This window comes from Bos indicus x Bos taurus, chromosome 8, assembly GCF_003369695.1.
Source record: "Bos indicus x Bos taurus breed Angus x Brahman F1 hybrid chromosome 8, Bos_hybrid_MaternalHap_v2.0, whole genome shotgun sequence".
Taxonomy (NCBI): Eukaryota; Metazoa; Chordata; class Mammalia; order Artiodactyla; family Bovidae; genus Bos; species Bos indicus x Bos taurus.
Genome location: NC_040083.1, coordinates 7753277 through 7875172, shown reverse-complemented (window position 1 = coordinate 7875172; position 121896 = coordinate 7753277). Strand labels below are relative to the sequence as shown.

Genomic DNA, 121896 nt, shown 5'->3' with positions numbered 1-121896 from the left:
CTTTGGAAGGAATGATGTTGAAGCTGAAACTGCAATACTTTGGCCACCTCATGAGAAGAGCTGACTCATTTGAAAAGACCCTGATGCTGGGAAAGATTGAAGGCAGGAGGAGAAGGGGACGACAGAGGATGAGACGGTTGGATGGCATCACGGACTCAATGGACATGAGTTTGAGTAAACTCCGGGAGTTGGTGATGGACAGGGAGGCCTGGCGTGCTGCAGCCCATGCGGTCGCAAAGAGTCGGACACGACTGAGCGACTGAACTGAATTGAGGATTAATCACTTCCTTTTCTGAGCATTTTATATATTTTTATCTAGGTGTTCTCATAGGCGTTTGTATGCTTTTCCTCTTTCTTGTTCAAGGTCACAGCACTTTCGCGCTCGCCCTCTGTGATTGTGCGTGTCCAGCCGGCTCCTCCTTTACGTCTGGTCCCTTCTTTGTGGTCACAGTCACCGCCTTCGATCCCAAATGTTCTCTCTTCACGGCGAAAGTATGAAAATCGCCAAAATTTACGGCAATCCCACTCGCCGAATAGGGATTACTGCTCAAGTGGAGGCAGGCAGGTCAGGGACCTCTTCTCGTCGTTCCTTTTTCTCCTGCATTTTCTCCTATGGAATATTTGTAGGAGTAGCAGGCGCAGCAGTGGGCATGCAGGCAGAGCTTTTTCTGGTAGGAACACAAATATTCGACTCCTCCTGTCCTTCCGGAGACATTCTCTTCGCACCTAGGTGGGGACCAATTTCTGGGTCGGACTGTCCCGTCTTTCCTGTTTTCAGTCCGTCGCTTCCGCCCGGAGTTGCTATAAGTTCCCGCTGTGAGTAGCTACTTCCGCCAGGAGTCCTTAGCGTCTTGGACTTGGAAAGTGCCCCTGGGCGGCCTTCTCCTTCTTTCAGCCTGGCTACCCGAAGCCAGATCTCAAGGTGGAGGCGGCAGCGGCTGGACCTGTCGCAGAGCGTTCTTTTTGCCCAAGTCCTGGGCCTGAGGTTACTTAGAGGTGCGGGAGAAGCGCCCAGCCTGGCCCAGCCTGGGCCTTCCCCAGGCCAGTGACAGTGGCCAGAGGCCTCGCCGCGCCCACCCCAGCCCGGGGCGGGGCGCGGCCTCCGATCCCGGGTCCCGCCCCTACTGCCTGCTGGGCGCGGGATCAGTGTCTTCAGCCCAGGAGCGGTGGAACCGTTTTGCACCTCTGGGACTCCGCAGTCCCCTGGCTCCGGCCGCTGGAGAACATGGAATTTGCTGAGCTGATCAAGACCCCTCGGGTGGATAATGTGGTGCTGCACCGACCTTTCTATCCGGCCGTCGAGGGGACCTTGTGTCTGACTGGCCACCACCTGATCCTCTCCTCCCGGCAGGACAACACAGAGGAGCTGTGGCTTCTCCATTCAAACATTGACGCCATCGACAAGAGGTGAGTGCTGGTCCCATCCATCCCCTGTTCTGCGCGCAACTCAGATGCTTGTCTGCGGAAACCCGTCCTAGCGTTTTCCTTGTGTCCCCTCGCCCAACCAGTCAGCAGAACGACCCTCGCTCTGGCCTAGACTGAGGGTTTGAGTTTTAGAAAGCTGAAACCATCCAGTTGAGATATCGGGTTTCCATTCAGTCTGATTGGGTTACCGTATGGTTGTTACCGTGATTATCACTTTTGGTACATAACACTGTTTGGATGGATTTGCAACGTTTTCATTTTAAATTTCTTTTCCTTGCACCATCATATTCCTTGAATGTTAATTGCCCATCATAGTTCATGAAATTGTGAGTGAATGTGATTACAAAGTCTTTACTTGCAACTTTTGAGGAAAACTGAAAAAATTCAGTATATAGTGTCTAAATTCCACAAACCCTTCTCCCCTCCTCTCGGAAATGTTCAGTTTATCATATTTCTCCTTGTTTCTTACCTTCTGGATCATCAATTTAAGACTTCCCATTTTGGAAGATTCAGTCAGTTCAGTTCAGTGGCTCAGTCGTGTCGGACTCTTTGCGACCCCATGAATCGCAGCAGGCCAGGCCTCCCTGTCCATCACCCAGAGTTAGCTCAAACTCATGTCCATCGAGTCGGTGATGCCATCCAGCCATCTCATCCTCTGTCGTCCTTTTCTCCTTCTGCCCCCAATCCCTCCCAGCATCAGGGTCTTTTCCAATGAGTCAACTCTTCGCATGAGGTGGCCAAAGTATTGGAGTTTCAGCTTCAACATCAGTCCTTCCAATGAACACCCAGGACTGATCTCCTTTAGAATGGACTGGTTGGATCTCCTTGCAGTCCAAGGAACTCTCAAGAGTCTTCTGCAATACCACAGTTCAAAAGCATTAATTCTTCGGCACTCAGCTTTCTTCACAGTCCAACTCTCACATCCATACATGACCACTGGAAAAACCATAGCCTTGACTAGACAGACTTTTGTTGGCAAAGTAATGTCTCTGCTTTTGAATATGCTATCTAGGTTGGTCATAACTTTCCTTCCAAGGAATAAGTGTCTTTTGGAAGATTAGAATGTGTTTTATTTTCTTCACTCTCCTGTGCTTTTGCAAAGAACAGAATAGGCTCTTAAACAAAGGTATTAATTAATTGACTTTTTTTTTTTTTTTTTTTTTGCACCGCAGGCTCTCTTTCCAGGGTAGTGTCTCAAGAGGCTAAAAGTTATAGTTCATCTGTAGTCAAAATTACCATTTCCCCAATGGTTTTGTGTACTTTAGCCAGAAGGTAATTTGGTCATCCAACTTACACTAAAGTGAAAATGAATGACAAAAGTTTTTTGGTTAGCTCTCAGGAGAATTTGGAGGTGAAGAACATTCCCAAAGTGGTTATGCCTTAAAAGAAAATTATTTCTAATAGGAAAAGTTAAACAATATGAGTGAAGTGATGATAGATTTATCTTCAAGCAGCAGACTCCTGTTTGACTCCTGAGATCACCTTCTCCTGTGTAAAAGTTTTCAGTGTTCCCTTTTTGCCTTCGTGGTGGTGGTGGTTTAGTTAATCAAGTCCGACTCTTACAACCCCGTGGACTGTAGTCACAGGCTCCTCTGTCCATGAGATTTCTCAGACAAGAATACTGGAGTGGATTGCCATTTCCTTCTCCTGGGATCTTGCCTACCCAGGGATGGAGCCCTCATCTCCTGCATTGCAGGCAGGTTCTTTATAGCTGAGCCCCCAGGGCAGACCCCTTAGTCTGTTGTGTATGGCAGTCCTTGTTCCGGTCCTAATCTACTTTTCCCTGTTCAGTTCTTGCCATTCTCTTTCCTGAACTTGTTTTACCAGTCAGTCCTCACTTTTTTTTTTTTTTTTTTTGAGTTTGTTTTTGTATTGGGTTTTGAGAATTCTTCATTCTGCATACAAGCCCTTTATCAGATATTTTTGATTTGCAGATATTTTGTTTGCATTCTCACAATGCTTTTCAAAGAGCAAATGTTCTTAATTTTGATAAAATCCAATTTATCAAATGTTTCTTTTCTGGGTTGGTATTTTGATGTTGTAACTAAGAAATCTTTGTCTAATCCAAGGTCACAAAGACTTTTCTCCTATTTTTCTTTTTCTCTTTTTATATGATATTATACATGTTTTAATGCCATTTTGGTTCATCCATGTCCTGCATTCTCTCATGTCTGTATTTTACTGACGCTCTTCCTTCTGCCTGGAATGCTTGCACCTCCCAAATTTGTTAAACATTCATTGACTGCCTTATGTTTCCGACATTTTGTAAAACATTGAAGACAGCACGATGAATAAAATATCGCTCTTGCCTTGCAGGAGGTTTACAGGCTATCATCCAGCCGTTATTCATCTATCAGTATTCAGTTTAACCATTTCAATCTGCCACCCGTTTCACACAACTAAAAGTAATCCTCCTCCCCTTGAAATCCTATAGCTCTTTATACCTCTTTCATAAATATTTGTTAAAATTTGTGTTTTGATAGTTATGTTGTGTTAGCTCCTTGAAGCCAGGGCAGGAATTTGGTTAATATTTATCTCCATCAAAGCTCCTATCTGTGGCATGGGCAGATAGGCACTTAGGAAATAAAAGACTTAACCACTGAGTGGAGAGTGGTGACACAGAATACAAATTAGAGTTTCTCTATGCCATCAACTCTTTTCTTTCTTTTTTATCTCTTCCTGTGGTTTGTTTTCTGTTTTGTCATTTCATATTTACCTACCATTTACCACCTGTGGTTTGTTTTCTGTTTTGTCATTTCATATTTACCTACCATTTACCACATGCTGGGCCTGGTTGGGCTTAAATGAATGTTTAAGATAAGGACCTTTTAATCCTTAGAGAAAAGACAGATTGTACACACTTTTTACCTGGGAAGCAGCATGATGTAATGGAAAGAGCGTGAGCTAGGTGGTAAGAGCCGAGTTTGTTGAGTTGTTGCTTTCAGAAAAGAGTTATTTACTTCCTTGTGTCTTCTGTATGGTGAGCGCTGCCTGGGCTGTGGATGTGCAGTGGTGGCTGAGACAGACGAGGAGCTTGTATACTGGGGAGGAGATGGACATTCAAATAAATCAACAAATAAATATGTAACAGCATCAGGTAATAAGTGCCAGGAAGGAAAAAAAGGAAGATGTGAGGATGGAGAATGCCTGGAGGCAGTGTGTTTAGAAGGAGTGTTCGAGAGGACAAGTGATTTTGAATTAACGAAGGGAGGAAGCCTGTACTGAATATCGGAGGAAGGCGCGTTCCAGCCAAGCTCCAGCCAAAGAGAATGCAAATACAGAGACTTGAGACAGGAGCATGCCTGGCGTGTGGGAGGAAGAACAAAGAGGCCAGTGTGGCAGGAGGGCAGTGAGCACGGGGTAGGGCACGAGGGGCACTGGGCGACCACAGAAGCTGTGGTTGGAGGCATCAGCAGTGGCCAGATCATGTGCAGGCTGAGATGCCACTGTGATGGTTTTCATGGGAAGCGTTGCAGAGCTGAAAGCAAGAAAGTGTAGCAGTTGATAGAATTCTAGAAGATGATTCTGGTCATTGGCAGAAAACGGATGGTAGAAGAGCAAGAGTGGAAGCAGAAGGCCCAGGTAGACTGTTGGGTACTTCAGGCAAAAGATGATGGTGACTTACGAGTGGAAGCAGAAGTAGTGTGATCAACCGTGGTCAGGGTTGAGGTGTATTTTAACTAATTTGTTAATTTTGGGCTGTACTGGGTCTCCACTGTTGCCCATGGGCTTCTCCTGGTTGCGGTGCCCTGGCTCCTCCTGGTTGCAGTGCTCTGGCTCCTCCTCTCTGTGGCTCCCCCTGTTGTGCAGCATGGGCTCTCGGGCACACGGGCTTCAGCTGCTGCAGCACTTAGGGTTAGTTGCTCTGTGGCGCTTGGAATCTCCCCAGACCAGGTGTGGAAACCGTGTCCCCTGCAGTGGAAGGCCGCTTCTTACCCACTGGACCACCAGGGAAGTCCTGGGTGTATTTCGAAGGTTTAGCCGCTGTGAATTTGTAAATGGGATGCTAGAGGAAGAGCAGGAGTGAAACTGACTCCTTCAGTTCTGCCTCTCATTAGTTAGGTGTCCTTGGCCAACTGCTTAACTCCCCGAACCTCAGTGCTTTCACGCGAGGGAGAAAGCCCCTCTCATATCCAGTATATTTGAACGTTTGACATGCTTGTAGAATATGTTCGTGTACAGTGCTCACAGAATTTTGTTTAATCCCTTCCGCAGACAAGGTTGTACACAAGGTTTACAGTTATAGTTATCTTTTATTTTTATGGTAGAAAGTTGAGTTACTCCTACTCGGTTGATGACTCGTCATTTTCATGATTGGCTCATTACAAAGTCTTTTTGTTTTTGTTGGTCTTCTTCTGCCCTAATTTTCTCTCTTTCCACCTTGTCCTCGAGCACCACAGGCAACTATGTCAAGTGTTGCAACTTGCCCTCAGATACACATATCACTATAAACTGTAGGGCACTGTTGTGGGTAGGTGTGCACACATGTGCGTATGTGAGTTTAATTTACCGAAGTAGGATTAGTAGGATCTTGTTCTGTTTCTCAGCATTTTAACTCTACTCTTTTTCCAAGTTCTCTTCATATTGCTGTATGTACACCTGTCTCACTGCTTCTGATCGCAGTGTTAAATGCCAGAGTGCTTGTGCTGTGCTGTGCTCAGTTGTGTCTGACTGTGACCCCACGGATGTAGCCCGCCATCCAGCATGCCTGCGGTGGTTCACTTACCTCACCCCTAGCTAATCTCCAGCTCCCTACAGTCTGACAGCTCTGGTAAACGTCCTCACTCAGGTCCCTTTAGAGTCTTCAGCTGAGTTTCCCTGAGACCTGCCTAGGGTGGGCTCAGCCAGAAAGCTGATGCGCGGGTGACCTCACAGAGGATGCCAGATGGCTCTCCAAAATGCCTGTTCCACTTTGTTCTCCCACCATGATTCTTATTTCTACCGTGTTCCTACCAACATTTGGTATTGTTGTTCTTCAAGTTTTTGCCAATATGATGACTGGGAAATGGTTTCTCTTTTGTTTTAATTTGTGCTTCTCTCATTACCAGTGAGTAAGTATTTCTTAGTAGAGTGTGCATGCAGAGACTTGAGACAGGAGCATGGCTGGCATGTCGGAGGAAGAAGGAAGGCCAGTGTGGCAGGAGGGCAGTGCGCACAGGGAGACCGCAGAAACTGTGGTTGGCGGGATCAGCAGCGGCCAGGTTGTGCAGGGCCTGATACGCCCGCTGGGATGGTTTTCATGGGGAGCCTTGGAGAGCTGAAACCTTGAAAGTGTAGCAGTTGATGGACTTCTAGAAGATGATTCTGGTTGCTGGCAGAAAATAGATTGTAGAAGGGCAATGATTTGTTAGCAAATCATTAAATTATTTTTGCCTTTCTGTGGACTGCCTGTGAATTTCCTTGGCCCAGTTTTAAAAACTGGGTTTTCTTTTTTTTTTTTTTTCCAGCCAGTTCCTTATATATTCTGTAGATATTAATTTTTCACTTAGACATTACAAATATCCTCTCCACATATCTCACCCATTTGTTGACTCTTGGGTGGTGCCCTTTGTTAAAGACAAGTCTTTGATTTTGATGCAAAATTTTTCAATATTTTGTGGTTTGTGCTTTCTAAGTGTTACTTAAGTCCTTCCTTATTTCAGGATTACTAGGATATTCTCCTAGATTTTCTTCCGTATTAGCTTTATAGTTTTACCCTTCATTTTTAGATCTTTAATCCATTTGGATTCTATATTCATTTCAAGTGTGATAAGGATCCAACTTTGTGTTTTTCCTCCATCCAGCAAGCCAGTTTTCCTAAAACCATCATCTAACAACCTATCCTTGACTGATTTTTTCATACATCATGTGCCTTTATGCATATAAGTATATGTAATATATAAGCTTTGGCTTCATCCCATAAGTTTTGTAATATTGTGTTTTTGTTTTCACATTTCTGTCTGTACTTTATAATTTCCCTTGTGATTTGTTCTTTGCTCTGTTGGTTATTTAAAAATGTATTATTTTTCACAATTTGAGAGTTTTGAATTGGAGTATAATTGCTTTACAATATTGTGTTAATTACTGCTGAACAACAACATAAATCAGCTATCAGTTCAGTTCATTCGCCCAGTCGTGTCCGACTCTTTGCGACCCCATGAATTGCAGCTATAAGCATCTGTGTGTCCCCTACCTCTTGAGTCTTCCTCCGCCCCCACCCTAGCCTCTAGGTCTCGAAGTGCACCAAGCTGAGCCCCTTGTGTTTCGGGCGGCTTCCTACCAGCTGTCTGCTCTGCACTGGCGGCACGTGTGTCGGTTGGACTCTCAGTTTGTCCCACCTTCTCTTTCCCCCTGCTGTGTCCAAATCTTCAGTCTCTACATCAGCATCTCTATCCCTGCCTGCGAATAGGTACCATTTTTCTAGATTCTGCAGATATGCATTAACATGCAGAATTTGTTTTTCTCTTTTCTGACCTGCTTCACTCAGTATGACAGACTCTAGGCTCATCCGCATCACTACGAATGACCCAGTTCTGTTCCTTTTGATGGCTGAGTAACACCCCACTGCACATATGCACACGTCTTGGTGCATTGCCCTGTTGGTGGACGTCTAGGTTGCTTCTGGGTCCCACTATTGCACATAGTGCTGCAGTGGACACTGGGGTACGTGTGTTTTTTTGAATTATGATTTTCTCAGGGTATATGCCCAGTAGTGGGATTGCTGGGTCATATGGTAGTTTTATTCCTAGTTTCTTAAAGAACCTCCATACTGTTTTCCATAGTGGTTTTATCAATTTACATTCCCATCAACAGGGCATCTACATCCTCCCCATTTATGGTTAGTAGATTTTTTGATAATGGCCATTCTCACTGGTCTGTGGTAATACCTCATTACAGTTTTGATTTGCTTTTCTCTAATAATGAGTGATGCTGAGCATCTTTTCATGTGTTTGTTGGCCATCTATATGTCTTCTTTGAAGAGACATCTATTTAAATTTTTTGTCCATTTTTTTATTGGTTGTTTTTTTTGAAACTGAGCTTTATAAGCTGCTTATATATTTTGGGGATTAAGCCTTTGTCAGTTGCTTTGTTTGCAGTTATTTTCTCCCATTCTGAGAATTGTCTTTTTGTCTTATTTATGGTTTCCTTTGCTGTGCAAAAGCTTTTAAGTTTAATTAGATCCTATTTGTTTATTTTTGTTTTTATTTTCATTACTCTAGAAGGTATGTGTCAAGGGGATCTTGCTGTGATTTATGTCAAAGAGTGTTCTGCCTTTTTTTTTCCTCTAAGAGTTTTAGAGTTTTAGTGTTTTAGAGTTTAGAGTTTTCCTTTAGAGTTTTAGTGTCTGGCCTTACATTTAGTTCTTTAATCCGTTTTGATTTTATTTTTGAGTAGGGTTTTAGAAAGTGTTCTCATTTCATTCTTTTACATCTAGCTGTCCAGTTTTCCCAACACCATTTATTGAAGAGAAGGTCTTTCCTCCATTGTATATTTTTGCCTCCTTTGTCAAAGATAAGGTGCCCATAGGTGCATGGGTTTATCTCTGGGCTTCCTATTTATCTACACTGATATTTCCGTTTTTGTGCTATTACTATACTCTGTTGATTGCTATAGCTTTGTAGTATAGTCTGAAGTCAGCAAGCTTGATTACTCCAGCTCTGTTTTTCTCTCTCAAGATTGCTTTGGCTCTTCAGGGTTTCCATACAAACTGTAAAATTTTCTGTTCTAGATCTGTGAAAAATACCATTGGTAATTTGATAGTGATTGAATTGAATGTGTAGATTGCTTTGAGTAGTATAGTTATTTTCACATTATTCTTCTAATGCAAGAACATGTGCTGTGTCTCCATCTGTTTGTGTCATCTTTGATTTCTTTCATGAGTGTCTTATACTTTTTTGTGTACAGGCTTTTGTCTCCTTCAGATCAGATCAGATCAGATCAGTCGCTCAGTCGTGTCCAACTCTTTGTGACCCCATGAATCGCAGCACGCCAGCCCTCCCTGTCCATCACCAACTCCCAGAGTTCACTCAGACTCATGTCCATAGAGTCAGTGATGCCATCCAGCCATCTCATCCTCTGTCATCCCCTTCTCCTATTGCCCCCAATCCCTCCCAGCATCAGAGTCTTTTCCAATGAGTCAACTCTTCGCATGAGGTGGCCAAAATACTGGAGTTTCAGCTTTAGCATCTTTCCTTCCAGAGAAATCCCAGGGCTGATCTCCTTTAGGATGGACTGGTTGGATCTCCTTGCAGTCCAAGGGACTCTCAAGAGTCTTCTCCAACACCACAATTCAAAAGCATCAATTCTTCGGCGCTCAGCCTTCTTCACAGTCCAACTCTCACATCCATACATGACCACAGGAAAAACCATAGCCTTGACTAGACGAACCTTTGTTGGCAAAGTAATGTCTCTGCTTTTCAATATCTATCTAGATATCTATCTAGGTTGGTCATAACTTTCCTTCCAAGGAGTAATCGTCTTTTAATTTCATGGCTGCAATCACCATCTGCAGTGATTTTCGAGCCCAGAAAAATAAAGTCTGACACTGTTTCCACTGTTTCCCCATCTATTTCCCGTGAAGTGATGGGACCAGATGCCATGATCTTCATTTTCTGAATGTTGAGTTTTAAGCCAACTTTTTCACTCTCCACTTTCACCTTCATCAAGAGGCTTTTGAGTTCCTCTTCACTTTCTGCCATAAGGGTGGTGTCATCTGCATATCTGATATTATTGATATTTCTCCCGGCAGTCTTGATTCCAGCTTGTGTTTCTTCCAGTCCAGCGTTTCTCATGATGTACTCTGCATATAAGTTAAATAAACAGGGTGACAATATACAGCCTTGACGTACTCCTTTTCCTATTTGGAACCAGTCTGTTGTTCCATGTCCAGTTCTAACTGTTGCTTCCTGACCTGCATACAAATTTTTCAAGAGACAGGTCAGGTGGTCTGGTATTGCCATCTGTTTAAGAATTTTCCACAGTTTGCTGTGATCCACACAGTCAAAGGCTTTGGCATAGTCAATAAAGCAGAAATAGATGTTTTTCTGGAACTCTCTTGCTTTTTCCATGATCCAGCGGATGTTGGCAATTTGATCTCTGGTTCCTCTGCCTTTTCTAAAACCAGCTTGAACATCTGGAAGTTCACAGTTCATGTATTGCTGAAACCTGCCTTGGAGAATTTTGAGCATTACTTTACTAGCGTGTGAGATGAGTGCAATTGTGAGGTAGTTTGAGCATTCTTTGGCATCGCCTTTCTTTGGGATTGGAATGAAAACTGACCTTTTCAAACAGTCCTGTGGCCACTGCTGAGTTTTCCAAATTTGCTGGCATATTGAATACAGCACTTTCACAGCATCATCTTTCACGATTTGAAATAGCTCAACTGGAATTCCATCACCTCCACTAGCTTTGTTCATAGTGATGCTTTCCAAGGCCCACTTGACTTCACATTCCAGGATGTCTGGCTCTAGGTCAGTGATCACACCATCGTGATTATCTGGGTCGTGAAGATCTTTTTTTGTACAGTTCTTCTGTGTATTCTTGCCATCTCTTCTTAATATCTTCTGCTTCTGTTAGGTCCATACCATTTCTGTCCTTTATCAAGCCTATCTTTGCATGAAATGTTCCTTTGGTATCTCTGATTTTCTTGAAGAGATCTCTAGTCTTTCCTATTCTGTTGTTTTCCTCTATTTCTTTGCATTGATCGCTGAAGAAGGCTTTCTTATCTCTTCTTGGTATTCTTTGGAACTCTGCATTCAGATGTTTATATCTTTCCTTTGCTCCTTTGCTTTTCGCTTCTCTTCCTTTCACAGCTATTTGTAAGGCCTCCCCAGACAGCCATTTTGGTTTTTTGCATCTCTTTTCCTTAGGTAGGTTTATTCCTAGATATTTTATTCTTTTTGTTGCAATAATAAATGGGGTTGTTTCCTTAATTTCTCTTTGTGAGCTTTCATTGTTAGTGTATAAGAATGCAAGGGATTTCTATGTATCAATTTTGTATCCTGTGACTGTATTAAATTCGTTGATTAGCTCTAGTAGTTTTCTGGTGGCATCTTTACGATTTTCTTTGTATAGTATCATGTCATTTGCAAACAATGACAGTTTTACTTCTTTTTCAGTTTGTATTCTTTTCATTTCTCTTTGATTTCCATGGCTAGGACTTCCAAGACTATGTGATAATAGTGGCAAGAAGCTGCACTCTTTTGTCTTTCCTCATCTTAAGGAAAATGCTCTCAGTTTTTCACCATTGTTTGCTGTGGATTTGTTGTATATGGCCTTTGTTATGTTGAGGTAGACGCCCTCTATGCCCACTTTCTAGAGAGTTTTAATCGTAACTGGGTATTTAATTAATGGTTTTAATTTTAATGTCTTTCCCTGCATCTATCAAAATATTATCATATGGTTTTTATCTTTCAGTTTGTTAATATAGTATGTCACTTGGATTGATTCATGTGTATTGAAGAATCCTTGCAACCCTGAGATAAACCCCACTTGATCATGGTGTATGATCCTTTTTAATGTGATGTTGGATTCTGTTTGCTAGAATTTTGTTGAAAATTTTTGCATCTGTGTTCATCAGTGATATTGGCCTGTAATTTTCTTTTTTGTGTGTGATATCTTTGGTTTCTGTATCAGGGGAATGGTGGCCTACTAGAATGAGTTTGGAAGTTTTCTTTTGTCTGCAGTTTTTGGGAAGAGTTTAAGAAAGATAGGTGTTAGCTGTTCTTTAAATGTTTGATAGTAAGAGAATTCTCCTGGGAAGCAATCTGGCCTTGTGCTTTTGTTTGTTGGAAGATTTTTCGTCATAGTTTTTTTTTAATTATTAATTTGCCTCAGTTGCATCTTAGTTGCAGCATGTGGGATCCAGTTCTTGATAAGGGATCAAACCCCTGGCTGCCTGCATTGGGAGTGCGAGTCTTAACCCTTGGACCACCAGGGATGTCCTGATCATAGTTTTGATTTCAGTGCTTATGACTGATCTGTTCATATTTTCTCTTTCTGGTTCAGTCTTAGAAGGTTGTACTTTTCTAAGAATTTATACACTTCTTCCAAGTTGTCCATGTTGGCATATGATTGCTCAAAGTAGTCTCTTAGGAGGCTTTGTATTTTGCAGTGTCAGTTGTAGTCTCCTTTTTCATATTTCTAAGTTTACTGATTTGAGTCTTATTGCTTTTTTTCTTAAGGTGTCTAGCTGATGGTTTATCTATTTTATCTTCTCAGAAAAACAGCTTTCAGTTTTATTGATCTTTGCTATTGTTTTCTTCATTTCTTTTCCATTTATTTCTGCCATAATCTTTGTGATTTCTTTCCTTCTACTATTTTTTGAGGGGGGTTCTTCCTTTTCTGATTGCTTTAGGTGTAAGGATGTTTATTTGATATTTTTATTGAGGTAGGGTTGTATTCTATAAAATTCGCTCTTAAAACTGCTTTTCCTGCAGCCCATAGGTTTTGGGTCGTCGTGTTTTTGTTGTCATTTGTTTCTCAGTACTTTTTTATTTCCTCTTTGATTTCATCAGTGATCTCTTGGTTATTTACAAGGATATTGTTTAGGCTTCATATGTTTGTTTGTTTTTTTTACAGTTTTTTTTTTTTTTTTTTTCTGTAATCGATACCTAATCTCATAGCATTGTGGTTGGGAAAGATGCTTGATATGATTTCAGTTTTCTTAAATTTACTGAGGCTTGGGTTTTGTTACTGATTTCTGAGTTCATCCCGTATGGTCAGAGAAGACACTTTGTATAATGTCTACCTTTTTTTTGACCATGCTCTGTGGCATGCAGGATCTTAGTTCCCCCACCAGGGATTGAACCCCTGCCCCCTGCAATGGAAGGACAAAGTCTTAACCATTGGACTGCCAGGAAAGCCCCCATATCTGTCTTTTTCAATATCTTGAGACTTGATTTGTGGCCTAATATACAGTCTGTCCTGGAAAATTTTCTGTGTGTGTGTGTGTGTGTGTCCTGTTGGGTAGCATGTGTATATCTGCTAGGTCTAGTTAGTTTAAAGTTAGTTCATTGTATTAAATCCTCTGTTTCCTTATATATATCTGTTTGTTCTGTCCATTATTGTGAGGTATTAAGGTATCTATTATTGTAGAACTACTTCTCCATTTACTTCTGTCAGATTTTGCTTCATAGATTCGATTTTCATTGGATGTGTAGATGTTTATAATTGTTATACTTTCCTGTTGTATTGAACCTTTTATTAGTAGATAATGTCCCTTGTCTCTTATAATCACTTTTTATGTGTAAACTATTCTTTCTAATATTAGTAAAATCTTTCCTTGCTGTCTTTGGTTGTTGTTTGCTTGGAATATCTTTTTCCACCATCCCTTCAATTTCAGCTTGTCTATATCTTTGGATCACACATGTGTCTCATATGAGAATATATAGTTGGATCATATGTTTTTATCCATTCTGTCAATATCTGTCTTTTCATTGAAGAGTTTAATCCTCTTGTATTTAGGTTAATTATTTGTCATTGTGCTATTTCTTCTGTATATGCCTTAAAGCTTTTTTGGTTCCTCATCTCCTACGTTAATGCCTTTTATTGTGTATAGTTGATTTTATGGTGATGAAATGTTTAAAATGTTTTCATTTACTTTTGTGTTTATTCTGTAGCTGTTTTCTTTATGGTCACCATGGGGAATAAATTTAACATCCTACAGTTAAAATACTCTTAATTTGAATCTATACCAACTTCACTTCAAAAAATACAAAAAGTCTACTCCTTTATAGCTCTGTCCCCATCCCTTTCCATGGATGTCATAAAGTTATATCTTTATGCTTTGAGCCTGAGGGTGTAATCTATTTCTTTAAAATGTTATTAGTCTCTTAAATCTGTATAAAATAAAACGTGCAGTTACAGGCCGTAGTGAGAGTAATACTGCCTTTATAACTGCCCATGTATTTACCTTTGGAAACCTTATTTCTTCATACAGCTTCAAGGTACTGCCTGGTGCCCTTTCATCTCACTTTGCCAGACTCCCATGAGCGTTTCTTGTAGAGCAAGTCTGGTGGTCAGAGACTCCCACAGCTTTTCTTTATCTGGGAATGCCTTAACTTCTCCCTCACTTTTGAAGGACAGTTTTGCAGGCTATCAGATATGTAGTTGACAGTTTTTCCTTTAACACTTTGAATATATCAGCCAACTGTCTTCTGGGTCCCAAGTTCTTGAGTTCTTGTTGTGGGTCTGAGTTAATCTTACTTGGACTGCATTGAGCTTCTTGTTTATATTCACGTCTTTCATCAGATTTGAGAAATTTTCAGCCATTGTTTTGCAGATGTTCTCTCTGCCCTTCTCTGACTTTTCTCTCTGTGACTCCCACTATGTGTGTGTTGGTCGGCCTGTTGGTATCTCATAGGTCCCTTAGGTTCTGTTCATTTTTCTTTAATCTTTTTTCTTTCTGTTCTTCACACTTGGTGATTTCCATTGTCTTGTCTTCTAATCTTCAAGTTTGCTAGTTTTTGTCTTCTGCCTCTTGGGAATCTGCTTTTGAATCCCTCTTGTGAACTTTTCATTTCAGTTCTTAAAACTTTTAAGCTCCAGAATTTTTTGGTTTCTTTTTAGGTTTTCTATCTCTTTATCAATGTTTCCGTTTTGTTCACACATTATATTCTTGACTTTACCCACATTTTCCTCTAGCTTTTTGAGCATCTTTAAGACTGTTATTTTAGTCTTTGTCTAATACATCATGTTCCATCAAGTCTTTTTCAGAGACAGTTTCTGTTGATTTATATTTACCTTTTGAACGAGCTGTGCTCTCCTGTTTATTTCTCTGCTTTGTGATTTTTTTTTTCTTCTGCTCAACACTGGACATTTGAACCTAATAATGTGGTAACTCTGGAGATCAGATTTTCCCTCTTCCTTGGGATTTGATGTTTTTTGTTTTGGGGGGTTTCTCTTGTTTACTGTTTTTGTTTTTTTGACTGTTACGGGATGTCTCTATGCCAAAGATCAGCCTGAGGTATAAAGTTAAGATTTTCTCAGGTCTTTTCTGAGCCTGGGTTTGTTCAGTCACAGTTACTTCTTAATTTTCCCTAAATGTACTGTAGTTTTCGAATGTCCCGATCTTTAATGTCTGGTTCCTGAAAGAGGAAAGTGAAGAATGAAGAGAAGTGAGGACAGAGCCGACTGTCTAAATCCACTGGAAGTCATCGATTGGAGGTGGGGGCAGCTTACAACAATGGCAGAAACTGCAACAACAGTGGCTGCCTGCCTCTTTGCACCTCTGTGATCAGAATCAGCAATAACCGATCATAGCACAGATCTTTGGTGTTTGAAGAACAGGGTCCTCTCTTCCCATCTTGGCTCCTATAAAGTGTTGCTCTAGGAAAATGTACACAGCTGCCTGCCACTTGGGTAGGGCTGGGAATGGGTAGCTGCTCTTTTGTTAAGAGCTGAATTTATCCAAAACTACATTGTACAGGAGACAGGGATCAAGACCATCCCCGTGGAAAAGAAATGCAAAAAAGCAAAATGGCTGTCTGGGGAGGCCTTACAAATAGCTGTGAAAAGAAGAGAAGCAAAAAGCAAAGGAGCAAAGGAAAGATATAAGCATCTGAATGCAGAGTTCCAAAGAATAGCAAGAAGAGATAAGAAAGCCTTCTTCAGCGATCAGTGCAAAGAAATAGAGGAAAACAACAGAATGGGAAAGACTGGAGATCTCTTCAAGAAAATTAGAGATACCGAGGGAACATTTCATGCAAAGATAGGCTCAATAAAGGACAGAAATGGTATGGACCTAACAGAAGCAGAAGATATTAAGAAGAGATGGCAAGAATACACAGAAGAACTGTACAAAAAAGATCTTCACGACCCAGATAATCACGATGGTGTGATCACTGACCTAGAGCCAGACATCCTGGAATGTGAAGTCAAGTGGGCCTTGAAAGCATCACTATGAACAAAGCTAGTGGAGGTGATGGAATTCCAGTTGAGCTATTCCAAATCCTGAAAGATGATGCTGTGAAAGTGCTGCACTCAATATGCCAGCAAATTTGAAAACTCAGCAGTGGCCACAGGACTGGAAAAGGTTAGTTTTCATTCCAATCCCAAAGACAGGAAATGCCAAAGAATGCTCAAACTACCTCACAATTGCACTCATCTCACACGCTAGTAAAGTAATGCTCAAAATTCTCCAAGCCAGGCTTCAGCAATACATGAACTGTGAACTTCCAGATGTTCAAGCTGGTTTTAGAAAAGGCAGAGGAACCAGAGATCAAATTGCCAACATCCACTGGATCATGGAAAAAGCAAGAGAGTTCCAGAAAAACATCTATTTCTGCTTTATTGACTATGCCAAAGCCTTTGACTGTGTGGATCACAATAAACTGTGGAAAATTCTTCAAGAGATGGGAATACCACACCACCTGACCTGCCTTTTGAGAAATTTGTATGCAGGTCAGGAAGCAACAGTTAGAACTGGACATGAAACAACAGACTGGTTCCAAATAGGAAAAGGAGTACGTCAAGGCTGTATATTGTCACCCTGCTTATTTAACTTATGTGCAGAGTACATCATGAGAAACGCTGGACTGGAAGAAACACAAACTGGAATCAAGATTGCCAGGAGAAATATCAATAATATCAGATATGCAGATGACACCACCCTTAAGGCAGAAAGTGAAGAGGAACTCAAAAGCCTCTTGATGAAAGTGAAAGTGGAGAATGAAAAAGTTGGCTTAAAACTCAACATTCAGAAAATGAAGATCATGGCATCTGATCCCATCACTTCATGGCAAATAAATGGGGAAACAGTGGAAACAGTGTCAGCCTTTATTTTGGAGGGCTCCAGAGTCACTGCAGATGGTGACTGCAGCCATGAAATTAAAAGATGCTTACTCTTTGGAAGGAAAGTTATGACCAACCTAGATAGCATATTCAAAAGCAGAGACATTACTTTGCCAACAAAGGTTCGTCTAGTCAAGGCTATGGTTTTTCCTGTGGTCATGTATGGATGTGAGAGTTGGACTGTGAAGAAGGCTGAGCGCCGAAGAATTGATGCTTTTGAACTGTAGTGTTAGAGAAGACTCTTGAGAGTCCCTTGGACAGCAAGGAGATCCAACCAGTCCATTCTGAAGGAGATCAGCCCTGGGATTCTTCGGAAGGAATGATGCTAAAGCTGAAATTCCAGTACTTTGGCCACCTCATGCAAAGAGTTGACTCATTGGAAAAGACTCTGATGCTGGGAGGGATTCGGGGCTGGAGGAGAAGGGAACAACAGAGGATGAGATGGCTGGATGGCATCACTGACTCGATGGACGTGAGTGTGAGTGAACTCTGGGAGTTGGTGATGGACAGGGAGGCCTGGCGTGCTGCAATTCATGGGGTCCCAAAGAGTCGGACGTGACTGAGCGACTGAACTGAACTGAACTGCAATTTATTATCCCAGTCTTTCCCTAGAAGTTTAATAGACATGAGAGTTCCAAAGTAGTTATATCAGACAGATTCTGGCAGTGCAATTGTTAGCAGGTGGGAAGAGAGATTCTTACTTCTTCTGATTCTACTATCTTCCAGAGTCCTTTGCTTTTACTGAGTTATAAGGTTTCTGTTTGTTTTTAAGTGTATTGTGGTACAAGTCCTTTATCAAATACAAGATTCACAAATGTTTTCTCTCAATCTGTGGTTTGTCTTTTTATTCTCTTTAACTGTGTCTTTCAGAGAGCAAACATTTAAAGACATACAATTTGTAGTTCTTTTGTAGACTGGGCTCACGATATCTTACCTAAGAAATCTTTGCCTAACCAAAGGTCACAAAGATTTTCTCCATGTTTTCTTTTAGAAGTTTTATAGTTTTAGGGTTTTGGATATATGATCCATTTTTAGTCGGTTTTGTGTATGGATTTATAAAGATCCAAAGTCGTTTTTTCTGTATAGCTATCTCACTGTTGTGGCACCATTTCGTGAAAAGTCTGCCCTTTCTCCAGTGAATTGTTTTGCACTCCTTTGTCCATATGTGAGTGAATATATTCCTAGACTTTCTTCTCTATTGTGTTGGTCTGTTTGATGCCATTGCTGCCACAATGTTAAAGGATCTTTAAATTATACAGTGTTAGATATCCAGTTCTGTTCTTACTCATACTTGTTTTGGTTATTTGAAGTCATTTGCATTTCCTTGTGGATTTTTTTAAATTTACTTATTTATTTTTGGGTACGCAGTGCAGCTGGTAGGATCTTAGTTCCCCAACCGGGGATTCAACCTGCACTTGCTGCATTGAAGGCACAACATCCTGACCACTGGCCACCAGAGAATTCCTCCATGTGAATTTTATTGTTTGTTTGTTTTGTATTTATTATTTTGTTTATTGGAATATAATTGCTTTACAGTGTTGTGTTAGTTTCTGCTGTACAGCATGAGTCAGCCATATGTATACCTGTGCCCCTCACTGTTGGACCCTCCCGCCCCGCCCCTCCCCTCCCCTCCCCTCCCCTCCCCTCTCACCCACCCCACCCCCCACCCAGGCTCATCGCTGAGCAGCCCTGAGCTTTAGGGCAGCTTCCTGCTGGCTAGTTTTACACACGATAGCATATATACGTCAGTGCTACTCTCTCCATTTGTCCCCCCCTTTACCTGTCCCGGCTGTGTCTGCAAGGCCATTCTCTGCCCTGCAGATAGTTCAGCAGTACCGTTTTTCCAGATTCCCTATATATGCATTAATATACAGTGTTTGTTCTTCTGTTTCTGGCTCGGGTCACTCTGTATGACAGGCTCTAGGTTCCTCCACCTTAATAGAACTGACTCAATTTCATTCCATCTTATGGCTGAGTAATGTTCCCTTGTTTATTTGTATCACATCATCTTTATCCATTTATCTCTCGATGGCCATCTTGGTTGCTTCCATGTCCTGGCTGTTGTAAACAGCGCTGCATCTGCATGAACCTTGGGATACTTACGTTTTTGGGGGTTATGTTCTTCTCAGGCTGTATGCCTAATAGTGGGATTCGTGGGTCGTATGGTGGATCTGTATTTAGTTTCCTAAGGAGCCTCCATACTGTTCTGTACAGTGGCTGTGCCAGTTTACATTCCCACCAACACGGTAAGGGGGTTCCTTTTCTCCACACCTTCTCCAGCAGTATTGTTGGTAGATTTTTTTGAAGATGGCCATTTTGGCTGATGTGAGGTGTGATAGCTTATTGTAGTTTTGATTTCTGTTTCTCTAATAATTAGTGATGTTGAGCATCTTTTCTTGTGTTTGTTAGCTATCAATATGTCTTCTTTGGAGAGATGTCTGTTTAGGTCTTCTGCCCATTTTGATTGGATTATTTTATATATATATATAGAGAGAGAGAGAGAGAGAGAGCGCGCGCGCACGCGTGCACTCCATTAGCTGTTTGTATATAAGGAGCTTAATCCTTTGTCAGTGCTTTGTTTGCAAAAACTTTCTCGCATTTTGAGGGTTGTCTTTTCTTCTTGTTTATGGTTTCTTTTTGTTGTGCCAAAGCTTTTAAGTTTAATTAGGTCTTAATTATTTATTTTTTGTTTTTATTTTCATTATTCTAGAAGGTGGGTAAAAAAAGATCTTGCTGTGATTTATGTCAGAGAGTGATTTTTTTCCTGTTTTCAGCTAAGAGTCTTGTAGTATCTGATCTTACATTCGGGTCTTTAGTCCATTTTAAGTTTACTTTTGTGTATGGTGTTAGGTAATGTTCTAATTTCATTACTGCTGTCCAGATTTCCCAGCACCACTTATTGAAGAGGCTGTTTTTTCTCCATTGTATATTCTTGCTTCCTTTGTTGTAGATCAGCTGATCCCAGGAGCTTGGGTTTATCTCTGAGCTTTCTGTCTTGTTCCATTGGTCTGTATTTCTTACTGTTGATTACTGTAGCTTTGTAACGTAGTTTGAAATTGCAGAGCCTGATTCCTCCACCTCTGTTTTTCTTTCTCAACTTTGCTTTGGCTATTCGGGGTCTTACAAATTGTAAATTTTTTTGTTCTAATTCTCTGAAGCCTGCCATTAATTTTGCTAGAAATTGCATTGAATCTGTAGATGGCTTTGTGTAGTATCAGTTCAGTTCAGTCACTCAGTTGAGTCCGACTCTGTGACCCCATGGACTGCAGCACACCAGACTTCCCTGTCCGGCACCAACTCCCAGAGCTTGCTCAAACTCATGTCCATTGAGTCGGTGATGCCATCCAACCATCTCATCCTCTGTTGTCCCCTTCTCCTCTTGCCCTCAGTCTTTCCCAGCATCGGGTCTTTTCCACTGAGTCAGTTCTTCACCTCAGGTGGCCAAAGAATTGGAGCTTCAGCATCAGTCCTTCCAATGAATATTCAGGACTGATTTCCTTCAGGCTTGACTGGTTTGATCTCCTTGCAGTCTAAGGGACTCTCAAGAGTTTTCAGCATCACAGTTCAAAAGCATCAGTTCTTTGGCATTGGTCATGGTATGTTTTTTCACCTGTTTGTGTCCTCTTTCATTTCTTTCATCAGTATTCTATGGCTTTCTGAGCACAGGTCTTTTCTTTCCTTAGGTGGATTCACTCGTGGGTATTTTATTCCTTTGTTGGGATGGTAAATGGGATTGTTTCCTTAATCTCACTTTCCATGCATTCGTTATTTGTTTTTGTCTGCACTGGGTCTTTGTTGCTGCGCATGGGCTCTCTCTAGTTGCAGGGCATGGCTTCTCATTGCGGCGGCCTCTCTTGTTTTGGAGCTTAAGCTCTAGGCTCATGGGGTTCAGTTGATGCACTGCATGGACTCAGGTGTTGTGGCTTGCGGTCTCTAGAGTGCTGGCTTGGTAGTTGTGGTGCACAGGCTTAGTTGCTCCATGATACATGGGGTCTTCCTGGACCAGGGATTGAACCTGTGGCACCTGCATTGCAGGCGGATTCCTAACCACTGGACCACCAGGGAAGCCCTGTGCACTAATTTTGTGTCTTGAAACTATCAAACTCATTGATGTCCAGTAGTTTTCTGGTGGAATCTTCCGGATCTTCTGTGTATAGTAACATGTCATTTGCAAACAGTGACAGTTTTACTTCTTCTTTTCCAATTTGTATTCCTTTTATTTCTTTTTCTTCTCTGATTGCCAGAGCCAGGACTTCCAAAACTGTGTTGAATAAGAGTGGTGAGAGTGGGCATCCTTGTCTTGTTCCTGATCTTAGGGAAAATGCTTTCATTTCTGTTTTTCACCATTGAGAATGATGTTTGCTGTGGGTTTGTCATATATGGTCTTTATTGTGTTGAGGTTGATTCCCTCTGTGCCCATTTTCTGGAGTTTTTAGTCATAAATGGGTGTTAAATTTTGTCAAAAAGCTTTTTTTGGGTCTATTGAAATGACCATATGATTTTTATTCTTTCATTTGTTAACATGGTATGTCAAATTGATTGATTTGTGTATTTTGAAGCATGTGTGCATTCTTGGGATAAACTTCACCTGAGTATGGTGTGTGATCACCTGAGCATGGTGTGTGATCACCTGAACGTGGTGTGTGATCCTTTAATGTGTTGCTGGATAGTTTGTTGCTGTTGTTCTGTCCTTAAGTCATGTTCATCTCTTTGGGACCCCATACACTGCAGCACGCCAGATTCCCCTGTCCTTCAGTATCTCCCAGAGTTTGCTCAAATTCATGTCCGTTGAGTCAATGATGCTATCTAACCATCTCATCCTTTATCACCCCCTTCTCCTTTTGCCTTCATTCTTTCCCGGCATCAGAGACTTTTCCAATGAGTCAGCTGTTCACATCAGGTGGCCAAAGTATTGGTGCTTCAGCTTCAGCATCAGGCCTTCCAATGAATATTCAGGACTGATTTCCTTTAGGATTGACTGGATTGATCTTGCTCACCAAAGGACTCTCAAGAGTCTTCTCCAGCACCACAGTTTGAAAGCCTCAATTCTTCAGTACTCAGCCTTCTTTACAGCTAGCTGTCACATCTGTACATGACAAAAAAACACATTGCTTTGAGTATACGTTCCTTTGTCAGCAAAGTGATGTCTCTGCTTTTTAATATGTTGACTAGGCTCGTCATAGCTTTCCTTCCAAGAAGCAAGCATCTTTTGACTCCGTGGCTGCAGTTACTGTTCACTTAAGTAGTTGTGGCACACTGGCCTAGCTGTTCCGTGGCATGTGAGGATCTTCCTGGACCAAGATTGAACTCATCACCCCTGCACTGGCAGGCAGATTCTTAACCACTGGATTACTAGGGAAGTCCCAGCCAGTTGTGATTTTGATCCAGATTGTGGTGAATCTGTTGATAAATGAACTTGGTGAGAACTAACATCTGACATCTTAATATTGAGTATTGTGACTTATGAACAAATCTATTACTCCATTTATCTTATTTGGTGCTTTGGTGCTTTAGTCGCTAGGTCGTGTCTGACTCTTGCGACCACATGGACTGTAGCTCACCAGGCTCCTCTGTCCATGGGATTTTCCAGGCAAGAATACTGGAGTGGAGTGCCAGTTCCTTCTCCAGGGGATCTTGCCAACCCAGGAATCAAACCCAGGTCTCCTGCATTTCAGGCAGGTTCTTTACCGACTGAGCTATGAGGGAAGTTGTCTTATTTAGGTCTCAAATATTTTTTCAGCTGTGTATTATATTTTTCACTCTAGGTCTTTTACATCGTTTGTTAGGATTTCTCCTATGTATTTCATATTTTGATTCTTTTTCAAGTGGTATTTCTAAAATTTCAACTTCCTATTCCTTATTTGTATCAATCAAGTTTTTAACTTTCTGTATTTTATGACACATTGTCATCTTAGGGCTTGCCACTCTCAAGGTTAGCTAATTTCCTTTGTTATTGTTGTTTTGTTGTTGTTTAGTCGTGTCCCACTCTTGCAACCCCGTGAACTGTAGCCCACCAGGCTCCTCTGCCCATGGAATTCTCCAGGCAAGAATACTGGAGTGGGTTGCCATTTCCTTCTCCAAGGGATCTTCCTGACCCAGAGGTTGATCTTGAGTCTCCTTCTTGGCAGGTCAATTCTTTACTGCTGAGCCACTTGGGAAGCCAGCTTATTTCTAGAGAGAGTGAATAATTTGCTTACTGGCCTGCCATTGATATGCAAGCTATTGATTTTTGTATATTTTTGTATCCTTCAGCTTTACTAAATTCATTTACTCAATAGCTTTTTAAAAAACAATTTTCTTCAGATTTTCTAAATAGGCAGTTGTTCAGTTTAGTTCAGTCGCTCAGTTGTGTCCGACTCTTTGTCACCCCATGAATCGCAGCACGCCAGGCCTCCCTGTCCATCACCAACTCCCGGAGTTCACCCAGACTCACGTCCATCGAGTCAGTGATGCCATCCAGCCATCTCATTCTCTGTCGTCCCCTTCTCCTGCCCCCAATCCCTCCCAGCATCAGAATCTTTTCCAAACAACTAAAAACAGTGTTATTTCTTCCATTTCAACCTAGATGTCACTTATCTTGTTTTCTTGCTATGTAGCACTGGGTGTAACTGGTAGTACAATGTTTTTATTTTAAAAAATCTTACAAAAATTCTTTTTGGCTGTCTTGGGTCTTTGTTGCTGCTCATGGGCTTTCTCTAGTTGCAGCTAGACGGGCCTACTCTTCATTGCAGTGCACAGGCTGCTCATCGTGGTGGCCTCTCTTTTTGCAGAACTCGAGGCTCCAGAGCACTCGGGCTTCAGTAGCTGCATCACTTGGGCTCCGCAGTCGTGGCTCACAGGCTGTAGAGTGTGGGCTCACTAGTTGTGGTGCACGGGCTTAGTTGTTCCACAGCACGCGCGATCTTCCCAGACCAGGGATCGAACTAGTGTCCCCTGCACTGCAAGGAAGATTCTTAACCACTGGACCACCATGGAAGCCCCTGGTTCCACAGTGTTGAGTAGAAGTGTTGAGAGTGAAATCTTAGCATTATTCCTGGTGAGAAAGCATTCAGCCTTTTACCATTAAGTATACTCTTAGTGGTCAGAGAAGGCAATGGCAACCCACTCCAGTACTCTTAACTGAAAAATCCCATGGACAGAGGAGCCTGGTGGGCTGCAGTCCATGGGGTCACTAAGAGTTGGACACGACTGAGCGACTTCACTTTCACTTTTATGCATTGGAGAAGGAAATGGCAACCCACTCCACTGTTCTTGCCTGGAGAATCCCAGGGACAGGGGAGCCTGGTGGGCTGCCGTCTATGGGGTTGCACAGAGTCAGACATGACTGAAGCGACTTAGCAGCAGCAGCATACTCTTAGTGGTAGAGTTGCTTTTGGTAAGTGCTGTTTTTCAGGTTGAAGAAGTTCACTTCTGTTCTTAGTTGGCTGAGAGTTGGGTTGTTTTGTTTCATTTTAGAGTCTTGAATGGCTGTGGGATTTTGTCATGCATTTTGTGTATTTGTTGAGATGAGAGTATGGTTTTTCTTTTTCAGTTTAACACAGTAACATACTTTGTTAAAACTGCCATGCATTTCTGCAGTAAACCTGAGTTACTCATGATTATCCTTTTATGTATTGTTGGATTTAACTTGCTAATGTTTTGTTTAGAAATTTTATATCTAGTTTATGAGGGCTGTTGGTCTGTAGTTGTCTTGTCGTGTCTTTGGTTTTTGTATTAGGAAAATGCCAGGCTTTAGGTGTGAATTGAGAAGTAAATGTCTCTTTTTCAGTTTTCTGGAAGAATTTTTCTTGAGTTGATAGTATTTTTTCCTTAAATATTTTATGGAATTCATCAGTGAAGCCACCCAGGACTGGAGTTTTCTTTGTGGGAAACATTTTAATGAAAATTTCAGTTTATTTATCAGATAAAGAATTAACCAAGTTATTTGTTCTTGAATGATCTTTAGTAGTTTGTGTCTTCTTTGAAATTTGTCCGTATCATTTACATTGTTGAATTTATTGGCATAAAATTGTTCCTAATATTCCCTTAGTATTTTTTAGTGTCTGTGGAGTCTATATGATTGTAACCTCTCTCATTTCTGACATTGTTAGATTGTGACTTTCTGTTTTCCTAATGTCTGCCTAGAAGATTATCACTCTTAAATGATCTTTTGAAGCAGTCATTTTTGCTTTGTTTTTCCCTACAATCTTCTCTTGTCTCTTTTTTTAATTAATTTTTTCCTCTCTTATCTTTGTTATTTAATAGTCTCTGCTTTGGATTCAACTTGCTGGTATATTTCTAGTATAGTGGAATCTGAGGTCACTAATTTGAGACCCAAATTTTCTTCATTAATTTCCTTCTTTCGTAATATAGATGGTCTTCTCAGACTATCAGCCCCACCCAATTCTTCCCTCCCTTCACTATAACTCGGAAAATCTCAAAACAGTGCACTGGGGCAGTCATCAGACTCATCTTGTTTCTCATCTCCCAGAGATCTTTGTTCCATGTCTTAAAAATTGTTGTTTGATGTTCAGCGTCTTGAAAATGGTTCTTCCTTATATTTTGCCTCCTTATTTTAGTTGTTTCGGGTAGTAGGGTAAACATGGTCCCTGAAATTCAAACTTTGCCAGAAGTGGAAATGACAAGAATATGACTTTTCAAAATATACTTTATAAGAGGCATTCCACTGTATTGACCAGTTATGGATATCTGATGGAATTTTCTTGCTAGGATTTGACCCATGTTGATAACTTTCGCTTATCCAAATCCGCAGTGATGTTGGGGATGGGGGTATTTACAGAATTCAGGAAGAGTAGCTGTAGGAGTCTTCTTCCTAAACTAGGCACAGTATAAATACAATTACCAGTTCTGGATCAGTATAAGAAGTCATAGTTTAGGGAATATTCACAAGTATTAATGTGAAAGAACTGGGGCAATTTGTGGCAAAGCAAAAGGAAAATCAGAGCTATCAACAAGTATAGACAAAAGAAAACATCAGGAGAAGGAAGACAAAAGTCCCAACTAAGGTAAGATAAATTTATTCAAAACTTAGTGATAACAAAATTTATGATTAGATATGGCATTTACTCTGAAGTTTTCCTTGACTTAGAATAGATATTGCAAGTTAATATGTTTTAAAGACTGGGAAAAAAAGATACTTATTTTTCAAATCAACTGTTGCAAATTTGGAGGGAAGTGAAATCTGAAATGAACAGTTTTTCCTATGCTTCAGACATATCTCTATACAAACACTTAATACATCAACTACAGTTTTATTTTTCTTATTCTTTGAAGTGAGACTCCTAATAATCTCCACTAAATGAATTGGCCTAGTGTGAATGACTTTATATATTAAAATCTTTTAATATATGTATTTTAAGTAATTCATGGCTCAGATTTTAATGATGGAGGCATGAGGTTCTTCCTTCATTAAACTAGTAAAGGAGAAGAAGGAAGTCGAATACAGGCACACAGCAGAGGTGTTGTGTGTTTGGTAGTCTGGAGACTACCTCAATAAATCACGTCAATATTTTGGTTTCCAAATGCATATAAAAGTTGTGATACACTGTGCTGTAGTCTGTTAACTGTGCAATAGCATTATATCTGAAAAAAATATATATTTTAATTTAAAAATACTTTATTGCTAAACAAAATGCCAGTCATCATCTGAGCCTTCAGTGAGTTGTAACCATTTTGCCAGTGGCGGGTCTTGCCTCAATGCTGATTAACCCTGACTGATCAGAGTGGTGGGTGCTGAAGGTTGAGGTGGCTCTGACAATTTCTTAAAATAAGACAAGAATGAAGTTTGCCACATTGATTGACTCTTTCCTTTCATGAACAATCTGTCTGAAGCATGCAGTGCTGTTTGATAGCATTTTTCCCCACAATAGAACTTTCCTCAAAATTAAAATCAGTCTTCTCAAACCTTCTTGCTGCTTTATCAGCTAAGCTTACGTAATATTCAGATTTCTTTGTTGTCATTTCAACAATCTTTACCAGGGGTAGACTCCATTTCAAGAAAACACTTGGTTCAACTCTAACCCTAACCCTAATCCTAACCCTAATCCTAACCCTAACCCTAACCCTTATCCATTAAAGTTTTATCATGAGACTACAGCAGTTCATTCACATCTTCACATGCTACTTCTATTTCTCTTGCTATTTCCACCACATCTGCAGTGACTTCCTCCACTGAACTCTTGAACTCCTCAACATCATCCATCAGAGTTAGAGTCAACTTCTTCCACACTCCTGGTAATGTTAATATTTTGACCTCTTCCCGTGAAGCACAAATATTCTTAATGGCATCTAGAATGATGAATCCTTTCCAGAGGTTTTCAAAGTCGGATCCACAGTCTCCAGAATGGGCATTGTGTTGACCGGCATGAAAACAACGTGTATGTCATCGTATGTCTCCTTCAGATAGGAGGTGACCAGGTGCCTCCTCAGTGAGTAGTAGTGTTTTGAAAAGGATCTTTCTTTCTGAACAGTGGCTCTCAACAGAGAGCTTAACATACTTAGTTAACCCTGTTATAAACAGATGTGCTGTCATCCAGGCTTTGTCGTTCCGTTTATAGAGCACAGGCACAGTAGATTTAACATAATTTTTCAGGGCCCTCGGACTTTGGAAATGGTAAATGAGCACTGGTATCAGCTTTAATTCACCACCCACATTATCCCCTCAGAAGAGAGTATATCTGCCCTTAAAATCTTGGAAGCCAGGCATTGACTTCTTTCTAGCTATTGAAGTCCTAGATGCCATCTTCTTCCAATATAAGGCTGCTTTTTTAAAAGGTTTTATTTATTTTTGGCTGCGCTGGGTCTTCCCTGTTGGGCTGCGCTTTTCTCTAGCTGCGGCGAGCGGGGGCTTCTCTTCACTGCCGTGCGTGGGCTTCTCCTTGCGCTGACCGCTCTCGCCGTGGAGCACGGGCTCTAGGGTGCACGAGCTTCGGTAGTTGTGGCTCCCGGGCTCTAGAGCACAGGGTCAGTGGTTGTGGTGCATGGGCGTAGTTGCTTCATAGCATGTGGGATCTTCCTGGACCAGGTATGGAACCCGTGTCTCCTGCATTGGCAGGTGGATTCTTTACCACTGGGCCAATAGGAAAGCCCTAGGCTGTTTTGTCTACATTGAAAATCTGTTGTTTGAGGCAACCACCTTCATGAATTACCTTAACTGTATCTGGATAACTTGCTGCTGCTTCTACATCAGCACTTGCTGCTTTCTTTTATGTGATGGAGACAGCTTCTTTCCTTAAATCTCATGAACAAACCTCTGCTTGCTTCAGACTTTTCTCTAATAGGTTTCTTTCCTGTCTCCATCTTTAGAGAATTAGAGTAGGGGCCTTGCTCTGGATTAGGCTTTGACTTAAGGTAATGTTATGGCCGACTGATCTTAAAACTTTCTATCAGCACTTAGGCTTTTTTTGTTTTCTTATCATTCTTATTTTCACTGGAGTAGCAGTTTTAATTTCCTTCAAGGACTTCCCTTTGCATTCACAACTTGCTAACTATTTGGCTAATAAGAGGCCTAACTTTTGGCCTATTTCAACTGACATGGCTTCCTTACTAAGCTTAATCTTTTTTAGCTTTTGATGTAAAAAAGTGAGATGTGTGACTCTTCCTTTCCTTTGAGCTCTTAGAGGGCATTATAGAGTTATTAATTGGCTTAATTTCAATATTGTTGTGTTTAAGGAAATAGGGAGGCCTGAGGAAAGGGAGAGAGATGGGGAAACAGCCAGTTGGTCAAGCAGTCAGAAGACACTTATTTATCAGTTAAGTTTGCTGTCATATATGGGCAGGTTACTGGGGCCGCAAAACAGTTACAGTAGTAATATCAAAGATCACTGATGATAAGGCACAGTGACAAGTATAACACAATAGCAGCAACAATAATAAGGCTTGGGTAATGTGACAATTACCAAAATGTGATGCAGAGAGAAGTGAGCAAATGCTATTAGAAAAATGGTGCCAACAGACTTGCCGGACACAAAGTTGCAGCAAACATTCAGTCTTTAAAAAACACACCATCTGGGAAGCTCAGTAAAGTGAGCACAATAAAACGAGGTCTGCCTGTATAGCTGGTGATTACGCCTAACCACCTCCTTTTGAAGAAATAATCATATACTTTGCGATGGGAGTATATATGTCCTTAAGCATAATTTATGATTTTTTTATAGATTTGTGGGACCACTGGGTACCATCATCATAAAATGTAAGGATTTTCGAATTATTCAGTTGGATATTCCTGGAATGGAAGAATGTTTGAATATAGCCAGTTCCATTGAGGTACGTGTTTTGATAAAAGAAGGAACTTTATTTTCGGATTCACTGTAACTCTTATGTTTCTCTTTTAGATAAATATCATTTGAGTCATGTTCTGTGGCTCAAATCTGGAAGACTGAACGCAAAGCCTTACCCTGAATCATTGTTACAGGAGTGTAAAAAGATTTTATTGACTTAGAGAAGTTATTAATGTTACTTATTCTTCTGGGTTCATCTATGTTGTAGCATGTGACGGGATCTCCTTCCCTTTTAAGGCTGAATAATATTCCATTGTGTGTTTCTAAATGTTGAGACTTTTTGAAAATCTTCTTTCTTTTGTAAAGCAAGTAATTATCACTAATGATTGTAGTCTTTTGTTTGTTTTCAGTAAATTTGAATTTCCGTATATCCTGTTTGTTTGAGATAGGATGTATTCATTTTGTATTTATAGAAATGATAGCGAACATATGTCCAGATTAGAAATAATAGAAATTTTACTTGGATAATTTAGTGTTTAAATTGAATCAGTTCAGTTCAGTTCAGTTGCTCAGTCGTGTCCGACTCTTTGTGACCCCATGAATCGCAGCACGCCAGGCCTCCCTGTCCATCACCAACTCCGGAGTTCACTGAGACTCACGTCCATCGAGTCAGTGATGCCATCCAGCCATCTCATCCTCTGTCGTCCCCTTTCCGTCCTGCCCCCAATCCTTCCCAGCATCAGAGTCTTTTCCAATGAGTCAACTCTTCGCATGAGGTGGCCAAAGTATTGGAGTTTCAGCTTCAGCATCAGTCCTTCCAATGAACACCCAGGACTGATCTCCTTTAGGACGGACTGGTTGGATCTCCTTGCAGTCCAAGGGACACACTATTTTCTTTCTCACTTCAACCAACTCTTTTGGTATATACTCATTTTTAAAATTGCTTTATTTTACATCATTACCACTAAATTATAGCAGTTAACTTTACATTTATAGTATTTTCTAGATAATTATAGAGACACATTGAGGTTTTTTTTTTCCTTCTGTCTTTGAGTGCCTAATATGGGCTTTGTGTGCAGAATAAATGCTATTGGCTTAACTATTAAAAGGAGGCAGAAAGGCTTAAACCTGTAACTAGGATTTCCTTTGGCTTTTAAACAAAAAAAAAAAACAGAAATAGAAGAACTGTTATGGTACTGAGAAAATGGCATGTAGTATTTTTCTTTCTGCTTTTGCTAAATTTTTCTTATGAAAACAAGAAGATAAGCTGAACTCTTTGTGTTACATATTCATCATTGGAAATAACATAGGAAATGCTGACTTGGCTGAATTTGTTGACGTGAGTGAGAATCACACTGTGCGTTCTAGGCTGTTGAAGGGAAATGCTGTCTTGCTCTTTGGGCCAGGTAGTGCCACTCACCCACTTCAGTTGAGCATGTTATTTTTTTTTCAGTTGTGGGGTTGGATTTTCACTGACCCATGCACATTTTTTTTTTCTTATCCCTTTTATAACTTGTAAGATAGCCGGTGGATGTTAGTGAAATTGCCTGTGGTGAAGAAACAGGGCAAAAAAGCCTATTACCCCACTCTGATGGCATTTAGCTTTGTTAGCATTTGACACTAATCAGTTGCTTATTTAGCTATACATATTAAATATTATGTAAAACTCTGTAGAAACTGACTGACTACAGAGAAGCCCTTATGGCTGAGAAGAAGCCGCAAATGCTGAGCCACTCTTGTGATTTGACCTTAGAAAATGAACGCTCTGTTGATTGTTTTCCCAGCAGAGTGCATGCACACGGTGTGCTTGGCCTCTAGCCTTGTCCTGGCGTCCAGTTTTCCTCTGTCCCTCCATACAGCTTGATATAATTTGGTAGTAATAAGTGAATTCTTATAAAGCATAGTTGAGCTATTCTTTGTTATCAAAATTCATATAATGAAAATCTGCTACCCTAAGTAGAATCCCATTTGAAGAATAACTGGCAAGTGCTCAGTTTTCTAAATTATAGTAGCAAGTCTGATGAACCATTTTTTTTATGTGTAGTTTCGGTTGTCTTTTAGGGTTATTTCTTTGAGCATTAATGTGTTTAAAGGAAAAGTTCTGTCTCTAGCTACATGAAATGTAATCATGACAAGTCTGAGTGCTTATTGCCTGCTGGAATGTTTGTGAACATGGATTTAAAATAATGATTGTACCAGTCACTATTAATATAGTATGGAGGTTCCTCAAGAAATTGAAAAAGGATCTTTGATCTGGCAATCCCACTTCTCGGTGTATATCTGAAGGAAACAAAATGATTGTTTTAAAGAGATATCTGTACTCCCATGTTCATTGCAGTATTATTCATAATATTCAAAGAATATAAAAACCTAAGTGTCTGTTGATGGATGGATGAATAAAGAAGATTACACACACAGTGCGTGCACACATGTGCACACACACAGTGGAATAGTATTCAGCCATCAAAAGGAAAGCAGTCCTGCCCGTGGGAACAGCCACACGAAGAATGGCCTGAGCAAACAGTGGGTGAGACTGGAGGGCGTTGTGCTGAGTGAAACAAGCCAGACAGAGACAGATATTGCATGGTATCACTTATATGTGGAATCTCAAAAACAGAAAAGGGAAACACATAGAAACAGGGAGTAGAAAAGTGGTTTCCCGGGGCTAGCGGTGGGTGAAATAGGGAGAGGCTGGTCAAAGTTACAGACCTGGGAATCTAATGTATAACATAGACTATAGTTGTCAACACTGTATTATGTAACTGAAATCTGCCAAGAGAGTACAACTTAAATGTTCTCAAAAGCAACAACAGAGGGTAAATATGTGAGGTGATGGATGTGTTAATTAACTCAAGGGGGGAACTCTTTACAGTGTGTTTGTGTATCAAATAATCACATTGTACGTTAGAAATATTTTACATTTTATTTATCAATTTATACCACAGTAAAGCTGAAAAAATTTTTTAATACTGCAAAGAATATTTTTTAAGTAGTAAAATAATAAAATTTAAAAATTAAATAAAGGTTCTACTGACCTGATCTTTCTGTGACTTAGAAGGAGGTAGCTTTTCTCTGAGAGCTTGGGGATGTTAGCATGATGTTGGCCCCCTCACGCCCCTCCAGCTGAGTGTCTCCAAAATTACAGCAGTTTGAATTGTGCTAATTGATTTTGGTGCCTTTGTTTTTTCTAGCCATAGAAATGCTTTCTAAAACTCCCCTGTCAGAAGGATGTAACTGCCAGGTGACAGGGGACGTTCCGTCTCTCAGCTCCTCATCTAGTCAGGATCCCTTGGCCTTGTACTTCAGATGGCCTCTAGGCTCACTTTGGGACCACAGAGTTACTGCCCCGGTTTGAGAGGGGTTAGCGTAGCATGAAGGTGTGAGGGCATCTGCTCACTCCAGGAATGGAGGGAGTTTCACGTTGATGGAGGCTACGTGGAGCATACCGTAGCTGAAATTAGAGCTTGCTGTGTGTCCGGTACCGTCCTAGCCCTGCTGCACACATTCTGTTAATGCCTCAGCAGCCCTAGGCGCGGCCCTCTGGAGTTATTTCCTCCATTGACAGCTGGGGCCCGGAGTGGCCGAGTCACACAATACCACTGTTGGCGCTGGCATCTGGAATTTGAGTCCAGCAGTCTGACTCTTTGCCTACTAAGCTTTTTTTACAATTGCTCAGAAACTCTGGTTTTAAGTAACTTACATATGTAGTTAATAACTGGATTTTGAGCCAAGGCCTTACTGATTAACTGCAGCCTGTTCTCTAATCCCCAGAAACATTTGGACCTTTTCATTAGGCCTTATTACATGGTCTCAAGAAGAAGTTTTTTCCATTTTTCTTCTAGAATAGGTGTGCACATTGTTTTGTTATTTTGTTAATTCAGCAAATGCTAATTGAGTGTTATGTGCCAGATACCGTGTTAGAGGCTGAAAATAAGGTATAATTGTATCTAGTGATAAATATAATGTTAGAGAAGTGTATTAGGTGTCCATCATTTTAGGCCATATTTGATGAATATCAATTTGGCAATTAGAAAATGCTTGGAATTGTGACACGTTCCTTTTTTCTTTCTTTACTTCTTTTTTCCCGTAGGCGTTATCTACCCTGGACTCCATCACTCTGATGTATCCTTTCTTTTACCGGCCCATGTTTGAAGTGATAGAAGATGGCTGGCATTCTTTCCTCCCTGAGCAAGAGTTTGAACTCTACTCTTCAGCTGTGAGTAACTTTTGAGAGAATTAATGGGTAATGAGAAATAACGCAGCACTTTACTGGTGAAAATGATCGCTTCCTTTTGACAAGTAAAAGAAGTAGCTAATAGCTATTAGTGCTGCAGCCTCTGCCATTCAAAGATTTGCATAATTGTTCTCAGTGCTACAGCTTAAGTAATTTTTCTTCTAGTAGACTTGCTGATAAAGCATTAAGATCTTCATAAAGATAGTCCTGACCTGTTTTAATTTGGGGGTGTTTTAAAAGTGTTCCATAGAAGCAGTTTTATATATAGTAATTAGGTTCTGAGCCATCCCCCCAGAAGTCTGTTGAACTCACTCTGTACCCCGGAGAGCATCAGAAAACCATGTGTATCGATTTCTTCCTGTGGGATAGTTCTTGTGATTTCATGATTTGGGTTACTAAGACCGGTGTACTTCTCCTTTGTCTTTGGACATGGGGTATCTGTTTTGGTGGATTCCAGCGTTCTCCTCTTGATGGTTGTTCAGTAACTGTGATTTCAGTGCTCTCTCAGGAGGAGCTGAGTGCATGTCCTCTTACTGTGCCATCTTGAACCAATCCCTGCGTGGGATGCTACTTACAAAGGTTTTTTGATTGAATCAAAAGAGAAACATTTGTGTCTTGCATTGAGTGTGCCTTCCCCTTCACTCTTGGCTGGCCAAAATATACAGATACCTCAAAAAAGAAATGGCTGTATCTTATTAAGAAAGAACCTAGAGTTGTCCAATAAGTAGATGCTTTTGGTCTGCAAAAAAAATTTTTTTTTAACTTTTTCTTCTATACCTCTGTAAATGGGTCCTGAGAGATCAAGAAGTAGCGACCAGGTGCCATGAAATTTAAAGAACAAAGACGTCCATAGCAGCAAAGTGAAAAAGGAAGGGGAATTTTATATTCTTGCATATAGAGCATTTTTATATAGCTTGTGCTACCTGTATTTACATTTATTTTCAAGGTCTTTATAGCATTAAAAACTACATAGTAAACATTCTCAAATGCATGCTGCTTTTCTTTCATATCAATTGACTACTACCTGATGGCTACCTTAGAGGAATCCGTAGTTACTTCCTAGGTGGAAAACGGCAGTCCGAATTTGATCAGGAAGGAAGATGTCTGGATGATTTTCCTGGTTATCCAGAAAATATCAGTGTGAATTATTCCTCTTGTGGTTAGGTGCCATAAGTGAATCACTCTAAGTCTACATTCAGCAAGCCGACGTTCAGATCAGTCTCCTGTTGTGCTCAGAAGTCCTGTGTGCTGACAGCATCCATGATGTGCTTGTCCGGCTCCTGCTTGCAGAGTCTCTAGTGTGAGAGGATTTGCAGCATCACACAGCGTCCCAGTCAGTGTCACCGTCCTGGTACTGAGCTGACATCCCTGCACTCAGACCCCATGTTTCTGACGTGGCCTGTGGTACTCAGGTTGTCTTATTCCTCTACTGTAAATAGTTCTTCAAATTAAGTTTTAAGTCCCCACTAAGTTTTCTTTTATCTAGATTAAATATGAGTATTTACTTCAGCCTTTTCTCATACCACTGAACTCAGGGCCACACCCTGTCTTGATTGCTTTTCTCGGCAAGACCTTCAGTTTGTCACTGATTCTCATAAAAGATAGCACTCATAACATTTAGTGTAGATTGGAACTATTGCTGATACTTTAAGGTAGCCCAAAGTTCCATTGGCCTCTTTCAGAAATAAATTACTTATGAAGACACGGAGGAAATGACATTATTAGATTTGTGTTAGAGCAAAGCAATTCTGATGCAAAATGCTGGGAAACTGCTTAGGAGGCTACTGAAGTAATGATTGGATCAGTAACAGAGGGGTTGTAGTGCAGAAAGTTTCAGGAAGTGAAATTAAAAGGAGTTGGCGACCCACTCACTGGACACGAGAGGTAAAACAGGCAGAGGCGTCTAGGTTTTACTACTGAGATGGGAAAGACAGAGAAATGTGCACGACAGGGAGTGAGTGGAGTTCAGTTTTGAAGACGGCAAATTCGAAGGGCCTATGTGGTGCACATCATTGAATATGTATAAGAGATAGTTTAGAGCTTGAGAGATCTCTGTTAAAAATGAAAAATTGAGAGTCATCAGTGTGTACATTGTGAGAATCACAGGCAGAAGTTGAGATTACTGAGGGAAAACGTCTAATGTCAGTAGGGACCAAGGACTAACCGTGTAGGGACGAGTGGAGGAAAAAGCCAAGGGAAGAGCTTTCAAGTAGGAGGGGGTCACCAGTGTGAAAGCTTCTTTTCATTGTTTATTGTCTCCTGAGCTAGAATACAAGCTGCTAGAATACAAACTTTCGGAGGCTGGGGACCATGCCGTTCTTGTTCCCTGCTGCATTCCTAGTACATGGTTTGCAAGCAGTAGGTATTTGTCAAGTCAATAAATGTAGGAGTGTGTGCATTTGTGCAGGACAGGACAAAGGTATGACAAGTCTTTATATCACTGAAATCCTCCATCAGGTAGACACATATCACTTCATTGGTATTCCTTAAGGAAGGTTTTTTTGATTGTCTAAAAAACTTTTTGAGTAGTATTAGCCAGTCCCTACTTCTCTGTTATATCCAAAAGAGATATGTGGTATTGAGAAGACAGAGTGCTCAAACTATCTCTCAAATCATTTACATTGCATCCCAGATGTTAATGTTGACTGCTTGACTTTCTGGGACTTTGTTTCCATGTCTATAAAATCAAAGTGTTGGACAAATGACAAATGTAAGAGTTCCTCCCCTTTTAACATACTTTTATTCTAGGATATAATAAAATACTATTTCGGATACTTTGTTGAAATGCACATACACAGTATATATCTGTACTTCCCCAGTCTACCACTTCAGAAATTATATACAAAAAAGATGATGGTCAGGTAATGGTTGAGTAGCCCCTGTCTGACAAGATCTCCTGCAGATATCAGTGACAAACTATGAATAAAGCAGAAAAACTTGAAGCTCTGGTGAGTGAACAGAAAGCAGCGTATTTTAGAGGGAGGGGAGGAAAAACTTAGAGGAAGTGAATGGCAGAGTAAATTTCCTTTTTTGGGGCTTTGTCCTGAAGTTCGCACAGTTAACGGCATTGATGGTGCCGGACAGCTAACAGCCTAATGGAAAGCCCACTTTCTGTCTGGTGGGAGGAACCAGAGAGCCACAAGAGGGGAACCTTGATTCTGTGTGGAATCCTGAATCTCTGGCTGACTCCTGAACCATTGCTTGATCTGAGTTGCCATGCATCTCAGATGTTATGAAGTTTGTGGTTTGTCTGAAGAAGCTAATTCCTTGTAAAACACTCTTCAAAGGTGTTTAACGGAATGCAGATTTTCTGCAACATAAAATTCACAGTGAATATAGGATATAATCCAAAGTTGGATATTATGACTCATATTATGACCCATTCTCAAGAAAAAGAGTCTATCAAAAAAAGAAAAAAAAGACAGTCAACAAGTACCAGTCCCAAGATGCCTCAGATGTTGAAATGTTTGATCATTCAAGGTCTTTAGAGCAGCTGTTTAAATTGCTCGATTTTCCATAAAGGTAAATATGTTTCAAATGAGAGACAAGACAGGAAATCTTAACAGAGAAATAGAAATGCTAAAAAGAGTCAAATGAACCCTCAGCATTTTTTGAAAATATATATCTGAAATAAAATGTTCACCTGGTTAAATAGCAGAGAGGAGATGACAGGACAGAATCAGTAAAATTGAAGCTAGAGCAATAGAAATTATTCGGAGAAATAAAGGAGATGGGAAATTATGGAAAAAAGAGCCTCAGAAACCTGTGGAGCAAAATGGCTAGCGTGTGTGTAATTACAGACCCAAGAGAGAATAGACAATAGGTAGGAAAAACATTTAAAGAAATCATGTTCAGAAGCTAAAAATTTGGTCAATTTTATAAGTTCAAAAAGTTCAGCAAGCCCCAAACAGGATGAGTATGAGAAAAATCAGGCTAGGCACATGATTGTCAAAGAGCAATGGTCAAATGAAGGTCTTGAAAGTTGCCAGTTAATAACAACACATTACATACAGAGATAATTCAGATGACCATGCACTATTCATCAGAATTTATGGAGACGACATGATAAAACTTTTATATTTTAAATTTTATTTATTTTTAAAGAGTATATTCAGTTGTGTTGGGTCTTGGTTGTGGCACACAGGACCTTTATTGCACCATGTGCAGTCTTTTGCTGTGGGCCACGGGCTCTCTAGGTGTGGCGCATGGGCTCTCTAGGTGTGGCGCATGGGCTCCAAAAATGTGGGCTGCGTAGTTACAGTGGTCCAGCTTAGTTGCTCTGCAACTTCTTCCCTGACCACGGATCAAACCCTTGACCCCTGCGTCATCACAGGGCAGATTCTTAACCACTGGACCACCACGGAAGTCCCAACAAAACTTCTATTAAAAAGTGCTGAAAGGTAAAAAGCCTATCAACCCTGAATTCTGTATCTGGTAAAAATATCTCACAAGGAAGAAGGTGAGACAACATTTTCAGATAAAAAGAAACTAAGAACTTATCACTAAGAGACTTTCACTATAAGAAATGTTAAAAGAAGTTATTCAGACTAAAGGGGAATAATACCAGAGGGAAACCTGAATATTCAAAATAATTGAAGAATATTGGAAATGGTATAATTAAATATAACAAGCTATTTTTTCTTTTTAATGTCTTTAAAATATGTATGACTAAAACAAAAACTATAGCATTGCCTCTGTGGTATTTATGGTATGTAGGCATGTTACACAGAAACGATGTTGTTAAAAATGGGTGTGGGGTGGCTGAGCGGACCAGTCGTGTCCAACTCTGCGACCCCATGAACCGCAGCACACCAGGCCTCCCTGTCCATCACCAGCTCCCAGAGTCCACCCAAACCCATGTCCATCAAGTCGGTGATGCCATCCAACCATCTCATCTCAGTCGTCCCCTTCTCCTTCTGCTCTCAATCTTTCCCAGCATCAGGGTCTTTTCCAATGAGTCAGCTCTTTGCATCAGGTGGCCAAAGTATTGGAGCTACAGCTTCAACATCAGTCCTTCCAATGAACACCTAGGACTGATCTCCTTTAGGATGGACTGGTTGGATCTCCTTGCAGTCCAAGGGACTCTCAAGAGTCTTCTCCAACACCACAGTTCAAAAGCACCAATCCTTCGGCGCTCAGCTTTCTTTATAGTCCAACTCTCACATCCATACATGACCACAGAAAAAACCATAGCCTTGACTAGACAGACCTTTGTTGGCAAAATAATGTCTCTGCCTTTTAATATGCTGTCTAGGTTGGTCATAACTTTCCTTCCAAGGAGTAAGCGTCTTTTAATTTCATGGCTGCAGTCACCATCTGCAGTGATTTTGGAGCCCAGAAAAATACAGTCAGCCACTGTTTTCACTGTTTCCCCGTCTATCTGCCATGAAGTGATGGGACCAGATGCCATGATCTTAGTTTTCTGAATGTTGAGCTTTAAGCCAAGTTTTTCACTCTCCTCTTTCACTTTCATCAAGAGGCTCTTTAGTTTCTCTTCACTTTCTGCCATAAGAGTGGTGTCATCTGCATATCTGAGGTTACTGATATTTCTCCCAGCAATCTTGATTCCAGCTTGTGCTTCCTCCAGCCCAGCATTTCTCATGATGTACTCTGCATATAAGTTAAATAAGCAGGGTGACTATATACAGCCTTGACGTACTCCTTTTCCTATTTGGAACCAGTCTGTTGTTCCATGTCCAGTTCTAACTGTTGCTTCCTGACCTGAATACAGGTTTCTCAAGAGGCAGATCAGGTGGTCTGGTATGCCTGTCTCTCTGAATGGATACATAAACCTATACAGTTTCAGAGTTTTTACATGTTATGTAACATGGGCTAATGTTTAAGTTAACAGTATATATTATAATCCCTGGAGCAGTTTCTCAAACTTGGCACTGTAGACCTGTGGGCTGTATAATTCTTTGTTGTGAGAAGCTGTCCTGTGCATTGTAGGGTGTTTGGCAGTATCCCTGGTCTACCACTAGATGTCAGCAGTGGTCTTCTCCAACCCCCAATTGTCTCCACTCATTAACAAATGTTCCCTCGAGGCAAAATCACCCCTAGTTGAGAACGATTGTCCTTGTCACTTCAGTTCAGTAAAAGTAATCATAGAGTCAGTTCAGTTCATTGGCTCAGTCGTGTCCGACTGTTTGTGACTCTCTGGACTGCAGCACGCAAGGCTTCCCTGTCCATCACCAACTCCTGGAGCTTGCTCAAACTCATGTCCATCAAGTGTGTGAGGCGATCCAACCATCTCATCCTCTGTCATTCCCTTCTCCTCCTACCTTCAGTCTTTCCCAGCATCAGGGTCTTTTCTTGTGAGTCGGCTCTTCGCATCAGGTGGCCAAAGTATTGGAGTTTCAGCTTCAGCATCAGTCCTTCCGGTGAATATTCAGGGTTTATTTCCATTAGGATTGACTGGTTGGATCTCCTTGCAGTCCAATGAACTCTCAAGAGTCTTCTCATTCTCACAGTTCAAGAGCATCAATTCTGGTTCTCAGCTTTCTTTATGGTCCAACTCTCACATCCATACATGACTACTGGAAAAGCCAAAGCTTTGACTAGACGGACCTTTCTTGGCAAAGTAATGTCCCTGCTTTTTAATATGCTGTCTAGGTTGGTCATAGCTTTTCTTCCAAGGATCAAGCGTTGTTTAATTTCATGGCGGCAGTCACCATCTACAGTGATTTTGGAGCCCAAGAAAATAAAGTCTGTCACTCTTTCCATTATTTCCCCACCTATTTGCCATGAAATGATGGGACCAGATGCCGTGATCTTTGTTTTTTGAATGTTGAGTTTTCTAAGCCAGCTTTTTCACTCTCCTCTTTTCACTTTCATCAAAAGGCACTTTAGTTCTTCTTCGCTTTATGTCACAAGGGTGGTGTCATCTGTATATCTGAGGTTATTGATATCTCTCCCGGAAATCTTGATTCCAGCTTGTGCTTCATCCAGCCTGGCATTTTGCATGATGTATTCTGCATATAAGTTAAATAAACAGGGTGACAATATATAGCCTTGACGTACTCCTTTCCCAATTTGGAACCACTCTGTTATTCCGTGTCCAGTTCTAACTGTTGCTTCGTGACCTGTATACAGATTTCTCAGGAGGCAGGAAAGGTGGTCTGAGCAATCACTTAAAAATGTTAAGAGATGTGATTTAAAGTTAATATATTAAAGTGGAGTTCTAAAAAGTAGTTCAAAAGAAAGTGGGAAAGAAGAAATAGCAATAAAAAAATGAAGGGGCAAACAAAATAAATGCTAGACTAAAATCCAGCAATATCAATATTTAGTATTACTGAGCTTAACACCCCAAGTAAAACACAGAGATTGTCAGAATGAATTAAAGGAAAAAAGCAAGGGAGTTCCCTGGTAGCCTAGTAGTTAAGATTCCAGGCTTTCACTGCTGAGGGCCTGGGTTCAGTCCCTGATCAGAGGACTGAGGTTCTGCAAGCTGTTGACGCAGCTAAAGAAAGAAAAAGTAAAATTGAAATATATGCTGTGTACAGAGGTGCATTTTGTGTTCTTATTTTTAAAAAGTTTTTATTGGAGTATAGGTTCTCTACGTTGTGTTAGTCTCCGCTGTACAGCAGAGTGCGTCAGCTGTTCCTGTATGTGCACCCCTTTCTGGGCAGCCTTCCCGTTTACGTCGCCGTAGAGCCTGAGTGAGGCTCCCTGGGCCGCACAGTAGGTTCTCACTGGTCACCTGTTTCCACGTAGTGTCAGTAGTGTGTGCGTGTCAGCCCCAGTCCCCCAGTTCATGCTTCCCCCACTCGCCCCTTAGTGTCCAGGGAGCCAATTTCGTTCCTTCCTACAGCTGAGGAATATTCCATTGTATCTAGGTACCACTTTTTTTTTTTTCAGCTTGTCCTATTTTTATTTGAAGGCTATATTCAGAAGGCCCTAACTAGATAACTTTTGCCGTGAGTTATAAACTCTAGAGAGCCTGTTGTTATAAAGACAACTCACATTTTCTTTTCTTTTTTAAGGTGGTAGTTTTATCTGTTTATTTGCACATTCATTCTTTTTTTTAACTTAATTTTTTTAATTGGAGAATAATTGCTTTACAATATTGTGTTGGTTTCTGCTATACAACAACACAAATCAGGCGTAAGTGTGTATATACATGCCCTCCCTCCTGAGGCTCTCTCCCCCAGCATCCCCTCCCAGGCTGTCACAGAGCGTGTGTCACAGAGCGTGTGTCACAGAGCGCCGGGCTTGGCCCCTGTGTTACATGGCAGCTTCCCATCAGCTGTTTTTGCACGTGGTGGTGTGTATCTGTCAGTGCTGCTCTCTTGATTCATTTCCTCCTCTGCATCCACAAGACCGTCTGTGTGTCTATTCCTGCCCTGCAGTTAGTTCATCAGTGCCGTTTTTCTAGATGCCATGTATACACAGTACCATACTGCAGTTGTTTTCTCTTTCCATATGACAGGCTCGAGGTTCATCCACCTTGTTTCAATTGACTCAAATTCATTCCTTTTAATGACTGATATTCCATTGTGTACATATATATATGTATGTATCACAATGTCTGCCGGGAGTCAGCATATTGCATATTGAGTGCATATTGCATATTGAGTGCAACACTTTCCACAGCATCATCTTTCAGGATCTGGAATAGCTCAATTAGAAGTCTATCACTGCCGGGAGCCAGCGTGAGGAACTCCGCCCTTCATGAGGAAGGAGGCTCAGCATACGCAAAGGCGGGATCGAGCCTCAGGAGTCCCCCTGGAAATTCTCGAGCATATACCCCCAAAATCAGAGTCTGCCTACTTTCTGCTTTGTGCTTTCACCTACACCTCTGACTTTATGGGGGGCTGTCCCCCACTACCTCTCTCTGAAAAAAGAGTTAGCTTACAGCTCCAGTTAATAATTCCTGGGTGTGACAGTGTTTCAACCTACAAACTCCTTTGGAAATCCTCTAGCCTGCCTGAATAGGTTTTTCCGGCCACATGTGATTGTTCAGAGCCTCCCAACTGTGAGAGGCAGGAGATGTTCTAAACTGTCTAAACACAGATTCTTTTGAGTAGTTAAAGGATTGATTAGAAATTGTATTGGTGAAGGGTTTTTCACTTATTGGGCCAATGTTTGCTGCTAAGTCTCCATACTCCTTACCTACTGTGTCCTTGGCAGTGTATTGATTGATATAATGGGTGTATAGAAATGTAAGTAGTAGCCTCAGTGTTTGTAACCTTGGACCCTTGAGTTAATTCTTTTCTTGATTGAGCCCACCTCACCTTTGCCCTATAGGAATGCAGCTTTGTCCAGTGCTTTTTTTGGAGGCTGGTGCCTGACTTTAGAATAATCACCTTTAGAAAAAATAAGTTTCTTAAAATGTTAACAGGCCTCCTGGCCAGAAGATGATGTAAATCACCTGAAATTTTGCATATGATAAGTTTGAAAGCCTGGTTTCGATTAGGACCAGGAACTGCTGTCCCTGCATGACTCCACCCTTTCCCCCATTATCCTCTATGCACAACTTAAGGTATAAAAACTACTTTGGAAAATAAAGTGCGTGCCTTGTTCACCGAAACTTGGTCTCCCCATGTCGCTCTCTCTCTCACTCTGGCTGAGTCTCCATCTGGAGCGCGGAACCCGCCATGCTTACTAATTATGCCTGGGCTTCTAAGATCCGACCGGGGAGGCCTCAGTGTCTCCTCTCCTTCGGGAGAACGGAAGGATGCCTGCGGCCTACGTAAGTGATGCAAACTTCTTGTCTTGAAGTTTTATTGGTCTCCCGCGTAAACCAAGCTACTCAGCCTCTTTTCTCCACTGAATTTCCTCACTGAGCTATCCTCATCCTATTACTCTTTATATCCTTAATTAACGTTTAATTAAGCAATTGTTTCCTGATCCTCGCCTACGCCATCTCTCCTTCAAATACCCTGGATCAGCCAGGGCTGGACCCCGGCAAACGTCTTTATCCATTCATCTGTCAATGGACATCTAAGTGGCTGGTGACTGTAATTGTGTGCAGTGAACATTGGGGTATGTGTCTTGAATTATGGTTTTCTCAGGGTATGTGCCCAGTAGTGGGATTGCTGGGTCATATGGTAGTGTTTTTTTAGTTTTTTAAGGAACCTTCACGTTGTTCTCCATAGCAGGTGAACCAGTTTTTATTTCCAGCAACAGTGCACGAGGGTTTCCTTTTCTCCACATCTTCATCATCGGTTATAGATGATGGCCATTCTGATAGGTAAGGGGTAATATCTCACTGTAGTTTGGATTTGCATTTCTCTGATAACTAGTGATGTCGAGTATCTTTTTGTGTGTTGGTTGGCCATCTGTGTGTCTTCTTTGGAGAAAGAGCTGTTTAGGTCTTATGCCCATTTTTTGATTGGGTTGTTGATTTTTTTTTTATATTGAGCTGCATTTGCAATACTTTCTCCTGCTCTGAGGGCTGTCTTTTCATCTTGTTCATGATTTCCTTTGCTGTGCAAAAACTTCCAAGTTTCACTAGGTCCCATTTGTTTACTTTTTTTTTTTATTACCATAAGAGATAAATCCAAAAAGATACTGATGCAAATTATATCAGAGAGTGTTGTGCCTCTATTTTCCTTGAAGAATTTTATAGTGTCTGGCCTTACATTGAAGTCTTTGATCCATTTTGAGTTTATTTTTGTGAATGGTATTAGGTAGTGTTCTAATTTCATTCTTTTACATGTAGCTGTCCAGTTTTCCCAGCACCACTTTTTGAAGAGGCTGTTTTTTCTCCATTGTATATTCTTGCCTCCTTTGTCATAAATCAGGTGACCAGATGCACATGGGTTTATCTCTGGGCTTTCTGTCCCTGGAGTTCCATTGGTTTATATTTCTGGTTTTGTGCCCAGACCATACCCTGTTGATTACTGTAACTTTGTAGTATAGACTGATGTCAGGAAGCCTGATTCCTCCAGCTCTGTTTTTCTTTCTCAAGATTGCTTTGGCTATTCAGGGTCTTTTGTGTTTCCATAAAAATTATAAAACTTTCTGTTCTAGTTCTGTGAAAAATGCCATTGGTAATTTGATAGGAATTGCAATGAATCTTTAGATTGCTTTGGGTAGTATAGTCATGTTAAAAATATTGATTCTTCCAGTCTAAGAACATGGTATATGTCTCTCCGTTTGTGTCATCTTTGATTTCTTTCATTAATATCTTATAGTTTTCTGCATATGGGTGTTTTGCCTCCTTAGGTAGGTTATTCCTAGGTATTTTATAATTTTTGTTGCAATGTTAAAGGGGATTATTTCCTTAATTTCTCTCTCTGATCTTTTATTGTTAGTGTATAGGAATGCAAGAATTTTTGTGCATTAATTTTATATCCTGCAACTTTACTAAGTTCATTGCTTAGCTCTAGTGGTTTTCTGGTGGCCTCTTTAGGATTTCCTATGTATAGTGTCATGTCTTCTGCAAACGTTGACAGTTTACTTGTTCTTTTCCTACTTTTATTCCTTTTATTTTTCTTCTCTGATTGCTGTGGCTAGGACTTCCAAGACTATGTTGAAAAACAGCGGTGAGAGTGGACACTCTTGTCTTGTTCCGGATCTTAGAGGAAATGCTTTCAGTTTTCACCATTGAGAAGAATATTTGTTGTGTGTTTGCCATATGTGGCCTTTATTATGTTGACGTAGGTCTCTCTATGCCTACTTTCTGAAGAGGTTTTTTTTAATCATAAATGGGTGTTAAATTTTGTTGAAAGACTTTTCTGTATCTGTTGGGATGATCGTGTGATTTTTTATTCTTCTGTTCACCTGTTTGACTGGCATATATTGAAGAATCCTTGCATCCCTAGGATAAATCCCACTTAATCATTGTCTATAATCCTTTTAATGTGTTGTCCGGTTTGGTTTGCTAGTATTTTGTTGAAGAGTTTTGCATCTCTGTTCATCAGTGATTTGGGCCTCTAATTTTCTCTTTTTGTCTGGTTTTGGTATCAGGTGGCCTTGTAGAATGAATTTGGCAGTGTTCCTCCCTCTGCGGTTTTTTGGAAGAGATGCATTTAGAATATAAAGAGACAGATTGAAAATAAATAGATGGAGAAAATTTGCCATGAAAATAATGAGTATAAAAAAGAAGTTGCTTTATTAATTTCAGATTAAAATGAAAAACTTCAAGACACAGAATATTATGAAATAAAGAGATCATTCCATAATGATGAAATTGATCAGGACAATATAATGGTATATATTTTTATAGCCTAAACTGATGAAAATAAAGAAAGTTCTGTGGTCATAGTAGATTGTTTAAACTGCCCTCTCAGCAAGTAACAGAACAACTAGACTAAAACAAAACAACAAAACGAGTAGAAAGGGAATCTGAACAGCACTATCTGATATTCACTGAATACCACTCCTGACTTCTGCAGAGTGAACAGTATGCAAGAGCACATTGTGTTATCCAAGAGAGAACATATGCTGGGCTGTTACATAAACTTCAAAGGCTTGAAACCATACAGATTATAGTCTCTGACCACAGAGGAATTATATTAGAAATCAGTTAGCACTGGTGGCTTAGATGATAAAAGAATCTGCCTACAATGCAGGAGACCCGGGTTCGATCCTAGGTTGGGAAGATCTCTTGAAGAAGGGAATGGCAGCCCACTTCAGTATTCTTGCCTGGAGAATTCGGAGGACAGAGAAGCCTGGCGAGCTACAGTCCATGGGGTCACAGAGTCGGACACAACTGAGTGACTAACACACAAGGTATTGAGGAATACCCAGAGTATTTCTAGATTAAAGGAAATACTTGTAAATAGTCTGTAAATCAGAATGGAAATTAGGAAATATTTTTAGCTGAATGATAATATCAAAATTTGTAGACTACAGCTAAAGCAGTCTTTAGAGAGACACAATGTTAAAGCACCTATGTGAAATAGGAAAAAAGGTCTAACAAATTCACCAACTTAAGCTCCAGCTTAAGAAACTGGGGAAAAAATGAGCAAAGTAACTTGAGAGAATGAAATAATAAAAAATAAGAGCAGAAATCAATAAAATAACTAGAACTAGTAAGGTTAGCAAGATTGCTTGGTATAAGTGTTCACAAACTAATTAGTGACATGACTAAGCGACTCAGCACTGCACAGCACAGCCTTAAAATGGATAAGACACTTAGTAAGAAAATTAACAAAAGGGCAGAGAAACACAAAGCATTGCTGAGAGAAGTTAAAGGACATCTAAATAAATGGAGATATATGTTCATGGATGGGAACACAATATGGTTAATAGTGGACTGAGTTATGTAAGGGACCCAGCAGTGAATGTATTAGGCTTTGTGGGGCGTGAAGTCTTTGTTGCAGTTACTCCACTCTGTTGTATCATGAAAACATAATACATCAGTGAATGAGTGGTGCTGTGTTCCAAAAGTATTTTACAGGAATACCTGACTTATTGTGTTTGATCTTATTGTATTTCCTAGATATTGCATTTTGTTTACAGATTGAATGTTTGTGGCAATCCTATGTCGAGCAAGTCTGTAAGTGCCATTTTTTCCAACAGCTTTTGGTCACTTCATATCTCTCTTGCATTTTGGTAATTCTCAATATTTTGAATCCTTCACCAGCAGAAAGATTATGACTCACTAAAGGCTCAGATGATGTTTAGCATTTTTTAGCAATAAAATAGTTAATATTAAGAACAGTTCAGTTCAGTTGCTCAGTCGTGTCTGACTCTTTGCAACCCCACGAATCGCAGCACACCAGGCCTCCCTGTCCATCACCAACTCCCGGAGTCCACCCAAACCCATGTCTATTGAGTTGGTGATGCCATCCAGCCATCTCATCCTCAGTCGTCCCCTTCTCCTCCTGCCCCCAATCCCTCCCAGCATCAGAGTCTTTTCCAATGAGTCAACTCTTTGCATGAGGTGGCCAAAGTATTGGAGTTTCAGCTTCAGCATCAGTCCTTTCAGTGAACACACGGGACTGATTGCCTTCAGAATGGACTGGTTGGATCTCTTTGCAGTCCAAGGGACTCTCAGGAGTCTTCTCCAACACCACAGTTCAAAAGCATCAATTCTTCTGCACTCAGCTTTCTTCACAGTCCAACTCTCACATCCATACATGACCACTGGAAAAACCATAGCCTTGACTAGACGGACCTTTGCTGGCAAAGTAATGTCTCTGCTTTTGAATATGCTATCTAGGTTGGTCATAACTTTCCTTCCAAGGAGTAAGCATCTTTTAGTTTCATGGCTGCAATCACCATCTGCAGTGATTTTGGAGCCCAGAAAAATAAAGTCAGCCACTGTTTTCGCTGTTTCCCCATCTATTTCCCATGAAATGATGGGACCAGATGCCATGATCTTTGTTTTCTGAATGTTGAGCTTTAAGCCAACTTTTTCACTTTCCTCCTTCACTTTCATCAAGAGGCTTTTTAGTTCCTCTTCACTTTCTGCCCTAAGGATGGTATCATCTGCATATATGAGGTTATTGATATTTCTCCTGGCTACATTTTAACTTTTAAAGACATAATGCTGTTGCAAACTTAATAAACTATAGTATAGTGTAAACATAACATAAGTTTGCTTGTATAAACAAGCATTAGGAAAGCAAAAAAATGTGTGACTCACTTTAGAGAACTACTCACTTCATTGCAGTGGTCAGGAACCAAGCCTGCACTGTCTCCAAGGTATGCCTACATTTACAAAACAAGTAGAGGACTGGATTTGGGTTGTGGAGTGTAGTTTGCTGGTCTCTCAGTAAGTGTAGTTTGCTGATTCTCTCCAAGCTGATTTATTGATTCAGTGCAACTTCCTATCAAAATTCCAGTAGGTGTCTTTGCGGAAATTGTCAAAATTATCCTGAAATTTTTATGGAACTGCAAAGTTACTAGAATAGCCACAACAGCTTTTGGGGAAAAAAAAAATCTGAATGATTTACAAAACTTACTATCAGGCTGCAGTAATCAAGAAGATGTGGTATATTGGCATAAGGATAGATATAGTGATACATGGAACAGAATTGGATCAGATCAGTCGCTCAGTCGTGTCCGACTTTGCGACCCCATGAATTGCAGCACGCCAGGCCTCCCTGTCCATCACCAACTCCCAGAGTTCACTGAGACTCACGTCCATCGAGTCAGTGATGCCATCCAGCCATCTCATCCTCTGTCGTCCCCTTCTCCTTCTGCCCCCAATCCCTCCCAGAGGGATTTTCCAATCAGAGTCTTTTCCAATGAGTCAACTCTTTGCATGAGGTGGCCAAAGTATTGGAGTTTCAGCTTTAGCATCATTTCTTCCAAAGAAATCCCAGGGCTGATCTCCTTCAGAATGGACTGGTTGGATCTCTTTGCAGTCCAAGGGACTCTCAGGAGTCTTCTCCAACACCACAGTTCAAAAGCATCAATTCTTCGGCGCTCAGCCTTCTTCACAGTCCAACTCTCATATTCATACATGACCACAGGAAAAACCATAGCCTTGACTAGATGAACCTTTGTTGGCAAAGTAATGTCTCTGCTTTTGAATATGCTATCTAGGTTGGTCATAACTTTCCTTCCAAGGAGTAAGCGTCTTTTAGTTTCATGGCTGCAATCACCATCTGTAGTGATTTTGGAGCCCAGAAAAATAAAGTCTGACACTGTTTCCTCTGTTTCCCCATCTATTTCCCATGAAGTGGTGGGACCGGATGCTATGATCTTCGTTTTCTGAATGTTGAGCTTTAAGCCAACTTTTTCACTCTCCACTTTCACTTTCATCAAGAGGCTTTTGAGTTCCTCTTCACTTTCTGCCATAATGGTGGTATCATCTGCATATCTGAGGTTATTGATATTTCTCCCAGCAATCTTGATTCCAGTTTGTGTTTCTTCCAGTCCAGCGTTTCTCATGATGTATTCTGCATATAAGTTAAATAAGTAGGGTGACAATATACAGCCTTGATGTACTCCTTTTCCTATTTGGAACCAGTCTGTTGTTCCATGTCCAATTCTAACTGTTGCTTCCTGACCTGCATACAAATTTGTCAAGAGGCAGGTCAGGTGGTGTGGTATTCTCAGCTCTTTCAGAATTTTCCACAGTTTATTGTGATCCACACAGTCAAAGGCTTTGGCATAGTCAATAAAGCAGAAACAGATGCTTTTCTGGAACTCTCTTGCTTTTTTGATGATCCAGCGGATGTTGGCAATTTGATCTCTGGTTCCTCTGCCTTTTCTAAAACCAGCATGAACATCAGGAAGTTCACGGTTCACATATTGCTGAAGTCTGGCTTGGAGAATTTTGAGCATTACTTTACTAGCGTGTGAGATGAGTGCAATTGTGTGGTAGTTTGAGCATTCTTTGGCATTGCCTTTCTTTGGGATTGGAATGAAAACTGACCTTTTCCAGTCCTGTGGCCACTGCTGAGTTTTCCAAATTTGCTGGCATATTGAGTGCAGCACTTTCACAGCATCATCTTTCACGATTTGGAATAGCTCAACTGGAATTCCATCACCTCCACTAGCTTTGTTCGTAGTGATGCTTTCTAAGGCCCACTTGACTTCACATTCCAGGATGTCTGGCTCTAGGTCAGTGATCACACCATCGCGATTATCTGGGTCGTGAAGATCTTTTTTGTACAGTTCTTCTGTGTATTCTTGCCATTTCTTCTTAATATCTTCTGCTTCTGTTAGGTCCATACCATTTCTGTCCTTTCTCGAGCTCATCTTTGCATGAAATGTTCCTTTGGTATCTCTGATTTTCTTGAAGAGATCCCTAGTCTTTCCCATTCTGTTGTTTTCCTCTATTTCTTTGCATTGATCGCTGAGGAAGGCTTTCTTATCTCTTCTTGCTATTCTTTGGAACTCTGCATTCAGATGTTTATATCTTTCCTTTTCTCCTTTGCTTTTTGCTTCTCTTCTTTTCACAGCTATTTGTAAGGCCTCCCCAGACAGCCATTTTGCTTTTTTGCATTTCTTTTCTATGGGAATGGTCTTGATCCCTGTCTCTTGTACAGTGTCACGAACCTCATTCCATAGTTCATCAGGCACTCTATCAGATCTAGGCCCTTAAATCTATTTCTCACTTCCACTGTATAATCATAAGGGATTTGATTTAGGTCATACCTGAATGGTCTAGTGGTTTTCCTACTTTCTTCAATTTAAGTCTGAATTTGGCAATAAGGAGTTCATGGTCTGAGCCACAGTCAGCTCCTGGTCTTGTTTTTGCTGACTGTATACAGCTTCTCCATCTTTGGCTGCAAAGAATATAATCAATCTGATTTCGGTGTTGACCATCTGGTGATGTCCATGTATAGAGTCTTCTCTTGTGTTGTTGGAAGAGGGTGTTTGTTATGACCAGTGCATTTTCTTGGCAAAACTCTATTAGTCTTTGCCCTGCTTCATTCCGTATTCCAAGGCCAAATTTGCCTGTTACTCCAGGTGTTTCTTGACTTCCTACTTTTGCATTCCAGTTCCCTGTAATGAAAAGGACATCTTTTTTGGGTGTTAGTTCTAAAAGGTCTTGTAGGTCTTCATAGAACTGTTCAACTTCAGCTTCTTCAGCGTTACTGGTTGGGGCATAGACTTGGATTACTGTGATATTGAATGGTTTGCCTTGGAAACGAACAGAGATCATTCTGTTGTTTTTGAGATTGCATCCAAGTACTGCATTTCGGACTCTTTTGTTGACCATGATGGCCACTCCATTTCTTCTGAGGGATTCCTGCCCGCAGTAGTAGATATAATGGTCATCTGAGTTAAATTCACCCATTCCAGTCCATTTCAGTTCGCTGATTCCTAGAATGTTGACATTCACTCTTGCCATCTCTTGTTTGACCACTTCCAATTTGCCTTGATTCATGGACCTGACATTCCAGGTTCCTATGCAGTATTGCTCTTTACAGCATCGGACCTTGCTTCTATCACCAGTCACATCCACAGCTGGGTATTTTGCTTTGGCTCCATCCCTTCATTCTTTCTGGAGTTATTTCTCCACTGATCTCCAGTAGCATATTGGGCACCTACTGACCTGGGGAGTTTCTTTCAGTATCCTATCATTTATAGAAGGTTTAAAAAAGAACTCTTGCATCTGTGATCAGTTTTTGCCAAAGGTGCTTAGACAATGCTCTAGATAAAGGATAGTTTTTTCAACTAATGGCATTGGAACACTTGGATGTAAAAAAGATAGATCTAAACCTTTATTTCACAAAAAATAACTCAAAATATAGACCAAAACATAAGAGCTAAAGGTGTAAAACTTCTTTAAGAAAGTACAGGAGAAAATCTTTATGACCCCTGACTAGGCAAAGATTTCTTAGGTATAACACTAAAAGTGAAGGAAAGCAGATGGTGATTCCTAGTATTGGGTGTGGATGGAGAGGTATAGACTGTAAAAGTGTACTAGGAATTTTTGCGAAAGATGATTGATGGGTGGGTACAGCCATCAAGAGTCATGAAATCGTGTACTCTAAATGGATCTAGTTTATTTTTCATATAAAATAGTAAAATCTCAGTAAAGTTGACTTAAGAGAAAAGAATAACTTGAGGTAAAGGTTAAGTAGCTGATTATGGATAACTAAAAATGAGAATCTCGTGATCTGGAATATAGATACTCAAACAGCACCGAGAAAGAAGGAAGATGGAAAAAATGATAGAGAAGGTAGATGCGTGCACGGATAGTAAAAGAAGAAGGTTCAATGTTTAGTAAATGGAAATTCAAGAAGATAATAGAGAAGTTGTAGGAAAGGCAGTATTGAAATAGATGATAGTGGAGACTATCAGCTTCAAAATCAGAAAGTCACAAAGCCCTAGACTAAGGTATCCCGCAAACCCCACATGGGATAGTGAAAAGGAAATCTTAGACATACTGAGTTCTACTATTGAACAGTAAGGCAAAGAGATATCACAAAATTAACCAAAGAGAAAAGACAAATTACATATATGGTAAAACAAAATTAGAAGAGAAAACACAGTTTGAATAAATTAAGCATTTGTTCATGATAAAAGCTCTTAGCAGAGTTGAATGTGAAGGGAATTTATTTAATCTAATAAAGGGTAACTACAAAAGTAAAAACATACAAAAAGCAAATCTTTCATTATTCCCTGTAAGTTCAAGAGTGAGACAAAGATTTGCTCACCATCACTATGCCTAGCTGAGGAAGTCAAGAAGGGAAAATAAAAGGTATAAGGATTGAAATGAAAGAAACAAAATTGCTATTAGCTGATTATATGTTTCTGTACTTAGGAAACTGGAAATCTTGAAATTGTATGCATTTCTCTATACCAGACACATATTTGAAGACATAACCTAAAATGCATTAAAAAATAAGGTTCCTAGGAAAAGATATACAGGATGTTTATTGAGAGAATTTTATAACTTTATTGAGAAAAATTAAGAAAGATTTAAAAGTGGAAGGATACTATGCCCATAGACAAGGAAATTAGATATTATAAAGATGTCATTGTTTCTAAATCAGTCTATATAGTCAGTGTAAAACCCCAGTGGGATTTTACATGGAATTTGATAAAAAGTTACATTAAAGGGGCAAAGGATCAAGGGAAACCAAGATTCTCTTGAAGAACAAGAAGGAGGGAAGATGTTATAGGAGACTTGGCCTACTAAATGCCAGGCTTATTCTAAAAGCCAGAGACTCACTGCAGCTGGACCAGTGGGACAAAATACAGGCCCCAGCGTGTGTGGAAACTTAATAGAATATTTGACACAAGTGGTATTGCAGGTCAGTGAAGAACCATGGCATTCTCTAGAGCAGGAAACCAGTAAGTAATCCCTAAGAGTAAAAACACTCAAAATTGATAAAAATCTAAAGGATTTTTTACTCTGGGGAAGGAGAATTAGATTAGCAGAATATTTTCTTAGTATTAAGCTGTTATTGCTTTAAGAATGATGTTAACAGTCTTTCCTCATTTTTTCTCCATTTTTAAATAACAGAAATAAACAAGGGATTTAATGGAGATAGTGGCATTATTCTGTTGTGGTTAAGTATTATCTGGAGTTGCAGTCTTCTTGTTCCTATACTTTAAGAGTACCATTAACAAAGTGAATGGTACCCAGACAAGAATGAATGAGAATAATTAATATGTTTAATTTGGATAATAGAAAACTAAGGGAGAATCAGCTATCTTTCATATATTCCATAGGCTGCTGTGTGAAATAGGGAACTTGTACTGAAATCATGGTTAAAAAATAAAATACAGGAAGTTACTGAGCAATAAATTTTCCTCAATATGAGGAAGAACTTTCCAGGAACTAGGGATACTTCTTTTTTTTGAAAAATAATTGACTCTTTTATAAAGTATCTTTTAAATTAATAATGTGCATAAGTTTGAACAGAGAAAACATTTAATTAAAAATGATACTGCATCTTCTAAAAGGTTTTTTCAGATACATTTATAGTATATCAAGGGGCTTCCTCACTGGCTCAGCGGTAAAGAATCCACCTGCAATGCAGGAGACATAGAAGACTCAAGTTCAATCCCAGGGTTGGAAAGATCCCCTGGAGTAGGAAGTACCCACTCTTGACAGGTTCCTCTCTTCCATGGACAGAGGAGCTTGGCGGGCAGCAGTTCATAGGGTTGCAGAGAGTCAGACACAACTGAGCAGGACCACGAGCATAGTATATTAAACATGCTTTGGCTCATCAACAACCCATGGCCAGTATGGTAGGCCAACTCTGATTTACAGGAAGATATCAAAACTTTCGTGCACAAAAGCTTTTTACAGTCTTTAAGTGGTTTTCATTTTTCATGTTAGAAATAAGTTGTCATTTGATAGTTTTATATTGTGTGCTTTTGATCCTTAGCTTGCTGAGTTTGAAATTATTTCACTGACTCATAAGTATAATCTCTCTTAGTATTAAGCTATTATTGCTTGAAGAACGATGTTAACAGTCTTTTCTCATTTCTTCTACTTTGTTAAACAGCAGAAGTGAGCAAGGGATTTGATGTAGATAGTAGCACTGTTCTGTTCTGGTTAAGCATTATCTGGAGTTGTTGCTATAGTTGCTGCAGTTCCTGTTGCTATACTTTAAGGGTACCATTGGTACCCAGACAAGAATGAATGAGATGATGTTCATGAATATAATTAATATATTTCATTTGGATAGTAGAAAACTAAAGGAGAATCAGCTATCTTTCATGTATTCCATTGGCTGCCTTGTGAAATAGGGAACTTGTACTGCAATCACGATTAAAAAAAAAAATAGAAGAAATTACAGATCAATAAATGTTGCCCAATACGAGGAAGAACTTTTTAGGAGCTAGTGATACTTAGCACTGTAAGAAGCTGGCTCTGAAGAATGGAGCTCGTGTTTTCTGAAAGTGTTTAAGGAAGTAGGTGTCCTCCTGTTAAACTCCTGTGAGATGGTGTCTTCATTGTATGAAAATGAATCTCTAAGCTCCTTTAATAGAAGTTTTTAGATTATTTTGTGAGATTGAGGTACCTGCTTAGCTTTGAAGTATTTGTGTCTTTCAGATCAGCGAATGGAGGCTAAGCTATGTCAATAAGGAGTTTTCTGTGTGCCCCTCTTACCCGCCAGCTGTCATAGTGCCCAAAGCCATCGACGACGATGCACTGCGGAAGGTAGCCACATTTCGCCATGGAGGCCGCTTCCCAGTCCTCAGCTATTATCATAAAAAGAACGGAATGGTAAGTGAGCAGTAAATACCGCTCCGTGGTCAACTGGAAGATTTGGTTTGAGGTTCTTAGAACTGTTCACCTTTTCTGTGTACCTGTTCATTGAAGCGATTAGTCTCTCCTGCCAGGAATTTTACTTCTGTCTAAACTTTCGGGAATCAGGACTAGAATGTTTTCTGTGATCAGGATGTGACTTTGAATTCTTTCCATAATGCTGCTTAGCCTTAGAAAAGCCCAGGCTGGTTTATCTTCAGGACTCAGGACAAAGGGAACTAATGTTATCTGATACTGAAAATGACACTCTTTGGTAGAAAATAAAGTTCTCTGACTGGAACAATGGTATGACAGGTTTCTTCCACACCCCCGGCCATGCCTTGCGGCCAGTGGGGTCTCCATTCTCCCAACCAGGAGTTGAGTCTGCACCCTGTGCCGTGGATGCCCAGAGTCCCGGCCACTGGACCACCAGGAGAGGCCCTGTGGTACTTTAATTATTCTCACCAGATTCCCCGTGTAAGGCAAATTGAGCAGACGTTTTTATTTTCAAAAGGGAGACGAGTGACACACATCATTAGTCACAACTTAATACAGGAGTCAAGCATTGAATAGGCGGGTGCTCATTGTGCATTCATTTCCTAAATATTTTCTAAATTTATTTTTCTCCTCATGTTTTCTCTCAGTCAGTAAACTCTGCTTCTCATTTTGCATCCAGTAGTAAATAAGTGAATAAGTTATAGCTATTTTCCTTTTTCCCCTGAATTGTAGCTATTTAGGATAAAGAGATTTTTTTAAATTAGGTCACCTATCTTGCTTGCTGAGCAGTATTTCTCTTCACTAGGGTTCACCATAAAGGATTTTAACAACTCAAAATATGTTATTGTTCAGTTACATGGTAAATGCAGTCAGTCAGAGAGTTTGCCATTCTGGATGACCTTCCTTGATTATGTTAAATTTCAAAGTAGTTAAGATAACAGTATATATTATGGGATGAGATTAAAATAATTCCAGACCATTCACCAGGGAAGAGATCAGTATAATAGATGTTGCTTTCTTGAGAAAAGTATCAAATAAGTGAGATCTTATGGAAAAACCCAAAGGAACTTTCTGACCAACCCATATATAGTTTTTAGTCTTTGGAGATGAGTGGTTAAGTCCTGGAATATTGAAAGAGAGCCACTGGAGAATAAAGAATAGATAAGTAGCTTTCAAGACATTGAAATTGATTCCCAAAGCAGGAATAATAGTGTATAACCTTTTTAATTTTACCACTGGTTCCTTTTCTCTTTATAATTCTTGATAAAATCTGCCAACTCTAAGTTTACGTAGCTGAAGCAAAAGTTTCCTGGTGTCTAGGCCATTATTATTGTCTTAATTACAGGCCTGGATCTACTGGATGATTAATTCACTGACTAAACGAACTATAATATTTGATCTTTAAGAGGAACTATAGTATGTGAAAGTATTTTGAGACAGTGGAAAGAAAAATCATGTAAGAATGCCAAGTCTTATTTTTGTTTTACTATTTTTAAACTGTTGTTAATACATAGAAATATTTCTTTGTTTCAGGCTCAAATTCATCTCTGAAATGACACACAATTGTTTTTCGAGACATTCTTAATCTAGCTTAATTCATTTCTGTTTTCAGAAACTTTAAAGCAGCTACTACTAAATTTTAGACTCCGTTGTCCTTGTAGGTTATTATGCGAAGTGGTCAGCCACTCACCGGCACAAATGGGAGACGGTGCAAAGAAGATGAGAAACTGATAAATGCCACCCTCAGGGCAGGAAAGCGTGGCTACATCATTGACACTCGACCTCTAAACATAGCTCAGCAGGCCAGAGCCAAGGGAGGCGGCTTTGAGCAAGAAGCTCATTATCCCCAGTGGAGGCGCATTCACAAGTCCATTGACAGGTAAAAGATTCAGGAGACAGTAATGGACTCTTATTTGAAGCTAATTAGAGTGGGTGACCTCTTAGCTGTTGGAGATCACAAGTTTTTAAAAGAACCTTCATATTAGCTTGAGTCAAAAATTGGCCAGGTATCTTGCCCTTGTGTTCTGCAAGATAAGCAGAAAACTCATGGTAGATGCTCACAAATGAATTTTAATCAAATAGCATTTTTTTCTCTCTTAGCCCTGAAATTTCATCACCATGAGATCTCCTCTGCTTTAGATCAGCAGTCACCAAAGTTACTGAAAAGAGATGCTACAGGCCAACTGCATTTTCCTAAGTCAAAAACACTTAGTTAATTTCCCACATACCCACTTAACTTCCACATCTTGTTTCCTCCACCTGTATCATCTCATTTATGCTTGCAGTTAATGGTTTATAATTGCTTCTGGGACGGTGAAGGGGTGGAAGTTGGAACTAAGGAAATAATGTGATCTGAGCTGGCCTTGGGTTCTCTGCTGACAGTATCGGTGTCCAGAGTGAGCCCATGGGAGTAGGGTGCAGACGTCAGGGGTGCTGTCTCTGACCGCTCACAAAATGCAGGGCTCTGACCCTCTCCCCAGTCAGATAATTTTAAATATTAGTTTTATAATCCTAAACTCTGTAAATTATTACAAAGCTAGGTAAATATTTTTAGAGTATTTTGAGCTGCTCTTGCTCTTGGATATATTGGAGGCTGAGTTTTTTATTTGGTTTCTTCCTTCATTGTTCTGTCTTCTCTTATCGTTTTTTCTTCTTATGTACTTTTTCTTATTTCTTAAAGGTATCACATTCTTCAGGAGAGCTTAATCAAACTCGTGGAATCTTGTAATGACCAAACACAAAACATGGACCGATGGCTCAGTAAATTGGAGGCCTCCAACTGGCTGACTCACATCAAAGAGATTCTGACAACTGCCTGCCTGGCTGCGCAGTGTCTTGACAGGTGAGTGAGTATCAGGGTTCTGGCGTGGGGAGCTCCTGCCAACTGGACTTGCTCCTGTCCAGACCTGTGCTTGTGTATCGGGTTACCATCTGTGTCTGTTCTGTAACTTACGTTCATTGTTGTTTAGTTGCTAAAGTCATGTCCAATCCTTTGCAACCCCATGGACTGTAGCCCGCCAGAGTCCTCTGTTCGTGGGATTTCCCAGGCAAGAATACTGGGGTGGGTTGCCATTTCCTTCTCCAGGGGATCTTCCCGACCCAAGGGTCAAACCTGCATCTCCTGCCTTGGCAGGCAGACTCTTTACCACTGAACCACCAGGGAAGCCCATCTTATGTTCACATTATTTTATAAGATGGTCAGTGCCATTCAGTATCTGTGAAGTGTATGTGAGAAGTCTGGCATTTAATTGTTGATGTACATACACAGTGCAATCGTGCGGTAGTTTGAGCATTCTTTGGCATTGCCTTTCTTTGAGATTGGAATGAAAACTGAGCTTTTCCAGTCCTGTGGCCACTTCTGAGTTTTCCAAATTTGCTGGCATTTTGAGTGCAGCACTTTCACAGCATCATCTTTCAGGATTTGAAATAGCTCAACTGGAATTCAAGTAATGCTCAAAATTCTCCAAGCCAGGCTTCAGCAATATGTGAGCCATGAACTTCCTGATGTTCATGCTGGTTTTAGAAAAGGCAGAGGAACCAGAGATCAAATTGCCAACATCCGATGGATCATCAAAAAAGCAAGAGAGCTCCAGAAAAACATCTATTTCTGCTTTATTGACTATGCCAAAGCCTTTGACTGTGTGGATCACAATAAACTGTGGAAAATTCTGAAAGAGATGGGAATACCAGACCACCTGACCTGCCTCTTGAGAAATTTGTATGCGGGTCAGGAAGCAACAGTTAGAATTGGACATGGAACAACAGACTGGTTCCAAATAGGAAAAGGAGTACCTCAAGGCTGTATATTGTCACCCTGCTTATTTAACTTATATGCAGAGTACATCATGAGAAACACTGGGCTGGAGGAAGCACAAGATGGAATCAAGATTGCATATCAATAAACCTCAGATATGCAGATGACATGACACCACCCTTAAGGCAGAAAGTGAAGAGGAACTCAAAAGCCTCTTGATGAAAGTGAAAGTGGAGAGTGAAAAAGTTGGCTTAAAGCTCAACATTCAGAAAACTAAGATCATGGCATCTGATCCCATCACTTCATGGCAAATAGATGGGGAAACAGTGGAAACAGTGTCAGACTTTATTTTTTGGGGCTTCAGAGTCACTGCAGATGGTGACTGCAGCCATGAAATTAAAAGATGCTTACTCCTTGGAAGGAAAGTTATGACCAACCTAGATAGCATATTGAAAAGCAGAGACATTACTTTGCCAACAAAGGTCCGCCTAGTCAAGGCTGTGGTTTTTCCACTGGTCATGTATGGATGTGAGAGTTGGACTGTGAAGAAAGCTGAGTGCAGAAGAATTGATGCTTTTGAGTTGTGGTGTTGGAGAAGAGTCTTGAGAGTCCCTTGGACTGCAAGGAGATCCAACCAGTCCATTCTGAAGGAGATCAGCCCTGGGATTTCTTTGGAAGGAATGATGCTAAAGCTGAAAGTCCAGTACTTTGGCCACCTCATGCAAAGAGTTGACTCATTGGAAAAGACTCTGATGCTGGGAGGGATTGGGGGCAGGAGGAGAAGGGAACGACAGAGGATGAGATGGCTGGATGGCATCACTGACTCAATGGACCCAAGTCTGAGTGAACGCCGGGAGTTGGTGATGGACAGGGAGGCCTGGCGTGCTGCGATTCATGGGGTCGCAAAGAGTTGGACACGACTGAGTGACTGAACTGAACTGTACATACACATGTCATCCATGACAGATTTTTTAAGTACTCAAGGACCTATTTTTTTCTATACAAATCCTTAAGTTGTGAATCTAACAATTTCTATTTTCTTAAACTGAAAAATAATGAAAAGAAGTTTCAGAGAGTTTTTGCCCATTGAAGTTTGGGACTTACCATACTTTCATATTTTCCCCAAGGGAAGCTCTCTTCATGTACCTTATATAGATCTGAACCTACCAGACAGAGCAGAATGCAAAAGGCTTTCAACTGTTACTCTCAAGAAATGTTTATTATTAGCAGTCAGTTGACAGTGTTGGGAGTGTCCCATTTGTTCTCTGGATTTCCCTCACAGGGAAGGAGCATCCATACTGATCCATGGAACAGAAGGAACTGATTCCACACTCCAGGTTACCTCCCTGGCCCAGATCATCTTGGAACCAAGAAGCAGGACCATCCGTGGCTTTGAGGCCTTAATAGAAAGAGAGTGGCTGCAGGTGAGAAAAGCTGTTTTGTCCACAGAGGAACTACTCATAATTGATGTTTGATCCTGGTTTGTGGGAATGGATATATGAAATTTTGATTGATTCAGATGTTTACTTTTCTGGGGGACAGTTCATCTATCTTCCTCTTAGTAAATGTCTGTGATCTTTACTGCCTCTCCTTTTTGTCTCCCTCGTTGCTCGTATTGTTCATTTGGCACTTTATTCCCCTAACGAACGCTTGTTAGCTGTCTGTTGTTACCTACAGGGAAACACAAAGAGTGTAAAGCACCGTCTTGTGTCACAGAACCTAGTCTTGTTAGAGGTAAAAGACACAAACAAGCGTGTGAGGAGGAGTGGGGACTTGTAAGTAGGGAGCGCGTACTTCAGCGCTTTCTGTCTTCTCACCTGGCTCCATCCTGACTTCTTCCCCAGCCAGGGTGAAGTCCTTCTCATCCTGTAAGATCCAGCTCAGTGTCGCTTTCATGAAGCCTTCGGGACCTGAACTTCCTCCACAGATAAAACTGATCCATTGTTGTCACACTGTTTCCCGAGCTAGACCCAAATATAGTGACATCTTTGAGTTCAGAGAACCTTGCCAAGTTCAGCTTTTACTCCTTGGACACAGCACAGTGCTGGCCTATGAAATGCTGAAGGGCAGCTAAAATAAAGGTCTCGTAAAATAGATGGAAATCCTCCAAGCTAGAGATTAATTCAAATGTTTGTGCACTGTGTCACTTAGTATATAATTGTGATTGAAAGCAAATGTTTAGACATAACTTGAAAGTAGAATTATCTCTCTCTTCTCGCCCTTCCAGCTACAGTTCATATTTATTATGTGTTAACGCTGTTATGTTTACCATATCTACCCACCCTGACAGCGGTCCTTTAAGTCAGACCATCCTAAGTATTTGGTGATCTTACACAGCTACATTCCTTGAGAGCATAGCAGACAAATGCATATGATTTGTGTATGTGCTCATCCGTGTCCAATTCTTTGTGATGCCATGGACTGTAGCCCACTTGCCAGGCTTCTCTGTCTACGGGATTTCCCAGGAAGGAATACTGGAGTGGGCTGCCATTAAAGAGCCAAAGATAAAACAAGTCTGTGAAATACCTAGAAGGATGTTATTGCGGGGATAACATCAATACTCAGGTTCTGGGTAGGCCAGAGAGCCAAATGATTTGACAGTTTCCTTTGGTCAGTAGATGGCAGACTCTTCAGTTCTTTTGTTGAGGAGAGGGAAACTAAGGAGAGCTTTGTCTCTAATATAAAAGTATTCCTACAGATGTCTTCATGACAGGAACTTGTTTTCATATGTTCAGTTCAGTTCAGTCGCTTAGTCGTGTCTGACTGTTTGTGACCCCATGGACTGCAGCACTCCAGGCCTCCCTATCCATCGCCAACTGCCAGAGTTTACTCAGACTCATGTCCATTGAGTCCGTGATGCCATCCAACCATCTCATCCTCTGTTTACCCCTTCTCCTGCCTTCAGTCTTTCCCAGCATCAGGGTCTTTTCAAATGAGTCAGTTCCTCACATCAGGTGGCCAAATTACTGGAGTTTCAGCTTCAGCATCAGTCTTTCCAATGAATATTCAGGACTGATTTCCTTTAAGATGGACTGGTTCGATCTCCTTGCAGTCCAAGGGACTCTCAAGAGTCTTCTCCAACACCACAGTTCAAAAGCATCAATTCTTCGACGTACATGACTACTGAGAAAACCGTAGCTTTGACTAGATGGACCTTTGCTGGCCGAGTAATGTCTCTGCTTTTTGTCATGCTGTCTAGGTTGGTCATAACTTTTCTTCCAAGGAGCAAGCATCTTTTAATTTCATGGCTGCAGTCACCATCTGCAGTAATTTTGGAGCCCCCCAAAATAAAGTCTGTCATGGTTTCCACTGTTTCCCCATCTATTTGCCATGAAGTGATGGGACCAGATGCCATGATCTTAGCTTTCTGAAGACTTATTAATATCAGGAGTGACCTAATGAAATCTGTCTATGAGAACCCCGTATTTATCTCCATATAGTGGTGAGGTTTATGGAGCTTACTCCAGGCTACAGCACTCTGGCTGGATAGAAGGGGAGAGCTGACCTTTGTTTTATACCTGCAGAACTTAACGTTCTTTGACTTTGCTCCAGATTTCACCAACCTAGTAAGATTTATATTATGTTTATTATTACTGATGTCTATTATTCTATTTGATATTCCAAGAACAACCACAGATCTTATGGCTAACTATGTAGCCTTGTTAAGTTCTGGGATGGCCACAGAGTTAGAGTTTTTCCAAACTTTTTGGTCAGCCCGATATTTGGAAATCTTGTCTTTTCCCTTAGTTGAAGATTGTCTTAAACTAAGAAATCGTTAAAGATCAGTCACCCAAATTATATGATGTTCTATGCAATCATTTTGTTGCAACTGTGTGAAATTGTTACTAACATGCCGAAATGTGGTCTCACTAGGATATGACTGCCACGTGTCCACCTTCTCTCTTAGGCTGGTCACCCGTTCCAGCAGCGCTGCGCACAGTCAGCCTACTGCAACAGCAAGCAGAAGTGGGAGTCACCCGTGTTTCTTCTCTTCTTGGACTGTGTGTGGCAGATACTCCGTCAGTTCCCTTGCTCTTTTGAATTTAATGAGAATTTCCTCATCATGCTCTTTGAGCATGCTTACGCCTCACAGTTTGGAACCTTCCTGGGCAACAATGAAAGTGAAAGGTGGGTCCACTGCTTACGTGGGGCCATTTGCAGTTGTTTTGGTTATTTCCTAAAAGAGACGAGGATTTGCTTCTATGTTCACGTTATCAACATTTAAGAGATGGTGGTGGTTACTGTTGGTATAACTGGGAGTCCTTCTGTATGAGTCCAGGTGCTGCATGTTTACTCTGAGCCTGTCACATGCTAGATGAGAGCATAGCCTAGATTTTGTTCTATTAGATTAAAATGAGTCCATACACTGATTAAAAAGCTTTGAGTAAATTAAGGAACCATTAAAATGTTACTTTCCTTTTATAAGAACATAGTATGTGACACCTGTAAGAAGCTTAAATATATAATCTAATTCTACTTTCCATGCAGTTTCATAGAGTAAAAAGGTGATATCCAGAGAAGTTAATGATTGTCCGGGGACACCCAGCCATTTGGTCACCAGAAGTATGGCTATGGTACAGGTCTTCCTGCTCCTGTGCTCGATTGTGTCTCTCATACCAAGAAACTGTCCTCAGGCCCAGAGTGCAAGTCTCGCTTCACAACCCAGACGCCATCAGGTGTATAGGTTTAGTTAGAAGATTCATATCAGAATGATCATTAAAAGATGCTTAACTGGTCGTCTTCTCATTTGGGTACAATCTAAGGGCTTCCTATGGGTGAGAGATAGGATTTGTCTCTTGACTGGTAGCTGGCATCGGGTAGTTGAATAAAAATGTAAACAATTAACAGTCTTCACAACAGAATGGAATCACTGAATCTTTACCAATTTAAAATTCAAGCAATACATTTTTCTTTTTTTTTTTTTTTACTTTAAAGCTGAATTGGCAAATATTTCAACATTAGATTTTCTTATAGATTCTTGTGGGGGAAAACTTAGAACTATTTGCTCTAGAAAATTCTGTCACCATACTTTTCTCATTGTGTTTTGGCTATACACAATAGCCAATAATTCACATGATCAGTTTGATTAATTGGTGTGTTTATATTTTATACTGCTCTGTATCCCAAGGGTATTTGCTCTGAGTGTTTTCTTTGATGATAGAATGGAGTTGAGATAGGATTAACTTGTTCCAGTTGAAATGTCTTACTGTGCTGCTTGTCGCACCACAGGCCAATAAATTAAGACAAGTTGTCAGGGCAAAGACTAGCAACTTTATTAGGAAAGCCAGCAGAGCAGGAAGATGGTGTATTAGTGTCCCAAAGAAGTGTCTTGCCTGGGTTGGGATGCTAGTGCTAAGTCACTTCAGTCGTGTCCGACTCTGTGTGACCCCATAGACGGCAGCCCACCAGGCTCCCCCTGTCCCTGGGATTCTCCAGGCAAGAACACTGGAGTGGGTTGCCATTTCCTTCTCCAGTGCATGAAAGTGAAAAGTGAAAGTGAAGTTGCTCAGTTGTGTCCAACTCTTAGTGACTCCATGAACTGTAGCCCACTAGGCTCCTCTGTCCATGGGATTTTCCAGGCAAGAGAACTGGAGTGGGGTGCCATTGCCATTGCCTTCTCCATTGGATGGCCAGGTACTTTTTTTATAAAACAAAGAAGGGGAGGAGCTAAGGAGGTAAAGTTAAAAAAAGGAACTTGTTTGAAATGTTTCCTGGTTCCAGCCAGATTTGGGAGGGGATGTGTTCACTTCTTTTCTGCAGCCATTCATTGGTGGGCCTGGTAAGGATGTTTCCTGTGAGCAAAACAAATATATTTTAGCTTAGCATTCAAACATGGAGGCAGAGTTCCCAGAGATGGACCATTATGTATACCTCAAGCTATAAGCAACATCCTTTTAGTGATTAACTTGTAGCAAAAGGAATAGAATGCAAAAATTAAAGTAAAAGAAACAGATCCAATATGGAGTCAGATTTATTTACTTGTTATAGGTCTGTTGAGATTTTCTGTTTCTTCAATTTAGGTAATTGTTGACAGTGAAAAATGCTGACAGATATTTCAATTTGACAGCATTTTGTTCTGCCTTCCAATGTACAGAGAAAAGAAATGGTCCTATTAGAAGCAGCATTTAATAGTGGTTGCCGTAAATTAATTGGTTTAATGGCAGTTTTCTTTCTTGATCAGATGTAAGTTGAAGCTGCAGCAGAAAACGATGTCCCTGTGGTCCTGGGTCAACCGGCCCAGTGAACTGAGTAAGTTCACCAACCCTCTCTTTGAAGCCAACAACCTTGTCATCTGGCCATCTGTTGCTCCACAGAGTCTTCAGCTGTGGGAGGGTAAGTCATGCATCCTTTGCAAACCCATTATTGATAGTCCAGGATGTTGTCTTGACTGCCTGTGGGTACAAGAGTACGTGTATACTGCTGTTTATATCAGATATTATCTCAAGATAAGAAGGTACATTACTTCTTTTTATTGTGATAAAAACACAAAATTCACCAACGTGATACTTAATTGTACACAGAGATGGTCAAGTATATCACGTTGTTGTGAAACAGTCTCCAGAGCTTTGCTTCGTGTAACTTGACGACTCTGCACCCATTGAACAGCAGCTTCTCAGAGCTCCTGTCCAGCCCCAGGCAGCCACCGCTCTGCTTACTCCTGCTGCCTCACCTAAGTGGAACCATACAGCATTTGTCCTTTTGTGACTGCGTCGTTTCACTGAACGCAATTATTGTGCTCAAGGCTTTCCATGTAGTAGCGTGTGACGGGATTTCCTTTTTAAGGCTGAGTGATTTTTCATTTGTGTATACATTTTGCTTATTCATTCATAGGTAGGACCCTGCTTTTGATGCTGGAACTGCTGGATCATACAGTAATTCTATGGTCAGTGTTTTGAAGAACAACCATACTGTTTTCCGTAACCCTTGTACCATTTTACAACCCCATCAGCAGTGGACAAGGGTTACAGTTTCTTCACATCTTCCTCAATACTTATTTCCTGTTTTTCCCCCATCTTTGACAGGTCATCCTAATGGGGGTGAGGGAAAGTACATTACTTTTTGTGTAAGAAAGTGATAGGTAGTTGGGACAGGAATAAATTGTAAGCTCTTAGGAGATGGTTTCTGTTCCCTTTATCAGCTAGTCTTTAGGACAGATTGTTCTGTTAAATGCTGTTGAAGGGTTAATGAGCTAGTCCATTTTAGTAAGATTCCATAAAATGTACGTAATGTCATCCATCAAGGCAGTAATGCAGATGTCTTGTTTAAGTGGAATAATCCAGACTTGATTTTCATATCTGAAGAAGAGTTTTTACCTGCATTGCTTTCAGATTCCGAAGCTTATCTCCTGAAGTAGAGAATGCAGTCAGTTCAGTCGCTCAGTAGTGTCTGACTCATTGCAACCCCATGGACTGCAGCACGCCAGGCTTCCCTGTCCATCACCAGCTCCTGGCGCTTGCTCAAACTCATGTCCATCGAGTCGGTGATGCCACCCAACCATCTCATCCAACTCTGTTGCCCCTTCTCCTCCTGCCTTCAATCTTTCCCAGCATCAGGGTCTTTTCCAATGAGTCAGTTCTTCGCATACCTTAAATACTAAAGCTTGTTTTTTAAAAAATTACCAAAAACCTATCTAAAATATATTATCTATTCATTACACAAAGGGTATAACATACCATTTAATTTCTTTTTAATCAATTTGAAGGTGGTAAGTACATTTGTAGTCATCTTTATGTAAAACAACAAGGGCACACACACAGGAATGGCAGCTGTTTGGTAAACTCAAGTACCTTCCACATCTGTTATTTTACTGTGGTCTCCTGTGTGAGACTCTCAAGGGCAAGTCTATGTGTGAGGGGGTCTCAGGTTGCTTTCCTTTCTGGGTTTGACACGGAGCCTATTTCTGTCACTCCTCTGGCTGTCAGCTCTCATGGCTTGTTCTGCATGGGATAGCTGTCATTAGCTGCCTCCTCCCGCTCAGCTTAGGCTTCTAATCTTATCGGTCGAGGGGTCCCATGTTCAGCACTGTGGGAAAGTGGCCTCACCCTTAGAGTCTCCTGGGGCTCTGAGCCTCAGCGCAGTGTTTCTCCTTACTTGTGCAGTCAGGCACAGGCGCAGAAGTGACCGCTTAAATGAGAGATAACAGCTGTACTTCTTGTTCAGGAATTCTGAGACCGTTTACCTAATAGCCACTGTCATGTTTAATAACAGAAGTGAGAAACTAGTTATTTGGGAGGAAAGGCAAACTGGAGAGCCAGATGGCTCCTGAAGGACAATTTAACTGGTTTTTACAAATCACTGAAAGTTCAGGGATTAAGTGATAAAAGAAGATTTTTTTATATGGATGTGCTCCTGCTGCTCCATTAAGGACAAGGTTTCCCTGTATGTTTAGTGCCTCCTCAGCTTAGAACTGGATGAAATTCTAAGTTGGATAAAAATATTCTCATGGTAAGTATATAGATTGTAGAAAAACCCCACTGAGGCCTTAAAATGTCTCTCTGCTGTTTATATCTGCACCGAAGTTAACCATTAAAAGTAAGTAATTCCTGTATCGAAGAGCAGGATTTTAAAAATACATGCAATAGAAAAATCAACAAGGTCGGTCTTTAGTCTGTGTTTCTATCTTCCTTCTCTGATAAGAATGTAAGTAGTATTCGGATGCATACAGAAGGAGTCTCTAGGGTGCATGGCAGTTTGGTTTATGGAAAGTGTTCTAATAACTCATAAAATCTTTGTGAACTTACCAGCTACTGGTAAGTTGCTATTGGTACATGCATGCTGCATTCTGGAAGCATTTGTACCTCCTGACTTGAATATTGTTAAGCCATCACTTTGAGCTGATATCAATAACATATATGTATGTACAGGAGAAAATGTCTTTTTATCCATAATAAAAGGATAATTAATGTTATCTGGGGAAAAAAGCAGTTGCCTACAGAATTGGAAGACGGTCTGTTAGAAACAGAGAGGGGGAGAGAGTGCTGAAGTTCCGCCTTTTTAAACAATTTGTGTGGTTCTGCTTTTGCTCTAACTGCCACTTTCCCACTGAAAGTGATTTCACACCTATAGGAGGTCTTACAGGTTCAGATAAAGTTCTGTAATTGTTTAAAAAAAGAATATTTGTATTGTGGAAGTGTGAAGTTTATGGCATTGTAAATGATTAGTTTGTATTCCTGAATATAACCAGAACTGCATTTTGTTCTGTTTCATAATGTTACAGGGGTTTTTGAATAACAAGCATGTACATGGTGACTTCTTGTGCACTCTTCAGCTGTACTCTTTCAGTACCTCAGATTGCTGTGCATTTTAGAGTATAATAAAACACAGATGTGAACTGTGAAAAAAGCAAAGGGTTATAATACATGGGATTATGTATTAACCTCAACAAGTATAATGCTAATCCGTGCTGTGCATCTTTTTCCCTTCTGTTCTTTCGTGGATTCAATAGGTATTTTTTTACGCTGGAACAGATCCTCCAAGTATTTGGATGAAGCATATGAAGAAATGGTTAACATCATAGAATATAACAAGGAATTGCAAGCGAAAGTAAATCTCCTTAGGAGGCAGTTGGCAGAACTGGAGACTGAGGATGGGGTGCAGGAGAGCCCCTGAATCCTACCCACTGCAGCCCTCGCAGGACCGTGCAGACTGGTAGCCCACCTCTGTCTTCTGTGCCCTCAGTTCACCATCACACGTTCAGCCTTGAACGTAAGGCTTTAGAAGTGAGAACCTTCTAATGTAATGGGCTCCTCAATACTTTATGAATGAAACTTACTCTAATTACTCATGTTCCACGTGGCCTGGTGGGGCTCTTCACTCTGGGAGCAGGAAGGAGGTGCTAGTCATTCTATGTGAAACAGGTGACCTATTTAATGCCATTTGTGTTATACACCATTTCATTGTAAGCTTTTCTCTGCCTCTACTTTGCAAACAGTGCTCCAGACCAGTCAAGGATATGACTAATCTCTTTAGAGAATATTTGTTAGTTTAAAAAAGGACCAGACTTTTTAAGCACTCCAAATATAGAAATATTTTTCAAACCTGAAATTGCTGGTAAACCGAGACTTGTGTTTAACATGCTATTTCCAATATCTTTGCCACATAAAATTGCCCTTCTTCTTTTAAAACAGTTTTGGACTGACAAGAGCTGAATTCGTGTCCTCATTCTGGTTTGTCAAGAAAGCAAAAGCTGAATATTTATTCAAGGTAAATTATTTTTACAATGGCAACAGCTAAAGTTCTCTGGTATTTACATTAAGAAGTAGTAAATTTATTTTAACCATAGACACTAAAAGTATGTGCAATTTAGAAATAAAGGAGAAGTTTGTTACTGATAAGGTGTCAGTAGTGTCGAATTGGTTCTTCAGGGTTTTGGTCATACATTTTAAATGTGTCAAATGCTGGATGTAACATTAAACCATCATTTAGAATAGATGTTAATTTGTTATAATTAAGCTACAAATACGGTTACCTTAAACCAGAGATGCACTGCCCTTGTCTGAAGTTCTTACTGCACTGGTTTATGTACAGAAGTGTGTGCTTGATTGTTTTGTTTGTAAATATTCTAAGTTTACTAATACTAAGGTTAAGATTTTCTTACTCCCTTGAGCCTTTTGAAAATTTATCTTGACTCTGCTGGTTTGTCCATTAGGCAAATATAATTTAAGTGGAAGTTTATGAACATGACTCAGGTATGTTTTAAACTTCAGAAGCCACTTTGAAATGTTTTTAGTGTTATAGAAACAGTGATGACTTTATGCTATAGGCTGGTTTTTGCCTGCAACTCTAACAGTTCGTGATCAGGTGCTTGCCATGTACATTTCTACTTTGTGGCACTGCTCGTTTTAACAAATACTTTCAATTGTAGTTTTCCCTTAAAAGGACTGTTGAAGGGTAATCTTTAATATCATTTCAATCCCATCTATATATAACCATTTCATTGTAAAACACACCAAAACTGAACCCAGCTTCAGAGTTATGTATCAAGTTAAAATTTTAGTTCTTCAAAATCAACTCTAACAAAATCTATGGCCACATTCAGAAGCTGCAGAAAGCGGTGAACACTTTCTATCTCCAAAAGAGTTGCCAAGACATCTTTTTCCCCGTTTCCTCAGACTAGGAGCAAAAGGCTAGACAACTAATCTACAGTCGGAGCTTTCCTTTTGGTAAATTTGTCTTTCTCCTCTAAGCTCAGTTTTACTCCTGGCCTGTTTTCTTGATTATAGTTAAGAATCTTGGGGCATTCAAGTCCTCACCTAAAGAAAGGCTAATGAGGGAAGGAGCAAAGATGTACTTTCTTGCTATAGGTATTTGTGTGCTGTGTGAAATGTCTCAGTTAATTTTTTAAAAAAGGAAACACTCTAGCTTGTTTAATGGATCCTCAAAATTGAAGGAGCCTTTTTCTTCTCAGTTAACTGACCCATAAGGAAAACTAGAGAATTTTTAGTGATTTTTTTTTTTTTTTTTTTTAAAGAAGTGACTCTCAGTAGTAATGTTGGTTGGCCATTGGCCATAAGGTTTCTGTGGGTGGAAACATTAGAGGGCTTTTTTTTTAGGCTTGGTCATGGAGAACCTGTATGGCATCAGCTTATACCTGTCTTCCTGATGAACATTTCACATGTGAGCCAGAGTATGATGATAACATAGTGTTTCCATTTCTTTTTCTTTCTCTTACTGAGATAGCAATCATAAGCAGTTTGGACAAGTTTGTGTTTTAGTGTTAATTTATAATTAGGGATTGTCCAAACTATAGTTCTGTTTACAGGGCGTAAAAACAAACTTTTGTATCAATGCACTTTCAAAGGGGTCATCTAATAATGTAAATACTAAGGTTTTCCCAAACTTGAGAATTCTAACAAAGACAAGTGTTTTATCAATATAATTTTGAAGAGGGTTGTTAGTAATACTATTAAATTACTCATCCCTTGGATGAAAAGAATAATTACAGTGGATGTATTAATAAGATACTTACTGAAGGTTAAGTTTGGAGAACTGTCTTTGATAAAGGCGGCTTTAAAAACTTTCATAATGAAGAGAATAGTGGCTCAATTAGTGAGGATGCAGATTGCCCCATACAAGCTTTAAGTGAGGTATAATCATGTTCATGTACATTGTGCATCTTCTGTATTTATTCGTTGTGAAGGCTGGTTTCCATTTTTGGAGTGAAAAAAAAGTAAGTCCCCCACAAAGAATATTTTAATACAAAGGACTGCTGCAATACAGTGATCTTTAGATTTAAATTAATAATTTTTTTTTAATCAGAAGAAACAATTTGGTTATATCAAAATGCTGAAACTTTTTGGGTGGTTTAAGACTTGTCAGTAATTGTTTCGAATTTTTTGTTTTGATTTTATTAAATGGGAAGAAAATAAGCAGAAATTATAAAACCCAATAGAAATAAGATAATTTTATAGCTTGTTTTAAACCTAAGAAAAATTAGGTCTTTGAAGCAAGATTTTAAAGTGATTTTGGGGAAAACTTTGGAAGACAATAATCATTTAAGATACATACTTACTTTTGTATGTATCTTATTTTAAAACTTTTCTTTGAACTCCACAGCATGATTTTGTAGAGGTGATAGATAAGTCACTGCTTTTCATTTTAAAGGATAAAATTAAGTGAGATTTTAGTCTTTGATTCAGTCCTTCTTAAGTTAAAAAAAAATTAGTATCATGGAAAAGATCTGACCAGTAATTGTCACTTGAAGCCGAAAAACAAGAGGGACCTTGTGCTGCATTACAAAGAAAACCACTTAAAGATGTGACTCTTGCAGTTGTTGGGTTTCAAGGGTAGCTGCTTTAAGGGTCAGTCCTAGCTAGGGCATCGGGTTCACTTACTGTCAGACCTGCACCTGAGACACAGTTTTGGTGTCTACCCATATCCAGATTTTATGAATTAAGATGATACAAGTCTATTATGAGCACCTTAATCACAGAGGTATTTCCTGGACCAAAAAAAATGGGCAATATTTGGAATCGTTAATCCTCTGTTCTGGAAGCTTTGAAATTTTCCAGAGAATGAAGTCATTCAGTCCATCTGATCCAGGTTATCCTATACCTCAGGACAACATAGATGAATCATTTCTTATTCTTAAACATGACACAGACTCCACCCACCCACCCCCACCCCCAGAGCATGTACACTAAGTTATTATAAGTAGTATTTTTGTGTAATTCACCATCTCAACAAAAAACTGTAAAAGACTGGTTGCTACACTCATATTTCGTCTCAGGTAGTAGGAAATGGTTATTTTCTAATTTTTGGTTTCTTAAATAAAAACAACTTCTTTTTTCACTAGTCCTTACAGTCTGCCATCCACAGCATTTTCTTCCTTTCAACTAGAAGCCCAAAAGAGACCTTCTGAAACTCTATGCTAGGTTTTAGAAAGTCTGAACTTGTTATCTAAATCCCCTCAAAAAAAACAAAACAAAAACTAATGTCCTATAATTGAACCACAGTGCAGAACTGTCATTGGTGTTTAATTAATGAAAGATAACAGGACTCAGTGTGGACACTACATTGTCCTGGAAAATGGTTCCTGATGAGAGCTCACTGTCTTCTAGAGCAGTTCTCTTTAACCGTCTGTGAGTATACATATTATATGTGTGATTTCTGATAAAAAGTTGTGTAACACTGCCTGCCTGTCAGCCCAAGACATTTGCTTCAGTTTTCCAAATGCACATATTTTTAGAGAGGTGGTTTATTCTATACAAATACTCCTCGCGTTCTCTTGTTTAGAATCCTTATAGATATATTACCATCTACACTGAAAATCTTGTACTTGCACAAATTATTTAAAAAAATAATAACAGTATGTATTTCTTCAATAACCAGGTACTTGAAGTTTACTCTTGATATATTTGAATGTGACTGTTGGATTTAAGTGCACTATTACTCATGTCTTAGACAATAAAAATTGCACTGTATGGAAAATGTATCTATAATGTACGCTTTGCAAAAACCTCAGAGTGCTGTAATGTACAGGTGTCTACATGGTGAACCTGTCTGCGTCTAGGAGAAAATGATGAACTTTCGCTAAGTCTGTGTAACATTTTAGTATAATCTGTAATGTTCCCTTAAGTGGTAAGTTCACGTATGTCCTGGAATCATTTCTCTTGAATTGGCTGCTCTGTCAAGCTTGGTTTACGGAATCAAAAAACAGTCTTGTTGAACATGGTACAGTTATTTTTAGTGTGTAAGATTTGTGTGTTAAGATCCCCCTCTGCCTAAGAGGACTGTTGCACAAATGCTAGTGTTAAATATCCATAGACAATGGTAATAAAATTTGAATACATTCAAATGCAAGAAATTAAATCTATAGGCTGACTTTTCCCAAAATGTTTATAAAGGTTTTTGCAGTGTCTTAATTAAAATTGCTATATACATGGGTAGCTCAGATGGTAAAGAATCTGCCTGAAATGCAGGAGACCTGGGTTCGATTCCTGGGTGGGGAACATCCCCTGGAGAAGGGAATGGCAGCCCACTCCAGTATTCTTGCCTGGAGAATCCCAAAGACAGAGGAACCTGGCGGGCTACAGTCCCTGGGGTTGCAAAGAGCTGGTCACAACTGAGTGACTAGCACTTGACACTTGATATGTTTTTGGACTTTATGTTTTGAAAACATTCACATCAGTAGAAAAGTTGCAAATAGTGCAGTGATCTCCCACATACTGTTCACCCAGGTGGAATACTTTATAAATCAACATGGGCTTGAACACCCTTGAGTATGTGTGTGTGTGTGTGTGAGAGAGAGAGAGAGTGTGTGTGTAGCATCACTGTTGTTTTGGTGAAACATCTGCAGATATGTGCAGACATCATGACCTTTCCACCTAAACTTCACAGGTATCTCCTAAGAAGGAGGAGTAGATATTGAAAATACTGTTTATTCAGTATGTAGTGAAAAGAAATTCCATGAAAGGCACTCAATTATGGTGAATTAGCAAAATGAAAATTACACATATCACCTCACACCAGTCAAAATAGCGATTATAAAAAAGGCTGCTGCTGCTGCTAAGTCGCTTCAGTCGTGTTTGACTCTGTGTGACCCTATAGACGGCAGCCCACCAGGCTCCCCCCGTTCCTGGGATTCTCCAGGCAAGAACACTGGAGTGGGTTGCCGTTTCCTTCTCCAATGCATGAAAGTGAAAAGTGAAAGTGAAGTCACTCAGTCGTGCCCGACTCTTAGCAACCCCTTGGATTGCAGCCCAACAGGCTTCTCTGTCCATGGGATTTTCCAAGCAAGAGTACTGGAGTGGGGTGCCACTGCCTTCTCTGTAAAAAGGCTGCTGACAGTAAATGGTATAGTGGGGAGCTTGGGAAAAGGGAACCCTCCTATAATGCTGGTGGGATGTAATTGGTAACAAACACTATAGAGAACATTATGAAAGTGTGTCTAAATGGTGAAAATAGAGCTCTCATATGATCAGACAGGCACATTCCTAAGAGAATAAGAGGAGAAAATAAGAATTCAAAAACAAATGCACCCAAGCATGCACTGCAGCACTATTTACAGTACCCAAACACAAAAGCAAACCAAATGTCTGTCGACAAATGAATGGATAAGGAAGTGACACATTTCCACAGTATAATAGGATTCTGCCATGAAAAAGAAATAATGCCATTTGTAGTAACCTATGAATTGGGAGACAATATGGGATACAGTACTAAGGTAAGTCAGAAAAAGACAAACATCATATATCAGTTGTATGTGAAATGGAAAAATTGATACCAATCCACTAATTTATGAAAGTGAAAGAGATGCACAGACTTAGAAAACAAGCGCATGGTTACCAAGGGGGAAGGCAAGATGGGATTCATCAGGAGGTTGGGAGTGATGTATCACACTGATATATAAGACTGTCAACAAGGAACCAACAGCTACATAGGAAAGCGGGTAACAGAACACTGTGTAACACCTTACATGTGAAAAGAGGGCAACAGTTGAACAGATATGTATATGTGTACAACTAAATGAGATCCTGTATACCTACAACCTCCACAACAATAAACCAAATGTACTACAAGAAATATAAAAACTAAAAAAAAAAAAAAGTAATAAGACATAAGCTGACAGTGGTTCCAGCTGGTATATTCAACCTAAGGTAGAGTCAGATAGTCAAACTGACCCTAAGGCTTCATTAGCATAGTACCAGAGTGGAGCATGAAGAAGTGCTGCCATCTTGTGGCTGTTTCCAACACCCGGAACCTAAAGCCCATTCCTAGACTGTAAATGATACCTGCTGTCAAACAATTTTCATACAACTAATCAAAAATAATTTTTTGCAAAAGGAAAAGACTTGGAAAACTAATTACAACTGGTAAATGCTAGTTTCCTTGTTAACAGTTTAAAACGTCCATGAAACATGCTCAATATCGTGAATCCATACACAGGAAAATTTAATTTGAAAAGGAATAAACCGGTTCCATATGAAGAGCCATCATCAGAAAGTCAATACAAAAAAAAAAAAAGAGGAAAGAATAAATGGTGGAGAGGCTGTGGAGAAAAAAGGGAACTAATTTACGGGGCAGCTGGGAGGTAACAACTAGTATGAAGAACAGTAGAGAAGTGCCCTGAAAAGCTGACAATTTTCAGCCACAGGGTGATTGGGCAGGCTCACCTCTTAAGAGTGTCCTGGGAGAAACCCAAACAGCACCGTGGACAACAGAGAACACGTGGCAGCACACACAGTGTCCACGGACAGGCGAGTCCAGAGGCAGGAAGTGACCTGTGAACAACCGAAGATGACGCAGCCATGAAGAAGGAGAGAATGCCACCAGCAGGAACACAGTTATACCCACAGCTACTCATGTGATGTGAAGTCAGTCAGTTCAGTCACTCAGTCGTGTCCGACTCTTTTTGACCATGAATCGCAGCACGCCAGGCCTCCCTGTCCATCACCAACTCCCGGAGTTTATCCAAACTCATGTCCATCGAGTCAGTGATGCCATCCAGCCATCTCATCCTCTGTCGTCCCCTTCTCCTCCTGCCTTCAATCTTCAGTCAGGGTCTTTTCCAGTGAGTCAGCTCTTTGCATCAGGTGGCCAAAGTATTGGAGTTTCAGCTTCAGCATCAGTCCTTCCCATGAATATTCAGGCCTGATTTCCTTTAGGATCGACTAGTTGGATCTCCTTGCAGTGCAAGGGACTCTCAAGAGTCTTCTTCAACACCACAGTTCAAAAGCATCAGTTCTTCGGTGCTCAGCTTTCTTTACCGTCCAACTCTCACATCCATACATGACCACTGGAAAAACCATAGCTTTGACTAGATGGACCTTTGTTGGCAAAGTAATGTCTCTGCTTTTGAATATGCTGTCTAGGTTGGTCATAACTTTCCTTCCAAGGAGTAAGCATCTTTTTATTTCAAGCATCTTTTTATTTTTATTTTCATTTTTATTTCATGGCTCCAGTCACCATATGCAGTGATTTGGGAGCCCAAGAAAATAAAGTCTGCCACTATTTCCACTGTTTCCCCATCTATTTGCCATGAAGGGATGGGACCAGATGCCATGGTCTTCGTTTTCTGAATGTCGAGTTTTAAACCAACTTTTTCAGTCTCCTCTTTCACTTTCATCAAGAGGCTCTTTAGTTCTTTGCTTTCTGACATAAGAGTGGTGTCATCTGAATATCTGAGGTTATTGATATTTCTCCTGGCAGTCTTAATTCCAGCTTGTGCTTCATCCAGCCTGGCATTTCTCATGATGTACTCTGCTGCTGCTGCTGCTGCTGCTGCTGCTAAGTCCCTTCAGTTGTGTCTGACTCTGTGCGACCCCATAGACGGCAGCCCACCAGGCTCCCCCGTCTCTGGGATTCTCCAGGCAAGAACACTGGAGTGGGTTGCCATTTCCTTCTCCAATGCATAAAAATGAAAAGTGAAAGTGAAGTCACTCAGTCGTGCCCGACTCTTAGCGACCCCATGGACTGCAGCCTACCAGGCTCCTACATCCATGGGATTTTCCAGGCAAGAGTACTGATGTACTCTGCATATAAGTTAAATAAGCAGGGTGACAGCCTTAATGTACTCCTTTCTCTATTTGGAACCAGTCTGTTGTTCCATGTCCAGTTCTAACTGTTGCTTCCTGACCTGCATACAAATTTCTCAAGAGGTAGGTCAGGTGGTCTGGTATTCCCATCTCTTATTTTCCAGTTTGTTGTGATCCACACAGTCAAAGGCTTTAGCATAGTCAATAAAGCAAAAGTAGATGTTTTTCTGGAACTCTTTTGCTTTTTCGATGATCCAGTGGATGTTGGCAATTCTCTGGTTCCTCTGCCTTTTCTAAAACCAGCATGAACATCAGGAAGTTCACGGTTCATGTATTGCTGAAGCCTGGCTTGGAGAATTTTGGGCATTACTTTACTAGTGTGTGAGATGAGTGCAATTGAGCGGTAGTTTGAGCATTCTTTGGCATTGCCTTTGGGATTGGAATGAAAACTGACCTTTTCCAGTGAAGTCAGTCAAAATCAAAGAACAATATCATAAGCTATCCCATGAATCTGAAATGCACATCGTCAATACATGCAGGAAATGACAGACACAGAAACAGAAAAACTTCTGATTAATAAAGGAGAATGAAGGGGCCGAGGGGTCCACCATGCAGGTTGAGATGAAGAAACAAACCATGACATATACTGTAGATAATCAACCAGGACCTACGGACACAAAGCTAATTCTGACAAGACTCAGCAATAACATACTTGAGAAAAGAATCAGTGAGTAGTTCAGCAGCTGTCTCGTGGAACTGTGAAATTGAGAAAGACTCTGGAGTCCCACAGTACCATATACCAATGTTACTCCAACTCTGGGTGGGGGGGGTGGAGGCATAAAACAGAGGAACGAGACCCACACATTTGGTGTTCAGTCTGGCACATTACACCATCCTTCACAATCCCAAAACATGACTTCCAGAAGCTCTGACTGCTTTAGAAACCAGAGCCAGGGATGAAGAAATCCTTCTGCCTTCTAGCCCTATGGCCCAACAACAACCTGAACAATACTGATTCTCAGAACTTAATATTCATGAGGGCTACTGAGCCTGAAATAATACCTGTCTTCCCAACATTTCAAGGGATTAGTCATGGAAAAGAATTACAAACAGGGGAAAGTAGGAAGAAGAAATGATCACCAGGCAACTGCCACTCCCACCATTTAAAGAAACAAACCAAAAAAAAAAAAAAAAAAAAAACCACCTAAAATGATGTTCAGGATGGCAATTTATTAGAGACATTCAAAGCAAACTGGGAGGAGGGGTCAGAGGCCCCACTGAAACAGCCATCATCAGAACATCAACAAAGGTGAAAAGCTGAGAGAGGTGAAGGGAGAGGGGACCCTCCCAGGGTGTAGTGGGGAAGACAGTGGGATGCAGCGGCCTTTAAAAGAAATTCAGACAATGAGCTACCGTGTGATCGGGCAGTCCCCCTCTTCAGAATGTATGGTTTGAAAACAAGAATTCCAGAGGACCTGTGCACTGCAGCAGACACCACAGCAGTATTTATAATATCCCAAAATTGGAAGCAAACCAGATGGGCATGGCCAGATGAATGGAGACAGAAGTGATGCACACACAAGAGGGAATCTGTTGTGGTGGAGGAAAGGAAGGACATCATGCTATCCACAGGAACTTCTGTACCTAACAATGACCTCAGGGAGGTCAGCAAGACGAACACTGACAGCACACTATCACTTACAGGTGAAATGGAGAGACGTCCACACCCACCAACGACTGTGTTCCAAAAGTGAAAGTGACGCACAGACTTAGAACACAAAACGGATGGTTGTCAACAATGGAAAAGGGGGGCTGCGGACATGGAGGAGACAGCGGGGAGAGACTCATAGCCACTAATACAGAGAAAACAGGGCCCTCCTGCAGAGCAAGGGTGGTGAGCCAGGCACTCTGGGATAACCTACACGGCCAGAGAGCCAAGAAGAAGAGACATGTAGGTGGAGGTGGGGGAAGATGCTGTACACCTGCAGCCGACGGAGCACTGGAAACAAATGTCCCATCACAAGAACTGTGTGTTCCACGTGAAAAAATGAGACACAAGTTCCTGGGGGGCAGACCCACCTCTAGGGGCATATTTGCAGAAACCCAGTTTTCAAAGAGACAAATGACCCACGTGGACCGCGAGCACCACTTACGACAGAGGACGTGGCAGCACACGGAGCGTCCATGGAGAGATGAATGCAGAAAGAAGCCGTCTAGGAAGATGATGGAGGATGACAGCCATGCAAAAGAATGAGAGCGTGCCCTCAATAGGAACATCGCTAAATCCAGAGAATCCCACTGAGTGAAATCAGTCAGATCAGAAAGAACAGTGTCAGAAGCAATCCATGTATCTAAAAATGCACACGTGAACTGGTTCAGGAAAGAAGCAGTAAACGGACTGAGCCACAGAAAAACAAGCTTCTGTTTCCCAGCAGAGAGTGAAGCGGGCCAGGAATAAACTAGGATGTTGAGATGAACAGTATCAAACTACCACACGTATAGTAGCTAATAGACAAGCACTATCCCAGGGAAAGAAGAGCCTAGTGGGCTGCCGTCTATGGGGTCGCACAGAGTCGGACACGACTGAAGCAACTTAGCAGCAGTAGCAGTAGCAGTAGGCACGTCTGGCCAGTTCTCTCAACACTCGGTAATGACCGACATGAGAACAGAGTCGAAAGATGAGTTGCTGTCTCTGTATGTGAAACAGATAAGGACTCTGGACACACAATATTGTACCAAGGCCTCTCCCATCCTAGATAAAAAGTCACTGAATGAAACAGACCAAACGAGACCCAAGCATTTGGTGTTTCTTATGGCACACTCCACCCTCGTTCACAATGCCTAAACAGGACTTCCACTAAAGCTCTGGCTGCAGAAACCAGAGTTGGGCATCAAGAATTCCTCGCACCTTCTAGCCACATGTCCCAACAACAACCTGAAACTGTGGCTTCAGGGCAGCATCATATTCACAAGCACTCCTGGCCTTGAAATCGTGCCTGTCCTCCAAAAATTTAAAGGGGCAAGTCATGGAAAATAGTTAAAACAAGGAAATTGGTATGCAGGACTGTGCTGAAGAGTTAAAAAAAGAGCCAGGATACAGGGGGTTTGCAACAATAACTAGGTGAAGTGAATTGAAAGTCACTCAGTCACGTCTGACTCTTTGTGACCCCTTGGAACCATATACTCCAAGGAATTTTCCAAGCCAGAATACCTGAGTGGGTAGCCTTTCCCTTCTGCAGGGGATCTTCCTAACCTAGGTATCAAATCCTCCCACATTGCAGGCAGATTCTTTACTAGCTGAGCCATCAGAGAAGCCCAAGAATACTGGAGTGAGTAGCCTATCCCTTCTCCAGCAGATCTTCCTGACCCAGGAATTGAACCAGGGTCTCCTGCACTGCAGGCAGATTCTTTACCAACTGAGCTATCAGGGAAGCCTAAAAGTGAAAGTGAAAGTCACTCCGTCGTGTCCAGCTCTCTGTGACCCCATGGACTATCCGGCCGATGAAATTCTCCAGGCCAGAATACTGGAGTGGGTAGCCGTTCCCTTCTGCAGAGGATCCAACCCAGGGAGTGAACCCAGGTGTCCCACATTGCAGGCAGATTCTTTACCAGCTGAGCCACAAGGGAAGCCCAAAAGTAGGTAGTCAGAACATCAAAAGATTACTGTTAAAGAAAAGGAAACATCTCAAGTTAATGAATTTAGAGGTTTGCTGTGTTTGGGAAGAAGGCAATGGCACCCCACTCCAGCACTCTTGCCTGGAAAATCCCATGGATGGAGGAGCCTGGTGGGCTGCAGTCCATGGGGTCTCTAAGAGTCAGACACATTTGAGCGACTTCACTTTCACTTTTCACTTTCATGCATTGGAGAAGGAAATGTTAACCCACTCCAGTGTTCTTGCCTGGAGAATCCTAGTGACGAGGGAGCACAGCTGGTCCACTGTCTATGGGGTTGCACAGAGTCAGACACGACTAAAGCGACTTAGCAGCAGCAGCAGCAGCAGCAGCATCTGTGTTTGGCAAGGTGCCAGAGTCTGGCCTCTCTGAAATCATTCCTTCATTATGCACCTTGAGTATCTATGGCCAGTATCCTGCTTGTCTGCAGCCTGAAGCCCCTCAAGGTGAACAGTCCAGGCGGCTGCTGTGGCTGCTGGGCTGGTGGCTGCCAACATCCTTTGTTTACTGATAAGGAAGGCAATACTTTTCATCCACAGCGCCTCACATTGGTCATTAATTCAACTAACATTTGAGAGGCATTTCATGACCAATCTTGTTGACGGTGCTAAGAAGCTTTATTCCTAATCAGGTGAAGACTCTATTGCTAGGCCATCTGGTGTGCTGATCTTTGCTGGATCAGCCCTTATTGATAATCGATAATCTAAAATTCTCTTGATTGCCTGTCTTATCAGGCTGTTGTGATTCAGGAAATGTTCTCCCTTGTGGTTTTTTCTCATACCTAGAGTTTCACAATTACGATGATTCTATGTATATATGATGAACTCTATCATGACATCTCTTTTGTTGGAGCCCTGGATACACATTGGGCAATGCAAGAGACAACAGTCTTATAAAACAGACAGGATATAAGCAATACAGATGGGTAACATTAATAAAGTCATATGCCAGTAGAGAGAGAGACAAACCATAAACACCCTGAAAATAAAGGGCCAGTTAAAACAATGGGTAGTATAAGAAGTAACCTGATTGCAAGAAACCATCAAGTCAGATGGAGAAGCCAAATTCTGGAAGGATCAGGTAAAGAGAAAAAAAATGGGTTCCATCTTTGTTTACCAAGGGGCAATTTATCATCTTGTAGTAAGTCATAGCATAAAAGTAAAGGTTTTTCTGGAAAATAAAGATTAAAAGCTGGTATATTTCAGAAAAAATCATAGAATTATAAATCATATTTATCAATTCATTCAGTTCCATGTAATTCATCCCTGTTGATCTGGATGAAGCTGTCAAGTTTCTATCAGAGTTTTGTAATTTCTTACACAGTTTAGCAGTATGGTCATAAGTTATCAGAAACATGTATCAAGAAGTCTTTTATGAATTTTCTTGAAGATCTTCATTTTATAAAAAGAGTAAAACAATGATTGTCTATAGACCACAAAAGTCTTAAATAGCATGGTGAAAGATCTGATTACAAGCCAACTGACAAGAATCTTGGATATTTCTGTGACATACAACATTTTAAGATAACTGGAACATGACTGATAACATTATATCAGTACATATCACATTTTTAGGAATTCCATATAAATTTTAGAATATCTCTATTAATGTTAATTATCCATACAATATAAGGTTAATCTCCAATCACTTGACAGTTCTTCTCAAGTAATTTAACATATCAGATAAGCCTAATTATTTTAATTTTCCTCTCTGAGTTGCCCCCAGGGTTCCTCTGAAGCATCCCAGAGTGAGCTGGAGGTCAGAAGAACCTTAGTTACAATTTGCTATTCAGGCAGGCAGTTTGTCAAAAAATATTAAATAGCTTTCAAACACTTGGTCCAATAGGATCATAGGTCCTTGCGAAGCAACTTAGTCACTTAAAGTGACAAAAGATTTCAAAAAGCAAATACAAGTGTCTTAAAGGCAAACAAACTCATGATCTGTTACCAAAAGCTATATTCCAAGAAAACTTTGTCCTCTTAACAGAGAGGAACAAAAATCTAGTCTTGCATCAGCCTACTTTTCTAACAAAATCCACTTATCTAACTACATTTAATCTAGTCTCAGCTGGACCATTTACAAAACTTCTTTATAGGGCTCTCTCTCTAGAACTAGTCACAACTTTTCGTGTCCTTATTGGTTTGTTTTTCCACCTCCAAAACAAACACATACCTGAGTCTAGGGCACGCTCATTGTTTTCCCCTAACAAAATGCTTTTCCATTCTTCATACCTTATTTTGCTGAAAATGCCACATCCTATTTTCTTTCCATAATGAAATCTTTCCATTAATATCTTTAGTACTTCAATTACATATTACAATTCCAACCCTTAAAAATCTTAATCTCTAGCAAAAACTGCCAAGCACCAAGTCATTGTAGTCTTCTCCATGCCAGCATTTCCCGACTGGAATATTCCACAACCTCTAGAAACAAATACCAATTTCTTTCTTCAGTGTGGTACCAGATGTGTATCTAACAAACACACACATCTTTAGTTTCCCCTTCCTAAGGAGCTACCGTCCATAGCGTTGCAAAGAGTCGGACACAACTGAAGCAGCTGAGCACACACACTCACTCATAAGGAGACAAGGTAAGTCAATTTAGACTCGTTTAGCAGATAACATTCAGGTATTTTATCTTACTTGAACTGACTTGGATAATTCAATGAATTCCCATCATTTAATTTAACTTAGCACAACTCAAGTTACCAAACATCTGGAGAAACTATTTTAGAAAGACATAACCAAAACGTTGTTGAATAGCTAAGTTAGGTCCGACTCTTTGTGACTCCATGGACTGTAGCCTGCCAGGCTCCTCTGTCCATGAGATTTCCAGGCAGGAATACTGAAGCGGGTTACCATTGCCTTCTTCAGGGGATCTCCCTGACCCAGGGATCGAACAGATGTCTGTGTCTCCTGCCTTGGCAGGTGGATTATTTATCGCTGAGCCACTGGGGAAGCTCATGGGAGAGATTAGACTGCCATTATAATATTGATCATATTGTATTTAAATCTTACAAAAAAGATAAATAGCTCCATTTTCAAACACAGAAGGAATTCCACAGTGTATGCAAACCAAGCCTTATTATAGTATCTAAGTGACCCTAAGCGAAAAATATCCATATACACTCTTTCAATAAGTGAATTTTTTATGGTGCCATACAGTATCCATGTTCATGGGTGGATTTTTCTAACTAAACTTGGTGCTTCTCACAGTATAGCTTTATTCACAAGAGCTAAAAGGTGGAAACAACCCTAATTTCCTTCAATAAATGGATAAATAATATATGATAGACACATATAATGGAATATTATTCATTCTTTAAAAAAAGGAAAGAAATTCTGACATGCCACACACAGATAAACCTCAAAAACCTGCTAAGTGAAGTAAGTCACAAAAGGACAAATGATGTATGATTCCACTTATAGCAGCCACCTATAGTGGTCAGATTCATAGAGACAGAAAGTTGCTGAATGATAGTTGCCAGGGTGTTGGGGGGGTGTGATGAGAACTTACTATTTAATGGGCACAGAGTTTCAGTTTGGGACAATAAACTTCTGGAGACAGATGGTGGCAATGTTTGCACAACAGTGAGAATATATTTTATGAGTACATTTAAAATGCTTAAAATGATGAATTTTATGGTTTACATATTTGACCACAAGCTTAAAAAAAAATGCTGGGATTCATAGAATTAATCTTTACCATACTAAGTGGCAGATTATGTGACCAGGCTGTTCAGATTTGTTTTAAAATAAACCTCAAAATATAACAGAATCACTACGTAGTCATTAGAGCAATATGAGAAAACTCTGTTCTATGTTTAAGTTCAAGATCCAGAGAACATGCCCTTTCTCAGAACTTCAGGAAGCCGTTCAACAAAGTATTTTTCTAACATTGGAAATTCCTTTCAAGTTATATTTTTTTGAACAAGGGCAGAAAAGACATGAAACCTATTCTACCTTGACATTTCAGAACTCTAATCCATTTTGAGTATTACAATGCACTTAATTTTGAGTATTATAATACAGAGCAATGACAGCATGAACCCATCTGCTAGAAGCCTCCCTTTGGAAAAACATCATCAACCGTCATTGCTGGAGCTGGTCTGAACCAACCTACCAGGGCTGAAGCAGACTATTAACTTTCCATGAATTTTGTCAGCTGCTTCTTAAATACAGGCATTATTAAAAATCAAATTACATGAACTGAATTAAATACATAAAATTACAAAGGTAGTTAATAACCAAATTCACCACTTCCTATGTATTTTACTAGATTTTATTTTACTCTGTATGCTCTTGAGATTAGTTACTGTAGCCTTATCTTTATGGTAGAAATATTACCTAAGGAAATACTGCCCTGTGGCACAGTACATCTCTCCCCAAATCCAAATGCAGTGTGACAGCACGCTGGTAGGCTGACATCAGTCATGGTTTAAATACTTACACCATGGAAATGGGCAAATGCTGTAAATCAAGAGTTGTTACGTTTTAAAAGGGTTATAGAAACAAATGAAGAAAACGTGACACAGACTATATGAGACCCATAATGCCTAACATATTACTCTCTTGCCCTTCACAGAAAAAGTGTGCCAATTTCTGGTTATGATGTTGACAGAGATTGTGTTAATAAGAGAATCAGACTTAAAAGTGTGCATGTCTGAGTCATTACACCATAAATAGCAAACAAAAAATGAAGGAATCATTTTTCCAGTATTCAGAAACTGTTACCTAATTCAGCAAAGAAGCCACAACACTGATGCATGAAGTTCTGCCGTGGTTTCACTATCGCCCTTTCATCTTACTCATTTTAATAAATGAAAGTGTCAAACCAGCTCATATCAGCACAAAATTCTGATATATGACAAATAGTACAAGAGAAGGAGTACTGGATTAGGAGGACCTTGAACAATTGACTTCATCGGTTTTCTATTTTCTAAAATGAGTGGGGGAAAAAAACTCAGATAATCCCAAGAGGGATTCCCAATAAGAGATGACTACTCTATGATTGGATACTCTATATGTGGATGTGAGAATTGGACTATACAGAAAGCCGAGCGCCAAAGAATGGATGCTTTTGAACTGTGGTGTTGGAGAAGACTTGAGAGTCCCTTGCATGCAAGGAGATCCAACCAGTCCATCCTAAAGGAAATCAGTCCTGAATATTCATTGGAAGGACTGATGCTGAAGCCGAAACGCCAATACTTTGGCCACCTGATGCAAAGAACTGACTCATTTGAAAAGACCCTGATGCTGGGAAAGATTGAAGGTGGGAGGAGAAGGGGACGACAGAGGATGAGATGGTTGGATGGTATCACCGACTCAATAGACCTAAGTTTGAATAAACTCCGGGAGTTGGTGATGGGCAGGGAGGCCTGGCGTGCTGTGGTTCGTGGGGTCGCAAAGAGTCGGACACGACTGAGCGACTGAACTGAACTAAACTGAATCTGTCGTTCCTTTTCCTTTTGAAAGCTTTGTTTCCCATTCCAGGGTTGGTTTGTTGCGATCACTTTTATTTCAACAAACTCTGTTCAAACTATGCCAACTACCAATTCAAGGGAAAATGATGCCACTTAATTCCCTGGTCCAGCACTGCCCAGTGACTTTCAGTTGAGCGAGGTCATCCCAGTCTCTCAACTGAGGATGAGCCACTCAGTGTCTAAGCTGAGCAGAAATCTTCCCAGCTTCTTTCTCTGAGGATAACCCAGGTGCCTCTTCTTGAATCTAAGTTTCAAGGGTAACTGAGTCCTCCAGAGAATTTAAATACCACTGAATAAAACTTAGGACCATCAGCCAATAACAAGAGATTCAAGAACCAGGAGACCCTCACCCAGATTCCTCTGGGCTCTCTGAAGAGGTGGACGGGCCCAAGAGGCCTCTGCTGGCACCAAGCTCCAGGTCCTCATCAAGTTCAGATGAAGGAGAGAAGTCTGTTTGGGTCCCTTCGTAGTCATCAGAAGCCTGGACTAAAAGAAATGCACAGCCTAAGAGTTGAGCATCATGTTTTATTTGGCAAATTTTCTGAGGACTTAAGCTCAGAAGGCAGCCTCGGATTGCTCTGAGGGGCTGCTCCAAAGAGGTGAGGGAGAAGCCAGGGTATATAGAAGTTCAGTAGTCAGAACATCAAAAGACTACTGTTTACTTTAAAAAAAAAAAAAAAAAAAAAAGCCAAACATCAAGTTAAAGAATTTAGTGCTTTTCTAAGTATGGGAAGATCCGAGAGTCTGGGTTCATTGAAATCATTCCTTTGATTTGCACATCAGCTATCTGGGGCCAGCATCCTGCTTTTCGCCATCTTGGGTCCCCTCACGCTGAACAGTCCAGGCAACTGCCCGTGGCTGCTGGCTTGGTGACTGCAACATCCTTCATTGACTGATATGGCAGACAACGTTTCATCCACGCCAGAAGCCACTCACCTTTCAGTCCCTTGGGAATCACCCTTTCTTCTTGCCCTGTCCTCAGGAGCAACTGGCAGCATCTTCAGTGGGCTGCTCCACTCTGAAACATCCCTGTCTCCAGCCCCCTCAAAACAAGCTCAGTATTATCTCCAACCTCACCACCGTTTGCAGAAAACCAAAAGTAACTCCTCATGATATGATTTGGTGTATGAGAAACGGCAGTGACCCAGTGGCTGAGTCAGTTTTTACGGTTCCCATGGTCTCTTGGGAATTCTTCACCGGTTTAGGTGGGGCTGCACCTCTGTCAGACAGGTACAGTGCCCTTGATAACCTCCTAGGTCTCTTGAGAGGCCAAAAGTCTAATGAAAATTTCAAACTTCAAGTGCACTAAAGACCCATAATGAAGATCATGTCAAAGAGAAAAAGGTGAAGAAATGGGGCCTTCTAAGAGTCTGTAAAACAGAAAGACATACTTCACAAAAGCATAGATTCTTAATGTTGGAGGAGGCCTTACAGATGTTTTTCCAAAACGCTCACACGCATAAAAACCACTTGGAAAGCCCCTTAGAAATGCAGACTGAGATTCAGTAGGTCTGGCTGGGGGGTGCTTTCTCCAGGGGCCACACTTGGAGGTATATCTCTAGGGTATACCTGTGGTTAGCACCTTGACAGCATGTGGGGATTACTCAAGAAGCTTTAAAAAATACTCCTGCCAAGATCACAACAGACAACACAGAAATACAAATGATCATAAGAGACTACTATCAACAATTATATGCCAATAAAATGGACAACGTGGAAGAAATGGACAAATTCTTAGAAAAGTACAACTTTCCAAAACTCGACCAGGAAGAAATAGAAAATCTTAACAGACCCATCACAAGCACGGAAATTGAAACTGTAATCAAAAATCTTCCAGCAAACAAAAGCCCAGGTCCAGACAGCTTCACAGCTGAATTCTACCAAAAATTTAGAGAAGAGCTAACACCTATCCTACTCAAACTCTTCCAGAAAATTACAGAGGAAGGTAAACTTCCAAACTCATTCTATGAGGCCACCATCACCCTAATACCAAAACCTGACAAAGATCCCACAAAAAAAGAAAACTACAGGCCAATATCACTGATGAACATAGATGCAAAAATCCTTAACAAAATTCTAGCAATCAGAATCCAACAACAGGAGAGGGAGAGGGTGGGAAGATTTGGGAGAATGGCATTGAAACATGTGAAACGTCATGTATGAAACGAGATGCCAGTCAAGGTTCAATGCACAATGCTGGATGCTTGGGGCTGGTGCACTGGGACGACCCAGAGGGATGGTGTGGGGAGGGAGGAGGGAGGAGGGTTCAGGATGGGGAACACATGTATACTAATTAAATAATTTTCTATTAAAGAAAAAAAAAAAAAAGAATCCAACAACACATTAAAAAGATCATACACCATGACCAAGTGGGCTTTATCCCAGGGATGCAAGGATTCTTCACTATCCACAAATTAATCTATGTAAAATGCCACATTAACAAATTGAAAAATAAAAACCATATGATCATCTCAATAGATGCAGAGAAAGCCTTTAACAAAATTCAACATCCATTTATGATAAAAACTCTCCAGAAAGCAGGAATAGAAGGAACATACCTCAACATAATAAAAGCTATATATGACAAACCCACAGCAAACATTATCCTCAATGGTGAAAAATTGAAAGCATTTCCTCTAAAGTCAGGAACAAGACAATGGTGCCCACTTTCACCATTACTATTCAACATAGTTTTGGAAGTTTTGGCCACAGCAATCAGAGCAGAAAAAGAAAGAAAAGGAATCCAAATTGGAAAAGAAGAAATAAAACTCTCACTATTTGCAGGTGACATGATCCTCTACATAGAAAACCCTAAAGATTCCACCAGAAAATTACTAGAACTAATCAATGAATATAGTAAAGTTGCAGGATATAAAATCAACACACAGAAATCCCTTGCATTCCTATACACTAATAATGAGAAAACAGAAAGAGAAATTAAGGAAACAATTCCATTCACCATTGCAATGGAAAGAATAAAATACTTAGGAATATATCTACCTAAAGAAACTAAAGACCTATATATAGAAAACTATAAAATACTGGTGAAAGAAATCAAAGAGGACACCAACAGATGAAGAAATATACTATGTTCATGGATTGGAAGAATCAATATAGTGAAAATGAGTATACTACCCAAAGCAATTTATAGATTCAATGCAATCCCTATCAGGCTACCAACAGTATTCTTCACAGAGCTAGAACAAATAATTTCACAATTTGTATGGAAATACAAAAAACCTCGAATAGCCAAAGCTATCTTGAGAAAGAAGAATGGAACTGGAGGAATCAACCTACCTGACTTCAGGCTTTACTACAAAGCCACAGTCATCAAGACAGTATGGTACTGGCACAAAGACAGAAATATAGATCAATGGAACAAAATAGAAAGCCCAGAGATAAATCCACGCACCTATGGACACCTTATCTTTGACAAAGAAGGGAAGAATATACAATGGAGAAAAGACAATCTCTTTAATAAGTGGTGCTGGGAAAACTGGTCAACCACTTGTAAAAGAATGAAACTAGAACACTTTCTAACACCATACACAAAAATAAACTCAAAATGGATTAAAGATCTAAATGTAAGACCAGAAACTATAAAACTCCTAGAGGAGAACATAGGCAAAACACTCTCCGACATACATCACAGCAGGATCCTCTATGACCCACCTCCCAGAATATTGGAAATAAAAGCAAAAATAAACAAATGGGACCTCATTAAACTTAAAAGCTTCTGCACAACAAAGGAAACTATTAGCAAGGTGAAAAGACAGCCTTCAGAATGGGAGAAAATAATAGCAAATGAAGCAACTGACAAACAACTAATCTCAAAAATATACAAGCAACTCCTACAGCTCAATTCCAGAAAAATAAATGACCCAATCAAAAAATGGGCCAAAGAACTAAATAGACATTTCTCCAAAGAAGACATGCAGATGGCTAACAAACACATGAAAAGATGCTCAACATCACTCATTATCAGAGAAATGCAAATCAAAACCACTATGAGGTACCATTTCACGCCAGTCAGAATGGCTGCAATCCAAAAATCTACAAGCAATAAATGCTGGAGAGGGTGTGGAGAAAAAGGAACCCTCTTACACTGTTGGTGGGAATGCAAACTAGTACAGCCACTAAGGAGAACAGTGTGGAGATTCCTTAAAAAACTGGAAATAGAACTGCCTTATGATCCAGCAATCCCACTGCTGGGCATACACACTGAGGAAACCAGAAGGGAAAGAGATACGTGTACCCCAATGTTCATCGCAGCACTGTTTATAATAGCCAGGACATGGAAGCAACCTAGATGTCCATCAGCAGATGAATGGATAAGAAAGCTATGGTACATATACATAATGGAGTATTACTCAGCCATTAAAAAGAATTCATTTGAATCAGTTCTAATGAGATGGATGAAACTGGAGCCTATTATACAGAGTGAAGTAAGCCAGAAAGAAAAACACCAATACAGTATACTAACACATATATATGGAATTTAGAAAGATGGTAACAATAACCCTGTATACGAGACAGCAAAAGAGACACTGATGTATAGAACAGTCTTTTGGACTCTGTGGGAGAGGGAGAGGGTGGGAAGATTTGGGAGAATGGCATTAAAACATGTATACTATCATGTATGAAACGAGTCGCCAGTCCAGGTTCGATGCACGATACTGGATATTTGGGGCTGGTGCACTGGGACGACCCAGAGGGAGGGTATGGGGAGGGAGGAGGGAGGAGGGTTCAGGATGGGGAGCACATGTATACCTGTGGCAGATTCATTTCGATATTTGGCAAAACCAATACAATATTGTAAAGTTAAAAAAAAAAAAATACTCCTGCCTGGATATCCTGCGGCCCCTCCCCCTCCCCACTACAACGTAACTGCTTTATTTCAATCACTCCCCCTTGATTCTAATCTGCAGCAAAGTGAGAATCACTGCCCCAGATCAGTGCTTCTCAACTTTAGCACATATCATCATCATCTAGAGAGCTTGTGAAACCACAGTTCTCGAAAGAGCCCCAGTGCAGAGATTCTGACTCAGCAAATCTGAGATGCAGCCTCAAATGTACATTTCTAACAAGGTCAAGAAGCAACAGTTAGAACTGGACATGGAACAGCAGACTGGTTCCAAATCAGGAAAGGAGTATGTCAAGGCTGTATGTTGTCACCCTGCTTATTTAACTTATATGCAGAGTACATCACATGAAATGTCAGGCTGGATGAAGCACAAGTTGGAATCAACATTGCCGGGAGAAATATCAATAACCTCAGATATGCAGATGACACCACCCTTATGGCAGAAAGCAAAGAAGAACTAAAGAGCCTCTTGATGAAAGTGAAAGAGGAGAGTGAAAAAGTTGGCTTAAAACTCAACCTTCAGAAAACGAAGATCATGGCATCTGGTCCCCTCCCTTGATGGCAAATAGATGGGGAAACAGTGGAAACAGTGACAGACTTTATTTTTTTGAGCTCCAAAATCACTACAGATGGTGACTGCAGCCATGAAATTAAAAGATGCTTGCACATTGGAAGAAAAGTTATGACCAGCCTAGACAGCATATTAAAAATCAGAGATATTATTTTGCCAACAAAGTTCCATCTAGTTAAAGCTATGGTTTTTCCAGTAGTCATGTATGGATGTGACAGTTGGACTATAAAGAAAGCTGAGCACTAAAGAAAGGATGTTTTTGAGGTGTGGTGTTGGAGAAGACTCTTGAGAATCCCCTGGGCAGCAAGGAGACCCAACCAGTCAATCCTAAAGGAAATCAGTTCTGAATATTCATTGGAAGGACTGATGCTGAAGCTGAAACTCTAATACTTTGGCCACCTGATGCGAGGAACTGACTCATTTGAAAAGACCCTGATGCTGGGAGAGATTTAAGGGGATGACAGAGGATGAGATGATTGGATGGTATCACCGACTCAATGCACATGAGTTTGCGTAAACTCTGGGAACTGGTGATGGACAAGGAGGCCTGGCGTGCTACAGTCCATGGGGTCACAAAGAGTTGGACACGACTGAGTGACTGAACTGAAATGTTGTTTTCTGGCTATTTAGGCAGCAACCTATCCAGGACTCCTGCATCTTCAACAACAAGCACAGTCCATGATACACAGTGGATGCTGCTAAGTATCAGTCCATAAACTGAATTAAAAATAAAAATTATCAGAGTTAAGATACTAAACAGCAAAGTTGTTGTGCTAGGTTGCTTCAGTCGTGTCTGACTCTTTGCGACCCCATGGACTATAGCCTGCCAGGCTTCCGTCCATGGGATTCTCCAGGCAAGAATACCAGAGTGGGCTGTCAGTTCCTTTTCCAGGGGATCTTCCCAACCCAGGGATGGAACCCAGGTCTCTGCACTTCAGACAGAATCTTTACCACTGAGCCACCAGGGAAGCCCCCAAACAGCAAAAGTCTAATCCGAAGTCTAAAAGGAAAACTATCTCTTTTTTCAACAAATATTACATTGAGCCAGGCAATAATCCCAAATGTACAGCTTACGTTATAAATGACCACTCAAGTGTCTCATTGGCGGTTACAATCCCTTTGATCAATCCGAAAAGAGAGAGGTACAAAGTGACATACTTCACAGGAAGGCTTTTCCCACCCGGTGAGCAGGAAGAACTGCCCATGCGCACACTGAACTGAACAAGCTCCTAGGTGATGCTGAGTCTGCTGCTCCCGTGGCCTTGGAGGTCATCCAGTTTCGCATCAGTTTCCCACGTGGGAAACCAAGATGAAATGAGTCGCTCAAGGTCTCTTCCTTCCCTGTCTCCTGACTCTGGTCCCCAGGTCTATACTCTGCCAGTCCTTTCTGCGTCCCCCGTTCCTCCCTTAGTCCTAGGCTAATCGCCAGAATGAGCTTGTGCCCGGGGGCTCAGGAGGGTCGAGGTTCCTTACGGTGGGAGGCTCTTGAGCTACCCTCACCTGCACAGTCCGACGCGAAGACGTGTGGTCTAGCTCTGCTGCAGCCGGGACGCGGCTCGCAGGATTCGAAAGCTCGGCTGGCAGTGCGCGACCTCTCCTAAAGAAAGGTGGGAGGCGGAGCCCGCGAGAGGGGTCACGCCGCCCAGTCGGTTACCATGGCAACCGGTGCCCTCCCTCGCGGTAACCCTACGCTGACGTAAGGCTGCCAGGACCAAAGAAGGAGATTGGTGCGTCTGGGGGCGGGTTTGCGCGCAGAGAGGATAAAGGCGAGGTGCGCCCAGGGCCAACTGGGCTTTCTGCTCTGCGCGCTGTCTCTGTGCCACGTGCTTCTCCAGCGCCTCAGCGGCGCAGCATCTTTGGGCGGCTGTCTCGGAAGGTCAGTGCGGTGGGACCGGATGTTCCCCCCCGGCTGATCCTGGGAACTGAGCCTCTTTGAAACGGAGGCTGACGCCGCGCGATTGCCTGACGCCTTTGCCCCCGACTGGCCCGATAGGTGTGACAAGGCCGGGCGCCCCAGACTCAGAGCTCCCCGGGGCGATCGCGGGTCCCCTGCTGTCGCTGCGGACCTGGGAGGCCGAGGGAGGGTCGGGGTACTGCTGGGATCGGCTGGCGCGGCTCTGGCCCTTCCTGAGTTTCGAAAGGGCACCCCCTGCCAGGAGCGGTTTTCCTCATAAAACTGGTTTATCCAGTCATCTTCCCTGGAGCTTGAGCACCCACCCCCCCCCCACAACTTTTCCATAGGAAAGTGGGAGGCTAAGGCTGGAGATCCGCGAGCGGCCCTTGTCTCCACGTCTTTTGGGGTTCCCTCTCCTAGGCCAGTGTGCACTGGGGGGAAGGTGCGGGGCGCCCGCTCCGCAGGGCCAAGCCTGTCTCTGAGACCCTCTATGGCTCACGCTGAGAGCTCCAGGATTTTTTCCCCCGACCCTTCCTGGCTTTCAGATCATCCCCGCTTTAAGTCCAGACTTTACCAGATGGTTGATGGAGTCTTTAGCAGTTCGCTAACTGCTTTTATAAATTGCTTTTATTAAATCCTGTCAGCATGTGGTGTCCCATTTCTAAGGATGGGGAAACTTGAGGTTGGCGAGGTAGTGTACGCCGGCTCACGCCGGAGGGAGGGCGGTGTTTGGCCTTGAACCCCGGGTGCTGGTGGGTACTCTTCTTCTGGGGAGCCGCGAAGAGGAGGAGCCGAGCTGGAGGGGAGAGGGGCAGCGGGGAAGGTGGCCCCTTCGCCACCACGAGGATGCGTCCTCCTTGTCCCCTCTCTTAGGTACCCGATGTTTTCTCTTGGCAGGGAAGAGTGGGGGTGCTGGCAGGAGGGTTTGAAACTCAACGGACCTGGTTTGCAACCCCTTTCCCTTTGGTAATTAATTATGTGCCTGACCTTGGGCGGGTCAATTCAGTCTGCAAAATGGAGAAAAGATCCCAGCTTCAGAGTTACTGTGAGGCTTAAATAAGAGTTCAGGAGAGCAGATGCTTCCTCTGTGCTCGGTAGTTGAGATGCCAGATTTTCCCGTTGGATCATTACTGTGAAGAGTACACCTTTGGAGACTTCTCTGGTGGTCCGGTTGTTAAGCATCCCCGTTTCCACTGCCGAGGGCACAGGTTCAGTCCTTGATGGGAGAACTAAGGTCCAGAATGCCACAAGATGCAGCCAAAAAAAAAAAAAAAAGGACACATTTATTTATATGAATTTTTTATGATTTAATGAACGGGAGGATATAAAGCCAAGACTACCTTGCAAATAAGCAGTTATAAGCGTTATTGATCCTTAAATCAGAGTGAGAAGTGGGAGAACTCAGGGGAGATGAAGATGGGCATGATCAGCCCTGGGAGAGGGTCCTGGGGCCAGGAAATTGTCAACTGGGCAATGACTGACCTTTGGTGAAAGCAGTTTCACTGAGTGTGGATCAAGAAGGCCTGCTCCGAGGGGCAGGGATGTGGTTTGGGGCAGTATAAACACTCTGGAGAGCCCTGAGACTGGAAGGAAAGGTTGAAGGCTGGATGAGAATGCTAGGTTTCAGCAGGTTTATAAGCAGAGGGCAAAGAACCATTTAAGGGGATTGGTGGGACCAAGGGCTTGGGAGTTTGAACTGGCTGGGGGTTTCGTGGCTCTCTGGGGCAGCATTGATCTACACTGGGTGAAGTTTCTAGCTCCCCAGTAATATATGTATGCACTGACCATTTCTTGGGCCTGGATTTTTAAAAATTTGGTAAATTATGGTTTTTAATCACATAACATTAAATTTAGCCTCTTACCATTTTTAAGAGTACAATTCGATACTGTCAGGTATATTCACAGTGTTGTGCAATGGATCTCTAAAACTTTTTTATCCTGCGAAATGAAAGCTGTGCCTGTTAGTTAAGCACTCCTATCCCCTCTCCGTTTCTCCCATGGCAACTAAATTTCTACTTCCTGTTTCTATGCTTTTTGACTGCTTTAGATAACTCATGTAACTCATATGGATGGAATCATACTGTATTTGGCCTTTCTTGGCCAGCTTATTTCAGTCAGCATAATGTTCTCCAGGTTCATCCGTGTTGTAGCATTTGACAGGAACTCCTTTTTCAAGGCTAAGTAATATTCCATCACATGTATATACCACATTTTCTTTATCCATTCATCTGTTGGGAGCTGGATACTTGTAGCTTCATACTGAATGTGCTGGAGACATGACCTAATACATTTTTATTTACTATCTCTGTGGCTGAGAATGATGAGAGCTAGAGATTTGGGAAGACCACAAGATTAAGGGAAACTGATGATGCATCCTCAGAAAAAAAGGTCTATTTTCTTGGTTTTCAATATTCCAAAGTAGAGTTTCTTTTAATATTTTTGAAATAGGATTATCTGTCTCCAGAGAAATCACAACTGAATTAAAGTTTTTTTCCCCAAGAAATGGAAGTAATGTTCTCTGAAAACAGAGGACATTCTGTTTATTGTGGTGTAGACAAACCCCTGATACTTCTCTTTCCTGCCTGCCTGTTTGACGTGGTGTTTGAATTCTCACATGCGTCGAGAACTGTTCAGCGGGACTCACAGCTCCCTGGGAGAGGCAGCCTTACTGGCCCCTGGCACGTAAAACCAACATGTCCAAAACCAAGCTCGTTTGTCTTCTGACCTGATCTGCTCCTCCAGGAAGCACATGCCCAAATTAGAGGTCCGTGTTATTCTTCTCCATTCCTCGCCAGTTGCTCCGTGTCCCAACAATCACAGCCAGCTGGGCTCAGAGTCTGCATCTCTGTCACTCCCTTCATGATGCCACTGCTTTCCTGAGCTCTGCTATGGTTGGGGCAGAAAGGTAGATGCCTAGAGATGGGAAGGTTTGTATAACAACCACCCCAGCAAGGCTTGCACAGGGGAGACGCTCGATTATTTAAGGAGGAAAGTCTGTTGGCCTGTTTCTCTTTGATCCTTTGGAACTAAAGTAAGCAAAGTACATAGGGGAGAAAGTCTGTGGACTTTTATCTGATCTCCAGTCATCCTTGATGGTTTCCATTTCTAAGTTTGACAACTAGCTTGGCAAAGCAAGTCTTACTCTAGAACAGTTATTCTCAAGTGTAATCTGGGATAACCCTGAGATTCCCTGAGACCTTTGTAAGGTCCATGAAGTCAAGGCTATTTTTAAAGTAATACTCAGAAATTTTTTTGCCTTTTTCATTGTTTCTCTCTCAGATATGTGGTGGAATCTTCTAGAGGCCACATGGCTTGTAATGAGCTTTCCACTGATCTAATGGGGTGTGTGCTTGTGTACTCCCGTGTTTCTAGAATCTTCTAAGGATAGCAGGCTTAAAGTATAAATATATTCATTTTCAGAGATAAACTCCATTTGTGCTTATCACTTCTGTGCATTTTTATTAGTTACATGCTGTTATATCTGCTATTATCTTTGGAGCCCATTTTCTTTTAAAATCAATATGTCATTGCTTTGAAATTCTAAGTTGAGCCTTTGCCTATATGGAAAAATAACAAAAAGTTTATTGTAATTTATTTTTTTTAATTTAAGGATACATCATTGGCTTAGAGGACTTGATTTTTTTCAGCTCAAAGTTCTAGCATCTATGTGTATAAATCCTGAAAAGAAATGACACAAGAGTCCTGTGAATCATGGAAAGAGGAATTTTTCTCCAGATAAATGTACAAAATTAAATAATACATGAAAATATGAACGCTTTCCTCAGGTTTTACAGATGTTAGAAATTTAACTTGTGTGTCTGACGCCACAGAGCATTTTGAATAATATTTTGGTGGCAATAGCATTATTCTGAGACCAACCATTCTGAATGAATGAAGTGTAGATAGGATGATCTCTTTAAAAGCCAAACATTATTTGTTACAGCCTTCCAAACAAGAAAAGAAAAAACTGTTGAAGTATGACAAGATAGGTTATCAAGTTGCAGTGGCTGGAGAAACAATAAAGCCTTGGTTGGATGAAAAAGCATGGAAAACACTCAGCACAGCCGCTGTGACAGTAACTTGTCAAAGACTTAGCTGCAGACGTGAAGACTGACAGCAGAAGTGTGTATCTTGCAAGTGGAAGAATCTGTGGTCATGGCTGGACTGATCATTCTGTTTGTTTTCATGCACTGTTGATGCCAAACCAATCATCAAAGACTAGCTTTTTAGTGAAGGTTTGACAGCAAACACAAATAGTGCCAGTCTTTGGTATAGAATTATTTTTTTGAATTTCATGGTTTATCCTGGACCAACTGTTGAATTTTCACTGACAGTGCACCAGCCGCAGTGGCTAAAAGTACTGGTTCCTTTGCAGAAATCAAGGCAGTGGCACCACTTGGTACTAGAAGTCATGGGATTCTTCACTGCCATATGCTTTCCTGTAAAAAAATAAAAAATAGAAAACTTAAGGACTGTTGTTACTCTTGTTGTTTAGTCCCTGACTTGTGTCTGACTCTTTTGCAATCCTGTGGACTGTAGCCCACCAGGCTCCTCTGTCCTTGGGATTTTCAGGCAAGAATACTGGAGTGGGTTGTCATTTCCTTCTCCAGGGAATCTTCCCAACCCAGGGATCCAACCCAGGTCTCCTGAGTTGGCAGGTAGATTCTTTACCACTGAGCCACAGGGAAGCCCCTTACTTAAGAATGCCCTTTCAGTTCAGTCTAGTTCAGTCGCTCAGTCGTGTCCGACTCTTTGGGACCCTGTGAATCGCAGCACGCCAAGCCTCCCTGTCCATCACCAACTCCCGGAGTTCACTCAGACTCAACGTCCATCGAGTCAGTGATGCCATCCAGCCATCTCATCCTCTGTCGTCCCCTTCTCCTCCTGCCCCCAATCCCTCCCAGCATCAGAGTCTTTTCCAATGAGTCAACTCTTCGCGTGAGGTGGCCAAAGGACTGGAGTTTCAGCTTTAGTATCGTTCCTTCCAAAGAAATCCCAGGGCTGATCTCCTTCAGAATGGACTGGTTGGATCTCCTTGCAGTCCAAGGGACTCTCAAGAGTCTTCTCCAACACCACAGTTCAAAAGTATCAAACAGTAAAAAGTGATTAATTTTTATTAAACCTTGAGCCTTGAGATGTATCTTTTTAGTGTATCATTGGTAAATGGATGTATTTGTTGTGTATCAAAATATGATGGTTGTTTTGAGATTAAGCATTTTTTTGATTGAATTGTGAGCTGCACTGGTCATTTTTTTTTTTTTCATAGAGTACTAGTTTAACCTGAAAGAATGACTGACCAACTATGCTTATTCATACCTGGACAATCGGCAAACATTTTCTTAAAAAAAATAAAATAGATAAACCTAGCGAGCCTGTCAAGGAAACAACCAATGGTATCTGATGCAGGTTAACATGTATCCACCATTGTGAACCTGACCGCTTCCCAGTACTTAGGAATTTTCTGATGAGATCAGTGATGTTAACTAGTATAACTTTGAGGGATGGTACTGTCAAGTGTGTTGGCAGTTAGAAGCTCTGCATTACTCACTGAACGAAATTTTCCAAAAGACCAATGCATAGAATTGTAAAATCATACAGGAATAAAACACCTGTTCGAAGCATTAGATATACTAGTGGGTTCTAATGTTACAGGTACAACAGTTTCATGATAATGTCTTCAGATTCTGTGTTGCAGCTAACTTTTAAAGAAACTAGCATGTGTTGAGTTCTGGATATCAAAGGCGAGTATCCAGAATTATCTGAGAAGGCTTTAAAGATACTGCTCCCTTTTCCTCACTGCTTTGCTTTGTGAGTCTGGATTTTCTTCATTTACTTCAATCAAAGCCACAGATTGAGTTAGAAGCAGGTGCAAAAATCCAGTTGTTTTTCTATTAAGGAAAACATCAAAGAGATGAGTAAATGTAAAACAGTGGCAGAATGCTTTTTGTTTTGGAAAATATATTTTCATAAAATACGTTTATGTTAACACTAGACAGAGGAGCCTGGTGTGCTATAGTGCGTGGGTCAGAAAGTCGGACACGACTTAGCAACTTGAACAACAGCAAAAGGAGTTCTGAGACCAGAAAATGTGAGAGCTGCTACCTTAAAAGCATTCAACTGAACTTGGAAATGGCAAGATAATAATCTTGACCTGGAAAAGCTACATGCTGTAGATGGGTGGAGGGCTTTTGGGTTTTGTTTTTAATGTATATGCATTGTTAGTCAAAGCCATCCCGTAATAGGGACCGTAGTGCTGCTTGATGGTTAAGAACTGGGTTCCCTGAGACAGGTGGTGGTTGCGATGGTTAAATGCTGTAATACAGGAGGGCATTCATGGGCCTGTGGCCTGTATTGAGCATTAAATGTTAGCTAGTAATAGTTGTAGAATAAGAACCAACTCAGTCATGAATTGTCCACATTGCTAAACTAACATACAGTGTCTGAAGTTTCATCTACCAGTGCTGTTGGAAATCTGACAGCTGACCGAGGTGGAGGCCACAGGGCAGTGTGCAGAGAGCAAAGACCTGACCTTGGGGAGGATGGGCAGGAAGGTTGCTGTTCCAACCAGCAGAGTAAGCCCTGCACTCTGATCTACTCTTGTGACATGCTCACCTTGGGTAAAGTTGGCGAGGACGAAGAGCTGGACTGCAGTAAAATATACATGATCTGGGAAGAGGGGAGAAAATGGCTTTCTAATTATCCTCTCTTAAGAGGTAGCAGTGAAATGGAAATTAGTCACGGCTTACTCAGTATTGCTGGGGGCCTTTTTACCTTAACGATCTGCTTTTCTAGTCTGGATCATCCTTAAGATAAGTCTGAGTTAGTTTCATAGGGTGCTGTGTTATTTAGCCCGGAGCCTATTTGCGCTTCAGTGGTACGTGGACAGATGGTAGTGGTTGTGAAGACTGGAGGCTTTCACTTGGATCCGTGACTTGGTGTTCCTGGCATGGACGGCTCTGTACACAGTAACCTCCACTGAGACTTTAGAGCCCGTTGTCGTCAGCACTGTGTGGCTCCAGTTCTAAATCTCAGCCAGCCTTTGTTTGCCTGAACTTTGCATGAGCAACGTTTATCCCTTTTCACCGGGCTGGGCTCACGGTCGTCTCTAGATTGGCTCCCTGTCCCCGCGCTCAGCAGTCTCTTTAGTTTGGTTTATGAATCCAGGGCATGGCTTTGCTTGGGAGCTGGCGATCTTAGTGTTAGTCGTGGTTAAATCGTTTGTGTTTTGAGGGGTCTGGAAGGTAAGCAGTTACATGCTGACCTCTGCTTTTTTGTTTGTTTATTAAAATTTTATTGAAGTATAGTTGATTTATAATGTGTTAATTTCTGCTATATAGCAAGTGACTCAGTTATACATACGTAATATATATATATATTCATTTTTATTATGGTTTGTCACAAAATATTGAATATAGTTCCTGCTATACAGAAGGAGCTTGTTGTTTATCTGTCCTATATAGAATATCACGTTGGCCAAAAAATTCATTCCGGTTTTTCTGTAAGATGTTTTCCTATGCTAATCCCAAACTCCCATTCCTTCCCTTCCCTACCGGCTCTTCCTTGACAACTTGAAGTCTTTTCTCTATATCTGTGAATCTGTCTTTGTTTTGTAGGTATGTTTTTTTGTATCATATTTTAGATTTGCATTTGATATCATACAATATTTGTCTTTCTTTTTTTGACTGACTTCACATAGTATGATAATCTCTAGGTCCATCCATGTTTCTGCAAATGGCATTGTTTCATTCTTTTCTGAGCGCTAAGTCGCGTCAGTCGTGTCCGATTCTGTGTGACCCTATGGACTGTAGCCCACCAGGCTCCTCTGTCCTCTGTCAATTCTCTAGGCAAGAATACAGGAGTGGGTTGCCATGCCCTTCTCCGAGGATCTTCCTGATTTGGGGATCAAACCTGCATCTCTTCAGTCTCCTGCATTGGGAAGTGGCTTCTTTACTACTAGCGCCACCCAGGAAGCCCTTCATTCTTTTTTATGGCTGAGTAATACTCCGTTGTATATATATGAACCGCATCCTCTTTATCCATTCATCTGTTGATGGGCACTTGGCTTGCATCCATGTCTTGGTTACTGTAAATAGTGCTGCATGAACATTGGGATGCGTGTGTCTTTTCTGAACTCCGCTCCTTTTGTGTTATAGGTGTGCCACAGAGACCATGCCAGTTGTTCGGGTGCTGCGGCGGGTCGCCTGCTGGATGCTGCAGAGCCCAGCCTGTGGCTGCCGGGCTCCTGTCCTACCCAGCCGGTTTCTGGGGACCTCTCCTCGGCAGATTCCAATGGATGCCAACTTCCACTCCACTTCATTCTCAGAAGCAGACCAGCAGCGTGTCTTAATTACAGGTTGGGTTTTTTTTTCTTTCTCCCGCCTTTGTGGCTTCATTATTTTCTTTGTGTGGCTGTATATTCATTTTTGGAATGTCTAACATACCACCAGGTAACATGTATTCTTCAGAAACTCCCTTTCCACTCTTGGCTTCCTCCTGAATTGTGCAAATCCCTGGTGCTTATTTTGTTGCTGTTGACAGGGCTTGGTTTCCCTGCCCAAATCTTTTGTCATCTGAAGAAAGGACCTGGGAACCTGGGGATGAAAAAGCTACTCTGGGACTTGGTTCCCCTTTCCTGCTCGAGATCCAAGGTGTGTGGACAAAACGTGGACCCTGGAGTCTGGCGCATCTTTCCTTGGCCAGGCTCCTCCAGCCAGGCAGTTACTGCACATTTGTGTCTTGGAGACAGAGCAGATAGGCAGGGCCTGCCGGGGGCTCAGGGAACTTCTCGCCATGACCTCATGGAGCCTGTGTCTCATTGTCCACAGACTGGCTCGCCAACCCCTCTCACCTCATGTCCACCCAACGTCCAGTTCTGCATCTGCTCACTGCAAATTTGACCGTCTGCCCACAAGTCCTTCCAGCTGACCCAAGCCCACCACTGATTGATTAGCACATTTTTATTGTCTTCGATTTGCCAGAATTTCATGCCTTGACTTCACGTCATTATCCATCTTACATTCTTCAGTGTGTGCGTATTTCTCTCACTACCACCTCCTCCTCTGCTGTAAATGGGTTTCAAGTGAGGTCTGCTCCCTTAGCACTTCCCTCCCTGACTCTCCCAGCATCTTGTCCGTGTCTCTGATTCCCTCCTCCCGCCACCAACAAAGCACCCTCCAGGTGCTACTGTCAGTGCGCTGGTTTCAGTCACATGTTTACACGAGTTTACAGGAAATCCCACAGTCTGCATCGTCCTGCCTGATTACTTTCTCCCAAAATGGAATTTAGGGTTGTATTCCCCTAAATGTGTTCTAGACCCCCAGCTCTCCCATGTCCAGCAATGGCATTTGTAAGCATTCAGATTAAGACGCCATAATCATTTTTTTAATGTTCTTAGCACCTCCTAACCCACCCAGTTATCTACTCTTTTTTGGGTGACTTTTTGGTTTTTGCCTTCTTTCTCCATTCCTATTCCACTGCAGGTCTGATGGAGGAGGGTGCTCTGGATAATCCCACCAGAGGCTGATATCCAGCTATTGTATCTGCAAATAAACTTATTTACTAAACAGAAACAGACTCATAGACTTAGATAACAAACTTATGGTTATCAGGGTAGGGTGGGAAGGATGAGGGGAAGGGACAGTTTGGGATCAACGTGTTCACACTGCTATATTTAAAATGGATAACCAACAAGGGCCTACTGTATGACACAGGGAACTCTGCTCAATGTTGTGTGGCAGCCTGGATGGGAGGGCAGTTTGGGGGAGAATGGATACATGTATATGTATGGCTGAGTCCCCTTGCTGCTCACCTGGAACTATCACAACATTGCTAATCAGCTATACCCCAATACAAAATAAAAAGTTTCTTAAAAAAAAAAAAAAAAAAAAACAATTACATGTGACTTTAAGTGTTCTGGTACCCATAGGAGATAAGCCTCATAGCCCGTCAAATAACAAAGCCAAAGCTGCTAGTGAGTTCCTGGCTGGGCGATGTTCTTGCTCTCCTGTGACTGTTCTCTTCCTGTTCCCTGGCTTCCCCTTAGCCACCGTTCTGCTGGAGAATGTTCTGTCTCTGAAACTCATCTGATCTGATCTCTGACCTAGCTCGGAGAAGGTGATTCAGTTCCATCAGGCCATCCTGGGGCTTCACCTAATTAGCTAAGATTACCAGTGGAGTTTTATTCTGTTACTACATCCTGGGAATAATTGAACTGGTTCAATTTAAATTAAAGTTTCACTTTTTTCTTCTTTATCCAGGGGGTCTTGGCCAGCTTGGAGTGGGTCTTGCTAGCTTTCTGAGGTAAGAGCTCTCGAAGTTGAAATTTAAAATCTAAGTTTGGGGGTATGTGAAGCTTATCTTTGCTCCTGTTTAACCCCTAAATCTGTCCTCTCCCCTCTTGCTCCTGAGTCTTTTACGATATTGTATCTAAATGACCGTTTGGAATGCATTTCATTGTGCCTCTTAGAATCACAGACTTTGTCTCAGGTCCTTGACTCAGTGACCCCATCCTGGTCCTTTGCCCTCTGCCTGTTCTAGGTTAGGCAAAGTAAGACCTGCCTCCAAATGGGTCAGTCAGTTTTTTGATGTTTGGGGACTGAGAGAAGAACATGTAGAAACTGAAAGGGAACAAGGTGGGATTTAGAGAAAGTGGGATAAAAGGAAAAGAGAGAAGAACAGGGGGGAAGAGGGAAGGACTCCGGGGCCCTGGGAGGACATTGGTGACAGGCACAGACAATGATGGGGTAAGGCATAAGCAGGAGATGCAGCCCCAAGTGCGGCTGGAACCGCAGGGATGCTGGTTGAGGATGGAGAGGAAGAAGGGCTCATGTGTAAAGGTGGGATTTGGAGGCAGGCAGTACATGGCAGTTTCTCTGGGCAGGATGGTTTTCATAGGACCTGGTGTGTCCTCAAATGTACCGTCTCGTATGTTTAATTTTCCCTTTAGGAAACGATTTGGGAAGGACAATGTGATTCTATCTGACATTCGGAAGCCCCCGGAACACGTCTTTCTTAGTGGTAAGAGGCTCTCAGAGCAGTCGGAGAGGCAGCTTGTAGGATTCGTATCATCACTCATAACCAGGCTTGTGAATTAAAGGAGGAGGAGTGTTTGAGGCACACTTGTGCTACTTAAAAATGTTTCCTGCATTTGGATTTCCCGGTCATTAGGTGGTTAAGACCATGTTTCCAGTGCAGGGAGCATGGGTTCAATCCCTGGTCAGGGAACTAAGATCCCACATACTGTGGGGGTGTGGCCAAAAAAGGAAAAGACGTTTCGTGTTTTTGTCCTCATTCATTCTGTAAAATGTCATTGGTATAGTCACTGCTTGTTCAGGTGATCCAAGGACAGGGGAGTTCATTAGCCCTTGATGTGAAGTTGTGGAGTAATATCTTCGGATATAATCTGCAGCCATATCTGTGGAATAAAAATTTGGATTCTACCTTTCAGAGTTTTTAGTGAACTTAACTCAGAAAGCACACAAAAATCAAGTTCTGAAGTGAGGAAAAGGAACTTTAAGTTTTGGAGAAATTAATCCTCCTATTTCAGCATGGACTTGCTCTTAAACACCTGTGCATGCACACGGATCTCAGACTCCTGTAGTCGAGCTGCTTACCACCTCAAAGATGTTTTTACGTACTTTTTATTTTTTTGAAGTTCCCATGAACATATTTTATTGGATAAATATGTGCATTGCATTCTTATTGTTGCTCAAACCTACATAAAATAGTGACTTAAGAAATTAAAGTTCTAGAGGTCAGGTCAGAAATTAAAACTCATTTCATTGGGTTGAACACAAGATGTCTGGGAGAGCTGGATCCCTCAAGACACTTCAGGGAAGATGGCGCTGGCTTCCTAGATCACTTCCTCATCAAAAATATCTTTATGACATCTCCTAGGCCCTCCTGGTTCCATGTCAGTCTTTCGTGGTTCACCTTGGGGAAGAGCATTAATGTGCTGAGTGGGGGAAATTGGCATTGCAGAAATCTGGCTCTACCCCTAGCCTAACCAAGTGTGTTGAACCCACAACTTGTGGGTTATTTATATCATGGTGGGTTTCTGGCTTTTGTAAACCCATGTTATCTATTCCTTTAAAATATGCAGCTTATTTAAGCGGAGTGAAATCACCAGGTGCCTGCAGTGTGGCGTGAACAGCATCGGCTCAAGCCAGCTGCCTGGTTTTGATCCCAGTTCTTAATCTTAATTCTGTTTGATTCTGGCAAGTTACTTAACCTCTCTTGGCCTCAGTTTCCTCCTCAACAAAATACTCACCTCAAAGTTTGTTTGAGAGTTAAATATACAGTAAGTCCCCTACTTTCAAGTTGCAAACTTTCAAAGGTGTGAACGTGCATGCGAGCCTCTGTATGCCAGCTGTTGTTCTGTACTATTGTACTGTTCAAGGTGCTAGACTGTCAGATTAAAAATGTTTGATTTTTTGTTTGTTTTTTTTATGTATGTATGATTTGCATTAAAAATTCTATAAACCTATTGCAGTGTAGTACTATATAGCCGATTGTGTTAGTTGGGTACCTAGGCTAACTTTGTTGGACTTATCCCTGGGTTTGGAAGTTCCTCTGGAGAAGGGAATGGCAATCCACTCCAGTATTCTTCCCTGGAGAATTCCATGGACTGAGAAGTCTGGTGGGCTACAGTCCGTGGGGTTGCAAAGAGTTGGATACACATGAACAAATGGACTTATGCACGTGCTCTCAGGATGAACTCGTTCCTATGTAGGGTATTTCCTGTACAGGAAGCCCTTAGAATAGCGCTCAGCAGGTATAAGTCCTGTGTAAGACTTAAAGTATTGTTAACCACGGAGTGTGTGTGTTAGTAGCTCAGTCATGTCCGACTCTGTGACCCATGGACTGTAGCCCGCCAGGCTCCTCTGTGCATGGGATTCTCCAGGCAAGAATACTGGAGTGGGTAGCCATTCCCTTCTCCAGGGACTCTTCCCGACCCAGGGATCCAACCCAAGTCCCTTGCATTACAGGCAGATTCTTTACCATCTGAGCTACCAGGGAATCACCTGGGGGTTGGGCTTTGTATTCTGCATAAGAAAAATGCTGAGTTGTGTCTGAATAGTTGTTACCAAGTTGGTAGCAATGGAATTCAAAATCAATGGGAAAACCTGTTGAAGTTTTCAAGCCCTGAACTCCTTCACTTGCCTGATTCACTGCTCCTTGCAGGCCCGTTTATTTATTCCGACATCCTGGATTACAAGAATCTTCGGGAGATTGTGGTGAACAACCGCATCACGTGGCTGTTCCATTACAGTGCCCTGCTCAGCGCAGTGGGAGAAGCAAACGTGTCCCTGGCCAGAGCCGTGAACATCACTGGTGAGTCTCTGAGTCGTGCCCCGGATGCCCTGTTTGCCGATTGCCCTTCCTGGGGAATCCTGGAAGAAGGTTTCCCAGGTTACGAGGGCTGCTCGTTTCAGGACTGCACAATGTCCTGGACGTTGCCGCAGAGCACGGTCTGCGATTGTTTGTGCCAAGCACCATCGGGGCGTTTGGACCTACTTCTCCACGGAACCCAACCCCTGACCTCTGCATCCAGAGACCCAGGACCATCTATGGGGTGTCCAAGGTCCACGCTGAGCTTATGGGCGAGGTAGGCATCACTTGGCACGGTGACTCAGTGTTTCCTTTTCTGTTTTTGTCTCAAACACCTGCTAATTCATCCTTGGAGAGGACTTCTTCCCTCCTCCAATCCCTGCCCTCAGAAATGCTTGGGGACTGATTGTGTTTGCCAGGTGCCCTGTACCCATAGCTCCAGCAGAATCCTCAGCCCTGTGCTAACATTCAACACTTCAATCATGCCCCTCGAGTGGCACCCCTCCTTCATTTGCTGCCCATCTTGCTTGTACTGCACTATTCTTTCAGGCTCCTGATATTACTATTATAAGAGCTAACTTTAAAATAACTTCAAGTGTCCTTTTGGTTTTCTTCTTTAATACACTTTGTCTTTATACTGTATCTCTGCATAGCACGTCTTTTTTTTTTTTTTTGTCATGACTCGTAGCTTATGCTTATGGGATTTTAGTTTTCCAACCAGGGATTGAACCTGGGTTCTCAGCATTGAAAGTGCAGAGTCCTAACTACTTGACTAAAATGTCCATAAAAGGGCATTTTAGTCAGTGTCTGACCCTTCAACTGACATATCACAGTGACCATCTTTCCCTGTGCTGTCCCAACACTACCTCCTAGGTCAGGATCATGGAGATTTGTTCAGCACAATGAGCAGGGTCTTCCTTCCAAAGAAAGGCAGAAACTCCCCACTGTCAGCTGATCTATTATTTACTGTGTTGTCTGACGATGTTATCACCAGAATGGCAATTATTTGATGATAACAAACTTCAGGGTTATTTGTTAAAGAAAAATGGCAATTCTAGGGTCTTCATTTCCTCGAGGAGGATTTTAAGATGACTGTACGGGGAGATGTTTGAGGAAAAGGCTGTTAATTCTTTGCATTGCTCTACCTGATTTAAAAGATTCTTTTTAAAGTTAAATTTTCTCTTTCTCGTAGTATTATTATTACCGGTATGGATTAGACTTTCGATGCCTGAGATATCCTGGAATCATTTCTGCTGACTCCCAGCCTGGAGGAGGAACAACTGGTAGGGTTGTTTTTTATTTCTTTTTTATGTAAAATTAGCTTTCTATTTGCCTGGTGCAGTGGGGATGGATCTGCTGTCATTTCAGCCATATGCTGGCTGGAGTCTTTGCATCCTTTCTGAAAAGTGCATCTGAGAAGCTCATTGAACCCTATTGACTTAAATTTATTCAGGGCAGCTCAACCAATGCTGTAAATCCAATGGAATTTACCACCCACAGTGCCAGAATCAAACGGACTAATTTCACTAAGCATATTACCTTCCAAGTTCATCCATGTTGTCGTAAATTGCAAAATTTTATTCTTTTTTATGAGTGAGTAGTATTCCAGTGTGTACATTAGCCAACTCTTTATCCATTCATCTGTTGATGGACATTTCCATTGCTTCCATGTCTTAGTTACAGTAAATAAGGCTGCAGTGAATGTTGGACTGAGTGTATCTTTTCAAAGTAGTGTTTTGTTTTTCTCTGAGTATGTACCCAGGAGTGGAATTGCAGGGTCATATGGTAGTTCTATATTTAGTTTTTGGAGGAACCTCCATATAGTTTTCCACATTGTTATCATTTTGGACTTGAGTGTGCATTATGTTCAGTAACTCTCACATCAGAGATCCTTCCCTTATGAGGGGTTCTGAGATATAACATAAAAGATACTTGACAACATCCGAGGGATTTTTACTATAGCTTTGTACTATTGTCTGAAGTCTGAGAGGCTTATACTCTAGCTTTGTTCTTTTTCCTCAGGATAGCTTTGGCAATTCTGGGTCTCTTGTGGTTCCATATGAATTTTAGAATTATTTGTTCTAGTTCTGTGAAAAACGTCATAGGTAATTTTACAGGGATCACATTAAATCTGTAGAGTGCTTTGGGTAGTATGGCCATTTTAACAATACTATTGTAATTCTTTCAATCAAAAGCATGGGCTTTCTTTCCATTTCTTTGAATATCTTCAATTGAAATTTGAGGACATTTTTTTAAGGGATTTTCAAAGAGCCTTTGGGTTTAGTTACTTAAAAAAAAAATTGCCTAATGTAGTGCTTCTCCAGGAAGGCATGAGGAATCCCTGGGGATCCTTGAGTCAGACCTTCTCAAGGGATCCAGGAGGTCAAAACAATTTTCATATTAATACTAAGATATTATTTGCCCTTTTCAACGTCCTTTTCAAGTATACCGTGGAGTTTCTCACAGGCTGCCTGATGTATGTAGCATAGCAGACTGAACACAGAAGCAGAGATTCTTACTGTTTCCAATTAAGCCAGGGAATAAGGAGATTTTCAAAATGAAAAACATACCATTCTTCTCACTAAATTTTCTCTTACTTGGAATCTATGTTCTTTTTTTCACATATAATATCATACATATGAATGTGTGGGCTTATTATCATTTTTAAGTATAAAAATATTTTTTAAAAGTTCCCAGTTAATTTCTGATATGGTAGATGTTACTAATTTCTGATACAGTAGATGTTGCTGTGTGTGTATATGTGCTCAGTTGCTCATCATGTCTGACTCTTTGCAACCCCATGAACTGTAGCCCTCCAGGCTCCTATAACTCACCTTAATAAAACCTTTTTTGGGGTCCTTGGTGATTTTTAAGCCCACAAAGAGTTTCTGAGACTAAGACATCTGAGAACCACTGCCTTAATTCGAGAGGCTCACTCATAATTTTTGTTATAAGATGTCCCTCAGACAAGCTTCTCTTTCAGACTATGCGGTCCAGATTTTCCATGAAGCTGTCAAGAATGGCAGATTTGAGTGCAACCTGAAACCCGACACGAGGCTCCCAATGATGTACATTGACGACTGCCTCCGGGCCACCCTGGAGGTCATGGAGGCCCCAGCAGAGTCCCTGTCCATGAGAACCTACAACATCAGCGCCATGAGCTTCACCCCCGAGGAGCTGGCCCAGGAGGTGCTCAAGCATGTCCCAGAGCTCCAGGTCACCTACAATGTGGATCCTGTCCGACAGGCCATAGGTGGGTAGACCGCTGCCTCTCCCTCAGAACTGAAGTCAAGCTGCAGTCCGCCACACGAGTCCTTGAGGACATAAACCGTGGAGGAGAAGGAGAGCGCAGTGCCTTTCCCAGGGGCCCGACACCTTCCGAAGAAGGAGCTGCTATCGCACCAGAGCTGGCAGGTGGCACAGTTTTGGGAAATGATGTCCAAAGTGGGTGGACTCGAGCTGTCCAAATAAACCCACTTGTCAGCATTTCACCATTTGCCAGTTTAAATATCAAACAAACAGACATAGTATGAGAGCAGCCCTGGGTTCTCAGAGGCTGTGACTGTGCCCCTGTGTGAGTGCCATGCCATCTGAGCATGGCAGTCCCACCTTACAAGCCTGCAGGGGACTCTCCTAGCAGGTGGCAACTCACAGCGCCTGGCAGTAGATACAGGCTTCTAGTCTAAGAAGGTGACTGTGTGTGCCTGTAATGGCTGCTCTGCTCTGCTCAAGGGAGATTTCAAAGAGAACGTTTCTCTCATGGGATGTTGACCTTTATGTAAAGTGTTCTAGACCTTTTTGCACACCTACAGCCTGAATAACTTAAGCTTCTTTTCCATGTCTTATCCTAGCGGATAGTTGGCCAATGAACTTTGATGATAGCAACGCTCGGAAGGACTGGGGATGGAAGCACGATTTTGACCTCCCAGAGCTGGTGACAACGATGTTGAACTTCCACGGTTCTGAGAGCAGAGTTGCCCAGGCTAACTGAAGGGGCCGGAGGAAGAGCTCATGAGTCCTGGGTGGCTGTCCAGGGAAAGCTATAACAATCCTGAGGTTCCAGACCCCAAGGAATCTAGATGACGTGGGGCTGAAGGACTAATTGGATTGAATTTTCGCAGCTCATATTGAACTGCCACATGGAGAAATGACTAGGCTGTAGCGTCTTCTCAATGCTGTAGGTTTGGTGGTAGCCCTTCTGAATCTTTGCTGTTTGCCTAAACTTGTCCAAATCACAGAATGAAGACTTAAGTCACAATCATTTCCGTTTCCTTAATTAAGATGAAGTGACCACTTTCGGGAAGATATGTGACATTTGTATTAAATTAAACTTAATTTAAATATCACTCCTAAGACTCCATCATTCCCTTGACTAAGACCAAAGATTACTTTTTAAAGACCATCAAAGATAATCTCCAAATTTAAAAGAATTCTTTACATCCCATCAGAGTCTAAAAAAATGTCTGTGTATTAATCCCATGTTCACAATGTTCAAGAGATTTTAACCTGTCAAAAATGATCACTTCCAATTTATTTTTCTAAGAAGATACACTGCTGCTACTGCTGCTAGGTCACTTCAGTCGTGTCCGACTCTGTGCAATCCCATAGAAGGTAGCCCACCAGGCTCCCCCGTCCCTGGGATTCTCCAGGCAAGAACACTGGAGTGGGTTGCCTTTCCTTCTCCAATGCTTGAAAGTGAAAAGTGAAAGTGAAGTCGCTCAGTCGTGTATGACTCTTAGTGACCCCATGGACTGCACCCCACGAGGCACTCCGTCCATGGGATTTTTCCAGGCAAGAGTACTGGAGTGGGGTGCCATCGCCTTCTCTGCGAAGATACGATAGTGGTAGGAAACTAAGAATATTAGAGATGATCTAACTGGTCAAGGGGGTCGCTAAGCGTCGGATACGACTGAGCAACTTCACGTTCTCTTTTCACTTTCATGCATTGGAGGAGGAAATGGCAACCCACTCCAGTGTTCTTGCCTGGAGAATCCCAGGGATGGCGGGGCCTGGTGGGCTGCCGTCTATGGGGTCACACAGAGTCGGACACGACTGAAGTGACTTAGTAGTAGTAGTAGTAGTAACTGGTCAAGAGAAGCATCTCTTACTTTGATTGCCTTCCTGCTGGTGAGCTGGGGGTTGGTGACCCGGACTTTGATCCCTTACCTGCCACGTCAGACTCTCCTGGAGCTTGTCTAAATGTACAGGTTTGGGGGCTCCATGCCTTCAGGTGGACCCAATTGCTGGAGATGGGAATCTCAGAGGACCATGGGTTACTCTTTCTAGCACTGGGCCCCCAAATTTAGACCAATTCCAAACCTGATTTTCTAAAGAGGACTTCCTTACAACAGCCTTTCTATGCACTCTTAGATGAGCTTTCGAAAGAGCTCCACTAATCCTCTGAAGGGCTTCTCGGGTGGCTCAGCAGTAAACAAGCTGCCTGCAATGCAGGAGACGTGGGTTTGATCCCTGAGTCAATCCCTGGAAAACCCCCTGGAGAAGGAAATGGCCACCTACTCCGGTATTCTTCCTGGGAAATACTGTCCTGGGAAATGCCATGGACAGAGGAGCCTGGCAGGTTGTAAGAGTTGGACGTGACTTAGTGATTAAGCAACAAACAAACACTTAAATGCAAATGGAAGATGGAAAGGGCAGGAGGCCTGTGTTCCCATCATCAGTCTACAGGGGCATTCACTTGCTGTTCAGAGATACTCACTCGCCCATTGCGGGGAGAGGGGTCTACGCTGTGCCCCCTCCCCTGACCCCTAGTGCACTGAAGTCTGCCGACAGTGCTAGGTCTGCAGGATTCATAATCCAAGGACCTAAAGGAGACCGATTGCCTAGCCAATAGGCAGTGACACTTTAAATGTTCCCTGTCTTTCCTTCGTGACACTTTTGAACTTGAACATGAGCCTGTCTGGCACACTGGAAATCCACAAGTCTTCCAAATAAGTACAAAATGTGAAAATCTGATTTTTGAGGGGCGTCTGATTTGGGGGAAAAGCTTTGCACCTGGAGGAGAAATGAATTCTGGCTGTCACTTTCCCTGAGGTTGTGAATCTTGGCCGAGTCACTTCCTGTCTTGAGTCTCCACTTCCTCACCTGTGAGAAATGGCGTGAGCCTGGCTGCAGCTTCCTGACTTCCAAGGCTGTGGCTTCAATCAGGGGACTAGAAACAAGACCATAGTTAAACATTTCCTGAAAAAGTAACATTGGGTATGTTTGATAGCATATCTGTAAACATGTAATTTATGGGGTATAAGAAAACCAACTGGGGGATAAGAGGAGGAGGGATAAATTGGGAGATTGGGATTGACATATACACACTACTATATATAAGTAGGAACTGCTGCGGCTGCTGCTGCTAAGTCACTTCAGTCGTGTCCGACTCTGTGCGACCCCATGGACGGCAGCCCACCAGGCTCCCCTGTCCCTGGGATTCTCCAGGCAAGAACACTGGAGTGGGTTGCCATTTCCTTCTCCAATGCAAGAAAGTGAAAAGTGAAAGTGAAGTCGCTCAGTCGTGTCCGACTCCTAGCAACCCCATGGACCGCAGCCTGCCAGGATCCTCCATCCATGGGACTTTCCAGGCAAGAGTACTGGAGTGGGGTGCCATTGCCTTCTCCAAAGTAGGAACTAATAAGGACCTATAATACAGCACAGGGAACCCTACTCAGTCCTCTGTAATGACCTATATGGGAAAAGAACCTTAAAAAGAGTGAATATATATATATGTGTGTGTGTGTGTGTGTGTGTGTGTGTGTGTAACTGATTCATTTTGCTCTATACCTGAAATTAACACAACATTGTAAATCAACTATACTCCAACAAAAATTATAAAAACAAAACTGCCACAACCCCACAACTGTGCTCAGGGACCACCCATTCTCACAGGCCGCCTCCCTCCCTGTCCACACTTAAGACATTAAGTGTCACTGGTGAGACATTAAGGCTCTAATGAAAGATGAATCAATATTTCCAGTCCTTCTCCTCTGGAGAATATACCTTTGATATACCTTTGATAAGGTATATTATCAAAATACCTTAATTAAAGAATACTTTGCTTAAAATTATTCAGCACATTCATATTAAAGCAAAATTATTTGGTTGTCTCGCTGAGGACTATGTAAAGCTGAATTGCACATTTCCAGTCAGTGAAAGAGGTAGAATATAAATATTGTAACAGTTTGACAATTTCTAGTTTTCTCCTTAAGTCATTGAGTTTGGGGGTGGGGGAAACTTTTGCTAAGTATCTTCCATATGCTTTGATACTAATTTTGCAATGTTTGGAAATAAACTCTGGAAATGAACTGCTGTGCTGATGTATTTATTCAGTCTTGAAACAGATGGGATTCTGTTTGAAAGGGAGAAATGATTTTTAAGAATCTTTCTGTTTTAGTAAAAGATTTTAAAAATGTCCTTGTTCATACTGAATTTTGTATAATTGTATGCAAACTGCTTTCAACACTTCTGTTTAAAGATGGTTTGCAACTCCCTGGGAAGATTCCTTTGCACTGATTAATAATAATAATAATAATAATACTTATTTTAGTGAGTGTTTCTTTTTTGCTATTTAATACCATTTTTCACAACAAATATCAGGGAACCCAGACTGACTTCATAATTAAAAACATATATCACTTATACCTCTCCTATCCCCAGTAGAAATTTTAAAACACTTATTTTAGCATTTTTCCCCCTTTTCCCTTAAAAGTTGGGTGCATGTTTACTATCTTTTTTTTCCTGATCCAAGGTACTCTTTCAGAAGTTTCTGGCTTACTGTTGTTAAGTTATGACTCTTTTGCAACACCATGGACTGTAGCCCACCAGGCTCCTCCGTCCAGTCCATGGGATTTCCCAGACAAGAATACTGGAGTGGGTTGCCATTTCCTCTTCCAGGGGATCTTCCTAACCCAGGGATGGAAACTGTGTCTCCTGCATTGCAGGCAGATTTTTTTTTTTTTTTTAATCACTGAGCCACGAGGGAAGGCCTTTCCTAGGTTAATAGGACAATGGAATTGTCATATGCACAGATAAAGTGAAAAGTGAAAATTGCTCACTCATGTCCATCTCTTTGCAACCCCATGGACTATACAGTCCATGGAATTTTCCAGGCCAGAGTACTGGAGTGGGTAGCCATTCCCTTCTCCAGGGGATCTTCCAAACCAGGGATCAAACCCGGTCTCCCACATTGCAGGTGGATTCTTTACCAGGTGAGCCACAAGGGTACAAGGATTAATAGTCAGCCACCTGTTGCTCTGGCTAAGCCATGAGAAAATCACCATGGGAAAAGAATAAAAGCAAAATAATAGCAATACAGCATAACCCAAATAAAAGCACACTGGGTTGAACAGTTGGGGTTGTCATTCCCTGCTAAGCTAAGGAAAAACATAAGTGTGGACCTCGGAACGCTGGGTCAGTGCAAGTTCATAACACTGCTTGTGCACACACTAAGATGTTTTCCCAAGGCATATGCCGGTCTATGACCTCCAGCTAGGTGAGAGCCCTTGTACAAGAAAATAACAAAAATAGTTTAAAGTAATCAATAACCAGAGATCAAATTGCCAACATCCGTTGGATCATCAAGAAAGCAAGAGAATTCCAAAAAGACCTCTACTTCTGCTTTATTGACTATGCCAAAACCTTTGACTGTGTGGATCACAGCAAACTGTGGAAGATTATTCAACAGATGGGGATGCCAGACCACCTGACCTGCCTCCTGAGAAATCTGTATGCAGCTCAAGAAGCAAGAGTTAGAACTGGACATGGAACAACAGACTAGTTCCAAATCAGGAAAGGAGTATATTGTCAAGGCTGAACATTGTTACCCTGCTTACTTAACTTCTATGCAGAGTACATCATGAGAAATGCCGGACTAGATGAACCACAAGATGGAATCCAGATTGCCAGGAGAAATATCAATAACCTCAGATATGCAGATGACACCACCCTTATGGCAGAAAGTGAAGAAGAAATAAAGAGCCTCTTGATGAAAGTGAAAGAGTAGAGTGAAAAAGTTGTCTTAAAACTCAACATTCAGAAAACTAAGATCATGGCACCTGGTCCCATCACTTCATGGAAAATAGATGGGGAAACAGTGGAAACCATGACAGATTTATTTTGGGGGGCTCCAAAATCACTGCAGATGGTGATTGCAGCCATGAAATTAAAAGATGCTTGCTCCTTGGAAGAAAAGTTATGATCAGCCTAGACAGCATATTAAAAAGCAGAGACATTACTTCGCCAACAAACGTCCATCTAGTTAAAGCTATGGTTTTTCTAGTCGTCATGTATAGATGTGAGAGTTCGACTAAAGAAAGCTGAGTGCCAAAGAATTGATGCTTTTGAACTGTGGTATTGGAGAAGACTCTTGAGAGTCCCTTGGACTGCAAGGAGATCCAACCAGTCCATCCTAGGGGAGATCAGTCCTGCATATTCATTGGAAGCACTGATGTTAAAACTAAAACTCCAATACTTTAGCCACCTGATGCGAAGAACTGGTCCTTTCATCATTTGAAAGGACCCTGATGCTGGGAAAGATTGAAGGCAGGAGAAGGGCATGACAGAGGATGAGATGGTTGGATGGCATCACTGACTCAATGGACATGAGCTTGAGTAAACTCCAGGAGTTGGTGATGGACAGGGAGGCCTGGCATGCTGCAGTCCATGGGATCGCAAAGAGTTAGACACGACTGAGCAACTGAACTGAACTGAATCAATAAAATGGGAGATGTGACTGGGGACACATCATAGCAGGCTGACTTCACCATAGCACAACAGATACTCTCTGCTTGCCAAGACACTAAATAAAAGTGATGTGGCTCTGAGGAACAGGGCTCTTGATCCAAGCGGTCTTGAGTCCTCTGGTCCTATCTTTAAAACTTTAATTCTGTCTCTAGTTTTTTTTCCCCCAAACTGTGCATCAACCACTCTTGATCCCTACCTGCTGTGCTGGCTGCAGCACAAGGGAAGCCCAAGAATACTGGAGTGGGTAGCCTATCCCTTCTCCAGGGGATCTTCCCAACCCAGGAATCAAACCAGGGTCTCCTGCATTGCAGGTGGATTCTTTACCAACTGAGCTATCAGGGAAGCCCCGCACAGATAAAATCATGGCTACGACTCCATGTTCCCAATGCAGGGGCTGTCCATCCCTGGTCAGGGAACTAGATCCCTGATGCCTCAACCAAAGATCCCATGTGCTGCAACTAAAACCTAGCACAGCTAGATTAATTAATTAGTTAAAGAAAAACAAAAACCAGTGCCTATGGCAGAACAGGTGCCCTGTTATTAGTTCTCATGAAGTCTGATGCTCACCTGCCTCCCCATGAAGCCAGGAGAACTCTGAGGGAAAGACCCAAGAATGGCATTTCGCTTTCTCCTTTCCTGGAACCTGACACAGGCAGGATGAAAAGGACACAGTCAGAACCCCGGAAGCTCACCCCTGCTTGAAGCCAGATGCAGCAGAGACCCGGAAACGGGATGTGTTTCTTCCTGCTCTGGTGACAGGGTGCTGGGCTCTCATCCATGCAGCCATCTGGAAACCTGTCGATCCCGTTACTGCTCACTGAACATTTTCACCTTTGTGTGTTTTGTCGCTCAGTCGTGTCCGACTCTTTGCAACCCCATGGACTGTAGCCCACCAGGCTCCTTTGTCCATGGGGATTTTTCCAGGCAAGAACACTGGAGTGGGTTGCCTTGCCCTTCTCCAGGGGATCTTCCCAACCCAGGGATGGAACCCAGGTACCCAGCATCGCAGGTGGATTCTTTATCATCTGTGCCACCAGGGAAGCCCAAGAATACTGGAGTGGGTAGCCTATCCCTTCTCCAGGAGATCTTCCTGATCCAGGAATTGAACCGGGGTCTCCTGCATTGTAGGCATATTCTTCACCAGCTGATCTACAAGGAAAGCTTTGGCCTTTTGCTGATACCCTGTCCAACTCCACTGCCTGGAAACACCTGACTTACCTTTAACGCTGCAGGAATCAAGGCACCAGGATCCCTTAGTAAAGGGGGATAAACCTCCCTTTTCCTCCCACATCCTGTAGCAGCTGGCATAGTGCAGAGCCTGAGCTGCAGGTGTGGCTGAGGAACCCCATATGAAGGGGACTGTGGGTCTTAGGAGAACCCAGCCACCAGTCTGAGGGATCTGGATTTGGGAGAGCCCTGCAGCAGGAGGCGAGGCAGGTGATGAAGGGCTGGGATTGAGGCATGCTGGAAAGAGACGGGAACATCCAGGAAAAGGAGAGGGAACCCAGGCGAAGTCCTCCAGGTCTGTCCCCAGAATCTGGGACCTGTACGACGGCATCCTTGGAGCCATCCAGGACAGGGAGGCCTTTAGGCAATAACCTGATAAAACACCTAAGGAGGATCAGCTAGATGGAGGAGACACACGAGGCAGGGTGTAGGGAGGGTGCAGAGCTGTCATGCCCTCCCTGGGTGTGCCACCCCCCAGATGCTCCCTGGACCCCTTCAGTCAGGGTTTGAGTGTGAGTGTGAGTGAAAGTGAAAGTGAAAATGTTAGTCACTCAGTCATGTCTGACTCTTTGCGATCCCATGGACTGTAGCCCGCCAGGCTCCTCTGTCCATGGGATTCTTCAGGCAAGAATACTGGAGTGGGTTGCCATGCCCTCCTCCAGGGGATCTTCCTGACCCAGGGATTGATTAAATAGGGATCAAAAAACAAACTCTCAGCTGCACATAAATGCTACATTTTTCGGAGTAGAAGGTGCTGGCTGTCATCAGATTCTCAAAGGGTCCTTCTCCAACACAAAGGATAAAGAACCACGATGTGAGGGATCCTCGTGTATGAATTTGGAGGAAAATGCAGACAACTCACGTTAGGGGGCACATCTGGGGGGCTAGGCTGGCCATCTCCCCTGACCCCCTTCCACTGGGCCCTGGGTACCAGGCCACAGCTGGACAGTCGTCCACAGCCCCAGCTGTGGTCGGCCAGGACAAAGCACGGTAGGTCATGTGCCCGTGCCTGGCACAGTTCCCAGGCCCCACTTAGCTTATCAGCCTCTCTGCCCTTGCCTTGAGGCTCAGACCTTGTGAGCTGACAGCATCCTCTCCTCCTGCCAGAGTCAACATTGCCTATGAAGCTGGTGGCGCTCCCAGAGAGGGGGCTGGATGTGGTCTTGTCGCCGAGGTGCCGGGTGTGTTTGGCCTCATCTCAACAGGCCCCTTTGGCTTCTCTCCTCATCTCCCTGCTCCCGAGGTCCTGTAGTGCTTATGTGGGTCAATGGATCCAAGGGTGACAATTCCTCCCTGTCTAGGGTCCCCTGGGGGGTCTGTTGTCAAGATCCACCGTTTTCAAATCTCGGCCCCTTGGACATTTTGTCTCACTGGTGGGAACCCTGGTAGAGCCTGTGCTTGCAGACACCAGAGCCGTGTGCAGGGGAGCAGCATCCCGGGGCAGGCAGCTCTGAACCTGTGTTTAGCAAATGTCTCCAGCTTGTGATGGGACATAATGGAGAGGAGATGGTGATCAGTCGAGTACCTGCGGGCTCAGGAATTCTATGTGCTGTCAAAGCAGCCAAGGCCTCCAACTCCGTGCCAACACCGTGTCATACAATAGCGATTTGCTAAGATGCCATGCCAGCGTTCCTGCTGTGTAACCCTGGAAGAAAGAAGCAAGTTCTGCACGTGGTTAAGACTCAGAAGGCATCTGCCAAGAAGTATGGACTCTGCATTGGGGAAATCGGGTCAGGTTGCCTGAGCCAGTTATTACAGGAGTAGTTTATGGCAAAAATCGTAGCTAAGGAACTTAGAAACATGAAAAGCCCTGACTTCTCATTCTTTGTGCAGTTAATTTCACAAGTGGGAAGGAGGGAAGCTATGCTGGTTGCTGTTGGGAAATGAGAACAAATAACCAGGTCGGAAACGGTGGCACCAGTATTGGGGGTGGATGCGACCCAGCAACCTCGGGTCAGATCGAACAGAGAGTGGGGGTTACCAGTTCCTCACCTCTGATCAGAGAGCAACCTGAACCCTGAACTCGTCTGCAAGTATGCCTGTGAACAAAAACACCCGAGCGGGGCATCAGTAGAAAGTGTGGGAAAGGCGCACCCTGGAAGGGCAGGCTGAAAGTCTCCCCCAAGGGCTTTTCACCGGGTGCTGGTTCATAGACGGCCGTCTTCTCGCTGTGTCCTCATGCGGTGGAGGCAAGGGGTCCCTTGAGGGGGTCTCTTTTATAAGGACACTAATTCCCCTCTCTGATGGCTCATCCTCTTAACCTAATCACCTCCCAGAGGCCCCATCTCCTCATCCCATCACAACCTGGATTAGGATTCAACATGAATTTTGGGGACACACAAACATTCAGTCCTTCCAATGTACCTGATGCACCCTTAAACCAGGGAGACCCCAGTGACTCCCTGGGTTACATGTATGCTTGATTCTGCCTGTTCTCCTGTCTTGCTACTCAAAGTGAGGTCTACCGGCTGCAGCACCATCCCTGGGAGCTTGTTAGAAATGCAGACTCTGAGGTCACAGACCTGTGAGTTTTAATTAGAATTAACAGGAACCCAGGCAACTCTCAGGCACACGGACATTTTGGAGAAATGCTGGTAAGCTTGATCCCAGAAAAGGTGTGGCCAAGGGAGACACACAGTTGTGGTTGCAAATCCTGACTCCACCCTCCCACCCAGCTGACCCACTGCAGGTTACTCACCTCCTCTGAGCCTCAGTGTCCTCGCCTGCAAAATGTGGACAGTCACAGCGCCCAGTTTGTAGGACTGGAAGACGAATTGCATAGGCTGGTGTTTGAGAAGACCCTGGTGTGTAGTGGGTGACTGGTGAGTAAGAATTCTTTTTCTGGAGCTTTCCTCCTGGCAGATTCTTCAGGTATGGAGCTGAGAAAGCAGTGTATTTCTTCAAATGGATGAATTACTCCCAGAAGAATTTATGCTTTTGAACTGAGGTGTTGGAGAAGACTCTTGAGAGTCCCTTGGACAGCAAGGAGCTCAAACCAGTCAATCCTAAAGGAAATCAACCCTGAATTTGGAAGGACTGATGCTGAAGCTGAAGCTCCAATACTTTGGCCACCTGATGCGAAGAGCCTACTTATTGGAAAAGACCCTGATACTGGGAAAGATTGGGGGCAGGAGGAGAAGGGGGTGACAAAGGATGAGATGGTTGGATGGCATCACTGACTCAACAGACATGAGTTTGCACAAACTCAGGGAGATAGTGAAGGACAAGGAAGCCTGGCGTGCTGCAGTCTATGGGGTCACAAAGATTTGGACGCGACTGAGTGACTAAACAACAACACTGGTGCAAGATATTGCTTTGGATCATTTACAGAACCTCTCACCTGGGATTGTGCCCAGGGAGCACCCTCGTGCACTGGGATGAGGTTGACAAGTGTCGGGAGGGCGCTCCCTGCGGTGGGGAAGGAGATCCACCCCCTCTGACTGCCCGTGACCACGTGGCAAGCGGTGGCCCAGCCCCTCAGAAACCCAGTGGCTGATCAGATCTGTCCAGGCGCAGCCTGACACCCATGGCAGCTCAGCTCCACATCTCACAGACTTGGGAGAAAGGAGCAGAGGGGCAGGTTCACATCAGCCATTTTAGGAGCTTGGCTGGAAAGGGAGAGAGATCTGTGATAGTTGAGAATCAAAGGATTTTTAAGAAAGATGAGAACTGAAATGTTATGCGGGTAGGGGTAACTAAACTAGCATTTATTCAGCACCTGATATTGTTTCTATAGCTTTACTTTTAATTTATTTTTTTATTAATTCTTTTTTTAATATAAATTTATTTATTTTAATTGGAGGCTAATTACTTTACAATATTGTATTGGTTTTTACCATACATTGATGTGAATCTGCCACAGGTGTACACGTGTTCCCCATCCCTCTGGGTCATTCCAGTCCACCAGCCCCATGCATCCTGTATCATGCATCGAACCTGGACTGGTGATTCGTTTCACATATGATAATACACATGTTTCAATGCCATTCTCCCAAACTATCCCACCCTCGCCCTCTCCCACAGAGTCCAAAAGACTGTTCTATACATCTGTGTCTCTTTTGCTGTCTTGCATACAGGGTTATCGTTGCTGCTGCAGCTGCTGCTAAGTCACTTCAGTTGTGTCCGACTCTGTGCGACCCCACAGACAGCAGCCCACCAGGCTCCCCCATCC

At 41.8% G+C, this 121896-nt stretch overlaps 2 protein-coding genes and 1 long non-coding RNA gene across 7 annotated transcripts; 2 read left to right on the top strand and 1 right to left on the bottom strand.

Annotated features, from left to right (window-relative positions):
- The first annotated feature begins 237 nt into the window (after positions 1-237).
- Positions 238-73274, top strand: MTMR9 (myotubularin related protein 9). Of its 2 annotated transcripts, XM_027548998.1 has the most exons (10): positions 245-1407; positions 29352-29460; positions 33505-33630; positions 55019-55192; positions 56872-57089; positions 57891-58052; positions 60247-60388; positions 62872-63092; positions 65146-65297; positions 68410-73274. In XM_027548998.1, the coding sequence occupies exons 1-10, from the start codon at positions 1226-1228 to the stop codon at positions 68571-68573; spliced, it is 1650 nt and encodes a 549-aa protein (XP_027404799.1). In that variant the 5' UTR covers positions 245-1225; the 3' UTR covers positions 68574-73274. The 2 variants fall into 2 exon arrangements, with proteins under 2 accessions (XP_027404798.1, XP_027404799.1); XM_027548997.1 differs by lacking the exon at positions 68410-73274 and having other exon boundaries at positions 238-1407; positions 65146-66398.
- On the bottom strand, positions 64582-93200 carry LOC113896891. Of its 3 annotated transcripts, none has more exons than XR_003512169.1 (4): positions 93029-93200; positions 86444-86579; positions 75578-75685; positions 64582-64756 (listed from the first exon to the last, which is right to left on the bottom strand). It is a non-coding gene; the product is annotated as an uncharacterized LOC113896891 (long non-coding RNA). The 3 variants fall into 3 exon arrangements; XR_003512168.1 differs by lacking the exon at positions 86444-86579 and adding an exon at positions 65249-65356; XR_003512167.1 differs by lacking the exon at positions 86444-86579.
- A 122-nt stretch (positions 93201-93322) lies between these two features.
- On the top strand, positions 93323-111097 carry LOC113896890 (L-threonine 3-dehydrogenase, mitochondrial). Of its 2 annotated transcripts, none has more exons than XM_027548999.1 (9): positions 93323-93404; positions 101576-101775; positions 103679-103721; positions 104368-104438; positions 106605-106754; positions 106856-107028; positions 107944-108034; positions 109735-110004; positions 110603-111097. In XM_027548999.1, the coding sequence occupies exons 2-9, from the start codon at positions 101592-101594 to the stop codon at positions 110740-110742; spliced, it is 1122 nt and encodes a 373-aa protein (XP_027404800.1). In that variant the 5' UTR covers positions 93323-93404; positions 101576-101591; the 3' UTR covers positions 110743-111097. The 2 variants fall into 2 exon arrangements, with proteins under 2 accessions (XP_027404800.1, XP_027404801.1); XM_027549000.1 differs by lacking the exon at positions 93323-93404 and adding an exon at positions 100574-100663 and having other exon boundaries at positions 110603-111012.
- Positions 111098-121896: the final 10799 nt, after the last annotated feature.

Bases quoted from the DNA above. Each gene is read 5' to 3' on its own strand.
- LOC113896890 (XM_027548999.1), top strand. From the start codon at position 101,592: ATGCCAGTTGTTCGGGTGCTGCGGCGGGTCGCCTGCTGGATGCTGCAG. The intron at 101,776-103,678 runs GTTGGGTTTTTT...TTCTTTATCCAG, and splicing joins GCAGCGTGTCTTAATTACAG to GGGGTCTTGGCCAGCTTGGA. The intron at 107,029-107,943 runs GTAGGCATCACT...TCTTTCTCGTAG, and splicing joins ACGCTGAGCTTATGGGCGAG to TATTATTATTACCGGTATGG.
- MTMR9 (XM_027548997.1), top strand. From the start codon at position 1,226: ATGGAATTTGCTGAGCTGATCAAGACCCCTCGGGTGGATAATGTGGTG. The intron at 29,461-33,504 runs GTACGTGTTTTG...TTTTTCCCGTAG, and splicing joins ATATAGCCAGTTCCATTGAG to GCGTTATCTACCCTGGACTC. The intron at 55,193-56,871 runs GTAAGTGAGCAG...TTGTCCTTGTAG, and splicing joins ATCATAAAAAGAACGGAATG to GTTATTATGCGAAGTGGTCA.